The sequence below is a fragment of the Cricetulus griseus genome (genome assembly GCF_003668045.3).
Source record: "Cricetulus griseus strain 17A/GY chromosome 1 unlocalized genomic scaffold, alternate assembly CriGri-PICRH-1.0 chr1_0, whole genome shotgun sequence".
Taxonomy (NCBI): domain Eukaryota; kingdom Metazoa; phylum Chordata; class Mammalia; order Rodentia; family Cricetidae; genus Cricetulus; species Cricetulus griseus.
Genome location: NW_023276806.1, coordinates 36,433,004 through 36,577,182, shown reverse-complemented (window position 1 = coordinate 36,577,182; position 144,179 = coordinate 36,433,004). Strand labels below are relative to the sequence as shown.

Sequence of the window (144,179 nt, the reverse complement as noted above, 5' to 3'; positions counted from 1 at the left end):
TGCTTCTACTTCTACCAGATGCTAGATGAAGGCTATACGATGTCATATGAATTAGTCATCAATCTCATTATCAGGAAAGGGCATTTAAGGTAGCCTCTCCTCTGTTGCTTAGATTGTTAGTTGGGGTCATCTTTGTAGCTCTCCAGACATTTCTCTTTAAACCTATAATGTATCCCTCTATTGTATTATCTCTTATCTTGCTCTCTTTTATTCTTCCCTCAACTCAACCTCCCTGCCCATGAGATATTCTTATCCACTGCCAATGGTCACCAGCATGACCAACCCATACACTGGTGCTTACTAAGTGTCAAATGTTATACCTAAATTATAAGTCATTGTGTCTAATTGGTGAGTCTTTTGATCTCATGTTTGACCAACAGTCACAATGCAATCCATTCTATATTAAATGATTAGCACTCCCCATTCTATATTCAAGCCCTACTCTTTTATTGAATGGCACCATTTTCCATTTCCTGGTCACTGAAGCCCAACTTTCCAAAATAGTCTTACTAATGTAGTAATGCCAATTTACTCATTTGTTTGTTTGCTTTTGTTCTGAGACAAGGTCTTGTTATGTGGACCAGGCTGCCATTAAATTCAGAGAGCGCTACCTGCCTCTGCCTCTCTAGTACTTCAAAGGCATGAGCCCTCATGCCTTGCATTACCTGTTCAGTTGATTAAGTCCTTGTTGAGTCTGAAATTTACTCCCTTTCTATTCCTCTAACTTCATATTCTCTCTCTCTCTCTCTCTCTCTCTCTCTCTCTCTCTCTCTCTCTCTCTCATTTTGGTCTTGATAGTTTGGTTTCACTTCATTTTTGCCAGACTTAAACTTCAAATCCTCCTGCCTCAGACTCCACAGTTCTGGGATTACAGGTACATCCCCATGCCTGGCTCTGACATCATCATTTCTTGCTTAAAAACACCACATGCTTATAATACTATAATGTTATAACAGTCTTCTAACCAGGCTGTTATTTCCCTAATCTATCCCTCTTCCTAACAGCAAAAAGATGACTGCAAAGCCAGAGTCTTACACTAGTCCTCTTTTCAGAAACCTCAGCAAGCCTACATTGCTTGGGAGGTGGAATCCATACTAATTAACATCCTTTGAAAATCACAGATAATTCCAGTCCCTTTGTTTACAAGGAATAATAAACATCTACCTGTGGTGAACTCTGATAAAAAAAAAAAGGCATTTTTTACTGGAAAGACACTGGAGAAGTTTATTGGATTGAAGGGAAAATTGAACAACCAATGCTGAGAACCCGAATCAGGAAAGAGACGAAGACACCAGCAGCAGAAAGTTCCCCCAGCTACACTGTGATGTTTGTGCCCTATCTGGGGTGGCTTTCTCTCTGCGGGGTACTTAGTAATATGACTCAACTAAAAAGACTCTCTGAGTCCCTCACTTCTATTTTCAAATTTCCAGAAACAATATATGTATTGGGGAAAATTGACAAATTGACCAAATGGTTAATCTCTAGATGCATAGTGGTGTCTATGTGTGTGTGCAGGGGCGTGGGGGGGGCACGGATGATGCCATAAAGAACTCTGCCTGCTGTGTGTAGGCCTTCTATAGCAACTGGGAATCACCCAGAGCAGGCTGCATGTCTTAGAAAGTCTTCTATACTCTGTCCTTTCTATTTTCCAATTTCCTTTCTCCATCAATCCTTGAATTGTGTTTTATTTTGTATGGAACGAATGTTTGGGTCTCCCCCAAACTCATATGATGAAGGCATAAACCTCAGTGTGATTGCATTTGGAGATCATTCAAGGTAATTATGGTGAAATGAGGTCATATGGGTGGAGGAATTTGATGTGATGAGTGGCCTTATAAGAAATGAATTCTCCCACATGCCAGGCACATCACGTAAGGATACAATAAGAAAACAGCTGTCTGGAATCCAGGGAAAGAGCCCTCACCCAAGCCCACCATATTGGTTTAATGCTAATATAGGACTCTGAGCCTACAAAACTGTAAAGATGTGCATTTCTGTAGTTTTATCAACTTCTGTGGTCTTTAGTTATGGCAGCCAGAGGTGACTAAGCCGATGTACTTCTCCACGCCAATATGTCCTTTCCCTTTTTTCATCTATGAACATGCTCTGCTGTTAAGAATAATCCGAGGGCTCGAGGGATAGCTCAGTGGCTAAAGGCTAGGCTCACAACCAAAAATATAAGAAAAATCCAAAAGATCGTTTGCTCAGGAAACCCTTTCCTGATGAAGTTAGGTTACTCTCACATTCTTTATCCACCTACCATAGCTTTCTAAGCTCAGCCTTGTCATAGTTCTTATTCTTTTTGGTAATACCCCATTAGCAATCTGTCTCTCCTCACTTGTAAGACTCTCTCTCTCTCTCTCTCTCTCTCTCTCTCTCTCTCTCTCTCTGTGTGTGTGTGTGTGTGTGTGTGTGTGTGTGTATTGTACATGTGAGTCTATGGAAGTGAATAAAGTCATCAACTCATTGTTGATTCTCAACATGTATTTCTGGAGTGTGGAGTGAGTGACTGGAACCTATAGTTCTTAGTTCCATACTCAATGCATTTACTGAAACATTCTTCCAGCCGGGCCTGGTGGCACAAGCCTTTAATCCCAGCAGTTGGGAAACAGAGGCAAGTCGATTTCTAAGTTTGAAGCAAGTCTGGCCTATAGAGCAAGTTCTAGGACAGTCAGGGCTACACAGAGAAGCCCTATCTCAAAACAAACAAACTAACAAACACGCCAACCACTCTTCAACCTGTGGTCATTGCATTGTGACACAGCTGACTGAATATTTGACCTTCCCTCATGAAATCATGAGCAGCTATAAAGCAATTATTTTCATCTTTTATTTTTGTATCAACCATGACATACTCCCCATGCTTTTGGACACATTAAGAAGAATATAATTCTGTTGCCATTGTTGTCAAAGAAATCAGTATGATTTCCAAAAAGCAATGCACTCTAAGCCTTCGTTAACAGATGTTCAGTGTAAAAGAGTATTTGTAGTCCTGGTGCCTCCTGTGTGTATCAAATCGCATCTGAAATATTATGTTCAATTCTGGGCAACAACCGTGCATTCCTCCCTTCAACAAATGTTTATGGAGTGCCTACACTGAGCCAAGCACCTTTATTCGATGCCAAAGGCTCAGAAATTTAGAAGGCAGGATTGAATCTTTTTCCCCTCTTACCATGTGCATCCAGCCAGGAAATGGTAGGCTTTGTTGCAGAAACAATCTAAAAATGTCAGTAGCTGACCATACCCCATCTTTGTTCCTCTTTTATGCCACACATTCCTCGTGGACTGCTAAGTGTCTCTACTCTGCATGGTCTATGTTCTAGGGCCCACTCTGATATCACAGCTTTTAAGGCAGGGAGAAAACACAGCCAGCATGGCTCATCAAGCTTCTGTTCAGAAACGACATGCATCGTTTCTGCTCACAGTTCAGATAACCACATCTGAACTCCCATGGAACAAATCATCTGCCATCCTACATGAGCCAACCTGCTAAGGTCTCCATTTTTATCATCTTTAATATGATAATAACCATGTGTGCATTGAAGATAGAGGTGAGGCTACAAAATAGTAAATTCTATTGGCAGGGATGGAGAGATGTCTCAGTGGGTTAAATGTTTGCTATACAAGCATGAGGACCTGAGCTTGGATCACCTGAATGATCTAACAGGCTGAGCATGGCAATATATGCCTGCAATCTCAGTTCTGAAGGTTGAAAGTTTATGGGTGCTGGGAGAGCTGGCCAATCTAGGCAAAATGGCAAGATCCAGGATCATTGAGAAACTCTCTCAAAAATAAGGTGGAGAGCCTCCACATAGTCATGCATGAGCAAGTGCACTCAAATATACATGTGCATACCCAAGCATATACCACACACTCATATATATGCAAGCATGCACCGCTTGCTAGCACTCACACACTGACAACACTCAGAAAAAAGTTTAAAATTCCTAAACCAGGAATGGTGGCACACACCTTTAGTCCCAACACTTGGGAGGCAGAGTCAGGCTGATCTCTGAGTTTGAGGCCAACCTGATTTACAGAGTGAGTTGCAGGACAGCCAGAGATGCACAGAGAAAATATGTCTCAAACAAAGCAAAAAAGTGTTTAAAAATCCTGATAGTCATTACAAGAAATTGCTCTGAAAAAATAAACCTCTCTAATCATTTAAGAATAAATTAGTTCTCTATCTGAAGTTTTCTTTGAAGATCCATTAGCTGGCTGAATTATGCTTCCAGCATTAGCTTGTAAGCTTTCCATTTCTGCTTTTCAACACTAGGCCAGAATCAGAGAAATAGATGAACAAATAAGTTGGAAACAATGTTAATGGTTTATGATCTGATTTTTTTCATATGCTGTCTGTTTTCCAAATAGGACCATAAGTGGCTGGGTCTGGGACCATGTTTCATAGTTTTTGCATCATTAGAATCTAGGACCCGGGCTGGAGATGTCATGGTGGTGGAGTGCTGGCCCAGCTGGTGCAAAACCCTGTGTTTCATCTCCAGCCGGCAGGAAAACGCAATCACAGTTTCCTACCACTAGAATTTCCTAGTATTGATAAGGATGTTTAGGAGTAGTTGAGATTTGCTCATCATTTCCTAATACCCATTGATTTTCTAAGTTTGTAACTTTATTTTTAGTATGCATCTCATATATTAATTAAAAGTACATACTAATTTTTAATCAAATAATGTCAGAGCAAAAAAAAGCACCTTTATTTGAATTTGCATGTAAAAAGGTCAGATTTATATAGATACTAGTAATATGACTTCTGGATTGATCCACCAAAAAACAAAATGGAATGCTATTTTGTTTGTTTGTTTATTGTTACTTGTCTTAGAATGATTAAAGGAAATTTATGTGTATTTGTAAATCTACATGTAAAGAGTTGAAACATCTTTTCATGATATAATTTATTCTAGTTCCTTTAAATATTTGGTAACCATGTAAGTTATCAGATAACCTAGACATAATTGTGCAATTGGGGAAATTCCAAAGTAAGACTTTGAAATCTAGTCTGTATCTTCTAATTTAATCTCTGAAGTATCTTCCTCTAAAGTGAGACACTAAAGAGATGTCTGAGAGTCACATGAGTGGCACCTATCCAGGCGTCTACAAGCCACACAGTCCTGTGCACCATGTGTGCATGACAACCAGGTCATCTTTCCAGTGTTATCTGGTGTGGAAGGTGTTGGTGGTTACGTCAGGCTTTGAAGACAGGAACAATAGTACCCAGGGAGCCTTGCACCTAATAGCCTGCTCTTGGTTACAAAAGCAGAGTGCTCTCTGTGTTTACTATTTCATTAAAATAGACTCAATAACAGTAACAATTATGCAGAGTTGACACTGAGATTTAGTATAGTGATTTTTTTGCTTTTTACATCAGCTTCAGAAAAGGTGGCTGGCTGCTGGTCTGTGTCTCTGCTAAATGTTATAATTGGGTATTTATTTATGAAGCTCTAAATACAAGGGCCTAGACTGCTAAGGGAGGGGGAAGTTGCCTAAGGGCAAGCGTACATATATCCTTCTCGCTCCAGAAGGAAAAATATTGGTTTGGACTAGATGAGTGATTTACATCCACCCAGATCTAGTTTAATGCATTAGAACTCATTTTATGTAGATTGACTCGGATCTTAATTTCTGCCAGAAATAAGCCATATGAAGAAATCGTATCAATCAGGCTATACATTTTTTCTTGTTTGTGTGTATGCATACACATGTGATGTTCATGTGTATGTGTGGGCACATGTGCAAGTGCCTGTGTGTGGCTCTGGAAGCCAGAGGACAAGCCCAGTTGCCATTCTGAAGGCATGGACCCTTACTTCTGAGACATGGATTATCATCGTTGTTGATCTTGCTAAGTAGGCTTGGATGGTGCTGGCCAGTGAATCTCAGAGCTCCATCTGCTTCTGTCTCCCCAGCAGTGGAATTATAAGAGAATATCTTCTTGTTACCTGGGTTCTGGGGATGAAATTCAGATTCTAAGCTTATGCAACACACACTTTACTGACTAAGCTATACCCAGCTCACTGCTTTTTTTCTTTTTTTTTTTTTTAAGTTGAAGTGCTGGGCTCCACTCCAGACATATGAATGAAATCTTTTGGATGGTGGGCCTAGAAATCTGTGAAGACTTTTTATTTTGGAGGGGAGATGGGTTCTGCAGCCCTGGATAGGCTAGTGGTTACTATGTAGCATAAGCTTTCCTCAAATCCACAGCAAGTCTCCTTTCTCCTGTCTCCTGTTGGGATTACAGGCATGTACCACCATGGTTGTCTGGAAACTGTTTATAAAGTCCCTTTGTGCTTCTGTTTATCTGTCATCTTCTGGAAATTTTGGTAACATTGCAGAGCTATGGTCTCTACCCCTGAAAAAAGGGCTACAACTGGGGGCATTGACCATTACCACAGTTGGAAACTGGGTCAGAAGTATAGCTCTCCCTACCACTGAGATGTACCCCATGCTCTCATAGACAAGGGAGGGTTGCAAATCTGTGGTTTGAGAATACTCATGCAATTGCATTGTCCCTTGTAATAGTGATACACTCTATTAGGGTGGGGATTCTTTAGAGCAATGCTGCCCAAACTGTCCTTCTTGCTCGGGATTGACTTTCACCCTCTCTAGCTGTAGTCTGTTCTATGCTGACACTGTATAGCATTTGTCCAACCCTACGGATCTGGTCCCTGGCTGATTCTATCCAGAACCCCTTCTCCCTGAGTGCTTGTGAGCACTGTTGATCCTATCCAGAACTCCTTTCACTTGAGAGCTCATAAGCAGTACCTACCAGAGGACCTCATTTAATAAGAGAAGCCTATGTGTACATAACTCAAATTCTGAAATCCCCTATGATAACACTATTATGTGTGATTGCAATTCTCTGAATTCTTTTAGCTTATTTCCTGCCACCAGAGTGACGGATGCTTTGATATGCTCTTGAATTTCTGTGATGTTCTGCCATGAAGTCCTGTAACTCATCTCACTGACGGTGTTGATCTCAGGGTTAGTTGTAAGTGCTGGGCTGTTCCCAGAAAGAGCAGCCTCCAGCGTACTCCTGCCTTGTGCTTGCCCAGAGAGATATGATAGCATAAGGGCCCCAATTCCTTCCCTATCATGCTGTCATGTTGGGCAAGCACAAAGATTTATGTAATTCTAGAAAATTACAAGTCCTTGTTTTATAGAGTTTATAGAGTATATGCACATAAATCTGTGTATTTTATAACTGTCTGGATGTGGATACATGCGTGTATTTGTGTGACTTTAAGACATGAATACTCCACTGCCTTCATGTCTCAAAGAGCAATGTTGTGACCATTTCTTTAGTAACAGTCACAACAACATGCTGATCACCTACAGAGATCCACTTAGCCCTTGGAAAAAATTGAATGATTTTACACAACAGGAAGTTATTACTCATCCAGGGAAGGAAGCTCCTACAAGTTCAAGACTGAGGAACAGGATGGCGCAGAAGGCTGGGCAGGAGAATAGCAGTGCACTCCACTTAGTGAAGTTCTGACCCATCCTCTCAGGTGCAGAAGAGGGCTGGGCTGGGCAATAGCTTGAAGCTGTCATAGAAAAGTTGGGGTAAGCTCTAGGCATCCTGTATCTCCCAGAAATGACCTCCCTTCCTGCTGGTACCCCCTCCCCTCTCTTCTCCTCCTCTATTCTTTATTTCCTTAACTTCAGGACAAAATTTTTCTTTATTTTTTTGTGCGTGGTGAATAAGTATAATATTTATAATTTCAGCTATGTGTAAAGGTGCAATTAAAGCATTAAATCTCTTACTTCTTTTCCTTTAGACGATGTCTCATGTATCACAGGCTACCCTCAAACTTGCTACATAGCTGAGCATGACCTTGAACTTCCAGTTCTTACTACCTTTACCTCCCAGGTAATGGAATCACTTGTGTGGACCATGACACCTTGTTTACAAGGCACTAAGGTCAAACACAGAGCGTTGTGCATGCTAACCAAGCATTTAACCTATTGAACTACACCCCCAGCATGAAATTTTTCAGTGTCAAATTCCATGAATGTACCATGCCCATGGTGGCTAGATAGTATGCCTATGAGAAAGATTAATAAGGGACTATGATCAAGAATTCCAGCAGTCCCTCCCTTCACACACACAACCATTCTCTTCTTCTACGTGTTCCTTGAGTTCCTTTTCAACTGGAAAGGTTATTTTTTAAAGATTTGCTTATTTATGAATATGAGTGCTCTATTTGCATATATGCCTGCACAACAAAAGAGAGCATTCAATCCCATTATAGATGGTTATGAGGCACCATGTGGTTGCTGGGAATTGAACTCAGGACCTCTGGAAGGGCAGCCAGTGCTCTTAACTTCTGAGCCATCTCTCCAGCCCTTAGCTGAAGAGATTTTTTTTTTTAACTGTGAAAAGTTTATTTGGCAAGGGGTGTGCTAGGCTGAGAGGGAAATACAGCACTTCTGATGGCTTCTGGCTTCTAGGTTGCTGTTTATTTGCTGGAGAAGCAAGCCAGACCACTACCCCTGCCACCCCCAAAAAGAAATAAAGAAAAATGAACAAAACAAAAAACACCACGGAACAAACGTCAAGTGAAACTGAAACATGAAAACCTACAAGTGTAACTAATGCCAAGAGGTGGAAAGAGAAGCAAGAATTAAGTTTAATCAGGCATTACCAGGTGAAAAGAGTTTCTACAGGGTAAGAGGTAACCTCTATAGGGCAGAGTAAAAGCAGTAACAGACACATAAGAAGTCATGGGATTTACTGAATAAACAAGTGAGGGCCAAACTCAAAGGCCAACGACTGCAAAAGTGTGGGGGCAATCTAACAATGATATGTCATAGCTGGCAGTGGCCAGGATGGATGGCGGAGGTGGTACTAAGATGCCGGAACAAAGCTGGAGCCGCGGCTGCAACCCCAAAGAGCAATGCTTGGCAAATTCCCTACGGGACGAAGACAGCGATCCTGAAGGCAAGCCTCCTTCGGGTTAAGAGGCCCTTCAGGGCTCCAGAGTAGGAATGAGAGTAGAGGTGAGATCCAGGAATTAAGACAGCAATGTCGACCAGACGAGAGAAACTATGAACAGAGTCATTCAAGGAGACCAAGAAGCAATAGTGGATGCTTACCCAATATGGGTGAAATGCCACCTGTAACCAGTCTCTTTGGCTTCGAGGTGAAATATGTACAGACCCTGTCTCTGTGGGACTCTGTTCTGCTTTGAAAGTAAATTAGCAGGGATAGATGCTGAAATGGAGGTTGTGTGTTAAAGGCAATGCAACATGTGCAAAGGAAGACCAGTGAACTTCTTGTGGGTCAGGAAAAAAAAAAACAAAATAAAACCCCCAGCAAACCTCATCGAGGAGACGACATGGAAATGGAGGCGTTGAAGCAGAAGCCAGGCAGAGAAGGTGGGAGAGAGGAGCATGCCATTCTAGGCTAAGGGTACAACCCAGACAAAGCGGCATGAGATTGCCGGGCCAGTAAAGCATTGCTTCATACCGCTAGCAGCTGCCTGCTCATCTGCAGAAATAGCAACGCTGCTGGAGATTAGCCATCTGGAGCACGCTCACAGCTGCTCTTTGAGAAGTGCTGTGGTAAAAGAGCAAAAGAAACCATGAGAAACACAGAGTTGAACAAAAAAGACCAGAGGAGCCAGGAAGTGGGACCCTGTTTGTCATCATCCACAGGAGCGTTAGCAGGATAAACAAGAATCACTATGTTATTCTTCTTAGGATGAAACTAATCGATGCTATCATCATCAGCTTACTCTCCTATGTATCAGAAGTTGGTGTGTTTCCCTAATGGTTCCTCAGATCTCATTTGTGCACTTATCCAGTAGACTTGAGGGCAATCCTCATCACTTTCACTAAGGGCCCTGATATGCCAGGTACTGATACCAGAAGAGCAGACCCTATGCTTGGAGCTGTTATGTATTTGCTCGTATTTATTGACAGCCAAGTTGGTTGGAAACCCATCTTTCCAGATTGGCACACACACTTAGTAATTAAAGTTGGGGCTTTTATATAGCTGTAAAATATTTTAATATGAGCATGCCCTTAGGGTCTTCAAGAGAGTTAGGTTTAATAAACTTAATAACCAATTAAGACACCTTTAACTTCTACCTCCATTAGGTTAATTTCTTTAATGAGTTTCAGGACATCTCTCGGTATATTCCTTCCAGAGATGTAGTGAGAACCATGTAGTGAATATTTTTGTCTGCCCCACTGGTCCCCCTGGACTGGTTTCCCTCTTGCTCTTGGGTCCCCACAGCTGCTTATGAAATAACACTCTGAGACTTAATATTAAATATAATTATTTGTCCAATGGCTTAGACATATTATTGTCTAGCTCTCTCTTATTAATTAACCCATTTCTATTAATCTGTGTATTGCCACGGGGCTGTGGCTTACTGGTAATGTTACCGGCATGTTACTCCTTCGGAGGCTACATGGTATCTCCTTGACTCCACCTTCTTTTTCTCTTTAATTGTTTGGATTGCCCACCTAGCTATATTCTGCCTGGCCATTGGCCAAAACAACTTTATTCATCAACCAATAAAAGCAACACACGTTAGCAGCATACAGGAGGACATCCCATATCACTAGTACTAACCGTGTGATTGTGGGAGAATCTGCAAACTGCTGGGTTTTCCCACTTTAGAAGACATTCAAACAAACTTCTCAAAGATCCTTCCAATTCCTGCCTCTTATTGATGAAAGTAGAGTGGATGTTTGTGGTTTCTCTTACCTCTGAGACTGCAGCATTCCACATCCCAGCCTTCAAGGAAACTCCTTCAGATGGTGAACAACTCAAAATAGGTCAGGAAGTCCCTGAAGGTGAGCAGGCCCAAACTGCTGAGACTCATACTCAGACAAGACAAGCTGCAAAGAGGACTCAGACCAGGCAAACTGCCTGGAAGAAGCGGAAGCGAGCCGAGCTGCCTGGGAGAGGTTTAAAACAACCGAGTCCCTTGCAAGAGACATTCTCCAACATGCTGAGCTGCTTTCAGGCTGCTCAGTGTGCTCAGTGTTCCCAGATTTTGTGACCTGTCACCCATTCTGGATGGGCTTTATTGAGGCAAGTATCTTCTAGTTATTTCTGCTCCTGTAAGTACCCCTCATCCATACTCCTGTTATGTAGCCCCAGTAAAGCTCATTGGATCACCAAGTCTGACTTTTGGAATATCTGTACTTTGGTCTGTCATGGGCTCCCTATCTAGGGTGAATACATGTGTGTGTTGTGTCTCCCCAGGGAAAGTCTTGTCATACATTAGTGCTATTAGTACTTTGCTTTAGGGAGGCAGAGTTCCCTAGTCTATTCAGAATATATGGTGTTTGGCTGTGTCTGTCTGGTCTTTCTCTGTGTGTATGCTTAAATAAATCCCAAATGACCTTACAACTTTGCCCAAATTGTAGACTTACATTAGTGATTCATGCCATCAATGATCAGGAAGATTCCTTGAAATGCTGTTTATTCACCATAGGTAGAGATAAAATTTGTAGATCATTCAGAGTGACCAAGATTCTCTCAAAACTGCCTAGCCCCTTTACTTCAAAGAATTTGAATTGTTTTGCTATCAGGAGCTACACCTTAAAGGCCTATCAACAACTGATAGCTCTTACAGTACGGCTCGCTGAGCTAGTGATCTTGGGGCACAACAATTCACCAGGCTGTACCTTCCTTCCTTTCTCCCACCACCTATGCTAGGGCAATCCCACTGTGGGAAAATATCCTGGAAAGGAAGAAGGAGAGAATTACAGAGAAAACAGAATAGGAAATTTAAAATATTACCTATTTTATTTGCTGTAACTGAATAGGCCTTGTTCCCAGGAAGACTTGTGGAATGTAACCCCCTACTTTTTCTTCTTTTATATTAAGATAAAAACAAGCATGGAAGATAGCAAAAAAGACTGTCTGACCTACCTATTGCCTACAAAAATACTTACTATTTAAATGTATCTAACATATTTGAAACACTGGTTAAATGGACATTTGTCTTCATGTTTTATGGGAGCATGATCTGAGGAAAAGCAATGTTTGAACTTTCTCATTCAGAATGGCCAAGTGTTGATTATCCAAATCCATGACAAATCTGCCTTTCAGTTTCTTTGTAGCATCGTTCCCTCCCTCTGCATATTCAACTCATCTTTAAGAAGTTGGCCTGCTTTCCAATTTCCTCCAAGCTAGATCTTCCCAGAAGGGCAACATTTTTGTTTTGTTTTGTTTAAACTCAGTTTAAGTTCCCAGAAATTTAGAAGCATCCATATCCAAATGTTAAAATACAAACACATTCCAAAGTAAGATGAAACAGTGCACTCTGCACCAAAGTGGATGTACTGATTGGGAGAGATCCCGGTGTAGCCTGTTTTCAGTTCATTGTTCATGAAGACCTCAGCAACAACCTGAGGGTTAAAGCTATGGTAGTGAGATGGACTAGGAAGGCATCACTAAGACATGGTGCTGGTTAGGTAAAGTTAATGTTTTACAATGCTCAGGAATAGAGTGAAAAATATATAGAAAAGAGATTGAGCAAAATACAATCTGAGAACCCTGTATTTCCCCCACTCTCCTCTTTATATTCATCTGTTTTGGGGGGAAGCTCCTAAGGAGATAACCCCCTACCCTATAGTTTGAAGCACCACCAGCAATAACTTCATATCTTGAGATGGCTTCCTTCCAAACTTATTTTGTAAATTTGCATTTGTGTACATGTATGTGTGTCTGTCTGTCTTTCTGTGTGTGAGGGCATCAGATCTCTTAGACTTGGAGTTATGAGCCACTTAACCATTTGAGTGCTGGGAACTAAACTTGGGACCTCTAGAAGAGCAGTAAGTACTCTTAACTGCCAAGCCATCTCTCTAGCACCCCTGTTTTTAGGTTGAAGACTTCCCTGCCGATCTTGTAGTTTTGCATCTATCCAGATTTTTGCCCCAACTGAGACAGAAACCAGGAATCTCAGATCTTTGGAGTGCCAAAGAACCTGGATCCAGGGCAATCAAGATGCTTAGTAAAGATGACTCAGGTTTGATGTCTGGAAGCCAAATGGTAGAAGAATACTGACTCCCATAAGTTGTCCTCTGACCTACACACACACACACACACACACACACACACACACACACACACACACCAAATAAATAAATAGTAATTTTAAAAGTTTAATAAAAGAAGCCTAGATCCAATCATTGACCTAACTTTTCAAGTACACTCAGGCAATAAACCTTTCTGTCTGTGGTATACTTCTCTCTTGTTGCTCTCTAGCCCTGTCTGTCACTATCTTTCTTCTCCTCTTTTTCTATCTTCTGATTATGACCTTTGCTAACTGGCACTCTGTGACCTTTTGGACATTTAAGGCGAGAGCTCAAAAGATTGCCCAAACTGCTTGTCGTGTAGCTGGAGGCAGGGAGGATCTTGTTTGTGTTTCCGTTTATCTACAGGTGCTGGCCCTTTACTATGTAAAGCATGCCTCCAGTATGCATGCAGGCCTGACCTAGCCAAGACTCACATTGTTCTTCTGTTACCTAGAGAGGAGCTCCAGACCAGGCTGCTCTTCAGCATATTAGGGCAGCAAAGTTGCCTCCCACACAACAACCTATGAGACAAACTAATGGCCTTATATGGTAGTGACAGGAAGGTAGGGACTCTGGTAAGACATCCTTAAAGCCATTTCAATGTTGCCTTGCTCCTTACTGAGATGTTTGTAAATGTAGCCATGGCAATAAACACTGAATAGCTGGCTGGGAAGGTCAAAAGCAACTTCAGAAATCCTCCTGCTGAACAGTTTCCAAACATGGCTCACGTACATCAGAAACACTTGTGGAACTTGTTAAAAAGTTGCATTCTCTGGCACTTAGTATTTTCAACATTACTGTAACTCAGAGCAGGATCCCAGAATTCTATCTCAAATAAATAGGGAATATCCCTGTTGCAGAACCCCTGGGAAACCAGCCCACATGTGTCTGTCACTTGCGCTTCAGGTTGTTCTTTGGGAGAGAGAGAGCCAATGAGAATGAGAACATGGATGTCAGAATTCAGTGATGACATCCTATCTTACAGGGTTCTTGTGTGGAATAAGTGAGATCAATCCCCATGAGCCTGCACAAAGTCATTAGCATACATTAGCTGTTATTTTCATCATCTTTTGTTTTGAGATGGGAGGGTATCCCTGTGAAAGCTCTGACTAGTTCCAAATTCATGATCCTCCCACACCAGCCTCCTGAATGCTGAGATTTCAGGCATGTATTGCCACACTTGGCCCACTTTTATTTGTAACTTATAACAACCTTATCTGCATTCCTTGCTATGCTTCTCTTGTTATTTCTCACCTGCTTTAAAAAAATTAATCGAAATAAAGCTAGACCATTCTCTAATCTTCATGAAAGACCTTTGGGCCCACTCACATTTTGATGATTAAACTACTCCAGCTCTTATGAATAAAAGTCTAAAAGATTAACTATATTTGGAAAAAGCAAAAACAAAACCAAGGATAGATCTTTTGAATGCCTAGTAAACATACTTTGATATCAGGTGTTTGTTTTGTACATGTTTCAGTCATGATAGGAGGGGGCTCAACTATACATATGTTCATCCATAATTTGATATTTCTTGTGCATGTTATTCCATCGCCTCTCACAGCAATCACAGAACTTCTATCACATTCTTTTTTTTTAACATGAAGGTTGGAGGGAAAGGAACACAAAAAAAATCAACTTTTTTGCAACAAGAAAAATCTAAATGATAACTAAGAGACCAAGCCAAAATTTTGCATGAATATATTTTCTTCTTAACTTTCAAGTCCTGCTGCTGGAAAATCTACTGGCCAATCCAGAATAAAATGTTTAAGCCCTATAATCAGAAAACCACGCAGTAGGGTAGATTGCAGCCCATGCAAAGAAGGCCTGTGTTCTGACTCATCTAACATTTCATTTAATAATTTCTGTTTCTGACCACAGAACTGCAGTTTTAGTTTTCCTATCGTATTCCAGCCTTGGCATGGACCAAGAGTCTTCCTTACAGGGATGTTTAGCAGTAGATAAGTTCCACTCCAACTTTGTTAGGTATTCTCCATCTAAGAAGTTACCTCCTGGGACACTGTTCCTAACAGCCCCATAAGCATATATTGTGTTTTGTTAATATCTAAGTTTACCCTGTCAAGTCTGGGTTTGTGTATCTGGCGATAATTGGAGTGATAATACTTACACATGGGATTAGAATCTATCTAGATTTAAGCTAATGCTTCTGGAATTTTCAATTCCAAGAAATAAACTCACTCTGCTCTGTGTCCTTTATAGTCCCCCAAGAAGCATTCATCAAGAAAAGACAAAATATGCAAGTGATTTGGGGAGGGCGGGGGCCCATGAAGAATGAAGCAAAGAAGCAGAAATCGGCAAGAAGAGCTGTCAGACTGTGGTGCAGATCTGCCACATCTAAAAGGAAAGAGAAAGGAGAACTGGATGGATGGGATCTTAGACCACAGTGAACATCTGTAGTCCTCTTGGTCAGGCTAGTGGAGAGATCCAGAGCTAAGGTTGCTCATCAAAGGAGTTTCACACTTGGGCGTAAATTAGAACCCACCACCATCTTAATCACTGCCTGGGACCAGCCTGAGTGTACTGTGACTTTGGAGTGAACACTTGGACATCCAAAGCTGGAGTCTGTTGACCAACTTCCTCCTTGCATCCAATTCTCTTGAAGAAAGATGGGAGCAATACATGTCACCACGGTCCATCCATCCTTCACCCTATAGATCTGACATAGGCTCAAAAGCAGGTCTTTTTTGTTCTATAGTCCTCCTTCAAAGTTGAAACTCAGGAAGAGAAGGTTGGTGAGATGACTCACCTCTGTATTTGGTAGGCGATTACCAAGAGGTGTGCAGGTAAGTAGATACACGGGATCTCCACACATGCATCCTTGCCCCCATTGGATAAAAGCAGACCTCTCAGCCTTCCTGCTCAAGATCAATTACTCATGCCTGGATGGCAATTCTACTTCCTGCCTACTGGTCTCTGGACATAGGAGTTGCAAAGGGTCTAAGTTGAAGCTGTGTCTGGTAATTCAACAGGGCTTCTTGGTCTGTTCCTTCAGGAGACCAGGATTTCTAACCCTGCAGAATCACTAAACGCAGTCCCTGGGATTTGTAACCATTAATCTCCTCCACTTGATGGGCTTTAGAGTCACTGTGGGAACCAACCACTGAGCATGTATTGGAGGAGTTTCTAGATATAGGTTAGTTGAGGTGGGAAGACTTATCCCGAATGTGGACAGCACTATTCTACAGGCTGGGTGTCAGGACTGAATGAAAAAGAGAAGGTGACCTAACCAGCAGCATCCGTTGTTCTCTGCTTCCTGACTACAGATGCAGTATGACTAGCTGCCTCCTGCTCTGGCTGGTTCTCTACCACAATGAACAGTACCATCTCAAACTACCAATAAATCATTTCCCCCTTAAGTTGCTTCTTGAAGAGTATTTTGTCACATCAACAAGAAAAGTAACTATTAATTATACAGGAGTGATGGAAAGATGATTCTTTTTCTTCCTCTTGTAAAAGGATATAAGCTCATAAAAATATCTGTAAAGTATTGTGTCCTGAATGCTGACACTCCATCCTAGAAGTTATTGCCAACAAGCTTGTACCCCAGCTGCATCTTCAGTAGGCCAGTTATATGGGAGGGGGGCTCTATATGCCATAGATGCCTAGCTAAAGAATCGATGATGGTGTAACTATGGTGGTGATCTAACGGTCTGTGCTATATGCTCATGAAATAGATTTGCTTTCCAGTGCTCCATCATATATATATATATATATATATATATATATATATATAAAGTCCATCATGTAATGGGTTACTTCTCTATTTGCTTGATTTACGACTTGGAATGTTTAAAATAAAGCCAACTCATAAGGGAGAGTTCCGTGTAGTTGGTGTGTCATTATCATGCATTCCAAGTCTATAAGGGCTCAATTACACATCAAGAGCTATTTCTAAAAAGGTGCATGTTTTCTTCCCTCTGTACAGTGTGGCTATCCTCCAGGACTGCATAGGTCCATAGGTCTTCCTCTGGGTTGTGCTATTAACTCTACTTTCCTGCTACTGACATCTCTACCAACTTATGTCTGACAAGACATATGGCTAAGCAGTCAAGTGGCTGGTAGTAGACCTTCTGCAGAGCCTTATTCTGCTCTAGGTTCAACTCAAAGATATACACATACCATGATGCTGGTATATTCATAGGCATGGAATGTGTTGCTTCTAGAAACCAAAGGGCTTCTTAGACTTGGGTTTCCTAACAAGGAATGTGAGATAAAGTAAGGCATCTCTTGCTTTGAAGGCAAATCCCTGGCCACTAGACCCCCCTCACATGCCAAACTTCATTGAAATAACAGATTCCTGAATCTTTGGAGATTTCCCTCACATTCCAGAGTGCTTGCATCTATCCAGTGTTTCCAGAATTGTAACTGTAAGGATTCAGGCATTATGCTAGCCTGCCCCTGTCACCTGGCAGAATGCACTCAGGCAGTACTCTGGTCAGCCCAGGGTTCCATGAGTACTAGTCTGCACACAGGTGCGAAGGACCCCTTTAAAGAAAGACCTCTGCCCACTTACACGCCTTTTGCTCTCTTTCTGCTCTCTCTTTGCTCTCTTCCCGACTCTTCTCTCTCTCCTCTCCGCTGTCTTCTCTTTCTGCTCTTTTCCAGCTCTCTTCCCGCTCCCGTTCCCACTGTTCCCCTGGGGCAGGCAGGACTTTCCCTGTCTCCCTCTTCTCTTCTGTCCTCTGTCTCTGTGTCTCTTTACTCTTTCTCTTTCCTTCCCCTTCCCTCCCCATTCTAATAAAACTTCTCACTTACTCTGTCTGCCTGGCGTGTTTGTTCCCTGCCTTGGTCACCCTCGCCTGCCATGAAATCGCCATGGTCACCTATCCAAGGACCCCCTAAGCTTTATCTTAACAGGAACTACATCTTTTAACTATTCTTTTGCCTGCTCAGCAAAAAATGCTAGCAATGTTCTGAGGGCAGTCAGATAGTCCAGACTTCTTTTTCAACGAGTGTTATGACAAACAATAGAATAATGAGCATGGTTCTAGAGTAAGACTGTAGTGGACCAATTGCAGAGCCATTTTCTGTCCTGGGTGGCACCTCAAAGATGGCAGCCTTCTTGTGACTCTGGTGGTAGCACAGTGTTATTGAATATAGAATGTGTTGTTCCCAGAAATCCACAGAGCTAAAGAACTAACAATGTAGAGAGTGTACCTTTTTTGTCCCCTTGTCCACCTTGGTCATTTCCAACTTTCATTTTTGTTGATCTTAATTATGCAGTCGGGGCCTAGAAAAATGACTTCCATTTGCATCAACACACCAGGTGAATCCTGTAAATTGGGACCCAATCAGGATTTCCGTTAAAAACTCATGTACTACCCATTACTTAGTTATTTGTTTATGCCTAAACAATTGGTCTATTAGCTATTTGAGAACTATGATTTTGTTAGATTTCATCCCTCTACCTCAGCACCTTTAACAGTGTGTGGCACCCAGTAGGTACTCAATGACTGAATAAATCTTTATACGTTATTTTAACTTGCATTACATTTTGAGTAAGATTGTTCTCTAGGCTGCTCTTTCCTCTTCTATATCACCATAAAAATATAGCAATTATCAAGGTATAGTGACTCAAGCTTGTAATCCCAGCACTCAAGAGGCTGAGACAGGAGGATTGCATCAGGTTCAAGGCTACACCAGGCTATATGCAGAGGTCTAGACCAGTTCTAGGGGCTAGAGAGTGAGACTCTGTCTCAAAATGATACTAACAGGGTTTGTTGAAAGTTCAGTGGGTAAGAATCCTTGCTGTGCAAGCATGAAAAGATCTGTTCTGATCCCAGTAGTCATGTAAAAACCCAAAGGTGGCCATGTGCACCTACAACTCCAGTGCTGTGGGGCCTAAAACACGGAGATCACTGGGCCTTGTTGGCCTTCAGCCTAGATCCATTTCAGTGACAGACTCAAAAGAATAAGGCTGAGAATGCTAGAGCAAATCACTCATGTCCTTCTCTGGCATCTGTGTGAACACACACGCACCCACACACCTGTGCATAAACCACACATTTGTATGCCACATACACACACATGCCAATAATAATAATAGTGATAATAACAACAAAAATAATAATAATATCAACACTACATTTTGTTTCTTCTGTTCAGGTAATAGACAATCACCATCTCAGAGCAGACCTAAAATCCTAATTGTTCATAGGTGAACTTGGTGGCTGTGGTGGTTTGAATGAAAATGACCCCCATAGGCCCATAGGGAGTGTCACTATTTGAAAGTGTAGCCTTGTTGGAGTAGGTGTGGCCTTGTTGAAAGAAGTGTATTACTAGGGGATGGGCTTTGAGGTTTCAGAAGCTCAAGCCAGGCCCAATGGCTCACTGTCTCTTCCTGCTGATCCAGAGGTAGAACTCTCAGCTACTTCTCCAGCACCATGTCTGCCTGTATGCCACCATGCTTCTCATGATGATAATGGCCTAAACCTCTGAACTATAAGCCAGCCCCAATTAAATGTTTTCCTTTATAAGAGTTGCTGTGGTCATGGTGTCTCTTCACAGCAATAGAGACCCCACCTAAGACAATGGCAGTCAGGATTACTTAGACTAAAATGTGCTAACCTATTGTGTTCCTTCTGTAGCCTGTGATCGGCTTTGGAGAGACACATGTATTGCATTGTAATGTCCCCTTTCCGTGTCTATCATTGTCTGGAGTTTACATTCCTTAAAGGAAGGAACTTTGTCCTTTAATCATACAAAACTGGGACATAGCTCAATGCCTGTCAAAGAGTAGGAAGTAAGTTAATTGAGTGGCTATGAATAAGTGAATCAAGTCACCTTCCCAGGGTAAGCAGCAGTTCACAGGTTTAATTTAGATAAAAACTGCTTCCTTCTGGGTGCAGCGCAGAAGTGCCGGTTTTGAGAACTGTGGCAAGTCGTTCAGCTGTGGGACTGGTTTAGAGCCAAAGCCCAAACTGACTCTGGGAGTTTTGAAAAAGAGCTTTTTCTGGACTTTCACCCCAGGGCATTCTTGCTCTGTGGAATATGTGATGAAACTTCTATTTCTTTAGAAATAAACATTGCCTCAAAATAGAGAAAGGAAAAAAAAAGATTATATTCTGTTGAGAGAATTAAGTTACTGTACCAGGAAAAATACAATCTTTCTACATAGCTTATGTATAAGCTTTTATATATGTAATATGTACATATGGTTATGTATGTGCACATATAAACTTGCACAACACTAAAATCTAGCTTGGCTTAGCAGGAAAATATGAAAAGATAGATGGAGGTATGTCCCAGTGATTTGTCTATATTTTCGTATCATATAAAACGATTATCTGATAGTTTTAGAACTATTTTAATTAAATATGCCAATTAATTCTTTCAGCCAATAGTAAATGAACTTACTGAACTTCTAAAGCCTAGGCACTCACGTAGACTTTTAGAGAGACAGAAAGAGAAGCTTGCCTATGTGAAACAGGCAATAGACATAATACAATTACATAGTTTGTCAGCTGGTTAGAATAAGCCCGATGCAGAGGTGATATCTGAGTAAGATCCAGAAGCGGAGGAAATTAGTTAAGCTAATATCTTTGAAATCAATATATCAAGTATTATCAATTAGCCCATTTTATATTGCTGTAGAAAAATAGCTGAGAGTGGATCATATGCGTGTGTGTGTGTGTGTGTGTGTGTGTGTGTGTGTGTGTGTGTTTGTGTGTGTGTGTGTGTGTGTGAGTGTATGTATTGCATAGATTACTTCATACCACAATTTTAAGTAACATTCCTTTGTGAATAGGAAAAGGTTATATAATTTACCCAAGCTCACATGGTTAACAGGTGGCCAGCTCAGAATATGGACCTAGATTATTTGGCATTGGATTCACTTTTTAATTTATTACATTGCATACTTCTTTTACTAATCTACTCATGTGTAGAATGGGAGGTAAACTATATATGAAATGAATCTTCATAAGAGTAGAAGAGAGAAATCAATAGGATTTGACAATGACACTGTATATTTACCTGTTCCCAGAACTTAACATGGGTCACACCAGTATATTCATTACCATAACCTGTATTCTAGACTTGTCCAGGGTGGCCTTTGAGCCAGAGCTGTGGATGCATGTTTTAAAAATTTTAAATAAACTTTATTATAAAATCAAATGTCTTAGTCAATGTTTTATTATGATGAAGAGACACCATGACCATGGCAACTCTTATAAAAGAAAACATTTAATTAGGGCTGTCTTAGAGTTTCAGATGTTTAATCCATCATTGTTGTGGCAGGATGCATGGAGGCATGCAGGCATGCAGACAGGCACTGGAGCAGTAGCTGAGAGTTCTACATCTGGATCCACAGGCAACAGGAAGACAGAATCAACCGGGCCTGACTTTGGCTTTTGAAAACCAAAGCCCATCTCCAGTGACACACACACTTCCTCCAACAAGGCCACACCCATTCCAACAAAGCCACACCTCCCAGTCCCTCTCAAGTAGCACCACTCCCTAACGACTGAGCATTCAAATATATGAACCTATGGGGCCCATTCTTATTTAAACTACCACACCAAACCAAATAAAAACACACTGAAATGAACCAGACTCAAAATCTATACATCTCAATGAACTATACAGTTAGAATTGCCATTCTGAAGCTGTGGAGCTTCACACTGGATTTTATACTTGCACTACCAGATTGTAAATGCATCTCAATTGAGGATATCTTAACAGGACCTTCCTGGGGTACTGGTTTACTACTACAATTCTTGAGGGCATACGATGGCTGCATGGTGGCCCAGCTCTTTAATATGCTACATTATTTTTTAGGCCCTTTGGTATAAAGCCACAAAGGAAAATGCTAATGAAATAGTTTGTCTACTTATAAGCTATGGTAATAATTTTGACTCAAGAAATAGTGTTGCATAAGTCAAAGATGAGCAAAATCTGAAGAAGGCATGACAGCATAGTGGAAAAATCCTTGGACTGAGAGAAGAATGTATGAGCTCCGGCCTTAGCCCTTCCATTAGCTCGTGTGACTTAGGCAAGTCTCTCTACCTCTATGGGTCCAGAGTTTCTTCATCAGTATGATGCTCAAAGTTGTAAAGCTTAAAGGCTTCAAGTGAGTGTGCTTCCTCCAGGAGATAATGATGGGTTGTCATAAATAGTTGACTTGCCTGAGTCTGTGGAAGCTGAAGACAACCAGAGAGTTTGATTTGGGAAGAGGTAAGTTACTGTGACTGTACTGAGATGGGCTAACAAGTACTCTACCTGCAGGGTCTTCTTTTGAATCGCAGTTATGGAAAGGAGTTTGTTCTCTCTACCTCTATCTGTGCTCCACACTCTGTTGTCCTTCAGGTTGCAAAAGCCATAGCACTAAACAACTCCCATTTTGGAATAGACTAAGAAGAATGGAGTTGAAAAGAAAAAGAGAGGCAAGGAGGTAATGTTAGGTCTCAAGTGAGAACAAAGAGCTCAGCATTCAAAGTGAGATCATCTATCAAGAGAGACTTAAAATCCCATTCAAAGTTCTGATAACTTTCAGCATTTCCCATTCAGTGTAGTCGTGGTTATATATTTGTTATAGGTAACCACTAATTTGCTGAGATATGCCCCCAAAACTACTTCCTTTAGGGCTTTTACCATGAAGAGATGTTGAGCTTTGTTAAAGGTCTTTCCGAATCTGTTGAGATTATCATGTGATTTCTGTCCTTAAGTCTATGTGCTGTATTACACTCCTGGTTTGTAGATGTTGAAACAGCCCTAGATCCCTAGAATGAAATGAACATGGTGTCTGATCTTCATGTGTCCTTGAATTTGGTTTGTAAGAAATTTATTGAGAAATTTTGCATCTATGTTCAACAGGAAAACTGATTTATAGTTTTTTAAGTCTTGTGTCCTTATCTGTTTTGGTATTATGTTAATGATGGCTTCATGGGATGAGTTTGGCAGTGTTGACTTCCCTTCCAATATATTTATTTAAAAAATGTATGTATTCAGGGCCAGGCAATGGTGGCACATGCCTTTAATCCCAGCACTCTGGAGGCAGAGGCAGGTGGATCTCTGAGTTCGAGACCAGCCTGATCTACAAGAGCTAGTTCCAGGACAGCCTCCAAAGCCACAGAGAAACCCTGTCTCAAAAACCACCCCCCAAAAAAATTTTATGTATTCATTTTATGTGTATGAGTGTTTTGTCTGAATGTGTATCTATGCCCACAGAGGCCAGAAAGAGATGTCAGATCCCTTGGGACTGGAGTTACAAACACTTGTCAGTTGTCATGTGAACACTAGAAATTGAACCCTGGTCCACTGGAAGAACAGCTGGTACTGTTAACTGCTAAGTTATCTCTCTAGCACTTATTTCTACTTACTTTATTTTATCTTTGTAAAAATGGTCACACATGTATGGAATGAAATATGATCATATCCACACTTCATTTCTTCCTGAGTCCTATTCTATGCTAGCTAGTTTTATGTCTACTTGACACAAATTATAGACATTAGAGGGGAGGGAACCTCAACTGGGGAATTGCCTCCATAAGACCAGACTGTAGGCAGGCTTGTATGCCATTTTCTTAACTAGTGATGTATGGGGGAGGGCCCAGCCTATTATGGGTGGGGTTACCTCTGGGCTGGTGGTTCTGGGTTTTATAAGAAAGCAGGATGAGAAAGTCATGAGGAACAAGCCAGTAAGCAGCCTTCCTCCATGGCTTTTGCATGAGCTTCTGCCTCTAGGCTCCTGCATTGCATGATCTCCTGTTCTGAGGGACTGTTACCTGGAAGTGTAATTGAAACAAACCTGTTACTCCCAAGATGCTTTTGGGCATGGTGTTTCATCCCAGCAATAGTAACCCTAACTAAGACACCCTCAACATGTCCTCCTCCCAACCTCATGTCCTCTTATTCTTTTAAAAAAATAACTAAGGCCCAAACAGTGCCTCCCATATGTGCATGGCTATGTGGCCAACCACTGAAGCGTGGACAACCAACCAGTAGCCATACATCCAAATAACAATGATTTTTTTTCCCTTCTCTAACAGCTGTCAGTTGTCCATAACTTCACAGTTAGGAGTAGGGATACATGATTTTAGCTGGCTTGATCTTGAGTAGGTTTTTTGCAGATAATCACACCTGCTGTGTTCATGCATGCAATAGCTACGTCGTGCCCAGAAAACAGCATTCTTCCAGCTCTTCATTCTTTCTCCCTCCTCTTTCCCAGTGTCCCCTGAGCCTTGGCAAGGATGGAGAGTGAAGAGGTTGAAAGGTGGCCTCCCAGTCATATTTATTCTGAGCACTTTGACCAGTTGTGAGTCTCTACATTAACTACTGCCCATTACAAAAGGAAGTTAATCCCACCAAGCTTGAGAGTAGCACAGGTCTGTGGTTATAAATATAAGTATTTAGAAGGCAGTTTGACAACATTCTGCTCCCCTTTGCCATTTCTCTTTTGAATTACCATTCCTACCCAAGCTTTGACCCTGACTCAAGTGACTCCTCACTTTATCTTCAATGAGATGAGATTTTTAGACTTTGATTTCCATTAACCAAGAGACATCTCCTCACCTGCTACCATCACTCTTGAAGAAAGTCAGGAGTGGGGATTAAACAGTTAACTGAAGGTCTAAGAAAAGGTCATTGGGGTTTGAAGAGTGTTTAAGGCAACCACTGAAGGCTTGTTTCTTCAGATCTAAGAATTTCCCATTTTTCACATTCTTTTGCAAGTCATGTCCTACCTTTGAAGGAGAAAATGAAACTTTCTGGAGTTAAAATAGCCTATCCATACATCTTCTAGAGGAGAGCCAGATCCTAGGAGGAGGCAGCGCCTTCAGGAATGTCAGGTCATGCCTGCCAGCAGATTATGGTTACAGCTCATAGGGAAGCCATGCCAAGCAGCAATGCCAAGGCAGCAAGAAAGCCAAGTGGGGAACAGGGATTTTGGGGCGGACCAGGCCAGAGGGCAGGTCTCTCATGATGCCAGAAATGGATCTTAAACAAATGGAAAGCAGGAAGGACAGAATGGAAGTAGGACATAGAAAGTGTGTCTGGGGGAGTGAAATGGAGTTTATTAAGATGAAACTGGCAAACTGCCACAGTTCTTCTGTGCACATCTAGCACACTCCTTTAATATCCTGAAGCAAGGCCTTGAAGTGTCAGTTTCTCACCAGACTTGTTGTGCATGGTCCATGGGAAGAGACTCTGTGCTAAAATGGGAAGCATTTACTCAAATCAGGAGCAAAGCTCGGGCAGAAGACATGAAGGCATGAGACACCAAGACCAAGCAAAGGCATAGTCAGTGTAGTCACATCTCATAGGTATCAAAGTCACAGCTAACTCAGAAGAGAAGCATAAAGGGATCATGTCAGTGGCTTCTTCCAAAGACCAGGGGTAGGTCAGACTGGAGCTTTATAAGATTAAAAACTCGCTGTCTAGGAAATGTAATAGGAAGTAGAAATGAGCAATAGTTGCATAGGCCTTGGAAGTGGGGCATGCATGGGTGTAGCAAGGATAGCAGATATCATCTTGATGGCAAAATATAATGTACAACTACCTAGAGTAACCTCAGGAGCCCAACAGAGCCATAGAGGAATATCTGGGGGCATTTAGGAAAAACACCGAGATCTCTGAAGCACTTGTATATTAAGTTTGAGCCAGTGAGCAGAAATACATCTCCAAACCCCACTTGCCATCCAGTCAAGAGCTACTGAGATTCAACCCAATGGAGTCTTCTCCATCTAGCAATGGAGAGTGAAGACTTTGGACAGCTGGGCACCAATGATGTCCTGAGAATCAACATATAGCCCAACACAGAAGGGCTGAGAGAGGAGCCAGAAAACAAACTCTGGAGAGCCATTAAGACTTCCTCTAAATGACAGGAAAAGAAATTAAAGGCTGCTGTAGTGAGGTGGCCACCCAAATAAGAGTTGCCAAAGCTCTGAGTAGATATATTATTTCTGGAACTCAATTTGGCTTTACACAGGAAGAGTGATAAAAATATATAGCTAGCTCTTAACCAAATACTTCCACATCTAGGAATCTAAACCAAGGAAATAAGAATTGCGATATTCAGTTTTACATGCAAAGAAGCCCAATCTTATATTATTTGTACCCAAAGAAAATTGGGAACAATAAAAACATTCAGTGGAAGAGAACTGAACCATCAGAAGAAACTTCTAGGAAAAACAAATTTTTAATGGTTACGGAGGGTTTGTTGTAGATATGAGGGAGAGTACAGTCAGAGGCGTCCGGAAGAGTTCAAAGGAGGGAGAGAAAGTAGTAAACTAAACATGGTCAATACACAGAACCAGGCCATGAGAAAGGGTGGGGATTGGGTAGAATAGTGAAAGCAAGTGAGAGTTGAAGAGAAGAGAGAGGGGCAAGACAGAGGAGGCCAAGAAAACCAAACAAGCTGAAAAAATAAAACATTATATGGCCACATCAAATCATACTTTTGAAGAATGCTAAATAGCACTGGAGAATGTCCATATTGGAAATACATGGGAAACGTGTGTGTGTGTGTGTGCTTGTGTATAGTGTTAAGTGTATAATGATTCCAATTTTGTAGGGAACTTGAAAAATATCCACAAAGGAAATAATATTATCCTAAAGTATGTATAGTAGTGCATTAATAATCATTATCTTAAGTATTTTAGAATGCTCACCAATTTTCTAAGACAAGTCTATATAATTATAAACAAAATATATAAATATATCACACAAAAACTTAAGGGGAAATAGGGAAGAGGTGATACTCATCACATGAAGGACTCTGCCTCCTTTGAGGATATTTCATAATCATGTATGGCAGGGTATACAGTCTGCATGACTTTTAATGCCTTTGAGTGCTGTTGTTCTTCATTTCAGGAAATAGTCAGGCACACAGAACACAGATTTATATTTCTAAGTTACTGAATTCTTCTTTAATTCTGTTTGCCTTGATTATATTGGTGCAGCAGTGTGTGTATATTGTACACATAACACAGTAAATCCATATATACATGAATAAGCATATATTCCTTTGTCATGTTCAGGTATGGAAATGAAATTACATCAAATGTAATTGGTGCTGTTGTAACCTATGTGCCTTAACTTAAAAGCATTGGTAGAGCAGACAGCAAAGCTTCCAGGGTGGGGTGAGGCAAGTGAAAAGGAGTGACCCAGTATCACTGTCTAGGAGATAAATGGATATTTGGGATGGTAGCAAAAGTGTACATTTGGTAGTGACACAAGGTGGTTTCATGATCTGGTGTTTCAAGAGAACAGAGACAGGCTTGCTTGGACCATGGGCATACATGGGTGGGAATGGAGAACTCATGAGTCTTTTCATATGGGGACACATGGCGGTCAAGTTCTCTAAGTAGGGAAGTCAGAGAACATTCTAGAATCAAACATCTCTGCTCTATAACTTTCCCCACTTAGCTCTATGAAGAAAAAGGTGCAGAATAAGTTCTGGGGTTCATTCAGCTGTCATAGGGGTCATAATTTACATCAGTACAGTGTGACTTATGCAATGTCATCAGTAATCACTCAGTGTTTTATTTATTAGTCCTATTTAGGCATGTGTCACAGGACCATATCATATATGTCATAATTACAGTTAGAGTCATTGTTAGATTCCTTAAGTGTCTTCTGAATCATGAAAGGGTGGGTTTGAGAGAAATGCAATCAAGTCTTTGAAAATCTTTCCTTTTCAGGAGTCCCCTCCCCTCAGTGAGCTTGTTTGGAAATATCCCACGAACCCAAAAACTTGTATTGCACAACTACACATTTAAGGTAAAATACATTAGTAGCTACATAAAGATTAGTACTGATAAATATATTCTCAGGTATTGGTTAAACTGAAACTGCTTTTATGAAAGAGAAAGTCAGTTCTAACCACTCACCCTCAAGGAATTCTGAATCCAGAGCAGCCATGAGGATGTGGTGTGATAAGAATGTAACCTATGAAGAAATTCTGGAATGATCTCCTCTGCCCATTTATATGTGCAAAATATCTATTCAGGTATTTTTTCCTAGGGTGGATACATTAAGGCTTGTTAGTACGTAGAATATTTTATGAATACCAAAAATGTCATTGCTTGGTTGAAGTGGGTCATTTCAAATTTATAGAGTAAAACAGAGCTAACAATTGAGGGTGTATTACTTTAGACAGGTAACCTTGTCTAGCATTTAATCTATTAACTCATACAACATTGAGAAAGTAGTTCATTGTCTTTGAGATACGTTTCTCTTAAACTGAATAAGGATGTTAACAATAATCAACATTTCATAGACTTTCTTTGAAGACTAATTGAGATAATGTATGTGGTAGGACTTTGCACCCTAGAATCAAAAAATATTACAAAATTTAACACTTGTTGAGCTTATATTAGAACCCAAATACTATGATAGAACTTCTATTATGGCTATTATACTTCTGTGAAATAATCACAAATACCCATTTCAGTGTTGGTGATTCTACCCTCCAAGTTGGCAGTTGAATTTTGGAGGGGTACAGCTCAGCTCATAATACTTTTTTGGTAAATAAGTGGTTACTTTGTCCCCAAGAAAATTTCTCAAAGCCTCTGTGTCCCTCTGCCTCTCTCTGTCTCTCTTTGTCTTTGTCTCTCAGTTGCATAGAAATAGTCTAGGATTAATATATATATGAAATAGTCTAGAACACCCCTTCAGATTTGAGCAGGCACTCATCACCTCCCTCCAGAAATATCACGCTTGTAAACTTCCTGCCTTCTGACTTGAATGACAATATTACAATGAACGAGATGCTGCATCCTGGCCCACACCCCAGAGTAGGAGGGGTAGTGACTCACTGTGACTAGTATTAGAAAGAAGACATGTCCCACTTCCAGGGTTAGATCATGGCAACTTCAAGTACAACTGAACTTAAAACCTCTATGAGGTAGGTGTAGCTGGTATTGCTGAAGTCCTAGAAATGCCCTTGTGTTGCCAGGGTTGACGTGATGACGTACCCCAGGCTGAGTTGTCTAAGCAACAGAAATGTGTTTTCTCATGATGCTGGAAGCTGGAAGTCCATATCCAGATGCTGGCATGGGTGCTTTCTTCTGAGGGTCCTAGATGGCTGCCTTCTCCCTGTGTTTCCCTAGGTCTGCTCCCAGTGCGTCTGTGTCCTAATCTCTTATTCTTATACCAGCTGCTGAATTAGGGTCACACAAAGACCCCATTTTTACCTAAGTACTCTTTTAAAGGCCCTATCTCCAGATAATACCATCAGAATTCTGTGCTATCTGATAGCACTCCGGGTGGGAAGCTGTGGGGGGTAGGACTCCAGCGTATGAATTTTGGAGGGGTACAGCTCAGCTCATAATACTTTTTTGGTAAATAAGTGGTTACTTTGTCCCCAAGAAAATTTCTCAAAGCCTCTGTGTCCCTCTGCCTCTCTCTGTCTCTCTTTGTCTTTGTCTCTCCATATATGTGTATACACACACACACACACACACACACACACACACACACACACACACACACCTCCCTTGTTTTCTCTCTCTTTTTCCTCCAGTTCTTCCTTGCCCGCAATTTCCCAAACCGCTTGGCACCTCAGACTCTGATTCATAAGTAAAACACTATTGTTGGCATCACCAGCTTCATTACACTGTGGTATTGGTGTTCAAGATAAGTCTGGGACGTGGAAATACCAGTTCTCTGTGAAACACCTTCAAAGGCTCCTTTTAGAATCCTCTGTCCTTTGACCTACATCTATGCTTTTTCTTCCTTTTATTTTTTCTTTAGCACCCACCAGTCCCCTCATTTTCTTAGAGTCTGGCTTCTGGGTAGATTTATCTTTTAGTTACTTTTCCTAAATGGAGCCCTTTCCCTACTGTTCTTGATTTTTAATCACTACTCAGAAAGAACCTACTAGAAGTCAGTGTGACCTTTCTGTTCCAACCCAGATAAACTTACAGGAGAGATCTATAGATTCTACAGCACATGTTGCCTTGTTGTCTGTTTGGGTCAGTTCCTGAGTGAGACAGCCCAGCTACTCCTTGTGCTCCCCACCCTGCATATACTAAGCAGATAGTTTCAGTGAGGTTACCCAACAGTTGTTTCATCAGGCTTTTGGCTGGTAAGATGTGTAGTTATGTCTCTGACCTCAGATACTCATGTACTATGCAGCTTCCAGGCAAAATCCAGCATGGTGTTGAACATCCCACACTACCAATTGCATCAAGCACAATGAATGAGGTGAAGAGGTTGATCTGCCAGGGAATAACAAACAGTTTTGTTTGCTAGGTTTTGTTGTTTCCTTTTTAAAACAGCAACCTTTAAAGTAAACTTCAATTTTTTAATGTCTTTGAAGCAGAATTTTGTCAAATATTAACTCATAATGCTGTCTTCCCCACACCCCAGCCCCTGAAGTAGAATCTTACTGTATCAAAGAATGGACTAGAACTTTTTCCCCTGTGGCCTTGGCTGCCCTTGACCTCTAGATTCTCTTGCCTCAGACTCTGAGGTTCTGGAATTACAGGCCTGTGGCACCATGTTCAACTCTTTACTTTTTCTTCTAATTTAAGTTCCACATTGCCAGCTATTGAGATAAAAAAATAATATAAACCCAAGCACTTAGATGGTATAGTAATAATTGTTCAGTAATAATTCTTCTATGCTACCAAATGTAATGTTCTCTTGAATTAACTTAAAAAGCAGATTTGTAAATCAAATATTTTTCAACATTTACAAGCAGTTACTTCCCAATCTTCTGGCAATCACACTACAGGCAGTCACCCCTATATAAATATGAAGTTAGGAAGATAAACACTCATTAAATCCACTAGTGGTAGCATTGTTTCTCAGCAATATTTGTTCAGTGAGTAGATAAAGAAAGAGATTGGCAATGTTTCCATTGGGCTTTACTCTTTCCTGTAGCTAGCCAGCCTGCCCTTAGGTGGTGGTGGTGGTGGTGGTGGTGGTGTATGTGGGGGGGAGGGGGTGCCAAAATGCTGTAGGAGAACTTTCTGATTCAACAGCAAACAAAGCTTCTCATTGGTGCTATGTTATGCACCCATTTTAAAGAACATTTTTTCATACTTCTTTATTTTTTATTTTATTTATTTATTGGTTTTTCAAGACAGGGTTTCTCTGTGTAGCTTTGGAGCCTATCCTGGCACTCGCTCTGGAGACAAGGCTGGCCTTGAACTCACAGAGATATGCCTGCTTCTGCCTCCCGAGTGCTGGGATTAAAGGCGTGCACCACAAATGCCCAGCCATACTTCTTTATTTTTTTTAAAAAAAATGCTTTATTACAAAAGATACCCAGTTTACAATCCACAACCACAGAGAAGCTAGATCCGTCTTCCAGAAACAGATGGAAGCAGATGCAGAAATCCTCAACTAACCATTGGGCCAAGCTCCTGGAGTACACTCGAATTGAGGGAGGAGTGATAATATAAACAACAGAGTCAAGACCATGATGGGGAAACCCACAGAATCAGCTGACACCAGCAAGTGAGAGATCTCTGACTCTGGTCTGACAAATGGGAACCTGCATAAGACCGAAATAGACTCCCTTATTATAGGTGACAGTGGTGCGGCTGGGACAATATATGAGGCCACTGGCAGTGGGTCCAAGATCTAACTCTAATGCACAAACTGACTTAGTGGAGCCCATTCTATATGGAAAGACACCTTGCCCAGCCTAAACACAGGGGTGCAGGGATGGAGAAGTGCTTTGGCCCTGCCTCAACCAGATGATGGGACAGACTACTAAGTTCCTAGGAGATCCTAGGAGATGTCTTACCCTCTCCAAGGAGCAGATGGGAGGTGGGGTGGGAGGGAATTGGGGGTGCAGGAGGGAGGAGGGAGGGGGAGCGGGGATTGGAATATAAAAAATAAATGAATTAAAATGCTTTATTATTAGTTTCTCCAAGGGATTTTACTGGAGGGAACAAAGTACTCTTAAGGGTAGTTTTGGCAGTAGATGATCAACAGAAAATGAACTCAACAGCGTCTTTGGAGGTTCCTTGTCTCTTAATGTTGTTCCCCTCCTCCTTCTCTCTTTGTACCCTACAGGTCCTTTGTGTACATATTATGACTTTCAGTTTGTTTTGTCCAATTCTGATGTATTAGTTTTTGTTTTGTCTTTTTATTTTATTATTATTCCACAGAAGTCTGTTTGTTTGCTAATGAAAGGCAGAAAATGGGTGGATCCGGATGGGAGAGGAGGTGGGGAGGAGCTGGTAAATAGAGGGAAGGGAAACTGTAATCAGGATAAACTATGTGAGAAAAAGAATCTACCTTTAATAAAAGGGGGAAATAAGACATATAGATATAGATATAGATATAAACTTCTCACATCAAGAAAAATGTTATACACCAAAATTAACCAGACCCCAAATCTATACAACATAATGAATTTATATACATTTAGAGTTAAGTACTATTACTAAGTCAGACCTCCAAATTAATTGGAATCAATTTACAGACCTAATTTTATATTTCAACATATTAGTATAGCTTACACATATTCACATATTAAGCAAAGAATGATTCAGGGGGTGCTCTGGTATAATTTCATAGCCTTACAGAGATTTTTAAATTGTAGCCAATCAGCATAGAAAGAGACCTGGTCTTGGTTGCAGTCTGCTTAGGCCAGTTACTAGCCAGTGACCTCTGAAGAACTCCCTATAAATAATGGGAGATGAAATACATACTCTCTCACAAACCTTCAAGTCAGAAAACTGACATTTGGTCAGTTTTGGTCGTTTGGTCATTTTCCAGGGAGGCCGAGAATAAGATAAGGTTAGGGGTAGTTCTGCTTGCTTTCTGCGCTAGCAAACATTTAGTTCAATGGGTTAAAGAGAAATGATAGCAGAGCAGTCTCACCTTTCTGCTTTAAAGGAAGAAGGAAATCATTTCAGACTCTGAAGTTGTTTATGGCTTTCAGACAGACTTGGCATGTGTTATTACCTTGGTGATTACAGCTAGCATAAAAGTATTGCCTAACCCAGCCATATGATTCTCTTATCTGATTGAAATTGATCCTTTCCACAGGGAAGCACTATTTTCTACAAAACATTTCACGAATGGGTTAATTCTAAGTCTCATTCCAGGATACAGGGACCCAGTCATGAGTAATACAGGCATGAATAATACAGAGATGCTTCTACTGTGGAGCATAGAAGTTTCCAAACACTACTCACATACAGTATGGATGTGATGTGTATATTTATAACTTGGTATCGAGTCACTGAAGGAGTAAGGACACCCCAAGTGTGACATGTCACAGACATGAGGGCATTCTAAGAAGGACAGGGAGCAATTCACATAGCTACAAGAGAGGAGCCTATTTCAGGCAGAGGGAGAAGCAAAGGTAAGAAAGAACCTTGTGTGTCTGGGAAAGGGCAGGAAGGTCAAACTACCAAAGGTAGAATAGGAGTGGTTTCCCTCTAGAAGTCTGGTCAAGTTTATCTTTATGTCAATATCAATTTTCCTGAAGTCAGGTAGAAATTCTTTCCTTTTTAGTTTTATAAAAAAAATTATTTCATGTGCATTGGTATTTTGCCTGCATTATAGAGGGTGTTGGATCCCCTGGAACTGGAATTACAAACCATTGTGAATTGCCATGCAGGTGCTGAGAATTGAACCCATGTCCTCTGGATCTTAACTGCTGAGCCATCATTTCTTCAGCCCCAGAAATCCTTTCTTTAAGGAGGGATTAGGATGCATACTCAGTTGTGCAAGTGCGAGGCCCTGAGTTTGAGTCCCATTGCCACAAAAGAAATAGGGGTGTTTTTTTTTTTTTTGTAAGTTTTTGTTTTTTGCCTCAGTCTTTCATTTTTAAAATTTGACTAATAATTATGTAAGATTGTGACGACAGTAATTCACTAAACAGGAAACAAACAATGCAGTGTCTAGCACAGAGCAAGACATGGATGTCTGGTTAAAGTGGTGACTTTCTTTGCAAACATTGCAATAACTGTATTTTTTTCTTTTTGTTTTTCGAGACTGGGTTTCTCTGTGTAGCCTTGGCTGTCTCAGTGCTCAATCTGTAGACCAGACTGGCCTCAAACTCACAGAGATCCACTTGCTTCTGCCTCCCAAGTGCTGGAATTAAAGGTGTATGCCACCAACTCCCAGACAATAACTGCATTTTTAAGGCCACTGAATATATATATTCACACAACACACATATATGTGTGTATATATATATAATATATATATACATATATATTCACTATATATATTCACCAACTGATGATATATGTACATACATACATACATACATACATACATACATACATACACACATACACACATACATACATAGAGATAGGCTCACTAACTAGTTTTAGGGGAGTTTTCTTTCACACTTAGGAAATTTTGTAGGATTATAGAATGGAGTAACTCAAGCACAGATTCATTTTTGGTTTTGTTTTGAGACAGGGTCTCATGTAGCCCAAGATAGCCAGTGTAAAGACTGGTCTTAAACTCCTGATCCCCCTGCCTCCCAAGTACTGGGGTTATAGTAGTATACCACTATACCTGGAAATAGGCAGAGGTTTAAACAAGAGCAAAGAGGGTTTTGCCCCTGAAAATTCTATAAGAGGGGCTAGAGAAACAGCTCAGGGGTTAAAAGCACTTCCTAATCTTCCAAAGGCCTCTTAGGTTCCCAGCACCTGTCAAGCAGCTCATAAGTGCCCATCACTCCAGCTGTAGGGGGAATCTGATGTCCCGTTTTGGAATCTATGAGCATCACACACACACCACACGCACCCATACACTTTAAAATTTTAAACATCTAAGTTGTACAAGAATGTGTGTAATAACACAAAATAATGTTGTAATCTAGTCATAATGCTAACACCCTAATCTAACTTGAAATGAGTATATCTGAATATTGATTTAAATTTTTATTTCATTTTATCATTCTTAGTCCATTTACTGTTTCCATGGCAGTGCAGAATTTGTGAATGTTTGCAGTGTCTTTCACATTCATTTCCAGCACGTGAACTGACTGATTCCTTGTTTCTCAATTACAACCATCTTGGAATCAAGATTAATAACTTGCTTGGTGAGTTTTGTCCACTTTGGAATGTGAAGTCTTTGTGCTCCTTGTGGTTTTCATCGTTCTTTCTAAACGCTCAAGTAGCGAGGTCAAGGGCAGCCGAAGTCTAGGGTACCTGCCTGTTATGTCACCCCGCCTTTTCAGTAGCTCTTCCTCTCTTCCAAGCATTTCATTGGTTTTATTGGGTTTAAATAAAACTGGGAGTGGATTTAAAGTTCCCTAATATACCTGCTGTGCTTACAACAGCACCTGACATGAAGTATTCAATAAATGTTTGTGAAAGGAATATAAATTAGACAGTCCTGGTGGACAATGTTGCAATCTCCCAAACAGATAGCCGGTGGAGCATGAAGAAAAGGATGAGCACCTGTGCCCTGAGGGGCTGGGCTCCTGGCTCTGTCATCCAGGTAGAACATGCACCTTTATAATTAGCCTTTCACCTCAGAGCACGTGATCTCAGGGACAGATTTTACCCTAGGGATGAAGTTTTTGTGGCCATGGGATTGGTTCTGCTACTTATGACTAAGTTGAACACAGATGTGTATGTATGTGGGGGGAGGGGGGGGAAGCAGAGAGAGGGAGGGAGAGGAGGAGGGAAGGAGAGAGGAAAGGAGGAAGGAAGAATCCTAGAAGAATTTTTATACCCGGATCCTCAGTTCATTCCTTTAGTATTTCTCCAGGAAATACTTAGTGGAGACCCAAACTGCATCTACTTCGTATAAGCACTACTAAATAAATGTGGCCTCAAATTTAAATGAATAGTCCATGTTCTTTATCTCTCTTCTTTATCTCCTGCTGCCTCTACCTCTCACCTCCCTACTGCCGGGACTATAGGAAAACAACATCATAGCAATCAGAGGCTTGATTTTAAGGAGGAGGAAAGAAAGATTTCAGAGTGGAGCTGCTATCCTTTATCACGTAAGAAATGAGCACATCGGTGATCAGGAAATTACCAGTGTATGCTGAAATGATAAATAGTAATATGGCATCAAATGTCTTTTAAAAAAAAAAAAATCCAGCAATTCCTCTGATTTCTTGTTTCTCTTGTTTGTCCAGAGCCATGATCATGAGCCTTTAGCCAGCAAACATGTGTTAGTTTATTTTTACATCATGATGCAGGGCATAATCTGGACTACTTCAGAGAAACTAACTGAAATATTGACCTTTATTGTTTAAGATGTTTTTGCAAACACAGTCATCACTGCCAGACATCAGTTTTTTTCCATTTTTTTTATTTAAATTAGAAATAAGATTGTTTTACATGTCAATCCCAGTTCCCCAGTCATCAGATTTCTTATGTTCATTTTTTGGTCAGTTAGTAATTGTACTTTTTTTTTTTTAAGATTTGTTGTTTTCATTTTATGTGTATGAATACTTTCCCTGCATGTGTGTCTGGGGCCTGCTAAGGCCAGAAGAGGATGCTGGATCCCAGAATCTAGAGATAAGGACATCTGAAAGCCACCAGGTGGATGCTGGGAACTGAACACCAGGTCGTCTGCAAGAACAGCAAGTTCTCTTAACCACTGGGCCATCTCTCCAGGTTTTGCACTTTATTTTAGAGTAAACTACGTTTTGTTTCTAGAAATGTTGTCATATATCATCTATGATTAATAAGGACAACATGGGAAATGTATCTATCATGCATTTAGAAGAAAAGATTTAAGAGAAACATGAAGTTGAGGGTTTTTTCTAAATACCCTGTTGTGCTAGTTAGGGTTAATTGTCAACATGACAGTGTCACCATTCTAGGTTCTAGAGGCGTGGGACCTGGGAAAATGGAGCCGATAAATGAGGCCGACTAAAGTCTCATGCAATAGCCAACTTCATTCAAACATCAGAGAATTTACACTTTGAGGGTTAAGAGGGGTCACACGACTAAAATATACAATCTCAAAGGCAAACCACACGAGGCAAAACACGTTTTTCCAGAAAGGCATATAAACAAATAACAATAGCCAGTTGTAATGAATAATCTGAAGTGAAATCACTCCTATCTGCTACACCTGGGAGAGACTCAAAAGCCAAAAACAATTCTGTGCCTTTGAAGAAACTGAGGTACAAGATTCCTGTCCCTATTTTTTTTTTTTTTTTGGACTTTTCTCACAAGCACTCAGAAATTCTTCTCACAGGGCTCCATTCTTGGACCATGTTCTGACAGACAGGAATTAGAATCACCGGAAAGATGAGCCTCTGGGTATACCTGTGGGATATTATCTTCATTATACTGACCAGGGTGGGGCAGCCTGCCCACTGTAGGTGCTACTATTCCCTAAGCAGGGGATTATGGACTGTATAAGACTGGAGAAAGTGAGTTGAGGACTAGCATGCAGTCTTCGCTCTCTTCTCCTGACTGTGAATGTAAGTGACCAACTGTTTCAAGCCCCTGTTGCCTTGATTTCCCCGGCTTGAATATTGTGAGCTAAAGCAAACCTTTCCTTAAATTGTTTTGCTCGGGGTATTTTCTCACTGCAACAGGAAAAGAACACAAGACATCTTTGTATAAATTTACCGATTTGTCAGCTAGTACTCAGGGAGTGTTGTATCTTAGCACCAACAACAGGAAAGATATTCTTGGTGTAGATTAGTGTCAGTTAGATGTGCAACATTCTATACATTTTCCTCCCCATACATAACCCAACGTCTATGCTTCTCTGTTCTTATCCTCACTGACCACATGAGGCCCTATGCCTGGACCATTCGATAAGTATATTGTATGATTAGAGGGATGTGTAGTTAATTAACACACATCTAATACATCTATGTAGCCAGATACTGTGCATAACTGCAGATGTAACTGAGTAATTTAGTTTTCGGAAAACGACAACTGAAGAAGGAAAAGAGTGGGAAAGTTTCAAAGTGAGTCATAAATTTGGTTTTGAAAGGTAAAAGGATGGAGGAGGAAGAAAACCAACCAAACAAGTTCAAGGATAAAGTCCTGACTGGAAAGCATTCATAGGGCCCTCCTGAAAACGGCCAGTTAAATCAGGACGGAGGAGTGATTCCCATATGGAGCTAAGAAAGGATGACTTTTTCCTTTCTTAGCTCAGAGACTGCCGAGTTGAGGCCAGCCAGAAACACTGGGGTCTGGGAACCTTGATCGCCTCAAGACGACCCCTCGCTGAGCAAGGGAACAAACCTTACCCAACCCATACCTGTTTTGGCCCCGCCCCCGAAGCAGTGGCCCCGCCTCCCTAGGGCGCGGGCCAATGGGCTGGGCTCCAGGAGGCGGGCCCCCGAGGGCGTGAGGCGTGAGGCGTGAGGCGTGAGGCGTGGGGCGCGAGGCAGGGGCGGGGCGGGGCGTCGTGTCCGCGGCTGGCGCGGTCGTGGCGGTAGCTCCTGGGGCGGCGGCCGGCGGCGGCGGCGGCGGCTTCGACCGGCGTCCGCGGGCCGGCCGTGGGGATGGGGGCGGCGAGCTCCAGCCGGCAGAGGGGGCGGCGGCCGTGAGTGCTGGTCTGGAGTCAGAGACGCGGGATGGAGCCCCACGGTGAGTGAGGGGAGGTGGCGCGGGCTCCCGCCGTGCTCCGGGGCTGGCCGGCCGGCCGGCGCGGACGCCTTGGGGTCTGGGGTCCCGGAGGCGCGGGGCGGAGGCGGCTGCGGGCCGGGCTGGTGCTCCCGGCTCGAAGTCCCATCTGCCTCCGAGAGTCGGACGGGGACGAAGGGCTGGCTCTGAGGAGCGGAGGGCCGGGGTGGGCGCTTGCGGGACGTTGCGGACCCTGGTGCCCGCGCGGGGGATAGGCGTCGGCGGTCGGGCAGCGGCTCCCGGGGGTGATCGTCCTCGTCCCAGGTCTCGTCTGCGAGCGTCCGGCAGCCCCGGGCCCTTTCCCAGCCACCGCACGCGTCTGCCCGAGACACGCGGGCTCCGGGAGCTTCCCCCCCGTTGCTTTTCCCCCTCGGGTCTCCACGTCCGTGTTCTCTGGGACTGTGTTAGGAAGTTTGGTGGCACTTACTTAACTCCCTGTGACAGATGCAGAGTCTGAGGGACAGGAGCAAACACCTCCTGCTCCGTCTTCACTTTCCCTCTGGCACTTCATGTCCTGGAGCCGGCTGTTTGTCAGACACCCCCACCCCCCAGCCCCCCCAGCCCCCCACCCCCGCTTCCCTCTGGTGCCCTGCCCCCCTCCCAGGCGTTTCTGTCACTTTCCTCCTTGCATTCCTTGGGTTCTGGTCACCCTTTTCCCAGCTGTGGCCCTGGGGTAGTAAACCGTGAGTTTAGCAGACTAGGAATTGATAAACTGAGATTACAGTTACCACCAGGGGAGACTGCCCCTGAAAAGTTTTATTGCTGAGAATGTCCCAGGGCTTTGTCTTTGATGGAAACCTGGAGTTTGCTTCCACAAAACAAAGTTGCCAAAGGCTTCTGGTCTTGGAGCCCTTTCGACAACCGCCCCCCCCCAGCTCACTTTTTTTTTTTTTTTTTACTACTAACCATCTGTGGGGATCAAGGATTGAGTTTCACACCTTGTTCTTTGGGGTCTTGAATATGTTCTGACCATGTGTCTTATTTTGTTTGTTTGTTTGTTTTGTTTTTTTGTTTTTCTGAGACAGGGTTTCTCTGTAGCTTTGAAGCTTGTCATGGAACTTGCTTGCTCTGTAGACCAGACTGGCCTCTAACTCATGGAAATCCACCTGTCTTCTGCCTCTGAGTGCTGGGATTAAAGGTTTTTCACTAGGTTGCAGGTCTTTTAAGGGGAAGGGAAATGTTATCATTTCTTTAAAGTTTGAAGCCTGTAGTAGAGCCCAGCAGGTTTTGTTTTAGTTACCTTTTTCTTCTCTCATTTGGGAGTTTGCATTACCTTCTCACTGAATTTGGGGGAAAGGGGTTACCTCTTTATGAAAAAGAATTCAAAACTAGATAGATATGAAGGAATAGTTAAAATGAATAAGTAAACCCCAACGTGAGATTTGGGTCATTTTCTTCTGTGATTTCTTTAGGCAGTTTGCCAGAAATGCCTACTTAGAAATGCTTCAAGCAGTGTGCAAGTAAGAAGCCCTGACACTTAAGCCTCATTACTTGTAGCTCTGGTCTCATGATTTTTGAGAAGCTTGAGAGCGAACTTGAGTAAGGTAGGCCCAGATAGAAATGGTTCAAACCCCCAAATTCCCAAAATGGAACTTTGTCTGGGAAGAAGAAACACTGATTGGCAAATATATGTTGACTGTTCTGCTTCTCTTAAGAGACTACACCGGAATGTCTAGTACCCTCACATCTCTCTAAAAGCTGTTTTTGCAGTAACTGCTGTCAGTCCCAAGGCTTTAGTACAATGCTGAATAAAGATCATGCCCAGAAAGCATCGTGGAAGGATTTTTATTTCATTTTATTTAATTGATAAACTATTCACCACTCACCACCGAGAAGCCTGGACAGGATCCCACTATTCTAGAGAGAGCCCTGTACCACCTTTCCATTTATTGAGTAACAGTAGACCATATGGAATGTAGCCCAAGGCATAATATTATAGGTGTCTTAAAGAAGTATGTTGAATGTCTTATGGGAAAGTAGGGGATGGTTATTTTCTGTGGAGAGAATGAAAATATTTCTTGGAAGAAGTGTTTTGTATGAATTTGAAGGCCCAGAAAATGAGTTTTCAGTAAACACAGAGGAAAAGGGCCCTCCTGGCCAGAACTGCAGGTTATCACCACTATACACCAGGATGTCAGGATCCAGTTCTGCTTAAGATCGAGCATTCAAGGCTGTCTCCTTGTTTGAGGTTTTTGTTGTTGCTGTTGTTTGTTCTTTAAGATTTCCCACTCACCTCTAGTGTGGTCATGAGCCACATACATTTATGGGTAAAGAAACAAGGTGGGTTTGCAGATCATTGTTATAATAAAGATTTTTGTGGAAGGTTACATTTTACTGTTTCTCTTTATTACTACTGTGATAAGGAAATGAGCCACCCTGTTCAGAAAGGTAGACATTGGGTAAGACTACTTCCTTTGGTAAATTTCTTAAGATATGTGTCAGTGTGTGTTCTTGAGAAAGTTTTCAAATACCAGTCTCCCTTTTTAAAGAAAGGGGTAATGGATACTTTATATGCCTTTGAAACATTTATTTTATGTATATGTGTGTGCCTGAGTGTATGTAGGTTAGACAGATATTGTATCCCCTGGAACTGGAGTGACAGATGGTTGTGAGCTGCTTATCTGGGTGCTGGGAACCAAACCCAGGTTCTCTTCAAGAGCAATAAGTGCTCCTAACTGGTGAGCCATCTCTTCAACCCACATAAAACTATCGGGGAAGGAGACAACAAAGTTTCAGGGACTCTCAGACACAACATTATATAGTTTTTTTTATTATTATTATTTAGCTGTCAGATTTTTGCTTAATGTATTTGATTTTGGGTGTACCTGGCTGGCTTCCAAAGAAAAAATGGGAAGAAGAGAATACAAGAGTGTGTTGGCATCTTGAGAGATCACAAAGTAGATCTGATGGATAGACTCTTTGAAAAAAAATGAAAACAAAATATTTCTAATATGGATAACTTCAAGCATATATGAAAGTATGTAAACAATGTAAATAATAAATTATAAGTATAAGTAAATAAAAATAATATAAAGAGTTTCTCTATATCCAACCTCAGCACCACAGTATATCAGTTTATGACCAGCCTTTTCTCCCAGTACCAGGAATCAAACCCAGGACCTCAAACATCCTAGGCAAGTGCTTTACTACTGAACAGTTACCCCAGATCTTTTTAAGATACGTCTTTCATTTTGAGAGAGTATCTTAAATTGTTGAACTTACTATCCTGCAACTGTAATATCTGGGACAGTAGGCATGTATCACAAAGCCTGGTTATTCTATTTATATTCCCCCTTCATTCAGTCCTCCAAATTATTTTGACATAAATCTTAGGCATCATTTTATACATAAAATTTCAACATGTATTTCCCCAAAGAAAGATTATTTATTAAATATAACACCAATATTCTCTATAATTCAGTCCAATGTTTAGTCAAATTATGGCTCATTTTTTAATAGCTTGAGTCAAGATACAGATAAGGTTCATATACTGAATTGATATATACACACTGACATACACATATAACTAATTGGTGCATAATTTATGTGTAATAGAACTTATGGTTCATAAATATACACTTTGGATTTTGACAAATGATTTGTGCCTGTGTAGTCACTATAATAATAAAAGTGTTTTTTTGAATGATGTTTGCATCATTCTAAAATTTATTCATACTAATCTGTAATTTTTCCCACATCTGCATACTACCCTGTCCATAGACAACCAAATAGTGCTTTTTGCTAAGTACTAGCTTTCATATTTCTAAAGTTCCATGTAAATATAATTAAGCTAACATGCATAAATTGTTTTTCTACATTTTTGACTTAGCATAATACTTTAACTTTTTTAGATGTATTTATTTTTTATGTGTATGAGTGCTTTGCTTGAATATGCATGTGTAACATATGCACGCCTGATGCTGTGAAGGCCAGAAGAGGGTGCCAAATTCCCTGGAACTGAATTTATGGTCAACTGGAAAGCCACCATGTGAGTGCCATGAACCCAACCCAGTCCCTTACAAGAGCAACAGGTGCTTTTAACCATGATGCTGTCTCTCTGGCTTATAGCAGATGCTTTTAAGATTTATAGATAAGTTCTTGCTTTGTCATGGGCATTTTTGTTAGGGGTGGTATTACATTTTAAGACTGTACCCCACTTATCTGTTGAGGGATATTGGCTATTTGCAGTTTCTGAATACCTTGAAAGTTTTTGAACAAGATTTGGAGTGAATGTGGGTATATAAATGAGGAGCTTTAACTATGTGAGGAGCTGCCAGATTGTTTTCCTCCCACTGTGTGCCTCGTATGGCAGTGCTGTACGCAGTTACTGTTGCTCTGCATCCTCAACAACATGGCATTTTCTGGTTCAGCTGAAATTAAAATTTCTTGTGATTATTAGTGTCTCGGTGTAGTTGAAATTTGCGTCTTCCTGATACTGAACACTATTCCAAGTTCTTATTTCCCAGCTGTGTATTATCTACTTCTGTAAAGTATTCCGTCATTACTTATTGAGTTTATAAATTTGTAAGTTCTTGACATAATCTAGATGTCAACTCTTTGTCAAATATTTTTTTTTCAATTTTAGCTTGCATTTCATATTTTAACAGGATAGTTTAAAGAGTAAAAGTTCATTTTCATCCAGTTTAAAATGTTTTCTTTTAGAGTCTGTCAGAGAAATCATTTCCTGTGTTTTTTTGTCTATAGTTTCAAAAATATCCTGGAATTTTGGGGCACAGTTGGTAAATATTTTTGGCCATACTGACTCAACTGCTGAATGCTGCTCCTATGGCTGGAAAGAAATTATATGCAATATATAAATATGGTTGTAATCCTAAAAATAACTTTATTTTTAAAAATAGGCACCTGCTTTCTAGTCCCCTAAATTTGAAGGATTGGTGTTTAGATTTTATGTTCAGGTTTATGGGACCTGTCAAGTAAATTGGTATTGTGAATTAAGGGTTGATACTTGTTATCAATTATTTTTGAAAGATTACTTTGTCTTCTGTGAAAAAGTCAGTTGACCTATATATTTGGTTTTACTTTTGGACTCTATTCTATTGCTGTATATTGTCAATATATCAGAAATCATACTATCTTGATTCCTGTAGCTGAACAGTAAATCTTGAAGCAGTGTTAAGTTCTTCAATTAAAAAAATACTTTGGTTGTTTCATATATGTAACATTTTAATATAAAATTTAAACTCAGACTGGGTGTAGTGCCACATGCCTTTAATCCCAGCACTTGGGAAGCAGAGGCAGGCAGAGCTCTGTGAGTTTGAGACCAGCCTGGCCTAAAGAGTGAGTTCTAGGACACTAAGAACTACATAGTGAGACCCTGTCTGGGGGGTGGGGAGAGGAGGACACATTATTCCTTGAAATTATAATTTGAGGTAGGAGGATGGCCATGAGTTCAAGACCAGCCTGGGTGAATGCTAGATTTTCTAGCTTTATTTCTGTTGCTTTAATAAAACACCCTGATTAAAAGCAACTTAGAGGAAAGGGTTTATCTCACTTACAATTCCAAGTTACAGTCCCTCATTGAGGGGAAATCAAGGCAGTTACTACTCACATCACATCCACAGTCAAGAGCAGAGATATGGATGGATCACTTGCTTGCCTATGCTTGCCACTTTACTCCAGCTTCCCTCTGTCCTGTGTAGTTCAGGATCCCCTGCCCACAAAATGGTGCTGCCTGCAGTAAACTGGGTCTTCCCAGAACAATTAACTATCAAGACCAGTCCTCCTACAGAGATGTCCATAGACCAAACCGGTAGAGATTTATTACTTTAGACTCTTCCCAGATGATTCTGAGCTATAGCAAGTTGGTGGGGGTTAGTTTTTGTTTGGTTGGTTTTGGTTTTTCAAGATAGGGTTTCTCTGTGTAGCCCCTTGCTGTCCTGGAGCTCTCTTTGTTAACCAGGCTGTTCTCGAACTCACAGAGATCTGCCTGCTTCTGCCTCCCAAGTGCTGGAACTAAAGGTGTTTGCCACCACTGCCTAGTTCATTGTTTGGTTTTAATATCAGGAGAATCCTGCCTCAAAAAGGTTTGGGAAGATCCTTACTTCCTCTGTTTTGCAAGTGGTTTGCATATACTATTTTTTTCTGGTTCAAGGGATTTTTACCAGCAAAACCCACAGGAAGTTTTAAAGTATAAATTCAATTTTTTAAACATGTATAAGACTACTTAGATTTTCTGTTTCTTTTTGGGTTTCTTTGAAGTTGTTCAACTTAAAGTTGCTATAAAATTCCTTTGCAGTCCTTTAATAACTGTTGAGTCTGTGATAATGTTCCTTCTGCCATTTTGGGGTGGAATTTTCTGTAAAAGTCTGTCTTGTCAAATTTGTTAATATTGTTTTTCAGATCTTCTATTTCGCTAATAATTTTATGGTTTTATGGTATTGATAACTGAGAGAAGAGTGCTAGAATTTTAACTGACATCGCCATTAAAGTTTGTCTCATGTGTCCTAGAGTTTGTTGTAGGTATATATCCTTTTAGCATAATAGCTTTAGGGTGAAATGGCTTTTTATCATTATTATTTAATTACCATTAAATAGTACATTTTATGTTTGGTAGAATTCCTTGTCTGGTGTCATAAGAATCACTTCTGGGGCTGGAGAGATGGCACAGGGGTTAAGAGCACTGACTGTTCTTCCAGAGGTCCTGAGTTCAATTCCCAGCAACCACATGATGGCTCACAACCATCTGTAATGGGATCTGGTACCCTCTTCTGGCATGCACCGTATACATGATAAATAAATAAATCTTTAAAAAAAAAAAAAGAATCACTTCTGCTTTGTTGTAATTAGTATTTTGATGTCATGTCTTTCCCTGTTGTTTTTCTTTCAATATATATGTCTTTATATTTCAGATCTATTGTTGGCAGTATATAGTTAGATCTTGTTAATTTGCTTAATTTGAGAATCTGGCTCACCTCACCCCAGCTATTTTCCTTTAGTTGACTCTCCCATGGCCTCATCCATGTTAGGCAAGTACTTTGCCTGTAAGCTATGCTTCTAGCCCATATTTTGCTTTTTCTGAGTTAATATTTAATGTTGTTATTAATTGATGCTTTTTATTTGTCCCATCTGTTATGGTTTCTTTTCTTCTCTTTCTTTTGGATTAAGTTTTTAAAATTCTGCTTCTAAGAGCTATTAGCGCTGGGCGTTGGTGGCACACGCCTTTAATCCCAGCACTTGGGAGGCAGAGGCAGGCGGATCTCTGTGAGTTGGAGACCAGCCTGCTCTACAAGAGCTAGTTCCAGGACAGCCTCCAAAGCCACAGAAAAGCCCTGTCTCAAAAAACAAAAAAACAACAACAACAAAAGAGATGTTAATACACACTTTAAATTTGCAACTTCAGATAATACTGTTATTTTACATATAAGACTTATTGTCAACTTTTATTTCCCTTCTTTACATCATTTTACTTCTTCATTTCATTGTAAATGCTACAACATATTAAGTTTTAAAAAATGTGCCTTTTGCTGGGCAGTGGCACACCTTTAATTCCAGCACTCATGAAGTAGAGGCTGGAGGATCTCTGTGAGTTCCAGGCCAGCCTGGTCTACAGAGTTAATTCAGGACAGTCAGGGCTACACAGAGAAACCCTGTCTTGAAAAACAAACAAACAAACAAAATTGACCTTGTTTTGAAGTTTTGTTAGGGCAGAGTTAGATGAACTAAAAGGCATACGTGGCCTTCTAGAGTTCCCTTTGAGTGTTCAGTAGGTCTTTCTCTTCTCTAGACAATGAAAAAAAAAAAAAAAAAAAAAAAACCAAGTTGCCAGTTCCCCTGAAGTTCTTTGTACCTTTGTGGAATTTTGTCCTGAGAGGTCAGCTTGGTATTCAGAGAGAACTAAGGAATTCCCTGTGCAGGCCAGAGAGTCCTCCTTCCTGTTTCTTTACCCAGGAACTAGGATGGTGCTCCCCTTAATTTAGCAAGAGTGCCATATATTCTGCTGGGCTTCTCCCTTCATTTGCTATGGACTAGAATGTGCCATGAGGCACAAGTTAGGAGATTGGTCAGTTTATTCCATTATAAATTAGCAGATGGTAGAGTTTACTTCATTGGAAGTTGAGAGATTATAGAATTTATTTTATTGGTTTGTGATTCCATCTCTCAAAGACTACTTATTGACCCTTGCTCTGTGTAGCCCAACAGTATCTACCAACCCCACCACACACACTTTTTTAGTTGTTTACTACAGTGAATGGGCAAATCTGTTGATCTTTATTCTTGTACTTTATCTTTTGAGGATTTCTTTTCCTCTGATTAGTGTCTCACTGTGCAGACCAAGCTGGCCTTGAGCTCACATCTACCTTCATGCACTACTACCTATGGCCCTCTTTTAAGGCTTTTTAATCTAGACATTTTTCTTCATATCTGTTTTCTTGTAACTTTTGTTGAAGAAATTGAATTGACTAGTCCGGGTTTTTCTGAGGACATACTGTGATATAATTTGGTGTTGTTTTCTGTTTTACATCTTATAAAGTATAAGTATAAAGCAGTTGGATCTAGAGTAAGGAATCTTGACCTTTGGAGGCTGGCTAACTCTGTTCAAAGCGGCTGCCCTATGCTTGAAGGTATTCAGCATGTTCATGGCCTTTACCCACTAGATGTCAGTAGAACCCCTTCCTCAGTTGTGATGACTAAAACTGACTCCAGATGTCAAGTGCTTTTAGGGCCATACTCTGCTATGAAAAATAGAGGCTGCCTAAAGTACATGACCTACTTCAGCAATGTGAAAACATCTGCTTAACAAAACTAGCAATCAGGTGATATCACCATTTTAGATAGAAATATAATTATTCAGCATGGTACCATAGACATTCTGAAGAGAATATCTAAAAGAAAATTAGAAATTGTAAGTTGATGCTTCACAGGATGGGTGATTCACAGAAGCTAAAGAGAGTGAATTACCATTTTAGAATAGAAAAATGCTAGAAACAATCATAACAGAGAATGGTAGAAACACAAGTAATTTCTTTTCCAATTATAGGTTCGTTATAGACTGTTTTTCTGCAGCTTGTTGAACAATTTGAGATGTTGCATTTCTTTGTTAGATCCAAAGATGGATTTTACTTATGAGAGGTGGGTTTTATAATTTTATTATAAACCAATAATTTTTTGTAGAAAATATTATTTCGGTATTGTGCTTTTTATACTTAAACTTATTTGTGTCACATAAATTTACATTAAAATGTAAACCAGGATCCTGGGAAGTGGTGGTGCACGCCTTTAAACCCAGCACTCAGGAGGCAGAGGCAAGTGCATCTCTGAGTTTAAGGCCAGCCTGGTCTACAGAGCAAGTTCCAGGACAAGCTCCAAAGCAACACAGAGAAACCCTGTCTCAAAAACAAAAAACTGTAAACCAGGAGAGATTTATAAGATAATCCTTTCAGCTTAAAAATGAACTTTTTTTAGACGATTGAAGGATTAAGAGAGTAAGGTATCAGAATTTTCCATGAACCCTATATATGATGTAACCATCTCATATTCATTGATCTATTCTGTCTCAGGTTCTGTGACACCAAGGAGTCCCTCTGTTCTCAACTGTCTTTGCTAGGTAACAACTCAAAGTCTTCATTGGCTTCACCCCCCCCCCAGGTGTCTCTTGTTTCTCTAGCTGCTAATAGTCAAGCAGTAAGTTGTTTTTTCTGTTCTAGCTTCCTTATCTCTAATCATCTTACTTTTTCATTCCCTGTCTCTTTGTCTTTTCCTCACCTTCTCTCCACGTTTGTTTTCTTTCTCACTCCTTACACTTCTCCTGTCTCTCTCCTGACTCCTCATGCCCCTTTCTCTCTACCAGATACTTGCTCATCTTATTGTTCAATGACAAGATCGGGTGCATTTTAATCAGAACACAGTCTTCTTTTATGTTGGTTGTGGCGGGGGTGATCAATGTTGTGTGGGAAGTCAGTGAGATATGCTCATATATAGCCTCAACTGGCCTAGAACTCAGATAGCCAAGACTGGTTTATTTTTCATTGACAAAATCGGCTGTATTTTGGAATAATTGGCTGTCTTTCTTGTAATAATTGGAAGACAGTAAGTGTCTCTTTTCCAGAATTTTCTATTGCCTCAGTGCCTCACTTGTTTGCCCTATGGCATTCACCTCTTATTTTCTGGTCTCCTTGGGTCCCTCTCTGTTTTTCCTTCTGTCTTTGCTTGTTTCTCCTCTGTTTTGTTGTTGTTGTTGTTGCCTAAGTCTCCACCAATGGTTTCTTTCTACCTCTCCTCACCCTGCCCTCCATCCTTTTTCTCCCACATATGGTCATTTTTCTATGTCCCCACTTTTCCCACAGGTACCCTCTCCATGTTTTCCTTTCTGTGTGCTGAATTCAAGAGCCCTTATATTTTGGGGACCCTGCTGAATTTTTTGTTTGCTTGGTTGTTTTGTTTTGTTTTGTTTTGTTTTGAGACAGGTTTCTTTGTATAGCACACAGAGTTTCTCTCTGAATCAGTTCTGGCTGTCCTGGAACTCATCTGTGTACCAGGCTGGCCTCAAACTCTGCCTCCCAAGTGCTGGGACTAAAGGCTTTAGCCATCAGCCACCACTGCTGGCCAGTTGTAGCTCATTCCTTTGGAAAAGCTAGGCTGATTACACGTTACCTGTGAGCCTTCGTCTCCGGCTTTTATCACTTGGGGTTTGCCCATGGAGGATGAAAGTGGTCCAGGAAATACAGATTCATTTTCCAAGAATCTTCATCGGCCAAATCCAGTTCTCAGGTGACTTTTCCTAAGCACTGGCTCCTGTGAGGAGACCCTGTCAGGTCAAAAACTTGTTGACAGACTATCACACCCTGGGCTCCTCTACCTGTTGTGCGCGCTGTCCCCGCCCCCGTGCGTGTGAGCCAATGGGCTGGGCTCCAGGGGGTTGGGCTGAGGCGGGATGAGGGTGGAGCCAGGGCGGAGCACCACTGCTGTAGCTGCTTGGCCGCAGTGCTGCTTTAGCCAGGCATGGGGGATGGAGGCAGCAAGTTTCAGCTCTAGGCGGCCGCTGCCGCAAGGCCGTGAAAGTTCATCTAGAGTCGGCGCCGGGGATACAGGATGGAACCCCCGGGTGAGTGAGGGTCGGTGGTGCTCGTTCCCACTGAGGCTGCTGGGTTGGGGTTCCTGTGAGTTGCTGTCTAATCTGGGTTCGAATATGAGCTTCGGACCTGGACTGTGAGCGCCGACTGCGGGGGGGGGGGGGGTGAAGGTTCCAAGTAAAGACTCATTTTTCCCGACCCGAGTACTGAAACTTCACACCTTGTAACTCCTTTGATTCTCGGGACAGGTCCATGACCCTTTAACTCATTTCTCACACAAGGAAGGTGAGGTTAAAAGCTGTCCAAACAGTGTAGTGGTTGACAGTATCAAGGCTTAAACCTAGGCGCCCTTGCCCCAGAATCCCTGCTCTTGAGCGCAGTCTGCTCCCGCCGACCTCCCTTCGATTCTCACACCAGTTGGGTGCTCAGTTCCAAGGTATTTTAGGCGTTCCATCGTGCGTATTGTTCTCATCTGTTTTGTGTTTAGAGGGGTTTTTCTATTTGAGTGCTCCCCAATGTCGTGGTGTGTTCTAATTCTGCTATGGCCATGTTTGGAGTTTTGAGAGTTTTAATTTTAAAACATGTTAGTGGGTACGTGCTCAGGATGGAGGATTTTGAAGGCAGAATTCTAGTGGCTGATGACAGTATATGCTTATCAGTTTTTCACCCTTGAGAAAATTCACCAAACACCTTTTTGGAAAACAGGACGTCATCTGCTAAGACTTTCGACTCTGTGCCTGTATCTCTTGTCAGTTGTGTCCTTTTGTCTGTTGCTATCAGTGTTTACTGTCCCTTTTCGTTTCTCTATTCTTTCCTCTGTATTTAAGTCAGGGATGGGGAACGTGCGCTTTGGTGTTGAGTAGTTTTGGCTGGTCAGAAGTGAGTCTTTCCTGCCAGGAATGCTAAACATTCTGGAGGCGTGGGAGGCAGGGCAGCTTTTTTTTTTTTTTTTTTTTTTCCATTTTCTCCCACCCCCCACCTTTTAAAATTTTTTATTTTTTTTAAATTATCATCCAGTGTTCAAACTGCACAATAATGAAATGTATATGTGTTGTATGTCTTCAGAAATTGTCAAGGGTAAAAGCTGTTTCTGACATGTTCCCATTCCGTTTTTTGTAGCATACTTTTAAAAAGTATAATTAAAGAACGTTAAGCTTGACTCCTGTTTTTTTTTTCAGTGCCTTTGAATAGATTCTTACAAACTCAGAAGTTATACTGAAATAGCAGATTTCTGAAATTATACAACTTTTAAAGTTTAAGTAGTAAGAACTAAAGTACAGATATTTGGGGCGGATTTACATTCCAGTTAGGTCTCTATTCTATCATATACATTATGGAGTGTGTGAGGGCATTTTGATTGACACAGACTGCTGAAGTGGTGTAAGAGTCACCGTTTGGGAGTTTAGGAAATTTGCGTGCACATTTTTTCCCTGGTGGTTGTTTGGACCCAGGTCTGCTTGCCAGGCAGAGCTTTCCTGCTGAGTCTGAATCCCTATTTGTCATGCACATAGGATGTGGAGCTTAGAGTGTACAAAGTAGGTTTTGTACATTCATTTTCTACTTGCTATAAAATTCTTTCAGACATAGATAATGCAGTTTCTAATGTTTATGGCTTGGAGTTGGAAGAGATGGGAATTCATTTCACAAGTATTTCGTTCAACAGTCTGTTTGCACAGTTCAAACTTCACTTGGAAGCATTTACTAGGTTTCCATGAAATCAGTTAAGCTTTTGGAATTGTTTCCAGTCCTATATTTCTTGTTTACAGTCTATAGACTTACGAAGCCACAGCTTGTTTATTACTTAAATATGCTTAAGAACAATTTCCCACAATAAAGTACTCTAGTAATAATAGTTCACAATTACTGAGTCTTCATGCCAGGCACTGTGTTAAGTACTTTCCATGCATTACTATCTAATTTAATTAAATTACCAGTTGCAGTCTGTTATTAACTATACCTTATATTACCACTAACCAGAGAATATTCATTTGGCACATGGGAAAGTAGTATATAGGATCTTACAAAGTGTATATTGTCCAGACTTTCTCATTGTCATAGTTCAATTATGAAAGTGTGATTTTAATTTTAGATGTCTTTTCAATCGTAATGTTGCCCCTTTTAAAGTTTTAAATGTAAGAAAAATTAAAAAGAACTTTCTAAAAATTAGTACATTTGGTGTAATGCATATTTCAGGCTTTTCCCCCCTATGTGTGTTAGATTGTGTGTTAACAGATTTTCTAAGTCTGGTCTAAAAGTTAGAAGCCTTTTTGAAAGAGGGTTTACAACTTTGAGTTGCTAATTTGACACAAATTGTTCTGTCCTTTTTACTTATGAATTGTTTTGTTTTTAAACTTCTTACAACTTTTAATTCTTTAAGTCTTTATCAGTGACTGTGCTAATTTTCTAGTTTACTAAATTTAAAGGCTCCATAAATGAACAGAAAGACTTTTTTGTGTAAACTGCAAAGATGATAAAAGTTTGGTAGGCAGTAGCCTTCTCAGTGATGCATAAAAGATCTGCCCAATGAGGTACTTGAGTATTATTTTACTTTTGTTAGTTGAAAGGAATACTTTCTTATTAGTGACCAAAAACTTGTCCTGGGTTCATTTTAGACATTACACACTTAAGGAATAATTTGAGATTTAAAGCTAGTTTAAGTACAAAAAGTATGTGCTTAAGTAATATGAAATTGACAAAAGACATTGAGTAAAGAAATTTTTAAAACTATTAAAAGGTAATGAGGCATCCTATTTACATAACCAGAAGAAGTAATAATAGAAATAGAACTTTTACACTTACAGTGGTGGCGCATGCCTTTAATCCCAGCACTTGGGAGGCAGAGGCAGGTGGATCTCTGTGAGTTTAAGGCCAGGTTGGTCTGCAGCTCAAGCTCCAGGACAGCCAGGGCTACACAGAGAAACCCTGTCTTGAAAAAACAAAACTAAATAAAAGAAATACAACTTTGATTTTTGTTTTATTTAATCTTGTGCCTTAATATAATTTCATATGCTTCTATTTGAGAATATTTTAGGGATAGAATTTTAAGTGATTTTCCCTTAAATATTACAACCTAGTTAATTTCCTGTTTTCTATAAAGTTGTCACAGTAAGCTTATAAGCCTATTCATTACTATTCTTGCTAATTCTTTCATTTTGCAGATAGTTCAAAATAGGCCGTCCCTAATATACTTACTGTGGTATAAACAAAGAATATGCAGTTAGCAAACAGTTACGGTCTCAAGTATAGCTTAGACAAGGAATCATGGGATAAGGCATCTGTTTGAACTATAGCAAATATAAGGTAAGAATTTCAGATACTGCAGGAGGACTACTAGAGATTCTGCTCTGGTGTGGTGGTAGTGGTGATAAAGGGGTGCCAGTGCTACAAGAAAATTTCTTTTGACGGTGATGTTTGAGCTGATAGAGAAAGTAAACCAAGGAAGAAGGTGTGTCCAGGCAAATGAAACCTCAGGACCCTCAGCTAAAAAGATGAACTAGAGATAGCTCAGGGCCTAAGAGAACACACTTCTCTTGTAGAAGTACTAAGTTTGGTTTCCAGTAGCCATGTCAGGCAGCATTGCCTTTAACTCCTGTTCCATGGGGATCTAGGCCAGTTTCTCTGACCTACTTGGGTATCTGTACTCATTCATATATATATATATATATATATATATATATATATATATATATATATATATATATGAAATAAATAATAATAAAAGTAAATAAAACATGAAATAGAATAAGAATATATAAATATCACATGGGCGTTAAATATGTGTTTTGTGAAACAAATGCTTTTTATATACACTATATACAAAATGACATACTCAATATATATACTAGTTGTACTTCATGCTGTGGGTTATAGTAATCAAACTGATAATATAAAGGGTGTGTGTGGTGAGATGTGAGTCCAGATACTTTACAGAGGCAGGTCGGAGCCAGCTATCATTTTGAACCTCCTAGACCATAGCATTTACCTCTGTCCTTTTGAAAAGTATTGAGCAAAGAAGGAATACTAAGAGACATACGTTTTAGAGGTTCATGTCACAGAAAGGGAAGTAGACAAATCCTTAGGAAATTAGTATAGCTTAGTAAGAAATAATGGTAGTTCACTAGTATAGTAGCGGTAAAGGTAAGAGTGGGTAGATAGGGAATTGTAATTGGGAATTACAAAAATCTGTTATGCTGATGGGGTGTGAAAAACAATGTATCTTACATATAACAACGATTACTACATGAAACTTTCTTCTGTTTATTACATGGGGGTCCTCAGTTGTTCTGTCATTCCAGAAGTATCCAAATACTCATAGCATATTTGGAAAACTTTTTAATGGTGTTTGAGCTAATAATTCCTTTTTAATTTTTATTTATTCAGTTTTTAAATGAGACAGGGCCTCTCTACATAGTCCTGGCTGTCCTAAAACTCACTATGTTGTCCAGGCTGGCCTCGAACTCAGAGATCTTCCTGCCTCTGCCTCAGAAGTACTGGGATTAAAGGTGCCACCACTGCCCAGCCTCCTCTCACCTCTGTTGTTTCCTTTATGATTTCAAGAGCTATAACTAAAATTAGGACTTTCAATTCTGGAACAATTATATCAAAACACAAAAAATTTTGAGTTCCAATAGATTGGGACTAGATGTCTTAACAGAAAACCCTTTTTGTTTTGTGAGTTAATTGTATAGATTACACATCTGGAATTACATATTTGGTATGTTTTTTTTTCTTATACCAAATATTGCACCTTTACTATATCATCCTGAAATTACAAACAAATTGATCTCATAATCACAAATTTATTTGCTGTGTCATAGTATGTACTCTTACTGGACATTCTTTGAGCTTCTTTCAACAAAAAAATATTCTTGACAAGTTTTGATAAGCTAGCTAGATACATGTGTATGTAAATGCATTCTCAGAAAATTACTCTAATTGAGCAAGTGTGCTGACTGGACACTTGTGTATCATTCTCTCATCTGACTCTGACAGTAATCTCTGGCACAGGTGTGGTCAGTATGTTCTCCATAAATAAGCATAGCACAGTGAAAAAATGATTTAACAGCTTGTGAGGTCATACAGTAAGTGGGAGATGAAGATTTGAGAAGCATTTCTCTTAAAATATATTTCATCTTTAGTTTTGAAGACAAGTCTGCAAAGGGAAAATATGACCTTCTCCTAAGTAATGCTTCAGAAGTATCTTTACAATTAAAATAGAAAAACACTGTGTCTTAAAAATTAAAGCCAGGGGCTGGAAAGATGGCTCAGCAGTTAAGAGCACTGGCTACTTTTCCAGAGGACGTGGGTTCAATTCCCAGCACCCACATGACAGCTCACAACTGTCTGTAACTCCAGCTACAGGGGATCTGGTACCCTCACACAGACATACATACAGACAAAACACCAATGCACATAAAATAAAAATAAGTAAATTATTTTTCCTACATTTACCAATGGAAGTCCTCAATTGGACTCCCTAAAGTAAATTATTTTTAAAAAGAATTAAAGCTAACTAATTATGAGCACAAATTTTGGTATTGAGGCCTGTCTAGGTCTTAACTTCAGTTATCAGTTGAGAATATACATGCATTTTAGCCTCTAAACCTCAAGTTCCTTGCAGTGTGAAATGAAAGGAAAGGTAGATTACACATCCTAGGGTTTGCTTATCATATAGAGTTGTCAGAATTGTAGATGCTTAATGGAAGCTGCTGTCGTTAGTACGGTGTTTATCTAAAGCTAGAATGCTGGGGTGGGGGTGTGGGCTATTTGTGAAACCTAGTATGATGTTTTTGGCTGATATAGTATTTTTCTCCTCTCTTTTGTTTTTTTGTCCCCTTAAGGATTTCAGTTTTTCTGACTGGTAAATGAGAGGATGATTGCTCACAAACAGAAAAAGGCAAAGAAAAAACGTGTTTGGGCATCAGGCCAACTCTCTGCTGCTATTACAACTTCTGAAATGGGGCTCAAGTCCGTAAGTTCCAACTCCATTTTTGATCCGGAATACATCAAGGAGCTGGTGAATGATATCAGGAAGTTCTCCCATATGTTACTATATTTGAAAGAAGCTATTCTTTCAGGTTTGTCAACTGTTTTCTCAGTATTCTTACGGGCTAGTTTGTAAAAAAAAACAAAAAAAAAAAAAACAAAAAAAAAAAACAAAAAGTGCCAGTCTAGTCATGTAGTCATGGATAAATATGTATATAATGGCAAGAACAGGGCATTCTTCGTTATTAATCTTATGACTTTCCCCCCATGTTAAATGCTTACAATGTAAATGTTTTTGTAATCAGATACAGGACAATACATAATAAAAGCCCTGTTAAGTGTGAGGAAACAAGAGTGTGCATACACACATTTGTTTTGGGTTTCGAGCACTTGAGTATGTTTTAAGTTGGCTGGCTTGAGAACACTGGAGTTTAAATACTCCTGGTGACAGTAATGCACTTACTGATCTGTGATAAGCAGACTAACATTTGTAATTTACATTGCTTCCTCTTTTACCTAAAATTGACTTTTCATATTTTTGTCAAAATTTAATCCAAACTGACATTCAGTGAATTTTTTCTTAATAAACTTATGTTTTCATGATCTATAATCTTCTTGAAATAAGAAATAAGTACAGAATTTATTTTCATTAGAATGGGTAATGAAATATGAGGCTTGATTTTATATATCACTGACTTGACTAGAGAATCTACGTCTTCCAACTATTAGTGTCACTTTAATTTCCACATTTGGTTTCAGTGACAATTAGTAGTCCAGAGACCACCCTCTTCTTTAGTGATAAATAGCAGTTCACAGTGGCATCTCCAGACACAGGGTGGAAATCCCTGGTGTTTATATGACCCTCTTGGGTTTTCATAGGAACTTACCAGATTTCAATAAATATGTTTGGGCATATAACTGAAACACTTATTTTCTAAAAACACATCTTGTATTTGTACAGAATTTGTTTTCTTTCTAACTTAATTATAATTTTCAACTTGAAATTTCCAGAGTAATGTACTGAAATGAAAGACTCAGAATTTTAGTACTTATATTTGCCATCATATATTATATGAGATCGTGTATATATTATTAAAGAAATTGCTCACAGTCCTGTGTATTTTAATAGCTTGATCCATGGATGATTGGATTGCAGTAAAGCTAGAAAGATACCCTAAACACATTATTATATTCACATCTCAACAAAATGACACACCTTCCATTTACTCAAAGAAGTATAACGTCATAATAAACCCATGTTTTTAACTAGGTTACTTTTTAAGTTGTTGTTTTTATTCTTTTTGGTGTATAGTCTATTACTGGTTGATTTTAAAGTTATCTAAAATGATAGGTAATATGTTATATTTAGCTCAGCTTATGGTAGGGTATGATTTAATGTTTCCAATTAAGTACGTTTTAGTCAATATGAATGAGTTGTATTAGAATTTCTATTGGAATCCACATCTTATATAGTTTTCCTTTGTTTCACAGATTTAAAATGGTATTTTAAATCAACTTGTATCACCTTTTATCTAAAATTTTGAGTTTCAATATGTGAGTAGATAGTGCAGAAACTAAGGAGATCCTCACCGGTCCCCAGTATGAAGAGAAAGGTGCATATAAGTGTAAGATACAGAAGGGGACCACTCTGAGATAAAAGGGTTCCTGTAGGCCGGGTGGTGGTGGTTTACACCTTTAATGCCACCATTCAGGAGGCAGAGGTTGGCAGATCTCTGAGTTCAAGGCCAGACTGCTCTACAAAGTGAGTTCCAGGATAGTCAGGGCTACACAGAGAAACCCTATCTTGAAAACAAAACCCACAAAAAAGGTGTATGTGGAAGTAGATTTATTCAGTGAACTTTAATTTAAAGATTGGTATGCACATTATTCTTTTAGTAAGAAATTTAGCACTTACGACAAAAGATTATCACTACCACCTCAAAAGCTTTTAAATTAGGTTTTTTTTTTTTTAATGAATAAACAGTATCTAGTACTGTGGTTCAGTGGATAAAGTACTTGTCTCACAAGTATGAGAATAAGAGTTGAATGCTCAGAACCCATGTGGAAGCCAGGCAGACACAATGGCCTCCAGTACTTCTAGCACAAAGACAGGGCACTATGGACAAGCTGACTGGCTGGATGAGTGGTGACTGGTAAGCTGTGCTCAGTAAGAGGCCCTCAGAGTGGAGAGCGAGCTTACAGAAGATACCTGGGATCAACTTGAGGCCTCCATACACAGCATACGTGTGCATGTGTATCCCCCCATAGGAACATGTGTGTGAATGCCTGTAGAGCAAGAAGAGGCGATGGAGAAAGACTGAAGCTGAATATGGTTCAATGTGTTTATTTATTTTCAAGTTTTGTGATGCATTTAACAGCATATCCCCTTTCCCCAAGACTCAGATTTTTTGTGAGTTCTATAACAAATTTTCATTGGTTTCCTAAGTAGAACTACAATGCTCATTTTAGTTGTTGAGGAACTAATTGGAAGAAATAAGTAATTCCCTCTCCCTCCCCTGCCCCCACCTCTCATCTGCATGTGCTCTAGCTGACTCTAAACTTACAATTAAACAACTCCATAAAGTGAAAGATCTGAGGACTGAACCTGTACATACTCTTCCTAAGATAAGTGCTAGAGTTTGATTTTTCCTTCCACTGCTTATCTCCAAGGTGAGGTTCCCCTGTAGTCTTACACAAGTGGCAGGTGTGGAATTTTAAGTTTGAGATTTCTATCTAGTATCATTAAGGTACATTATGAATAATTATAAGAATAAATTGTGCATCTCATATTAAAAGGCTGAAGGTACTCACTTATGCACATGTACTTAGTTATGTAAATTGATATGTTTTGTTGATTTATTTGTTTTGGTTTTTTGAAACAGTGTTTCTCTGTGTAGCCTTGGCTTTCCTGGATCACTCTATTGACCAGGCTGGCCTTGGATTCAGAGATGCACCTGCCTCTGCTGGGACTAAAGGTGTGCGCCACCACCCCGCTGATTTATATGTTTAATTGTATATTAACATATATGTAATACAAGTCCCAAAATTTGTTTTGTCTATGTGTATGCCACATGTTGTAAGAGCTCACATAAGCCAGAAAGGGTGTAATATGCTCCTGGAGCTGGGGTAGTAGAAGTTACGAGCTACCTGCTATGGGTGCAGAGAACCAAGCCCAAATCCTCTGCAAAGAGCAGCAAACACTCTTAACTACTAAGTCACCTTGCAAACTTTTTATTAAGTAATTTTAAAGTAATTACATAGAAGGAATACTGCAAAATGACTAGTTTTTCTGCTACTTCATGTTTGGAAGTGTAGAATGACATAAAATGTAGGAAAAACAAGTTGTGATTGTTCTTGTAACTTTGCTTTTGCTCAAATAACACAATTTTAAATGGATTTTAATCAGAGTTTACCACTGTAATTTGGTACTTTGTTCTTCTCGTTTTTTATTGTGTTGTGCTGTTTTGTTTGAGACAGGGCTTTGCTTTGAAGCTCAGGTTAAACTCGAACTAGTGACTCTTCTGAGCCTTTTAGTACTGGAGATTACAAGTATACACACACACCCCCTTTCACCTTCTCACCCCTCCCCTTCCTTCTTTTGTTTTTTAAATAGACAGGGATGGAAAATACAAGTTTATTATGAAGCCAGACATGGTGGTGTACACGTAGCACTAGGGATGCAGACGCAGGCAGAGAGAGTTCCAAGACAGCCAGGTGCTACACAGAGAACCCTGTCTCAGGGCAAAACAAACAAACAAACAAACAAATAAATAAATAAATAAATAAACCAATAACAACATTCATTATGAGAGTCAGATAAACTAGTTAAATTGTCAAATTAAAACAAACAAAAAACAACCCTTGGAGGCTGAAGAGATGGCTTAGTGGTTAAGAACACTTGCTCTTTGAGAAGAACCAGGTTCAATTCCCAGCACCCATACAGTGGCTCTCAACCATCTCTTAACTCCAATTCCAGAGGGTCCAATGCTGACTTTTAAAAGCATCAGGCACAGGTGTACAGACGTACATACAGGCAAAACACTAACATAAATGAATTATAAAATTAATTTTTAGAAAATCTTAAAACTTAGCCAGATGGTGGTGGCTCACACCTTTAATCCCAGCACTTGGGAGGCAGAGGCAGGTGGATCTCTGTGAGTTTGAGGCCAGCCTGGTCTACAAGAGCTAGTTCCAAAGCCTCCAAAGCCACAGAGAAACCCTGTCTCGAGGGAAAAAAAAAACAAAAACAAACTTAAAACCAAAATTTTATTTTGTAAGAAACACAACTTTTAAAATGTGACTTATAACAATCCTAGATTCTAGATTTGACAGAGTTAGTCAAAATAGGTAACACAGTTTCTAAAGAAAATTTTATTGAATAGCAGGTGTTAAGTAAAATGTTAGTATGTTAAATAGCATGGTGTGTTGTGATACATTCTACATGAATTTGCAGTTTCGCTTGATATCCTGACTTGTAGGTTAACTCACGTTTTTTCCCCATGTGATACGTAGGAGGATGTTTAAGATCTTTCTCAGACTCTTCATTTTTACCATCAGTAGCCAACTACAACCTCATAGTCTGTCAAATTTGTAAGATACTAAAAACATTAAGCTGCTGCCCTTACATGTGTTCTGCTCTATGTCTGTCTCCTAGGAGTAAATATCTTTCGACATAGTTTCAAATCTGGATCACTAAGAGAAGTTAGTGTGAATGTAAATTGGGTGTGACTTAGTGACTAAAACATGTAAAATAAATCTCTAATAAGAGTGGAATACAAGTGGCTCATTTATTATATTTGTACCAGTTCTTACAGTAATTTGGTTTTCTATACTTGCCTAGATTGAATTAATAGAATTTAACAGCATTTATAGTAATAGCTTATATATTTGATGGAAGTTAAAGCCTACTAAATCATGTATTGCAGGGTATCTGTCATTAATCTATTACTTCTTTAACGGCATGGCAGTGTGTCATAAAGATTCAGAGCTTGGATGTGTGGTACATGCCTGTAATCCCAGGAGTTGGGAGGCTGAGGCAGGAGGATGGCAAATTCAAGGTTAGGTCATAGCAAGACCCTATCCCTGTAAAACAGCTGCAGACTGTAGATAGGATCCCTGCCTCAGAGCCCTCATTATGCTTCCTGCTGGTTATCTATAACCAAGGTATTTCTGTTAAGAAAGGAGTCATTTCTTTATGACTCTGTTACTACTTGCTAAAAGGTGGTAATAGCACTTCCATCACTGGACCTTTGTTTATTGAGCTCTTACATGCAAAACTCTCCTGAAAGTGCATTAGAATGTCAACTGTTACTATTGTTAGTTTTCAGGTAGTAGTTGAAAAAAGCCCCTGCTCCTCAGGGTTCACAGTTATCCTGTATCAGAAGTCATTACAGCAAAAAAATAGAAGTTTGCTTCTGATAAGTTGACGCTTTTGTCCTTTGTTGTTTTCACTTTGTTCCCTAGAGAGGTCAAGCTGAATTAACAAAACCTTTTATTATTTTTTTTTTTTTAAGAATTGGTTAGTCTTCTTTTTTTTAATCAAGGAAAACACCATGATTTTTTTTATGTATTTACTCAAGCATTTCCATGAAGTGCTTGCAGTATAAACACTGTGTTATTGTGTTAGTGCCTGAGAACCAAAAAGTCAAGCTGGCTAATCTGTTTTCACTTTATTAGTTGAATGTAGCAAAAAAGTAATGGCACAGATGAGTGAAACAATAACTGAAAATTCATTTTGTCACATTAAAGGGGTAAACATGAAAACATTGCTGCTCCAGGAAACAATTATTAAGATCTGTTAAATAAACCTCCTTATGTTTGCATCTGTAATTCCTTCCTATTACATTTATATGTGGCTACATTCAAAGTTGCCTTGTATTTAGTTGCAGGACTATATGATAGTAAATATAAATTGACAGGTTCAAAAATATCTTAATGCAATATATTCTGATTATTTGATTTCCAAGTTATTTACTAATATTGGTTTTTACAACAGAATGAAATTCAGACTTTACTGTTTCTTTTTTATTAGCCAAAATATTGTGAAACCAGGCTATATGTATATTTGTTTCTCAATAATTCCCTGTGAAGCATATCTGTTTTCAAAGGCATTTGTTTGGATGGTTTTTGGATTTACTTGTAAGGATCTTACTTGTATGTATAAGGACAAAAGGCAGTTTCGCATTTATCAGTTGATATTCACAGCAGCCTTATGAGGTAGGTAAAGGAGATACTGTTATCAGTTCTCTTTCACTGATGATGGATCCAAGTTCAAGAAGCCCAGCATTTCATTTCAAGGTGGGACCTGAGCTTGGATTTTTTAGTCTAAGTCTGTAGGTTTCTACCACGTACAGCAGCCCTCTCAGCCTTTGGCTTCAAGTGATCTTGCCACTGTTCTTGTGTGTGTTTGCCAGTACTTTTTTGTTTGGAGGGGAGTAATTGGTGTTGCTTAAAGGAACTATTTAAGCTCCTTGGACGTTTTGAAAAGTTGCCAGTTGCATAGTAGAGTAGGAGACCTTTACTTCATAAAAAGAATTTGAGGTAGCTTTATTATTAATGGGAAGAATGTTTGGTGTAAGGGACTTTTTTCTTTATTTTTTGTGACGTTTCTGGTGAAGTATTACAGGGAAGTGCTAATGTCCTAGTATGAATCTTCATGATTTGCCTTTCCTTAATATTCATTTCTGTTGATGTATAAACACTTTCAGAAGCCCATATTAAATCAGAGGGAACTGGAAGTATTTGGAGTACAATTTGAGGTTTTATGAAATGTACTTTAAGTAACTCATTTACTACCTTTCAGAATGTTGATTCGGAACAACTTCAGTATTTGTAAGGGCTTCCTGTGTAGGAATAAAGGAATTTCAAGTTGGTAAACCATTTGTGCTGATAGTTACTGGGATGTGCTACAGAATTAAAACAAAACAAAGAGCCCTCTAGTAGGGAATGTATTGCTGTTAACTCTTAAAGAGGATCCTGGGTTTGGAGTTACGGTGGATAATCATTTACCGCCACGGCTTTGGCATGTGACACAGCACATGATGGTGGGAGTGTGTGGTAAAGGAAAACTGCTCATGTCATCATGTCACATGCTCTGGAGCAGAAAGAAAGGTCTGGGGTCGCACAGTTGTCTTCCTGGCACTTCCTCCTAAAGGCTGTATTCTTTTCCAAAGGCGCCACCCTGGGACTACCCCTTTAACAGATAGGCCTCTCATGCTCTCATTTCTTTCTTGATAGTGCTGTCAGTAAGGGAATAGTTGCTGGAGATGGGAGAATGTTTTTTTTTTTTTTTATCCTGATGACAGATTTTCTTTATGGTTATCAATATTTACATAATTATGAAATAACTGACTTTCCAATTTTTGTTATTTTTAAAGCTATTTCAATTGAGGTGGTATAACAGTAAGAGCATGAATTCTGGAATTACGTATTCTGGGTTCAAAGTTTGGCTCTACAGTGTAATAATTGATAAATTTGGTGTGTTTTAATCCTCTCATTTGTCTACCTGATAGGATTGTAGAACATTAAATGAGACAATAATAAGTATTTTTGAAACAGTATTTCCTTTAAATAGTTTTTTGGAGCTGGGGTCATTTTAAGACAGGGTTTCTCTGTGTATTCCTTCATACTCTAGAACTCACTATGTAGACCAGCCTGGCCTTAAACTCAGAGATCCACCTGCCATGTGCTTCCCGAGTATGCACCACCACCACCCAGCATCTCTTAAATATTTTTAAGCATGCCTAATCTATACTATTTAGCATTTCTTAATGCTAAAAATTACTGAGCATTAGTGCTATGCAAGGTTATAGAAGGAAAAATCTATCAGAATATAATATTTAAGGTGCTTGGTTTTTCAAACTTGAGCATTATTTCACAGTTTTAAAGGTAGTATGTGTAGGCATTCAGGTTGGCTTAGGATGGTGATCCAAAAGTAAGTCACTTTATCATGATCATGCAGCACCCTCCCTTTTTACTAGAAACGGTTTTGGTCTGGATGAGAAGTTACATGGTCACAACCTCACAGAGGCTGTGACACTCCTATCTCCATATTCTGACCAGAAGTGGACTGGTGTTAGGTTTGTCTCAGAAAGTACTACTGTGCCTGCTGGAACTGTTGCAAGAGTAGGTAGAAGTTTAGATTTCTTTAAATGTTCACCCAAGTTTTCATCATTAACAACTAATTTAGCTTTTGTAAAAAGCAAAACTCTCACTAAAGACCTGTGTATCTTATAATAAGTAAATTATATCTCAATTTTTAAATGTACAGATCAAATGATGCTCCTTAAACATATACCTGTGGGTTATTGGTTTCTAATAACTAATAATTAATGCAGAGAGCCATTTCTAATGTGGAAGCTTAACTTTTTAAAAAATTGGTTAATATATCAGACCTTTTAGGGATTTTGAGTTTGTTATGTATATTAAAGACTAAGGTAGGAATGGCCCTATTTAGTTGCCTTGGGATGTCCAAAGAGCTCTTTTAGAGTGGGAAAAATGAAAAAAAAAAAAAGTGTTAAATTGGTCATACTGTGATAGCCTTTGAAATCCTTTTTTATTGTTTCTTCCTTCTCCTCCTCCTTCTCATATTATTATTATTATTATTGTGTGTTCATGCTTGTACTTGTGTGTGCAACTATGCTACGAAACACATTTAGAGGTCTGAAGACAACTTTGGGAAGTCGATTCTCTTTTTTTCTACCTTTGTATAGGTACCAGAGATTGAGTTCAGGTTGCCAGGCTCTGAGAGTATGCACCTTTACTGATCCATCCCACTAGTCCTATTTTTGTTTGCTTGTTTAGGTTTTGGTTTTTTGTTTGTCTTTTGTGACAGGGCTTCTCTGGGTAGCCCTGGCTGTCACAGAACTCACTCTGTAGACCAGGTTGGTTTTGAACTCAGATCTGCCTGCCTCTGCCTCGGGAGTGCTGAGATTAAAGGTTTGCACCAGCACACGATTTGCTTTTAAAACAGAGTTTCATGTAACTCCAGCAAGCCTCAGACTCACTATGAAGCTGGGGATAACCATGAACTCCCTTGTCTTCTGCCTCCACTTTCCAAGTGCTTGGAGTGAGGCTTGTACCACCATATCTGGCCCTGAAACCCTTACTGAATTAAGTGGCAAAGAACTTTCTGAAAGTGCTAAAAACGGTCTGTAATTACAACAGTTAAAAATAGAAATGAGCCTGGCGTTTGGTGGCGCATGCCTTTAATCCCAGCACTCGGGAGACTGAGGCAGGTGGATCTCTGTGAGCTGAGGCCAGCCTGGTCTCCAGAGCAAGTGCCAGGATAGGCTCCAAAGCTAAACAGAGAAACCCTGTCTTGAAAAAACAAACAAACAAAAAAAAAAATAGAAATGAATGTGTAGTAGGACAAAATCATGGAACCAGTGCTTTTCCGTGAAGTATCATCATGTCCTTTGTAGCTCAGACTTACAGAACTTTGCATTGTAAATTAATTTTTTAATATTTTTGTTTTCCTTTTAAAGACTGTTTTAAAGAAGCCATTCATATACGTCTGGATGAACTTCTCCGTGTTTTAAAATCTATAATGAATAAGCATCAGAACCTCAATTCTGTAGATCTTCACAATGCTGCAGAAGCGCTTACTGCAAAAGTTAAAGGTAAGGAAGGTTTACTGAGGGCAGAGAGGATCCAGGGACACATTTCTGTCTCAGTCCATACTGACTGTAGAGTCACCCTCACGGCATTGCAGAACTTGTCTGAATAAAGAGTTTTGTACATTTCGATATATAAATATTTCCGCCAATTCACACCTAAAGATTTCTTTCTTTTAAAAATAAAAAACTGTTAGAAATGGAAAAATTCTTGCTTCAACCAAGCAGCCAATGTTTAAAACTTAAGTTTTTGTCAATGAGTTCACCCCTTTTAAAGTTGTTTATGACTGTGGATCCTTTGCTGTGTGAAAACAGTAGTGTTAGAAAAAGGTCATTTGTAGTGACTCCAGATGGAGAAAAACAAGGCTTAGTTTAGTACGTGGAAAGTAAATTACAATTTTATGTGGAGATATGTGTGTGTGCGTGTGCGTGTGCGTGTGCGTGTGTGTGTAACACTAAAACAGAATTGAGAATTAGGACATTGGCCTCTAATGACAGCCACTTGAAATTGTTAGAATCATTCTGGGCCACAATACAGAAGACAGGCTGAGTGAAGGGAGTATTAGATAGATAGGAAATTGTGAGAAGTAATGGACTAGATAGAAATTGAAGATGTGACCTTGAGGTAGAAGATGGATGTGGTAGCTGCTGGGGCGTCAGGCATTTGTCAGGAGGTGTTTGAAGATGCAGACTTGTAAGGGAAGATGGAGGGTTGACAGGAAGGGAGGATCAGAGAAGATGTACAGATTGGAGGAGCATCTGCCAGCAGGAAGAGAACTTTCATGGAGCTTCAGAGGTGGGTTTTAAGAAGTGCTCAGCAGAGTAAAATGACTTCCAGTAATGGAATGGCAGTATAAGAAGGGGTAGCAGTGATGTGTGGAAAGTCAGAGGCAGATGGGTGACAGAGGTGTCACAGGCACCTGTGTGGCACAGTAAGCTGCCCATCAGAGGTGAAGGAAGACTCACCAGAAGAAGAGGCTGCCAGTTCAAAAGTTTGACAGCGAGGTGTGGCCATTAACTGCGCTGCTGTGCTGGCAAGGGTGATGTTGTAGAGTAGTGGCCTGGATGAGAGCTCTGGGTGTGAAGAACCTGGGGAGGGTTCTGAATATGCACATATTCAGAAAAGGCAAGAAGCAGTGCTAGGGAGAAGGCAGAAAGGAAATAAAAGCCTTTTAATAAAAATGTAGCCTGCATCTCCTCCCTACACCCCCCCCAGTCAGTCACACACACTTCTTTTCTGACTTAAGACTTTTCCTGTTTGTGTGGTTTCCTTTTTCTATTTGAAGCACTAGGATGGAAAAAGTGCAGTAGACAATTTTAAGTAGAAAACAGGGGTAGTTTGTTTTGTGCCTTTTAAAAATGTGCTTAGTAACCAAATTTGTTTTCAAGTAGATTGTTTACAAGTGCCATTTAACTTTACTTAGATATGGAAATTTGTGTCTATAGATAGTAAAATTTCCATGCTTGGAAATAGCACTTAGTTCAATTGTTGTCAGTGGCTATTGTGCGTAGTCAGGATGTCCTGGGGAAGGGGTGCACCAGCGTGTGGCTGGTGTCCACATTCCAGAACAGACCTGAAGAGAGTACTCTTAGCATAGAGCAGTCATTTGAATATTATTTCCCAAGATGGTTGTTTTATACTCAGAATTATTGCCACTAGTTTACTGTGGTGTTGGATGAGATTGGAAAGAGAAAGATAAAAGTGATTGTTGGTAGAAAATTGTTTCTGTAGGATTCTAGTGAAACCAGAAAATGTTTAAATAAAAGGCTGTTAGGATTCCAGTGAAATTAAGAAATGTTAAAAACAAAAAAAAATGGGGGGGGTTGTTTTTGTTTTTAAGGATCTCCAAAAATATTGAGTGACCTGCAAAGTCGAAGTTAAGTTAGAATGTATTTAATAGAAATTTAGTTTTCAAAGCCCCAGAAGGCAAGGAATGGGTAGAAACCATTTCTCTGACTGTAGGTGCCAAAAAGTAATTGTGTTGCTGCTGCATCTTTGGTGCAGGGGAGCCCTATAAATGGGCATTCCTATTTCCTTTGCTTAGGGAGAAACTTTAAGAGAAACTATTGGATCAGAAAGGTGTAGGAATGTAAGGAGTCATCTAGATCACCTACGGTCTTAGCTCACTAGTTACATCTTTAAAGACCCAGTGACCTGAGTGGAAGCATTAACTGTCAAATGGCAGTTTTCAGAATTGTCAGACTATTCAAAACAAATTTTTTAAAAACCCCAAAAACATAATACAGAATAACTTCAGGGGCTGTGTAGCCCTGCTTGTGTTGCCACAGGTTGAAGTCACACAATGTATCTAATTCTAAAACAGAGTCTTTCCATTGCTTTTTGTTTTTTTAAACTGTAAACATGGAATTTACCTTGTAATAACTTTAAAAGAAAAATTCTTAGCTTAGCTTTCTCCCATTCATTCTGGCAGTGATTTGTAGTTCCTGTGTCTTTTTCTGTTTCCAAGCAGGAAGTCCAGTTGACAAAATATTTGCAATATGGCAAGAGAGATATAGCCTATTTTTAAAGCAGATAAAGATGTCTTCAGGCGTCAGTAATTTATGATCTACTTAGTATTTTCAACTGTTTAGATCAGTTTTATTGGTAATATAAATAAAAAGAAATTTTTGTGTTTTTCATCGATATATTGCCCTGTGTTCATAAATTGTTAAAGAGAAAAAGAACAAACCTTAATTATACACACATTTTTGAAGCCTCCTCTTTCTGTTCTGCAAACCTAATTTTTCAACATGTAGTTCATTCTTACAGTTTGAAGTGCAGATGGCTCCAGAGGGTATTCAGTAGTGAAGCTTGCTTTTTCAGACCTCAGCCATTCATTGTAGTCCAGAGACAGACCATGACTGTCAGTGATTTCTTTTGAATCTTTCCAGAGATACATTATACTCATAAACAAGCAAGCACGTGTACAGTGCTCCTTTTTAACCCTTTGCTATACAAATGATAGTATCCTACCACTTGCTCATTTGTCTACACATAAAATGCTTCTCAGCTCTTTGGTTTTTTGATTTTTTTTCAAAACCGCATGGTTATACATAATGCTGACAGGCTGTAGTTTAAGTAGCTCATCCTAGTAGATGTTAACATTGTTTCCTGCTGAGGCTTCTTTGTGAAGCCCTGTGAATTCCTACTACATGGCATTGAGATAACTTGTGTGCTTGTAGTTTTGGGTACTGCCAGATGTCCTCCCAGGCCCTGCCTGTGACAGGGTCTGATTCCCCTGCCTCTGCCAGCAGTGCTAGTAACCAATACTTGTTACCCAGGCTGGTATGAAAACCCATGCCTTAGTATAGGTTTGGTCTGCAATTTCTCCATTTTGAGTACAATTAAGTATGTTTCAAGAATCATTTTTGTACATCCTTTTTTTTTAAATTAATCTATTTCCTGATTTTCTCTTGGTACTTGATATTTTTAAAATATGAATAATTTTTAGAAACTCTTTGTATTTCTAACATTAACTATTCACTGTAGATTATAACTTTACTCATTCTGTGCTTTATCTTTTGGATTCTTTTTGCATTTTAAAGTGTCAAGTCTTTTTTGTAATAGTTTGTGAGTTTTAGTTATTAGAATGGCCTTCCTTACTCTGATGTTCCACTAGTCTCTCAATCTTTTTTCCTAAAGTTTTTATGGTATCATTTGTTAAATTTAAATCTAAAGCTTAGAGAGACAAAGTGTGTGCTTTTAAATGAAGCCAGTAGTAGTAGGAATGAAAGGAAAGGAAACATTTTAGAAACAAAACTCTGAGCTAAGTGAGCAATGTATAGGAAGAATCGAGAGGAAAGTAGAAGAAACATGTTAAAGAAGCTATTGCTAATGTTGGTCTGTAGCATACGGCACCTAGACAAGTGATTCCTCCTCAGTGGTGAAGTGATGTAGGTCACTGGGGCTAGTAAGGTATACAGGGAGCAGTCTAAGATGAGATCTATCTGCATGAGGTAAAGTTGTCTACATATGGGTACAGAACAGAGGTAGGGTGCATATTTCTACTGAATTCCAGACTTAATGTTTGTTTCTCATTCATTCCTTAATATGCTGCTTGGCATGTAAAGAAAGTAAATTTGGATAATCTTTCAACACCGGAAGTGGTCAGGGTCAGATCAGATTCGAACCCTTGTATGAAACTCCAAAGCTTTACTCTTCCATGAATTATAATAAATAACTGTTAAGAGGGTTGAATATTTCATGAGGGAAGGAAGTGGTTAATTTTGCGAAAATTAGTAAGTGTAGCTAATATTATTTAGGTTGTTAAACTCTTTACATGGATGACCTCACCTAATGGTTACAATCCTGAGATTAATAACCCTGTCAGATCAGCTCTCCCTCAGCAGATAAGGAAGTTGAAGGTGTCCTGAGAGGTTTGAAGACTAAGGTAAAGAAAACTTTCACTTTTCACTGATGGAAAGTTGATGCTGATAGTGCTATTTGATCATAGTTTTCCAAGGTCATTTAGTTCCCACCGCACCTTCTGAAGTTATAGTTAATCCCATTTTATAAATGAGAAAACTGGGACTAGAGATGAATGAGAGCTAAGACTTAGCCTAGGTGGGCTGTTTGTAGAACCTGTCTTCTTTCTTAGGTAGGAGTCTTCAGTGAGAGCTTGAGGGCCAAGTGGAGTTTTATGGGGACACAGGCATTTTTATTCCTTTCTCTATAGTGGCTTCCTTCAGCAGACTATAAACCCGAACATTTACTGAAGAATATTGTTGGTACAAGATTCTGAAGAAACAGAATGAGAAGACAAATTATAGTCCAAGGGGCAACAAGGATGAAGCTTATTAGAATCTTGTAGAGAGCGCATTTGAAAGGGAGGGAAAAGCATCCACTGGAATTCTCATTGGGTGACTGAAACCTTGTTCAAGTAGGAAGGAAAACAAGAGAGATGGTTCAAAATAATTACCTTATCATTACTTTTTTTGCTTTTTTGTTTTTTTTTTTTTTTTTTTCGAGACAGGGTTTATGTAGCTTTGGAGCCTATCCTGGCACTTGCTCTGGAGACCAGGCTGGCCTCAAACTCACAGAGATCCACCTGCCTCTACCTCCCGAGTGCTGGGATTAAAGGCGTGCACCACCAACGCCCGGCCCTTATCATTACTTTTACAGTCATTATAATTATTTGTGCCTCCCAGTTGTACTTAATGTCATGAAAAGATAGACCTTTAGGAAAGAGGGAATAATTATAAAAATTGAGGTAATGCTATAAAGTACTCTGCAATGAAAAAATTAAAAATGGTTTTATTGAGGTCTAGTTGATAGACAGTAAGCTGCTCCTGTTTACTAAGTGCTGCTGCATGGACAGTGTTGTAAAGCCATTGCCACAGTCAGGATAGTGCTTGTCCTGTTGGGTTCTTCTCTCTGTGTCACTTCTCCATTATAGACGTTCTGTGTATTCTGACTTCTCACTTTGTATTTGACCCATGGGTTATGTAGACATATGCTATTTAATTTCTAAGTATTCAAGAATTTTTTAGAACATTTTTCAGTTACTTTTTGTTTTGTTTTGTTTTGTTTTGTTTTTCAAGACAGGGTTTCTCTGTGGCTTTGGAGACTGTCTTGGAACTAGCTCTTGTAGACCAGGCTGGTCTCGAACTCACAGAGGTCCACCTGCCTCTGCCTCCCGAGTGCTGGGATTAAAGGCGTGCGCCACCACCACCGCCCAGCTTTTCAGTTACTTCTAATCTGATTCTGTGTAGTCAAGGAGTATATTTTGAATAATTTGAATAGTTATGTTTATTGAGAGGCCCATAATATGGCTGTCACTAAATATCCACTTGATAAGAACTTTGTTGTGTATAATTTTGCTCCTGGATAGAGTTGTACAAAATGTCTGTCTTGTCAATTTGGTTGATTAGTATCATTCAGTATTCTGTTATCCTTATTTTATGTTTTCTGTCACTGGAAATGTATCCACTTTTCATTGTGGTTATGTCAGTTTTTGCTTTGTGAATTTTGCAGCTTCTATGCATTTTTAAATATTATAAAATTGCTATGTCCTTCTGCTTAACTGATTCTTCAGATTGTAACATTCTAAAAAATACCTCTGGACATGTCCTTTGGAAATCTACTTTGTGCAGTATACTGAGGCAGTTGTAAACTTTTCATGGTTAGTTTCTTGTCTTTCAAAAATCACTGCTTTTTAGCTGGGCATAGTGGCACATGCCTTTAATCTTAGTGCTTAAAAGGCAGAAGCAGGCAGATCTCCAAACTCAAGGCCAGCCTGCTCTGTGAGTCCCAGGACAGCCAGAGCTACACAGAGAAACCCAAACCCCGTTTTTGGAAAAACAGCAGCAAAAAGATTGCTGCCTTTTGTTGCCTAATAATCTGTCTTAAGAATGGTTTATCTTCACTTTTGTACAGGATTTTGTTTTGTTTTGTTTGTTTTTAGTTATTTTAGGCAGAAGTAGAATCGGTTTCTCCACCTTGACCAGGGTAAAGGTCTAGAAACCTTATTATATTCACTGGCTGATTCTTAAGTTTTTCTCTTTTATAAGGGATATTTAGAAAAAAATTGAAAGGTGGGATTTGAAAGTGTCCCTACCTCATCTTCTACAAAGGTGTCCAACAATTCTGGTTGTAATCTCAGCAGTTCTTGCTTTCTAATGTGTTTGCATATTTGAATCAACTTGTGAAAAAAATAAAGACCTATGAAATCTGAATCTTTGGTGATAGAACTATTTCCAAACTCCAGCCAAGACTTAAAACGGCTTGTAAAGGAGAGGGTGGCTTTCTGGTCTCCTCAACTGTCTTTTTGTAAGCAGAGCAGTGCAGGACTGGCAATGACCAGCTTCCTACAGAGTCACATAGTTTACTTAAAGAAAAAAGCCTAATTCCACCTTCAGGTTTACCTTGGTAAATTGTGTCTTGGTTTTTAACAACAGTACGCAGAAAGAAACTAAAATAAGAACAATTTTCAGATTGTATTTCCTAATATTCATGAACAAAATGCAAAATCAGGATATCCCTACTGTAAACAAAAAAACAGCTATGTTAGTTAACATGCACCTCAGAACCCAGGAGCCTGTTGACAGGAAATACAGTATGTATAAATAGGAGTGTAACTTTTCTAAAGTACTGCTTTTTAAATGTGATGTTATGTCGTACATTCTATGGTATGCGAAATGTACATGACTCCAGTTGTTGGTAGTTGACACTAAGTTTACACTTCATAGTGACTCCAGTGGGAGTTGTTTTTAAAAGTGCCAGAGAGTAGCAAGTAAAAAATAATACAGAACACTCCACAAAGAGGTCAGGTACAGCATGGACTCTGTGACTCCCAAGACTGATTAATTTCACAGAGTCACTTTTTAGATGTGTTGGATTATGTAATGTACACAGTAATCAGCTTGAAATTTTAACTGCTTCTGTGCAAGCTGATGCTTTTGCTTGATTTCCTTAATAAGGAACTTAAATGTTTTGTCCATTTTGTATATTAGATTGTAAGTGTCTGAACATTTTAATGCTTTTTGAAGTGATAGTGATTAAAAGAGTAAATGGTTTTGTATAAATCTAATGTAAAACATATTTTCTTCCACTTACTGCAACTGATCTTTGCTTATAGCTGTGAACTTTACAGAAGTTAATGAAGAAAACAAAAACTATCTATTTCAAGAAGTGTTTTCCTCCATTGAAACTTTGGCATTTACCTTTGGAAATATGTAAGTAAAGACTGTCATTTAAGTTAGTGCACCTGAATGTCTTAGTAAGAATATATACCTGATACATTTGTAGGGTATGTGGGAAGTAAAATATTGAGTACTATCACATAGCATCACAGTGTGGCAAGAGCTGCCTTCTGTGTCACTTCACTGACTATTTGCAAGTATCTGTAGCGCTCTCAGCAGAGTGCTGTGTCTTCTTTGTATGATGAGAGTCCTAGGTGTTTCTTAAAACTATTTATTCTAGATAGAGATTGAAGGTAAGAGACAGAGACGTGTAATAACTTGTCTTTTTATTTCTGTGCTTTTCTTAATCTCTCTGGATAGCCTCACAAACTTCCTTATGGGAGATGTGGGCAATGATTCAGTACTGCGACTGCCTGTTTCTCGAGGAAGTAAGGTAGGCCCAGTCTTATGAAAACAAAGTCTCTTTTTTAACTTACTATCACAGCTGCTTCCTAATATGGATCTTAGTATTAATTAATATGATGGTAAACTTTATAGATTACCTTACCATTTTGAGGCTAAACAAAGCAGATTCGTTCATTTTATATAATAAAATGGTCAGCTTCTGGAGCAGTAATAATTTGGTTATACATGTCTAAGTGATGCTATATTAAGAAAAGCAGCCTCATGAACCAATGTGACATGGTCCAGAACTTTAGTGAGGAATGTTTTTGGAGAGGGTGAGGGAGGTGGGAGTGGATATATGCATGAGCACGTGGAGACCAGAGATGGACATAGACAGTAGCTTTCTACCCTCTAAGAATTTATTTAGCCACACCCCTTTAGTCTCAGCACTCAAGAGGCAGAGGCAGGCAGGTCTCTGTGCATTTGTATAATATGCATGGCGTTTTTATCACAGAAATGGAAAAAGGTGGCTGGGTGTTCTCTTAAGTTTGAAGTCTATTGTAACTGCTTCTTTAATTTCTAAACCTTTTTAGATCTGTAGAATTTGAGACTTTATATGGATTTGTTGATTTTTAACTAATCAGATTAAATGAATTTGTTCATTGTTGAATCTTGGGAACTATAATTCTTGCAGTGTTGTGATATTTAAGCAGATACTTAGGCCCTTTGAGTTTTAAATACTTGAAATTCTTGAGCAGGAATTATGTCAGAGTAATAAAATTGAGAACAGAATTTTGGAAGCAGCAATTTGTTGTTTTCTGCTCTAATAATAAATTTGTTTTCTTCCATGTGTTAAGTCTTTTGAAAACATTTCTGTGGACTCAGTGGACTTACCCAATGAAAAAGGTAGTATTCTGGATTTTAGTGTATATTTTTCATTTTCTTTCAATAAGTATTTTGTATTGCTTAATCTTTTTGTACTTGTAAAATGAATCATTTGTAAAATGAATCTAGTATATTCATTTTAATATAAAATGATACCAAAGTTATACATATAAAACATAAAGAAAGCCGGGTGGTGGTGGCACACGCCTTTAATCCCAGCACTCAGGAGGCAGAGTCAGGCAGATTTCTGAGTTGGAGGCCAGCCTGGTCTATAGAGTGAGTTCCAGAACAGCTAGGGCTATACAGAGAAACATTGTGTGTGTGTGTGTGTGTGTGTGTGTGTGTGTGTGTGTGTGTGTGTTTATAAAGAGAAATCTTGCTTGATGGTATGATGATGTAAACATCATAATTACATACAGATTGTAACTCAACAAACAATAGAAATATATATTAATATAAAAATGCTGGAGATACAGTGACTCAGTGGTTAAGAGCATTCACTATGGCAGAGGACCTGGGGTGGTTTCCAGCACCCACATGGCAGTTCACAACTAATCTGTACCTCTAGTTTCAGGGATTTAACTCAAGCTTCTGGCTCTGTGGGCACCAGGCATGTATATGGTACCCACCAGAGATACATTCAGGCAAACCATACATGCACATATAGTAAAAATAAATAAATTTTTAAAGATTAAAAGTACAGTATAATTTTAAGTATAAACAATGATCTTTTATAAACTTAACCTTTCATTTTTTTAAAGATTTTATGTATTATGTATACAATGTTCTGCCTGCATGTATGCCTGCAGGCCAGAAAAGGGCACCAGATCTCATTATAGATGGTTGTGAGCCACCATGTGGTTGCTGGGAATTGAACTCAGGACCTCTGGAAAAGCAGTCAGTGCTCTTAACCTCTGAGCCATCTCTCCAGCCCATCCTTTGAATTTTTAACTAGTTTTTGTTGATGAATTCCTAAGGATCCAAGTACTTCTTTTTTAGAATTATTATGTGCTCATATGTAACATGTACTTATTTTGATGTTTGTGTTTTCAGGAAATTTCTCCCCTATAGAACTAGACAACTTGCTGTTAAAGAACACTGACTCTATAGAATTGGCTTTGTCATATGCTAAAACATGGTCAAAATATACCAAGAACATAGTGTCGTGGGTTGAAAAAAAGCTCAACTTGGGTGAGTTCTCTGTTAGAGCATCTGATTAACTTGGAAACGTTAGAGCTAACTTGTTTGTGATTCCTTTTCTGCAGACTATAAGAATTATGATTGCTAATTAATGGTTATTTCATTTTAATAAATAGAATTTTTCTTGCATAGGCTTTCTTACACTAAATACACATACTATTTTGTATAGGCTACTAGACATAGGCACACAAAGACAACCCTGACTCTTAAGAGGTCTCACTATAGTGGGTGGGAAAGTATAGTCTATAATAAGGTAAAAGGAGAGGAGAGTATCAGTGCATGTGCAAGCAGAAAGAAAGGAAGTGTGGCAGAAACAGCTCAGTAGTTTTACAGCTGAGAAGATGTTTTGGTATCTATTATCTTAGCTAACCCCCTAATACTTGGAACATAGGCAAGACAAGATCGTTATGCCTGTTTTCTGGCAATGTTCCTAAGGGGCACAGCAAATTTGCTTGTGAACATGTGGCGTATTTGGAGAGACATAGGATAAGTTCCTTGCCAGGCAGTGGTGGCACACGCCTTTAATTCCAGCACCCAGGAGGCAGAGAGGCAGGCGGATCTCTGTGAGTCCAAGGCCAGCCTGGTCTACAAGAGCTAGTTCCAGGACAGCTTCCAAAACTACACAGAGAAAGCCTGTCTCGAAAACCCAACAAAATAAAGCCAGGTTCCCCAGTTGATTCTGATGAACAGTTAGATTAAGAATTGCTTCCTTATATCATGATGCATACAAATATGTGTGATTACCTTTTAATTGAAGAAGCACAAATAATTTTAGAGTATATCTATAGGTTAAAATTTTAATTTTTGTCTTTTTAACCTTTCAGAATTGGAGTCCACTAGGAATATTGTAAAATTGGCAGAGGCAACTAGATCTAGCATTGGAATACAAGTAAGTATTCTATGAACTCCTCAGGTTTTATAATAAGAGACTATTCGGTTAACCTCCCAGTCAGTTCACAGAAAAAAAACTTATTGGAGAAAAAAAAAAGCTAAATTTAAATGGCTATTCCTTATGAATGAAACTAGAGTATTTACAGTTTTATACAAACACATATTTTGAAACTAAGTTTGCTAACTGTAGTTCATAAATCCATGTTTTTCTCACGTAGACACTTTACATAGTCATTTTACTAGAGAAAAAAATCTAAAGTTGTCGTTTTGAAGAACAGGAATATATCTAGAACTCCAAGAGCATTTTTTCCCTAACATGTCAAATTTACAGATTGAGTTACAGCATATTAGGCAAGTGCCTCTAATACTGTACTATTACAAAACTACCTTTCAACTTTAAATTCCAGGAGTTTATGCCACTGCAGTCCCTATTTACCAACGCTCTTCTCAATGACATACACAGCAGCAATCTTTTACAACAGACAATTGCAGCTCTCCAAGCCAACAAATTTGTGCAGGTAAAAATTAATATGCACAGTATTTTTTATAGTATACCTTTATAAAACTACTTACATCTTTTTAATATCTGTAATAGCCTCTACTTGGGAGAAAGAATGAAATGGAAAAGCAAAGGAAAGAAATAAAAGAACTTTGGAAGCAGCAACAGAATAAACTGGTTAGTGTTATCCTGGAGTTTCAGGTGCCTGTTTGTGGACATCTAAAATCATCTGCAGTAAATAAACCACCTGTCTTACTCTGGGTTCCCTAAAGTGCTGCCTTATAATCTGTTTAATGCTCTTTTCTGTGTAGCTCGAGACAGAGACAGCTCTCAAAAAGGCAAAATTGCTATGTATGCAGCGTCAAGATGAATACGAAAAGGCAAAGTCTTCCATGTTTCGTGCCGAAGAGGAGCAGCTAAGTTCAAGTGCTGGATTAGCAAAAAATCTCAACAAGCAACTAGAAAAAAAGCGGAGGCTGGAAGAAGAGGCTCTTCAAAAGGTATGTTGTTGTTATGTGAAACTTGAGCCATTATATTCTGCTTAAAGACTTGACTTCAAACCTTCCCAGGAGGCGGGCCAGCAGGAAAGCATGCTCAGGCTCACTCAGTGTCTCACACAGCTGGTCAAGAGAGGGACCCCGGTAAGTGTCACTTCTAACAGGTTCTCAGGTAACAGTGATGCTGCTGGTAGGGATCCACACTTTGGGAACCACTGTGCTGGGATACGTGCACGTTTGTGAAAAAAGTATCTTGGAGAGGATAGTAGTTTCTTATTTTTATAGACATAATTATTTATAAAATCTACTTTTTAGGCAAATCTGTGTTACATACCTGCTGACAAGAATAAGCCAAGGCTTTGTATCATTTATGTACATATAAAATATAATTTGACAAATTCTGTAAACTAAATGGTAAATATAAGTAGGAAGTGCTTTTTAAAATAGAAATGGAGATGTCTGTATACAAACAATATAGTAATTGCAAATTACCCCCCCCCCGCAATTAAAATCAAATGTTCTTAAATTGCCAACCAAAATGCTATTTATCTTTAAATTATCTTATTTAAAATACATTTCATAATACTATATTTAAAATGAAAATAAAATATTTCAGAATTTTTATAGACTTCCCAGTTTTTTTAAATATAGCTTTAACCACACTGTTTTTTTAATATAAATTCTAGTGATTGTGTTGTTTCTGTGATGCTCTTGAAGGTAGAAGAAGCAAACGAGCACTACAAAGTCTGTGTAACAAATGTTGAAGAACGACGGAATGATCTAGAAAATACCAAGAGAGAAATATTAACACAACTTCGGACACTTGTTTTCCAGTGTGACCTTACGCTTAAAGCTGTGAGTTGTTTCTTCATTATTTGAAGGCAACAGGGAAAAAGCCTTGGGATCTGATGAGTTTTGGTTGCTGAGAAATTTAAATTCTGAGACTCATAGAACTTACAGACTTTAAGTTTCTAGTTGTGATCTATAATTTGAGTTACCTTTTTTCTTTCTTTTTATTGAGACAGGGTGTGGTAAAACTGAACCAAAAATGATTCATGTAAATACAAAACATCCTACATCACATTTTAATTTTATGTCTTTAAAGTATTTTATAAAGAGTTTATATTCAACAGACCCTTTTGGCATATAGCTGACAGTTATTTACACACACACACACACACACACACACACACACACACACACACACACACACACACACACACATTTTCTGTTAACTGCCATCACAGTCAGGAACCAGAAATTTTTATCACTCAGTGTTGCCCATCTTTTGTCAGTCAGTACACACACACACCTAATCCCTACCAATACTGATGTGTTCTCCATCCTGTTAATTATCTGTAAAAATGTTAGAATAAGCTTTTTTGTATCTAAATGTTTTCCAACTTTTCCAGTGTATCTCATAAATAGACTTATAGTATTTAACCTTTTGAAACAGCCTACTGTATCACAGTGTTTATCCATTCACCAGGTGGACATTAGTGTTGTTTATAGTTTGGGGTCATTATGAATAAGCTGCAAAAAATATTTGTGACAGGCTTTTGTTGAACACAGTTTAACATATTTTAACAATCTTATATTTTGGAGACTATATAGAAGTGGGACAACTGTCAAGTGCATGATTAACTCAATAAGAAACTGTCTTACAGTTTTCTAGAGTGGCTGTAATCAGTATGAGAATTCTTGCTCTGTGCCCTTGATATTGTGTCTTGCTTAGCTGCTCCAGTTGGTGTGTAGTAGAGATCTAATTTTGGTTTTCATTTGTGTTTCCGAATAAGGGATAGGGCAAGTGATGGATTTATACTTTAATTAGAATTTTATACTAACGTTAAAAATAGATTCAAGGGCTTATTTACAATTTGGCTATTTTAAATTTTTCATTGTATTTCTTTTTTTGTATGTGTTTTTTGTTTTATATTTTCTCTCATTTCAAAGCTTTATTATATTTTTAGCAATGTCTTGTAGGAGAAGGTTCTTGATTTTACTAGGTCTGTCTTGTTTGGGTCATACTTTTGATGTTATGTCTAAGAGTATATCACTTACCCCAAGGTCATAGAGTTTCCCCCTTTGTTTTGTACTAATAATTGTAGAGTTTGACACTTAATAGTCCATATTGAGTTCATTTTGGGGCAAGGTGTGGGTTGAAGTTGCTTTTTAGCATAAAGATGCAATATTAAAATCATACCTAAAGGATTTTTAATAAATGCCAGCATAAAGAGGGTAGTGCCAGAGAAAGAATTTATTACTTAGGTTTCCAATAGAACAGGAAACAACACACAAGACTACAAAGGGAATGGCAACTTTGGCAGGCAAATTAACTAAGTTTAAGTTTTTTTTTGTTTTTTGGTTTTTTTGTTGTTGTTGTTTTTGAGACAGGATTTCTCTGTATAGCCCTGACTGTCCTGGAACTTGCTCTGTAGACCAGGCTAGCCTCAAACTCAGAGATCAGCCTGCCTCTGTATTGGAAATTAGATGTAGTGGGTCAAACTTTTAGTCCTAGCATTTGGGAGATAGTGAGCAAGAGGATCAAAATTCAGTGCCATCCTTGGCAATATGGCAAGTTTGAGGCCCGAGCTACTTGAGATTCTGTCTCAAACAAATGTAATAACAAAAAATTTTGGTCGGGGCTCTCTCAAGAAAGGCAAAGTGAACAGAGACTACACAGTGTTTGGACTGGTTGTTTACAGAGTTCAGTAATCTTTTTCAGAGATCCGAGGCTTTCAACCTTACTTTTGATTCATCTTGGGTAGAGGAAATTGACTTGGTATAGTAGATACATTGGATGGGGCTATGAACTTGGAACTTACTAGTTTTCTATATGAAGATATGATATTCTCTAAGCTCTTGTCTTTTCAAGTGCAATTTCTCCCTGGCCAGCATTTAAAACTGTTTAAAAAAATAATACCATTTTAAAAGGTGTGTGTGGGAGGGAATATAATTAATACAGAGGTCTACCTCTCCCAACACAGTAGGTGAAAATACTATGCTATTTACATTAAATTTCCTTTGCATCTTTTTCAGAATCCATTGGCTATATTTGTACATGCCTTCCAAATTCTCTCTTGATTTTGTTGCTTTATATTGAAAATCAGATGTGAGCACTCTTTTTAAGAATTATATTTGAAGTCCTTTAATGTTACATAAAATTGTTAGAATCAGTTTGTCTGTATTAAGAAAGATCTTATAAACATTTTCAGTGGGATGTATTAAGCTTTAGATCAGATTGTGAAGAATTAACTACATGTTTGTACATCTCTCTACTTAGGTCTTTTGATTTTTTTTTAAATCAGAACTGTGTTTTCAACATAAAAATCTTTGACAGGTTTTATTTATATCTGTGTATTTATTTTGGGGGCTGTTGTGAGTAATCTATATACACACACAACTTATATATCCACTCCACTTAATTTCAAATTCCAGTTGTTTCATAATATTTAGAATCATAGATAATTATTACATGATCTTTTTATCGTGGAGCCTTGGTAAATGCCTTTATTTTAGGGTCTTTTGAAGATTCCTTAGAGGTTCCTACATAGAAAAGCAAGCTGCTTGCCTTAAGGGCAGTTTTATGTCTTTCTCTTTTATAGTCCTTTTACTTGTTTTTTACTGCATCTCTTAATTTCTTATAAGGCTGTCAGTTATATGGGAGTGATGAGAAGAGGTTTCTTTGTCTTGGTCTTAGAAGAAAAGCATTTAGTCTTTTACTATTTAAATAGAATGGCAGCTATAGATTCTTTGAAGATGCTCCAAAAATAGTTAAGAATTTTTTTCCTGTGTTTTTGCTGAGTTTCTCCTGTCTATATTATTCTATGTGATAATCTAGTTTATCTTTTTTCTCCCTTTCCTCCCTCATTATCCTCATTTTCCCTCTCTTCCCCTTTAATTGTCTTTTGTTTTGGTTAAGGTAATCTGCTTTCATAAAATGAGGTGAGATGATATTCTTAACTTTTGTTGGGGGAAAGGGCTAATAAAATTTGTGTTGTTTCTTCCTTATCTAGCAGCATGTGTGGTATCTAGGATTGAAATTTTAGAAGAATTTTTTCTACATAGTCATTTCTTTTGATATATTCAAGTTAATTATTTCATAGGTGAAGTTTGGTAGCTTTTGGCTTGCATAGAATTGCATATATATATATATATATATATATATATATATATATATATATATATCCTTTTTCTTTTTTGGGAGGGCGGGGGTTCCAGAGAAGGTTTCCCTGTGGCCTTTGGAGGCTGTCCTGGAACTAGCTCTTGTAGACCAGGCTGGTCTCCAACTCACAGAGATCTGCCTGCCTCTGCCTCCTGAGTGCTGGGATTAAAGGCGAGAGCCACCAAGCCCGGCCATATTTCCTCTTTTATTCTTAATAATTTATGCACATACTCTCCCAATCTTGCACCATTTATACATGTCATTCATTTTCTGAAAAAGTTTTTTAAGTTGATTTTTTCCAGTTGTATTGGCTTTTACTTGATGTTTGTCTTTTTCTTTTAACTTTCATGACAGTTCTTCATTGAGTCCTCCCTGAATCTCTAGAATGAAGTCTCAAATGGTTCAGATGCCTGCTGAAGGTGACTTCCCTACAGCTAGCACATTCTGAAGTGTGTTTTTCTAAGTTCCCTAGAGATTTGCCTTTTGAACAGTGGATAATGTAAAAGCTTCTTATTTGATTTTCTAAGTATTTGAGTATTTTCAAGCTATTCTTTCTGATAATGACTTCTAGTTTAATTCTGTTGTGGAAAGAGAAATTAACTGTATGATTTCAGGCTTCTTAAATTTGTTACATTTTTTTTTTAAATTGACCCAGTATCAAGTTTTTTCTTTGCTCTAAAAACAAAAAAAAAAAAGAAGAGCAGACGTTGATAAAATTGAAAAATAAAGAAGAAAAAATGAAATTAAAAGGTGCTTTGAAAAAATGAATTACGAATGTTCCATGAATGTACTTTGAAAAGAATGTGTATACCTTTGTGCATACATATCAGTTCTTTAGTCTGTGTTGTAATTTATTTCTTCTGTATTCTTGATTAGTTGTATTTAACTGTCTATCTACTGAGAGAGGTTTAGAGGTCCTCAACATACTGTGTGTCTAGTTCCGTCAACTTTTGCTTTGTGTATTTTGAAATCTGCTGCTAGTTGCTTCTACATTAACAAATGTTATACCATCGTAGGAGATTGATCGTTCCCTTTTTGAGATGTCTCTTTCCTACTTTGATTTTCTGTTGCTCAGATAAAACATTGCCTGCAATAAGCTTGGGGAGGAAAGGGTTATTTGGCTTAGAGGTTGTAGGCCAGTATCAAGGAAACCAAGGCAGGAAACTGCATTCTGACTTGCTTTCTGAGGCTTGCTCCACTTAATTTCTTATATGCCCTGCCACTGCTTCCCAAGTGCAGGGGTTAAAAGTGTGTGCTACCATGCCTGGCCTCCAACACAATCTCTTTATCCTGGGAAATTTCCTTGCTTTTTACTCTGCTTTTTAGTGTTGATATGATACAACTGTTTCAGTTTACTTTTAATTACTTTGAACGTGGTATATTTTTCTCTTTTATTTTTGAGTGATTTTTTTATGTGTATGTATTTTACTTGTATGTATGTATGTGTGGCACATGTGTGTCTTGTGTCCACAGAAGTAAAAAAAAAAAAAGAGAGGGCATTGAATCCCCTGAAACAGGCATTACAGATGATTGCAAGCCACCATTTTGGTGCTGAGCACTGAACCCAGGTCCTCTGCAAGAACAGCAAATGCTCTTATGCTGGCTATGCCATCTCTCCAGCCCCTTTCTCTTCTATTTTTAAACATATTTAAAATGAGTTTCTTATGTAGCCTACAAATAGCATTGACTTTAGTGTTGATTGTTAAACATCTCTTGACAGTTGAGTGTTTAGATCATTCAAGTTCAATGTAAACACGTGGTAAGATGTAGACCTCCATATTATTTCCTACCTATTTATAACTCATTTCATCTATTTTTGTCTGTTGGGATTGTTTTAATTTATCTAAACTGTTTATCAACGTTCCAACCTGCTTGACTTAATTCATATATGGGGGTCAATTCTCTCTAAATTTTGTAGTTATTGAACTAGGAGTTGAAATGCAGATAGCATGCTGTGTATCTGTGGTTATCAGTTGCCTCCATAGATGTGAATTCCAAGACTTTGGCTTCAACAATAGAAACAAAAAATTGTTCTTTTTTGAATATATACAGATCTTTCCACATTGCCATTCCTTAAGTAATGTATTATAATTGTTCACAAAGCATCTGTGTACCATTAGTAATTATTGTATGTAATCTAGAGATAAATCTTATGGGAAGATAAGCATAAGCTAACTACAAATATACTATTTTCTATAAGAGACTTAACCGTCCATGGTTTGGGTAGGAGGGTCTCCTGGATAAACACCCAATCCTCATGGATACTGAGGAACATGTGTATCCTTAAACTTTTAATTTGAAGACAAGGTCTCACTGTCTCAAACTTGCAGCCCTTCTTACCTTTACTGCCCAAGTACTAGGATTACAGAAGCATGCCAGTGTGCATAGCTTTGTATTATTTTTATCCAGTCCTCTAAGAATCAGCACTTTAGTACTTCATGCGGAATGCAGGAAACATAGCACCATGTAAGCCCCTATACTCAATGTGAATTGTAATAGGTGTATGTTTACTAAAATACATATACATTAAAAACTTTACCACACTGTCTTTATTCTTGTGGGGGGAGGGTATTTGTTTGCTTTTCTATTATTTTAATTGAGATAATATATTATTTCCTCCTTCCCTTTCCTCCCTCCAAACTGTCCCATATACCCTCCTTGCCTCTTTCTTGTTACATACATATATGTGTATGTATATATGTATTAATTAAAATGCAGTCCCCAACTTAACTAAGATTTTTCAGCTTTACCATATTTTATCAGAATAGTAAATGAGTTTGTTGACATATAATCCCATTGTAAGCTGAGGAGTATTATATTGTCCATTTGATTTGCCTTCAAGTTCATTACCTCTCCTTTGTTATTTTCCTTTTCCAATATAGTCCTTCAGTAACTTTGTTTTAGAAATTTTATTTTTCAATACTGAAACTTCCTTTGTTGTCTGTCCTCAGTTTCTCTGCAGGAGATTTGTCTTTCCATGTTTCAAACTAATTGGTCCCTTTTATGTATATGAGTGTGTGTCTGTGTATGTGATGGTACACATGGATAGGGGACCAGAGAGGTATCGGCTATCATTCCTCGGGAACCATTCACTTTTTTTTTTTTTTTTTTTTTTTTTTGAGACAGGGTCTCACTGAGTAGGCTGGGGTGGTTAGCCATCAAACCACAGAGATCTATCTGTTCCATCTTCCTTTTCAGTGCTGGGGTATAAGAATAGGCCACCATACCCGTGTTTTTTAAGGAGAATTCTGGGGCTTAAGCAAGTAAGACAAGCACTTCCCCATCTCTCCAGCCCTTCCCTTACTTCTACAGCCCATTATAACAACTGCTATAGAGGCTCCATCCTAGTATCTGGGTTACCTCAGGTTGATATCTCTCTTTTTAAGTGGTGTGAGATTATCCAGATATTTCACATGACAAGTAATTTTGTACATTAACTTTTTCTGGGAAGACAGCAGCAGCAGCAGCAAATGTTTGCCCATCCCTGCCAAAGTAACTGCCGAAGGAACACTGGAGTCTCATTTAGTGAACCAGTCTGTTTAAGTGGGGTTACTCATAGGTGGATGGGCACCCATAGAAGCTAAACTACAGAGGAATAAGTAGTTTTCCCCAGCAGCTGTTAACTGCTTATATGTCCTCTAGGGGAAGGGCCTGGTGAGTGCCCCACCCCCACCCACCCCAGCAACTGTTAACTGCCTCTTGTATCCTTGGAGAGGGGGAGGAAGGGGAATCACAGCTGCTGAGAGTTCAGGTCATGCCCTGAGGACAGCATTCCACAACCCGTTTTGAATGTTATCCTAGGTATTTTCAGTGTTGTTTTGTGTGACTCTGGGTCCTAATACTGTTTAAAAGTGTACCTGGCCATTTGAACTAGGTAGGTTCACCCTCCTAGCTTTTTGCCTGTCACCTTGGTCTGACTGGGAAGCTGAAGTGTCTGTCTACTCTTCTGCTCTCCAGAAAGTTGGAGCCAGTAATTCTTAATCATTAAGTGGAGGAGGTGGGTGAGGGATACAGGGATAAAGAGAAAAATGAAAGCCAAAGAAGGATTCATTTCAGGCGTTTAGATCTGTTCAGCTCCTGTAACTGCCATCACTGCTACAAGTTTGTGCCCCCAAAGATTTGGGCTTATATGAGGAATGGCTCAGGAGAAGATGGAGCAGAGAAACCAAGGCTTTCTTCCTGCTTTTGAGTCACATTTCCTACCCTTGGCTGTTTCTGATTCACAGAGGCCCTCTGTTGAAGTTCTCTGCATCCATACCTGATGCTACACTTGTGGGAATCAGCCTAGGCTGGAAAGCATGATAGGAGTGGGAAAAGCAAGGCATGTACCTAAAATTGTCTTGTATTTCCATATCTTTAGATAGGTGATACTAATATATAGATTCTGAACAGGACTTTCCAGTGGATTCAGTTGAGGAAAGGTTCCATTTCAGTGAGGAACTTTTAAAATGTTTGGCACTCGGGCTGGAGAGATGCCTCAGCCATTAAAGGCTAGGCTCACAACCAAAATATAAAATGTTTGGTGCTCTTAAAGTTGTAAATCATTTGTTTATCAAATTTTGATTATTAGCTTACAGGTTTATAAAATAACTTAAACTATAATACCTCCTTTATCTCAATTTATAGCTGATAATAGCTAAGATTGAGTACTAACTGTCTGTATTAAGGCATCTGTCTACATGAACTTACCAAGTTCTCAGAAGGTCCTGTTAGCTAAACATATTTTTAGCTCATTTTACTGATGCAGAAACAGAAGCTTAGAAAGTCTATTCTTTCCAGTACATGCTCTTCGGACAAATCACCATGCCACTGTTCTGGTAGCCTATAAGTAATGTAGACTTTTAAATCAGAATCTGCATTTGAACAAGACCTCTCAGATATTTTTGTTGAATTTGACTTTTTCAAATTTCTATAAGTATCTTGATCAGTGTCTCTCACCCATATAAGTTACCCTTTGGATCAAACAAGTTCACCTTACCATTAGCTGCCCTAATACAGCCCAGCCAGTCATTGGATTTAAACTGTACCAAATAAAGTCTGAATTTCCTTTGTTAATTGAAGGGTTAAGACATGAACAGTCCTTTTGGGTACACATTTCAAATACTGCTTATGCGCACTGAGGTATCCTTGGAGAAATGCGATACCCACCTTGGATTGGAAAGGACTGTGGTAATGAGTTCCTCCTTTCATCTGATAAACCCCGAGTGCTGAATTGGATTTTTTTTTTTTCTGTAAGGTTTTCCTTAAGTATATTCACCACACAGAATCCAGGGTGGTGTTTTAAGGAATAAATGAGATCATGCTTTGCTTAGTCTTTAGCTGACTTCCTGTTACACTTTACCTCCGGTCTTTCAGACTCCATGGTTGAGCTGACTGCTACCTCTCTTGCCCTTTCATCTGCTTCTGGAGCTGTGTCCTGTCTCTTTCTCATACAGTCGTATTTCAAATGTCAGCCCTTCGGCCTTCCCTAACCTACCATGCTGAAAATACCCTTCCACAAACACATACATGGTGATACTCTGTGGGTTAATATTAATTGATTTTTAATTTGTTATTGGTATATATGGGGATTGTTGTATATGTTTGTATGTGTGATGAGAGACACACATGCCACAGCATGTGATTGGAGGACAGAGAACAACTTTCTGGAGTCCGGGTTCTCTCCTCCGCTTTTACATGGGTTCCAGGACTTGAACTCAGGTTACCAGGCTTATGTGGGCAAGTGTTTTTACCAGCTGAGCCATTTTACTGGCACAAGTTGACATTCTTAAGTAGTGTTTACAGCATTTTTCAGTACCATGAAATATTTTAAGAACCACCTTTAGGATCATATATAGGTGGATGAGGATGAGTAGCCCATCTATTTGCCATAATATACTGAAGTACAGTGTGTGTTTGAAATTAGTTAATATAAAACTCAGGTGCTTTATGAACTCAGGCATATTATGTGAGTTTTATAACCACTATTGTAGTCATTACTGTAAGTAGTAGGAATGACAGTTGCCAAAACTTCGTAGGCTAATGTATCCCACCCAGCTAATCAGGAGACTGAAACAGAAATATATCACATTACAGGCCAAAGACTTCATCTCAAAGAAAAAGGACTTTAAAAAAAAAGGAAAAAGTGAAAATCGTCGAAATAATGCTGCTTATGATTGGAAGATCCCCCCATCCATTTTCATTTTGGAGTTTAGACAGTTGTGGTTCAACCATCAAAGTATAGAGCTAAGGACCCTCAGACACATCATGTCCTAAAGCCATTAACCAGCAAGGATATGGATTGTAATTTAAAACCTATTTTGCTGAAACTGATCACTCGTAGCTGTTAGATTAAAGCTGCTCTTTGGTTTCTATTCTAAGTGGTGCATGCCATCAGTCAATATAGCATACTGATAGCGATACTCAGTGTTGTGTGTGTCAAATGTATGACCTTTTTATTGCTGTGCTGGTTTACATAGCATTTTGTTTCTCATGAGTTTTGTCTATCTTGTCTTTGTCTTTGACTGTAGGTAACAGTTAACCTCTTCCATATGCAGCAGCTACAGGCTGCATCCCTTGCCAATAGCTTACAGTCTCTCTGTGACAGTGCCAAACTCTATGATCCAGGTCAAGAATACAGTGAGTTTGTGAAGGCTACAAGTTCGAGTGAATTAGAAGAAAAGGTTGATGGGTAAGAATTTATGTATAGGTGAAATGATTTCAAGAGAGAAAACGTTTGCTAAGCTCCTAGCAAAATTTATAAGGAAGTGTCTTTTCTTACACTGAAATATTAATGTTAATTTTTTCAATATTTTCATATTTTGTGGCTTCTTTTTGTTGTGGTTGTTGTTTTGTTTTGTTTTTTCGAGACAGGGTTTCTCTGTGTAGCTTTGGAGCCTATCCTGGCACTCGCTCTGGAGACCAGGCTGGCCTCGAACTCACAGAGATCCGCCTGCCTCTGCCTCCCAAGTGCTGGGATTAAAAGCGTGTGCCACCAACGCCCGGCTTATTTTGTGGTTTAAGTACATTTAAGGAATAGATGCGATATACTTGAGTGAAGCTTTCCATTTTCATACAGACAGACTTTACTTTGGGTCTTAAAAATTCTTTGGGAATAGCAAACAATGGCCTACATATTTTGAATATACCAAAAACTAAACCTACATTTCCCACTAATGTTAGATTAGAAAAGTTTAATATGAAGATTGACTAATCTGTTGTTGAATATTGACTATTCTCTTTCGTATTTCATCTGTTATAATACATTATTTAAAAGCTTTATTCACATCTGTAAAGGAAGCTGAACTAAACTGGGGTGATGGTAGCTCACACCTTTAATTCCAGCACTTAGGAGGCAGAGACAGGTGGATCTATCTCTCTAAGTTCAAGGCCAGCCTGGAGTGAGTTCCAGGACAGCCAGAGCTACACAGAGAAACCCTTTTGGGGGGTGGAGGAGGTGTTGAACTGTAAATAGTTATTAATATTTAGTAAGCTTACTTACTCTACATTTATTAAATTAACAAATTTTTAATAGACTATTAGTGCTAAGCTTTATCTATTTTTACCCCACAGGAATGTAAATAAAAAAATAACCAGTAGTCCCCAGACACCTGTATATGGACCTGCTGACTCCCTAGAGGATGTTGCCCGCCTTCCTGACAGTTGCAGTAAACTTGAAGAGGACAGGTGCTCCAACAGTGCAGACATGACAGGTGTGCAATGCATACTGAAGCAAGCATTTCTTATGAACAGCAGGGCACTCAGTTGCAGTTACTAAGAGAAGTTGAGCTCTTCTGTTAGATCATTTACAGTTCTAACCACTGTGCTATCTCAAAAGTCCATACTCAGCCATTGTTAAAGAATTTGAATCCTGTCCTTTTACATGATACCGGTATTTCACCCTATGAAATCTGCCTGTAGGCAAGTTTTTAACTATTCTTTTTTTAAAGGTCCTTCTTTCGTAAGATCATGGAAATTCGGGATGTTGAGTGACTCTGAGAGTACTGGAGGGAGCAGTGAATCGAGATCTCTGGATTCAGAATCTATAAGTCCAGGTACATAAATAAGTGTTTTAAGTCTAACTGAAAATTCAATGAAAGATTGAAATAGTCCATTCGGGATATTTTTGATGAGCATAATCTATCTCTGACATAAGAGAATTAGACATTATACATATGTCTAATTTAAAGAAAAATGATTAAACCTTTATTTATATATATAAATAAGTAGTGTGTGTGTGGGTGTGGGTGTCTGCACGCGCGCCTCACCTCCTGTTCCACCAGGATAAACTATTCTATAGCTATTTTAAATATTTATGGTAACATATTTCATGGACTTTACCATCTTCTGGATGCTATAAAAATAAAATCATTTCCTTATTCTTGGTTTGGTATTGGGGTTGAACTTAAGGCCTCTTACATGAGCTGTACACTAGGCCACTTTTTTTTTTGAGGCTCACTAAGTTGCCCAGATGGGCCTTGAACTTACGCTATAGCCCAGGAAATCTTTGAGTCCTGTGCTCTTTCTTCTTCAGTGTCCCCAGTAGTTTGGGTTACAGCCTTTACCACCACTAAGCCTGACTGACTTCCTTCATCCATGTTGATGTGAATAGCTATCTCCATGTTCACACTTGACAATAGCTTAGTAGCAAAAGTACCATTGAATATGAGTGGAAGATGCTGCCTGTCCCGAAAGCCTGCAACCACAAGTGCTTACTGTCAGAACTTTTGGTTTTTCGAGACAGGGTTTTCATTGGCTGTCCTGGAACTCACTTTGTAGACCATGCTGGCCTCAAACTCAGAGATCCTTCTGCCTCTGCCTCCCGAGTGCTGGGAGTAAAGGTGTATGCCACCACTGACTGGCCTTTTTTAAAGTCAGATTTAGTTACATTCTTTTTGTTCTCAGGAATGAGTATCTGAATCCCCTGTTACCCAGATTTTTGAGAGTAGAAAGAAAAATTTCAATCAAAAAAAAAATAATAATAATACAAATTATGTAATTCTAAGAATATTACCACTACTTATTTCTGCTGTTCTCCAGCAAATAGTCAGGCAATGGTACCCACAATTTTCTTTTAGGAGACTTTCATCGGAAACTTCCACGAACTCCATCCAGTGGAACCATGTCTTCTGCTGATGATCTAGATGAACGCGAGCCACCATCCCCTTCAGAAGCTGGTAGGTATAACATTCATATCTATTAAGGACCCACTAAACCAGTTGAAATGGTGGCAATGCATAGTATTCCATCATTACTTTGTTACACATATCTTAAATATGTCCACATGTGTATATTTAAGTATGAATTGATTATATGATTGAAATAATGTCTGCAAGAATAAGGAGTAAATCTACTAGATCTAAAACCTACTGGCAATGTGTGATAGAAGGTTGTGTATGGTGTTCTTTCATAAGTTCAGTACCTCATAAATTCAGTACCTCGACTTTCTGGTAAAAGGGTAGCAAATGCATGAAAAATTCTGGAAAAGCTCATTCTTAATAGTGCAGAGGCTCTGGGCAAAAATTCAGTGGTAAAACTCTTCCTTACTGTGCATGAAGCCCTGGCTTCTAGCCGGAGTACTGCAAAACAATTCCAATAATGATAAAATGGCAGGAAGCCAAGTTGGAAAAGCAGATAAATATACTTCTCAAGGACAAGGAAAGTTGTGGATGCCAATGATACAAAAATCAGTTATTTAATGATTTGAATTAAACTCATATAAATTAGTTTTTATATCTTTGGTACATTCTTATGTTTGTCTCTTGTAGTAGAATTTCCCAAATAAGATATCTGACTTCCACTATGATTTAAAAATATAACTAGCTAGTATTAATCTGTAATTTTATAAGACTATTTCTATCTTTAATGCACATGTTGCTGGCATGCTAGCTTCATGTAACTAGCTCTTTTGAAGTAGTAATTGAGTTTTCTTAGGAATATAATGCCATACACTTCCCTGTTCTGTACAGGACACCTTAATAAAAGGTGTGTGCTCAGCCTGAGAATGTTGTGGTGTCTTAGATTAGCTCACTGGTTTGTTGATGACTGTACAGCTAAACTATGGGATAGAAGTGTGTGGTTTTAGCTATAAGTTGTATGTTTTTGATAGAGACCACAGACAGTTTTTTGTAACATGTATATGACTGAAAAGTCTAAGGATTACTCAGAACAAATAAAATTGTCCTCTTTCTATTCTCATCTACTATTTCTATTCCAAGGACCCAATTCCCTTGGAGCATTTAAGAAGACGTTGATGTCAAAGGCAGCTCTCACTCACAAGTTTCGAAAGTTAAGATCCCCCACAAAATGTAGGGATTGTGAAGGCATCGTAATGTTCCCAGGTGTTGAATGTGAAGAGGTGAGATCTGTTTGGAATTGCATTGGCCTCTCACGTGTTTACTTCATACAAATGTGTCATTAAGTAGTGTTGGTTTTTTTTTTCTTCACTGTATACATTTTATTTTTGTTAGGATTATATTTATTAGGGTCTTTTACAAATACATATTTTTACTTTTTTTTAATTTTATGTGTATTGATGGTTTTCCTACATGTATGTCTGTGCACTAAATGTGTGCAGTGCTTTTGGAGGCCAGAGAAGAGCATCGGATGGTTGTGAGCCATCTGTGGGTACTGTGAGTTGAAAGTCAGCTCTCTGGAAGAGCAAGCGGCCAGTGCTTTTAACTACTAAGCCATCTCTTCCACCCCTACAAATAAGTTTTTAGTAAGTGTGCTGTAGTGTATCTTTTATTGCTTTGTATTTTATTCTGTTGTTAGGTCTATTTCAGAGATTACAAATAATGCATTTTAAACTTGTTTCTATTATGTTACTAATATATCTATAGTTTGCTCAATGTGAAAAGTTTTAAGAGGAACTTAGGAGTTTTAAACTGTCATTTTCGGCTGGAGAGATGGCTCAGAGGTTAAGAGCACCGGCTGCTCTTCCAGAGGTCCTGAGTTCAATTCCCAGCAACCACATGGTGGCTCACAACCATCCATTATGAGATCTAGTGCCCTCTTCTGGTGTGCAGATATACATGAAAGCAGAATGTTGTATACGTAATAAATAAATAAAATCTCTAAAATAAATAAATAAATAAATAAATAAACTGTCATTTTCTTGCAGTGTCTTCTTGTTTGTCATCGAAAGTGTTTGGAGAATTTAGTCATTATTTGTGGTCATCAAAAACTTCAGGGGAAAATGCACATATTTGGAGCAGAATTTATACAAGTTGCAAAAAAAGAACCAGATGGCATCCCTTTTGTGCTAAAAATATGTGCCTCGGAGATTGAAAATAGAGCCTTGAGTCTTCAGGTACCCATTAAATTTTTTTTAAGTGTATGTCATTTGTTCTTATGAAAAGAAAACTATACTATCAGTTTGTAATAGCTGATTTTATTCCACCTTATTTGGAAAACTTTATTTGGCCCCAGCTAGGTTTTTTTTCTGCAATACCAAAAAGAAATAAAAAAGTGAAGTAGATGTATCAAGTAAGTTTAGATGTCTGCAGTGGCCATTTGAACTAAAGAAGAATTTGTTTCTCTATTCAAGGGAATTTACCGTGTTTGTGGAAACAAAATAAAAACTGAAAAACTGTGCCAAGCTTTGGAAAATGGAATGCACTTAGTAGATATTTCAGAATTCAGTTCACATGACATCTGTGATGTCTTGAAATTATACCTACGACAGGTAAAGTTATTATAGCCTATTATCATATTGAAACAGTAAAAATGTGATTTGTGTTTTGTTATTCAATTCATAACCTTTGTACACATGTATTTTCTTTTTTTAATTTTTATTTTATGAGCATTAGTGTTTTGCCTACATGTACACCTTTGTGAGGGTGTTGTGTCCCCTGGAACTGGAGTCACAGACAGTTGTGAGTTACTATATGAGTGCTGGGAGTTGAACCCAGGTCCTCTGGAAGAGCAGTCAGTACCCTTAACCACTGAGCCATCTCTCCAGCCCCTGAACACATGCATTTTAATTGACATAGACCATACTGAGGTCTCCTAAATATTAATTTATAGGTCATAGCACAAATAAGTTAGACATACAGCTAATAATAATAATCATGATGATGAAATCAGAAACACTGATTTCTCATCTCAGTTTAAGACCATAGAATATTATTACCCCACCTTACAAAAGACCTCTGTGTGTCTTTTCCAGTTATAGCCTCCTGACTCCATGTAAGCTCTTGCCTAACCATTTAAGGAATAAATATTTTCTGGACATAAAGAAGTAAATAACATGAAGTGTTTGTATTAAGTTTTAGAAACTTGACTTTTAAAGTATAGTTTACCTTTGTTAGGAAAGGCCAGTGTTGAACTGTTCCATGAATATTCAGTGAACAGAGAAGTGTCTGGATCATGGTCTAGTTTTCTCTTCCCTGATGCTTCAAAATATCTATTTTAGATGGTCAGTGGTAAAAACATTAAAGGACATATTTGAGGCAAGAAGCAGAGCTATCCTGTAAGCTGGGTACTAGAAAACTAACAGGAATATGGTCAGGAAACAGGCCATCCTATATTGTCTTTTTCTGTGCTCAGTATTGGATCTGTGATTTGTGGGAGCCAGCTACAAAGAAAACATATCTATGGGGTAAAGTAAGTGGTCTCAGGCAGGAGCTTATGGAGAGGTTATAGGAATTTGGCATCGTGTTGTGAACCAGGTACAAAAACTACTTGGGCCAAGCCCATCTAGAATTCTGTTCTTGGGTGAAACTGAAGAGACCAGAGAACAGTGCTGGTGGCCCTCAACATGTCACTCTCTAGAGCTCTATTGTTCCATTCTGGGTCCTTTTGTCCATTTATACAGCTGCTATCTTGGGATTTCTTTTGTGAAAAAAATACCCCATATCCTTGTTAATGTCTCCCCCCACCGCACCTATTTTGCTCATGTCTGTCCTTGAACAAGATGGACCTTATTCTCTGTAAATGTTTTTATTCTGTTCTCTTGATGAGAATGGGACAGCATAGATAGTAACTGTCTGCACTTTTGCTTTGGGTGATTGGCAACCTGTGCTGGCTCTGGGGTCTCCTCCCCTGTATCTGCTCAGTCTCCTGCTTTTGCTGTCCTGCAGTACCTTCTAGAAGATTCCCTCAGCCTTGTCTCTTCCCACTGCTGTAAACTTCCCTAACTCTTTAGTCTCTACAAACTCTGGTGGGATGTTCCTTCTGATTCATATGTCTGTGTATTATAGTTGATTTGTTTTAATAAATCAGTGCTAACACTAGAATAGTAATGACTATAAATATAGACATAGATCAGCATTTTAAAATCCCTTGTGGAACTTTTAGGCTTAATGTTTTATTGTTTGTCAGTTAATGTCTTAACTATTTAATTTATGACAGTGGTTTCAGATTAACTTAACGGGTCATATCTGTAGTACACATATACATTTAAACTTTTTAATGTGTATAGATGGTTTGCCTTCATGGATGTCTGTACCACAAGCATGCCTGGTGCCCGAGGAAGCCAGAAGCTCATCAGATCCTCTGGAACTGGAGTTACAGATAGTTGTGAACAGCTGTGTGGAAGCTGGGAATGAAACCTAGGTCCTCTAGAAAAGCAGCCAGTTCTCTAACCACTGAGCCGATCTCTCTAGCCCCAGACATACATGGTTAAAGGCCTACTTTAAATGTTCTTGACCTAAAGAACATGGTGAATCATTGATTAGCTGTGAATAATAGTTAATACTGATTGTAGCAAGAAAAAGAAGACAACAGTATTCATAATGTAATTTTATTTCTTCAGCTTCCAGAACCATTTATCTTATTCAGATTATACAAGGAATTTATAGACCTTGCAAAAGAGATACAACATGTAAATGAAGAGCAAGAAGCAAAAAAGGATAGCTCTGAAGACAGAAAACACCCACATGTGTGCATAGAAATCAATCGAATCCTTCTGAGGAGCAAAGACCTGCTGAGACAGTTGCCAGCATCAAATTTTAACAGTCTTCATTACCTCATAGTACATCTGAAGCGGTAAGAGTTTTATATGAGTAGAGCTCCTTTAGTGGGTAGCTTTTTGTTGAATTAAATGTAGCAACTTCTACCATTTTAATGCTTTAGTAGTGTTAAATATATTCATGTATTTTTTAAATGAATTTCATTTTTCTAACATGTTAGAGGAAAGGGAGTGAGTATGTGCTCAGGCAGCCAACATCATCCTCAGGTATCTGCTGTGTGCCTGGCTCTAGGTGGAGAAACAGGAGGGAAACAGGGTTTCTGTCATCTGGGCTCACAGGCCTGCATACACACATACAGTACAGCATCATTTGTTCACTAGGTATGTATAGCATGCAAAGGAAGATGGGGTAAGTCAGAGGAAGCAGCTACCAAGTAAGGCTTAAAGAACTCAGTAGTGACTTAGTCATCCAAGAATGCTCAGAAGAGCATTCCAGGCAGAGGATAACAGACACAGATAGGTGGGAACGGTTTACATTTAGGAAGTAAAGTAATGTGGTTAGGCTACACTACAGAATGAATGCACAGTGGGAACTGATAAGATCTTGCATACCTAACAGTTGAGTTTGCCATCTTGCTTCTGTACCCTCTAAAGATTTTTGAACTGGGAATTTTACTTGCTCAGATTTGCCTGTTAGATCTTTCTTGCAAAAATAAGGAGAATGGGCTGGAGGTCTTTACTCAAGTTCTAGTCTCCGTAATAGTCATAGAAACAAAGGTGATAAGAGCCAGAAGTAAACTGGGAATGTGAATGACCATATAGTACAGAGGCCTCTCGGAGGGAGTCATCAATGCTTGAGAAATAGCCTTGGTTACACGGAATTGACAGTATTATTCTGTTTCCATTATAAAGACCTGGAAGCATATACAGAAATAATCTTTAAGGATGCCTTTTTGTGTATGCTGGAAAAAAACATCTGTAATCCCATCTACTTGGTTTTTATCCTAATACAAAAACACTATTAAACCAAATTTGGCATGTGCAGAATATTTTAATCAAGTAAATATGTATTTTTCTTAGACCTCTCTCACAACTTGACCCTTGACCCTTTTTTTTTAGGCTTTTGTAGCCTGTCTGTGTTCAAGCAATCAACATGGTCCCTCAGGTGGCTCCCGTGTGCTAGGCTCTGGCTAGAGAAACAGGATGGAAACAGGGTTTCCATCTACTCATGCTAGCCTGTAGTAAACTACATGGAAGAACTTGAGCAGGCAAGTCTCATAAAGATGTATGTATTCTGCTTTGCAGGGTGGTAGATCATGCAGAAGAAAACAAGATGAACTCTAAGAACTTGGGGGTGATATTTGGACCGAGTCTCATTAGGCCAAGGCCCACAACTGCTCCTGTCACCATCTCTTCTCTTGCTGAATATTCTAACCAGGCACGACTAGTAGAGTTCCTCATTACTTACTCACAGAAGATCTTTGATGGGTCCCTCCAGCCTCAAGATGTTGTTCTAGCCAGTACAGCTGCTGTTGCCCCTCAGCTTGATCAAGGGGATCTTCCAAGACCTCTGTTGTCACCAGATGAAAGAGACTCCGATCGTTCTATGAAACCATTGTTTTTTTCTTCAAAGGAAGTAAGTTGTTTCTTTTTAGTTGTATATGTGTGTATGTACAAGCATGCACACAAATGAGACAGGCCTGTACATGCCATGGCACTGGGCTAAAGTCAGAGGGCCACTTTAGGGAGTTGATTTTCACTGTCCACCAGTGTTGAGGCAGGATCTGCCTGCTTTCCCCCTGTGCTCTATGATGTAAGTTACCTGAATTGCAAGCTTTGAGCAGTTCCTGGGTCTCTGCCTCTGGCCTCGTAGACACACTAGGATCACAGACAGGTGCTGCCACATCCAGTCTCTCACATGGGCTCTGGGGATCACACTCGGGTTGTCAGGCTGAGTGAGCAGCACCTTTTCCTGTTAAGCCAAAGTTTTGACTGTTAGAGAGTTGCATTAGAACTGTATGGTGTTTTATGTCAGTAAATTAATGGTCTTTGAACTGTTTCTTTTGAAATGTGCTTTGCTTCTACAAGTGTGAACATTCTCTTCCATTAGCAGGATTCTCATACTGCAGATTGTGAGAACAAAACTTTTGAATCAGCTACATCACTTGAAGAATCAGAACGCAAACAAAATGCACTGGGGAAATGCGAGGCTTCTCTCGTTGGTGAGTAGCCATATGAAAAAATCTGGGTATGAAATTAAAACTTTACAAATAAAGCATTATTAAAAGTCAAGGTGAGTGTACCAGGTTCAATCCCCAGTACTGTAGAAACCAACACAAGCCAAGGAAAGTGAAGTTGAGGGAAATCCAAACCTCCATGTTTTATTACTTAACAAATCTATGCCAGCCACTGAGAAAGTTGCCTTTTAGTATACCTTGCATCTGTCTATTTTTTCCATTTGTGTGCGTGATGTGCCTGTGTGTGCATCATATTTTTCATGTATGTGGGCACATGTTTAGGGTTGGTGTCAGGAATCTTCTTTGATCACTCTTCTACCTTCCTTATTAAGGCAGTGTCTCAAACCAGTGCTTTCTGTAGGGCTAGTCCTGGTGGCCAGCTTGCTCTGCTGAGCACCTGTCTCTCCCCTCTGAGGCTGGAATCATAGGCAAGCTGCCAGCAACCCAACATTAACATGGGTTCTAGGAAAGTGTGCACTGGGCCTTGCTGTGGGACTAGTGCTTTAACAACTGAACACCAGCCCTCTACCTTACATTTATAAAAGATGCCTAACTGGGTTCTGTGCTCCTGCAAGTTTTGTTTTGATTTCTGCTTCTTGTTCAATTAAAGTCAATACAGTGTGCTAATGGATAACATGTTTTGTAATGTGAGTCACAAAGTATTGCTAAAAGTAACTGCTAATAGGCACCAAACTGAGTCCTCTTTCAGAGGACCCAGGTTTGATTCCCAGCATCTATCATAGTGGCTTAAAACCATCTGTAACTCCAGTTTCAGAGGATCTGATGCCCTCTTTCCTCTGATTTGATCGAGTGGAAGCTGTCATGCATGCTGATGAAAATGCTTATATTTTTACTGTAACTCTGTAATCCATTTTGGCAGAAATGTCAGATTTGATGTGTGATCAACATGAGGGAGCACAGCCTGAGAAAGGAAAGGACCCTACTTGACTTTTCTCTTGATGCCATACATGAGCTGTGCCTGTGATACCTGAGAGAACAACTTAAGGGAGGAAAGGAATACAGGAAGGGTGAGGGTAATATATAGTCCCCAAGGACACGTCACTGATGACCTACATCCTCCAATGGGACCTCACCTGCTGTATCAGCTTCCCAGCAATGCCATTATAATATGAATCTATCAAAAAATTAACACAAGACCAGCAAGTAGGTCCATCAGGTAAAGGCACTTGCCACACAAGCCAGGTGGCCTGGGTTCAAGAGAACCAACTCCACAGAGTTGTCCTCCAATCGCCTTAGGCATGCCATGCATATTCAATAATTTTTTTAAGAAATTAATCCTTTTATTGGCTTAAAGCTATCATGATCCTAATAACCTCTAGAAACACTGCTGTCGTCACCCCTAGGGGTCTGCTGTTCAACCAAGTAAGCAGACAGTTAAGATTACCATCGCATCCCATTACTCAGATTTGATCTTCATAGCAATTCTGTACTGGAAAATGGATAACATTGGTCTTGCTCATAGCTGACAGTCTGAGAGAGAAAAGTCATATGTTGAAATGAATTGTTCAGATAGGATTTTAGTCTAGCTCTGATTTATAAATCTAGCCAATTTTTTGTTTTTCACTATCCTGTGAAATTAGGTTCCCAATTAGGAATAGTAATAAACATAAATAATTTGAAGATTTTTTTTTTAGTGTTTATTATATACAAGATAGTTGTAGGTACTTTTCTTGTTGGGCCATTTAGACCACATGACAACTTAGATACATGTCACAGTGACCTTTCCAGTGAAGATCAGGATCAAGAACTGACCAGGCAGCTGACTTAGAGCCTACACTATTTTCTACTATACTAGTAACTCTTTTCTTGCAGAACTGAAGGAATGCACGCGCTTTGGTTCTTGCAGGCCAACTGCAGTGAATCAGGTCCCTTAGAATATTCAATATAACCCAGGGAAGTAGACTTCCAGAACATTGTTTTGGAGCCCAGGGTAGAAAGGTTATCTGGGGGCTGGAGAGATGGCTCATGGGGGAAGAGTGCTTGTTGAGTTTACCTGCTTTCAGTTCCCAGTACCCACATCGGGCTGCTCACAGCCACCTGGAGCTTCAGCTCAAGATCCAGAGGGATCTAACACATAGCCTCTAAGAGTACACATGTGCTCACAGACACACACAATTCATCTTTAATAAATAAAAAGGTTACCAGTCCAAGGTGGATAGAGGTCAGATGAGAAGATGACTGACAAGTGATGCTGTTGGTCACTTGTATACCTTGTCCAGGAATGTGGAACAGTGTCAGGTCACAGAGCTACACACAGGGCCATAGACAGCTGCTATTCAGAGTCAAGAACAGTGTCAGGGTAGCAAATCATTCCCTCTGGTCTTAGCATCAAGAACAGCCAGTCCAGGACCCTTGCAGGAATTGGAAAAGACAGAATTTGGGAGGTGAGGACTCAAGAAAGTGTGGTCTTGAGACCACCTGGGAATGACTGTTGTACTTAAAGCACAGTTTTTCATCTTAGTTTGACCTAGCCGGTGTTAGGGTTTATTAGCTCTGAGAGCTATGGCGAGCACCCCTCTCATTGTGGAATGAATGTAGCTAAAAACAGACCAAGTGAGGTGTCTGAGATCTTGGGATTCAGGGCACACCTGTATTTGGTTGGCCTAAGGTAGTGTAGTTTTTCTGAGTTAACTCACCAATGTCTGCCTGTTGAATCTTTTGACCTAGAAAATATTTGTTCATGGGGAGCACATTAAAACAAATTATTACACAAGTAGTTTTTGTATTTTGTTCTGTTGTTGACTAATTTATAAATGCTTTGTGGTTGTTTTTTATATGAAGTTTTAAATGAACTTTTAAATTCAAACAGACAACTGAGAATACCATGCTGGGAACAATTGTAAAATTACTTTTGTTATCCATTGTCTGTCTTATACTCAGATTCTGGTGTTAATCAATCATGTGCCACCTTCTTTTTCAGACAAAGTGCATTTGCTTTTTGACCAAGAGCTTGAGTCAGCATCCCCAAAAATGGAAGATGTTTGTAAAAGCCCCAAGCTGCTACTTCTGAAATCTGATAGGGCAGCAAACAGTGTACAGAGACATACTCCACGGACCAAGATGAGGCCTGTAAGTTTGCCTGTAGACCGGCTGCTGCTTCTTGCAAGTTCTCCTACTGAGAGGAACAGCAGGAATATAGGAAATGGAGAGTCAGACAAGTTTGGTAAGAATCCTGCCTTTGAAGGACTTCATAGAAAAGACAACTCAAATACTACTTGTTCCAAAGTTAATGGCTTTGACCCACAAAATCTACAGAAATCCTGGGATAAACAATATGAACGGAACAGTTTTATTGCCAAGACTACAATGGTTGTGCCCAGTGCACACCCTGAGAAGGGACTGACAGCAAACATTGGCAATAGTGAAGACCATTCCAGTCGTGCTGCCCAGTTAAGTAACCCTTGCACAGAGCCGGCCAGGTCAGCAAGAGACACGTCAGAGCGGAGGTCCTCTGATTGCTGTCCTGTGGCTACTGTCAGAGCACCCAGAACACTGCAGCCCCAGCACTGGACAACATTTTACAAACCACCCAATCCCACCTTCAGTGTCAGGGGGACTGAGGAGAAAACAGCAGTATCCTTGGCAGCTGTGCCCTCAGCAGCTGTGTCTCCTGTCCTGGTGCGTGTTCCCCAGGTTCCTGTGGCAAAACCAGACCCAGACTCAAGGGTCACGTCGGCTTGTTCTGTGCAGCCAAGTGGTCAACCTAAAGAGAACTCTGAGGAGCCTGGCTTGCCTGAGGGGACTCCGGCCTGCCAGAGACCACGACTAAAACGAATGCAGCAGTTTGAAGACCTTGAAGATGAAATCCCACAATTTGTGTAGGGTTGTCAAAATGCAGATTTTCTGTTTGTTTTGTTTTGTTTTGTTTTGTGAGAGGAATGTTTGGACAGGGCCCTTTTGTATAGGATTGCCAAAGCTATTTGTCATTATGTCGTCTGTTGATCATGTAAGATGGCAGAGTGTTCTGACAAGGCTGCATTCATGCCTCACTGGAATGATCTTTGAAGTTGTAAAGAAAATGTGTGTATTCCTGTTTTTTAGAATGATTTTCCCCACAAAATGATACATTATAATTATCCCAGCACTCGGGAGGCAGAGGCAGGCGGATCTGTGAGTTCAAGGCCAGCCTGGTCTCCAGAGTGAGTACCAGGACAGGCTCCAAAGCTACACAGAGAAACTCTGTCTCGAAAAACCAAAAAAATAAATAAATAAATTCATCCTTAATATGTAATAGTTTTTAGCAGGAGGTGCAGTAGGGGAAAATCAGCATGGAGTGAGATCAAGTGCATATTTATAAAGTATTTCTGAACACTAGTTGCTGGAAGATGTCATGTGCTGTGATTTCCCCACAGTTTCACAGGGCATCTTTAACCATTGTGCTTCTGTGGTTGTATGTAAGCTTTTATTTTCAATTGGAAATTCACCTTTTAATATTTACATAACGGCCAAGGGGTTTGCCAATCTGTATTTAATTATTACATGTGGTTTAATTGTACCCCAAAAATGCACTTAAACCTGAACTATTTAGTTCCGTTACCTTTTATTTGGCTTTAGATGTTTTTAATACATTTGGTAGGGATTTGAGGGTTTTGTTTTATCTCCTAGTTTTGTCTCTGTAAACTTTTGTTTTTCAACAGTTCTGAACTTTTAAATATTTTATACAGTGGTCCAGAAAAGATGCTATTTTCAGAAGTTTTTAAATTCAGCACATTTCCTCATTTTATTGCCCAGCTCTTGTTTAAACTGTTCCTTTTATAAGAAATGTTTTAACTTACAAATTATTTTGTATTCTTTTTCTACCTGACTTTCAACCATTGGAAATGTATAGTTCATTCAAATGAGTGAATTTAGAAATTTCAGAGAAGGTGTAGGTGATCGGCTCTATTTCTTTGAAAGAAACAAAACCAAAAAACCTAGTTTCAGAATTTGTGCATTCCTGTTACTTTCTGTGCCATTGTTTTGTCTAAAATAGGATGTAAAAGGGACAAGTACAGTAGCCTTTTGTATGTGTGAATTATATTATGCTTTTGTATGACCTTGTTATATTTGATAAATATATGTACATATTCACTTGTTAAATTATTCCAGGTTCTCATGTCTTGCCTGACACTACTGTGCTTAAGTTGTGGTCTTTGATGTCATTAACCATTGACTTATGGGTCATCTCTTGGGTTCATGAATCCCTTAACTACAACATGGAGTGTTTTGTGACAAGTTGTGGTGGCATCTGTGCCATTCAGAACTAGGGAAAGATGAGTAATGAGCTTTTCAACGATGAAACTTTGTTTTTATCCCTTATTGCACACCCTATTGCTGTGAAAACCTAAAATGAACCAACATTTACTGAGCCCCTTTTGTATGCTACAAACTTTACAAAGTTTCTATATAAATTTTCATAGCAACCTGTAATGGGCAGGCGAGCATGTTATTCCCATGCCACTGATGGCAATAGAGACTGTCGTGACATACTTCAAGTTCCACAGGTGTCACAGCAGAACTAAACCTAAAACAAAAGGGCTATCTGATTTTGATGGTTGGTGCTCTTAGCAACTGTGATAGTACTAAATATTACCAGAGTATTTAACAATAACAAATACTCCTCTAACAATTCCCATTGTGAAATACACCTAATGAATCATGTATTTTTACATGTATTTCAGGAACAGTAAACGTGTTCACATTGTTATGCAGGTGTGGGTGTGCATAGCTAGCTGTCTCCACGACTTCACCATCCCATACTAGACCTTGTAAAATGTGCTTTTAATTCCAGTTTGAGTTAAAACTGTGTGGAGACAACCCAGTCAATGAATATATGATGGCAAAAAGCTGCCTCTGTTCCCCGCTTGCCAACTGACAGTTCCACTTTCAGAACTTTCTTCCTTTAAGGCTTCCTGACTCTCATCCAGCCTATTCTGTTTTCCTGAGAGCGGTAAGCAGGCTTCTCAGAAAGAATGCCCACAGTTTTATGATGACTGAAAATCAGTGTGAGCAAGGGATGAGGGCAAAAGGTAAGAGTCCTTCTGGAAAAGAGCTTTCAGACCACCAAAAAACGTTATGGAAATTCCTGGCAAGCACCTATGAACAATTGATCATACTTCCCTAAACAGGCATAGCAGAACTTGTGATTATTTTACATGACTTTGATATAGCATAGCCAACCTAATTCTTTTGCTGTGGAGATACTATGGTCCCTGTGAGGATTTGCATAGTGATCTCATAAGCAGATTGACTTCACTTCACTTCACTTTTGGCTTTAGAATGGACTGTGGCAACACTATTAACAGCCATTATTGTGCTGTAGCATTTTTATAACTATGCATCTCTTCATATTTTAACTGCCATGTATTCTTAAGTAAGTTATGTTTTGTGTAATTCTGTTTTCCCTTTCCTAAAGATAGGAAATAATTTTTGTGCATGATGTTATTGGATATGTAGATGAGTCAGTTAAGATCCACAGTCTAGCAGAGTTCTTACATTCACAATCAGTATAGAAAGGTGCTTTGGGGCTGGTTCAGTAAGTAAAGGCTCTTGCAGTGCACATCTGATGATCTGAGTACAATCCTGGGACTAAGTGAAAGTGGAAGGAGAGAAGCCACTCCACACAGTTGTCTTCTGACCCCCACCATACGCCATGACATTCCAGTGCCTGCATGCACTCAGGCACACGTCACACATAATAAAAGATGGAAACTTTAAAGCCTTAAGCACTTCCGGAAGAGGTTCCTAGAAACTATAAATGCTTCACTGGTTTGCCAACAGCTAGTTTTGAATCCAATAGCAATTCTTGCCTGAGTCAGTCACAGCTATTTTGATTGTCCGATGATGAATTCATGGCTTTGGGATTTTACTGTATGGAAGATTTGCCCCTTCTTTTGTTCATTCTTGTCAGTAGAGACACATAGATTCCTTCTTCACAGAGTAGTTTGTGGTATGTTGTCCTTTATTCTAGTGCTGAAATTCCCCAGAATTGATTTGTGGGAGTCTTTTCAAGGTGACTTGTGTGCCTTTGAAATGGCCTCCTCACTTGTGGGTTTATTTAGGGGGCATGTTAATTGTTAGACAGTCACCTGGCCTTTTCCATATCTCAGATCAAGAATTGGGTATTTTCCAAAAGCTCATGCTCCTTTAGATGAAATTTAAGTTCTTTTAGGGCTCACCTTTGGCGTTTTACTAAATAGCTTATGAGCGGTAGCAGTACCTCACACAAAAACCTGCCTCAGCCTTCTGGCTATGTTCCTGTGCACTTGCTACAGGGTATTTTAAGTCTTCCTTGGTGAAAAAAAAGAATGGGGGGCTGGAGAGATAGCTCAGTGGTTACTGACTGTTCTTCTAGAGGAAATTGGATTCAAATCTCAGCACCCACACGGCAGCTCACAAGTGTAACTCCAATATCTGACACCGTCACACAGACATGCATGCAGGCAAAACACCAATGTACATAAAAAAAGAATGGTAGATGGTACCTTTTTTGTATGTGTGACAAAATGCCTGAGACAGACAACTTAAAGGTGGCAAAGTTGATTTGGGCTCATGGTTTCAGTTCATGGTTGGCCGGCTCCATTGTGTTGTGTCTGAGCTGAGACAGATTAGCGCAGCAGGGGAGTATGTAGCTGCTGTCCTCATGGCCGTCAAGAAGGAGAGCAATGAACCAGTCTTCAATGGTACACCTCATGTGACCCACTCCTCCAACCAGGCCCCTCTTTCTGTTTTTCACCACTTCACAATAGTCCATTTAGCTATGATGTGGATAGAAGCTACCATGATCGGGCACCTGGGAAGCAAGCCTTCAACACTCAGCTGTTAGGAGACATGGTAGGTCCAAACTGTAACAGCACCACTAGGTGAGAAGCCTTTTGCTGTCTGGGCAGTGCAGGCGGCTCAGTGAATGTGGCTGTGAGCAGTAGCGATCAGCTAGACTGGACCTTTCTGTATAGTAAGGGCTCATTAATAGTTGTAGGCACACAGTGGTTCTCAACCTTCCTAACATTGCAACCCTTTAATACAGTTAGTTCCTCGTGCTGTGGTGACCCCCAACCATAAATTTATTTTCATGGTTTGTTTGTTTGCTTGTTTTTAGTTTTTTGAGACAGAGTTTCTCTGTATTGTTTTGGAAGCTGTCCTGGAACTCACTCTGTAGACTAGGCTAGCCTCGAACTCACAGAGATCCGCCTGCCTCTGCATCTGCCTCCTAAGTGCTGGGATTAAAGGCGAGCACCACCACCACACAGCTCTCATCGATACTTCCTAACTGTAATTTTGCTGCTGTTATGAATCTTAAATATTTTGGAGAGAAGAGTCTGGTGAAGGGGTTGCAACCCATGGCTTGAGAGCCTCTGGCATAGAGCCTGTTACGGTTGCTCTTAGCTAAGTTCACTTATTTCTATTGCACTCTTTTAAAAAGTTCACTTTGTAGTTATTTAATAGTTTTAAAACCAGCTTAACTGCCGGTTTAACTATTTTCACACAAGCATATAGACAACACAGAGGCTAAACAGTTCCCTAAAGTTTCTATAACTAGCAAAAAGGTGAACTCAGATGTCTTTGTTATAAATTACCTCATTTCTAAAACTTGATCTTCTTAAAGGCAGCTACCAATCATACTTAGAGATTTTTCTTTCTGGTTGCAGAATACTGAAGTTAAGGCATATCCCAACTCCAAGATCACTTTTAGTGTGTGCATATAAAAATTTATTGCAAGTTTTCATCTAAAATATCTCAGTTTTCTTGGGTTAAGGTGAGTTGTGCAAGTTATACTTGATCAGGGAACCCAGCAGATGACAAGCCTAACAAGCCATTCTCTCCCCCAAAGAACAGCTTGGGAAGCAAGGCTGTAACAGCTTTATAGATTTACGTATAGAGGGAACAAGATGTAAAGGGGATATTTAGTTTTTGCTCACAATGGGGGAAAGGGTCTGCAATTGAAGGGACAAAAAAAAAAGGCGCTAAGCCACTACCTTTAGGATTAATGATGTAAATCCTAGTTTATTATTAGGAACACAATTAACATGGATTAGTAACCCATTGTGAATGTAAAATTGGGCAGATTAGAGAAAAGGGGACCTGACCTGGAAGCCTGGAATGTAGGAGCTTTCTTCAAGTTCATAATGAAGTCAGATGGGTGGCACTTGCCAATAATCCCTGCTAGTCAGGAGCCAAATTCAGGAGGATCTCATGAGCAGAAGAGTTCAAGACCAGTGCCACACAATGTGGCAAGAACTCCATTTGGAAAACAAGAAGTGAAAGCAAAAGATTAAAATAAATGGCTTAAGGAAAATAATCCTAGGCAGAAATACAGCAAAACAGGAAAGAGGAAGACTTCTGTGGAAAACAAAAATACAGTGAACCTTGGAATCTGATGTTGAATCTGAACACATGACAACCATGATGGAAAAGGCGAACGGATGGAGTTAAAAATTAAAATGTTCTGTCAACATCAAGGAAGTACTGAAAGGAATGGTTTGTATTCAATTTAATCAAAGTTTGTAATATTTTAAAGGTTGAATAAGAGAAAAATAAGTACTTGTGGACTTTAATTTAGGTGGGGTTACTTGGGTAATCCAAAAGAAGACAAGATCAAAGAGAAAAGAAAAGAACAGAAATAGTCAAATGGCAGCGAAAACCCCACCTAAATGAGTAATTGACTCTAAGTTATGGAAATACTCCAATAAACTAAGATTGTTGGACTAGAGAGGGATAAAAACCTTACACTCTGTTTTCAAGAGGCTCTAAATAAAGGTGCCCAGGAAATGGAAGGACAGAAAGATGTAGGTTACAACTACTCCTAAAAACTGATGTGAGTGTATCAATGTCATGAAATCCAAACTTTAAATAAAACCGACTGAAGGGAAGATTTTACAACTAAAAAGTCACTTGATCAAGGCTCCAGAAATCTAAATAACACTGTTTCTAAATGTCCATGGCAAAGAAGACTCTAGAGAGGAAAGCCAGGTGAGCCATAGTCACAGGGTCACCACAGCGTGGCTTGCAAGATGAGAAGTAAAAGCACTTGTTTCCCTGACAAACAGATGACGATGGACAAATGACAGATATCAAAAAGTTACCAAAACTGACAACAGAGGCCAGAAAGTAAGCCTCTGAACATTTCAGAGGATCTACATAATTCCCTCAGGGGAAAAGTGCTGGGAACTAGTAACAAAAGACACTGGAATCCTCAGGTGTGCCTGAACTGCTTAGAAATTAAACAGAACACACCTCTAAGTCATGCCTCAAAGAAGAAATAACAGTATTTTAAATCAAATACTAACATGAGCCATGCTGTGGGGACTGCAGCTAAGTGAGAATGACTAGAGAGAAATTGTTCTACATTCATTACACCAACTACATTCATTCCGAATTTTGAAAGGCTGCATCAATGAAACTATCCCTAGAAACAGAAAGACTAGAAAGGGTCTGGGGATGGAGACAGCTCAACAATGGAGTACTTGCCCTGCATATATGAATCCCAAGGCCCAACACAGCAGAAGAAAACAAGAGGAAGTAACAGAGTAGAAATTGGCCCGGTGGTGGTGGTGGTGGTGGTGGTGGTGGTGGCCCACGCCTTTAGTCCCAGCACTCGGGAGGCAGAGGCAGGCAGAGCTCTGTGAGTTCGAGACCAGCCTGGTCTACAAGAGCTAGTTCCAGGACAAAAGTGGAAATTGGTGTAATAGAACACAAACTTTAAAATGGCAACGCTGTTTTGAAAAGCCTAAAAAAAATTGATGAATTAGTAAAATTAATTTTTTGAAAGGAAAAACAGTATCTGGGATTCAAAAACAAACTCTTCCTAGAGAATTAAACATTTGAAATGATACAATGAGCAACCACAATTTGGGTATTTGAACAAGAACACAATTAAGGACCAAAGAAATCTGGACAAAATTAGTGAAAATGAGCTAGGGAAATGACTTAGTGGATAAGAGTTCTTGCTCTGCAAGCCTCTAATGGAAAAGAAACTGTTGAAGTAGAAAAGGGTCAGTATAGTTTGTGACTATCCAGTGACATCAGATCTTATTTGAACTCTTACCAGCTTAGTTCAATTTACTATAGTTTGAATTCATATAGTTTGAAAAATTGTTCCATGTAACTGACCACATTATCTAAAAGGGAGAAAAATACAGTCACTTTAATACACGTAAAAAGAGTTCGAGGCCTGGGAAAATAACCCATTTTAATACAATGCCTGCCACATACACATGAGGACCCGAGTTTGGTGCCTACCATCGAATAGAAAGTCAGGTGAAGCTTTGCACCTGGAATCCTAGTGCCAGGGAGGCCGAGACAGGTCAATTCCTGGAGCTCACTGACCAGCCGGCTCAACCTGAGCAGGAACTCCAGGCTTTGTGAGAAATCATGCCTTCAAAAGCGTGAGGGACTGGAGAGACAGTGCCCTCAATGAGAGCTTCTTACCATGGCAGTGCCTTCGATCAGGCACAGACTCAATCTGTGATCTTCCAGCGTGCCTTGGATCAGGCACGGATTCGATCTGTGATCTACAAGCACACCAGTGAGGGGAGGCTGTGAAACACATAAGGCACAAGTAGGAGGACAACGAGTAATTCTTTGTCCCCGAGGAACCAGAAGGGACAGTTGTTGGCTTGAAGTTGGGGACTCAGCCTAAAGATGAGTGTCAAGTTACTTGTCATGGACCACCTACATATTGGCAAGCAATGGCCACACTCACAGTTTCTAACTGCTGTGTTTGAAGTGTGTTTGACTAAAATTACCAACAAATAAATGTAAATTGCTCATGGAAAAAAGAAAAAAGAGCTCTTATTGTTCATGCAGAAGCCCTGAGTCATTCCAAGCACCCACCTGTCAGTTCACAAATTACAGCATCAGGAGATCCATGCCCTCTTCTGGCCTCTGCAGACGCCAGGCATGCACACGGTTCATATACACACACAGGCAAAACATTCATACACACTGAAAAAACACTGTATAACTGCAGAGAGATGGAATAAGACACAAGCATTGATTTTAATCCCAGCATTCAGGAGGGAGAGGCAGATGCAGGCCAACCTGGTCTACAGAGTGAATTCTAGGACAGTCAGTGCTATACAGGGAAACCCTGTTTCAAATAAATAAATAAATACATACATACATACATACATACATACATACATACATACATAAAAATAAAATAGCAAACTCTTGAATAGAACTACCCTAAATTGATAGGGACAGTTTGGGGTGGAATCCTTAGTAGTAAATGTCGCACATTTCAATCCTATTTTAACAGGAATTACACATGGGTTCCTGTGGTCAATACTTCTACTCAGCAAACTGCAGCCAAACAAGAAGGTAAGGGAAATAAACAAGAGGAACAAAGATTAAAAAAAAAGAGAGGGGCTAAGAGGGAACAGTCAGTAAAGTGCTTGCCTGAAATGAACAAAGTCTCCCCACACTCACCCATTTTCATGCTACATATTACAGAGATTTCATTCATTTAAATAAATCTCTTGAGTTTAAAGTTAGAAAAACTTTTCCACACAACTCTAGGGTTAATAGACTGATCATCAACAGGAGGAATACAGGATGTGAATCTGATTGTTTTTTCAAAAGAGATCTTTTGCCAGGCAGCTTTGGTCTTCCAGACGCCAGGATTTCAGGTGTGCACCTGGCTGAAGCATAAATACTTAGCAGCTCATTCTAATTCGCTCCCCGAAGTAAAGCTCACTCAGGAGAAAGTCATGAACTGTTTGGGACCTTGTAAGTCTTCATGTGGCAAACACACTTTGTGCCAGAAAGTGATTGTGTGGGTTGTAGTAGCTATAAATTTTGGTTACCTAATGAATATGTCTTTTCTTTCCTCCATGATTCCATAATTTTATTTGTTTGTTTTCTACACAGGATTTCTCTGTGTAGCCCTGGCTGTCCTGGAACTAACTCTGAGAGATCTGTGTAGTTGTTTTGTTTTTGTTTTTGTTTTTGTTTTTTGTTTTGTTTTTGTTTTTACTCTTCAGGGGCCTGCCACCCAGCCCCCAAATAAATACATGGAGACTTATTCCTACTTTTGAATGCCAAGCCTTGGCTTGGCTTGTTTCTAGCCAGTTTTTCTAACTTAAATTAACCCGTTTCTCTACTTCTTTGTTTTGCTTCTGGGCTTTTTACCTTTCTTTATTCTAAATGTCTTTCTTACCTTCTTAATCCATGACTGGCTGGGTGGCTGGGTGGCTGGATGGCTGGGTGGCTGGGTGGCTGGATGGCTAGATGGCATCCTCCTGTCCTCCTTTTCTTGTTCTTCCTCTTCTTGTTCTTCTTCTATTTCTTCTGTCGGCCTGGCAGCCCCACATGCTTCTGTCTCCTTTCTAGCTATTGGCCATTCAGTTCTTTACTAGACCAATCAAGTGTTTAGACAGGCAAAGTAACACAGCTTCACAGAGTTAAACAAATGCAACATAAAAGAATGCAATACACCTTTGCATCATTAAGCAAATATTCCACAGTATAAATGAATGTAGCACATCTTAAACTAATTTTTCCACAATAGATCTGTCTGCCATCGCCTTCAACTACAGAAATTAAAGGTGTGTACCACCAAGCCCTGCACATCTCCAGTGCACTGTTTAAAACTACATGGTTTGTTAAAGGGAGATTGTTTTATCTTTTATTTATTTATGATTTGCAATTTATTCTTATTAATATGTAATAGAATTTATTATTTCCTGGGTATTGAATCTGGGGCCTCATGTATTTCAAACTAGTGTTCTACCACTGAACTCAACCTTATCTTATTTGCGCTAAAATATCATCTGATAAAACTCCATATTAAATAATGCATTTAATCCTATTCAAGTTTTCTCCAATGTTTAGCAGACTCCATTGGAATGATGTTGAAGTTGTTACCCTAGGTCAAAATTACATTGGGAGTATAATTATAGCATTTGAACGTGTAATTTCAGGAGAATATGGACACACCTGTAGACAGTGTTGACAGATTTATTTAGGATTTGATTTATTTAGTAAATGACGAGGAACTGTAATAGAAAATATTTTAGTGACCTATTGTGAGTGTGAGAGCACAGATCTTGGGACCAGGCTGGTGGAAAAAGAAGAAAGTAAATCCCAGGGCACTAGCCCATGGGGAAATGGCAGGATTTAACTTAAAGCACAGTTCTTCGACCTTAGTCTGACCTAGTGGGTGTTGCAGCTTCTTAGGAGCTGTGTTGAGCACCCAAGTCATATTACACACTGTTCCCTCACTGAGGACTTAGTGTAGCTAAAAAACAGACCTAGTAAGGTGTCTGAGTTCTTGGGATTCAGGGCATGTCTGCTTTGGGTTGGGTTTTTTTGGTAGTGTAATTTTTCTGAGTTAACTCACCAATGTCTGCCTGTTGAGACTACGACAGTCTTTCACCCAGCAATTCCACCAGCGGTAAATTTATCCGCTGGAAACACTTGTACAAGTTTTCTTCAAAGAATTTCAGTGGTGAGCTGCCTGACTTGGGTGCTGGGAACTGAACTCTAGTCAACTGCTTAGCGTAACTGCTGAGTCATTTCTCCAGCCCATCTTGGGTTTTTTTGTTTGTTTTTTTTTCAGTAAATATTTTATTTATTTGTTTGTTTTATTACATACCTATCCCATTTGCCCCTTCCTCCCCTCCCAATCTCCTCCACCTTCTCCCGACCCCACACCACCCTCCCTTGGGGAGTATCTTTCCCTCCCTCCTCCCTCCTGTGTCTAGGCTGAGCAAGGTGTCTCTTCATAGGAAATGGGCTCCAAAAAGACAGTTCATGTACTAAGATAGATCCTGGACCCACTGCCAGTGGCCCCTAAAGCTGCTCAAGCCATCTACTGTCTCCTGCATTGGGGGCACCCCCCCTCCACTGTTTGGACCTATGCAGGTTCCCCAGCTGTCAGTTGGGAGTCAGTGAGCCCTCACTAGGAGTCAGCTGTTTCTGTGGGTTTCCCCATCATGGCCTTTGACCCCTTTGCTTATGATATCGCTCCTCCCTCTCTTCAGCTGGACTCCAGGAGCTTGTTTGGCCCAGTGCTTAGTTTTGGATCTCTGCATCTGCTTCCATCAGTTACTGGATGAAGGTCTATGATGACTATTAGGGTAGTCCTCAATCTGATTATAGGAGAGGCCAGTTCAGGCACCCTCTCCACTGTTGCTACGAGTCTTAGCTGGGAATTTCCCTAGTGCCAGGTTTCTAGCTAATGCCATAATGGCTCACTCTATCAAGATTTTTTTTTTTTCCTTTTCAGCCCATCTTCTATATGCTTTAAAATGTATTCATCCTTTCAACTCTGAAAAGTCTCAAGACCTCAAATTACCCATCAGAAACTTCCTGAACTGATACAAAGACTATAGCAAGCTAATTAAGCGTTTCTCCTAAGCCGCCTATTAGGAAAACAAAATCCTCAATGGAATTTTTGGCGGGTTTGCCATCTTGGACCCCCAGCTACACTGTTTATCCCTTTCCCTAAAACAAAAAAAGTGTTTGTGACTTCTCAAAAACATGTAAGTTGGGTTCTGTGAGCATTAACAATAAAAAAGTAACTTCCAAATAAAGGTGGTTATGACTATTTCAATAACCATTGAGCATGTGTTTCCTGAATAATGCCTGAAATTGGTCGGCTCTGACCCAGTTACAGGCAAGGATTAAAGAAATCTGCTTAAAAGTGAATTGTGTCCACTAGAACAACTGCCAAGAGCCCTGCATTCCACAGCGTGCCCTTCGGAGAACCTCTGGCTAGCCACGCTGCAAACTGTTGATTTCTTCTCTAGGTTTAAACGTGGATGTAATATATATTCACACACATCCACAGCCTATTCATTTAGATTTTCATTTTTGCCGGACACCATGTGAAGTCATGCAGGACTTTGTTACTTTTATCTATATTCTAAAATACAAGTTAGATGTTGTGAAGCTTATTGTACATTGTATGTACTATAATTTCCACTTATTCATTCATCCGTTTGTATGTGTGCTGTGTATGTTTGTGTGTGTTTGAGGGGGGAGGGCTCGAGAGGGCAGGGCAGTTTGGTGGGGATTCCGGGGGGTTGGTACATGCCACAGTATGTCATAGTAGAAATCAGAGGACAAGTTTGGGAGTCACTCCTCTTCTTTTTCCTTTATGTGGGTTCCCGGGATTGAACTCGGGTCCAGACAGGTTTGCACAAGTGCTTTTACCCATGGAGCTGTTTCCCTGGCCCCACTCTATTTCTTCATATTATTTTACACGGTTTCAAATACATGAGAATTACAAAAAGTTAAAGCAATACTTGTTCAGCTAAAATCAGCTTTCCTGAGAATAAGCCTTTATTTTGATTGGAAAAAAAAAAAAAAAGAAAACTGAGCAGTAGAGCCTGTTTTTTATCCCACTTAGTCAGAAATGTTAGAATATGTGTCCATGCTTTCCCTAACCACTGCATAGCTTAGATTTATTCTCCACCTATGTATTCTCTCTTACATAATATTTTATGTTATCTATCACTGTTGGGCCATTGCCTAAGATGAGTGAGTGAGTCCTTATTACATGTTTTTATTGCAGATACATTTATGATCACGTTACTTTTCCGAGAGTAACATTCTTGGAAGGGGAAGGCTCTTCCAAGGACTGGACAGTGGGTTTATTTGTTTTTATCTTGGCTTTCATTAAGATTAACAGGAGAAGTTTTATAATTTTGCCTAGGCACTTCCCCCAAGGCTTCAGTTCAGTGTGTGAAGAAAGCTACACACCTTAAACACCTAGCTGTTCTAAAAGACAAAGCAGTTGAGACATTCTGTTCACAGTATCCTTGGTTCCTTTGGGAGAACCCACTGTAATTGTGTGGCACACAGACATCCCTCAAACTGTTTCTGTAACTGGTATACACATTAGATCCTGCCCTATGAGATGTGGTCCTTCCCTGGCCTGGCCACTCTGACAGCTCATCAAGTCAGCCCAGTAGTTCTGAGTCAATAACACACTGGCAGCATCACACTGTCCCTTCTGGAGTTCTGTCATTTGAACCCAACAAATTGTTGACTTAACCCCGGGCAGGCCTAACCTCTTTTGTAATTAGATTTTTTTTTTTTTTTTTTTTTGGTAAGGAGATTCTTGTCATTAAGATCATAGAGAAAATAAATACTTTGTTCTCATAGAACATTCTTCATATTTTTATGGCCCTTCCTTGATTAAAAACAGATAACTAAGGAGTAGAGAGATGGCTTGGCCACTAAGATCACTTGTTGATCTTGCTGAGGACCCAGGTTTGGTTCCCAGCACCCACATGGGAACTCATACCATTCATAACTTGAGTTCCAGGGCATCTGGTGCCTTCTTCTGACCTCCATGGACACCAGGCACACACATGGTGTGCAAACATACATGCAGGCAAAGCACTCATTCAAGTAAATCTAATTTTTTTCTTTTAAAAGTGGATAACTAGGTATTCAAATAAAAGTTTCGCATGAAAGATTTCAGAGCTGAGTCATGTGACTCATCACAAATTCCCCCAAGAGCAACATGCTTTGTTTTGGTGTTTCAGTTGATGAGGGAATAGATATCAGTAGTATATTTCTTACATAAGCCAAGTGATGAGCTTGCAGTATTTCTGAAGCCCCGTGAGTTACCTGAACAGAGGCAAATGCTAGCACCCCAGTGAAAAACTGCCCTGTCTTTCCAATTTCTTCTGGGCTCTTTCTCAATGTGGGGGTGCATCTGGGTGGCCTGGAAAGCTTGTTAAACATAGACAGACAAGGCCTCTTGGCCATCTTGCCCAGGAATCTGAGTGCTTCACGGCTGGTTGATTCTGATCTGAGTACTATGAAACTTACAGAAAGTGTGCTCTGGCTTCTAAGTTCTGACAAATGAAGGATCCTACCTGCCTCAAAGCCTTGACAGCCAAGGCCATCATGGGAGTGGTCCCAAACAGGCTAGTCCCAAATCAGATCGGAAGTGGCCATCAGCCTCAAAGCTGGTCTTGGAGAATTCAGGCACATGAAGGACTTCTGTATGAAGGAAAGGGGGATGCCAAAAGTCCATCCACAACAAGGTGCCATGCTGAGAGGTCTTCGGTGTTCAGCATCTGTGTCTCCATGTTTCCCTCACTATGGCCTCAGCCTCCTGTATTTGATCTATCTATCTATCTATCTATCTATCTATCTATCTATCTATCTATCTATTGCTTTTTCTAGACAGTTTCTCTATGTGGCCCTGATCGTCCTGAACTCGTTTAGTAGACCAGGCTGGCCAGGAATTCAAAGATCCTCCTGCCTCTGCCTCCTAAATGCTGGGATTAAAGGCCTGCCCCACCACACCCTGCTTGTCCTCCTCCATTTAAGAAAAATAGACATGCTACTTTCTTGTAAGTTGAACCTCACACTAATTTACATGCTTGTTTGTTTGTTCTAGTTGACTTGGAGTGTGACAAACTAGGGAAGAGCATTACACCAGTCACCAGATGGGCAGAAAGATTAGGAGTTGAAGGCTAGCCCCAGATATATAGTGAATTTGAGGCCAGCCTGTGCTATTTGACAATGTCTTTTAAAAATGACTAAGCAAAAATTAAATAAGTAAAGATAGCAGGGGTATATTTGCATTTAGGCCCCAGTTCAGAACTCCCACCTTCAGGACTGAAAGTCCATGGACAACAGTTTGTAAATCTTTCCCCCTGTTTGAATGCTCTGTGTGGTAACCAAAGTCCATTGTGACAGCTTCTGAACTGGAAGGATGTAGGAAATTGGGTCTGCTAGAACTGAATTAAAACCACAGACAAGCTGCCAACGTGAGTCACCCAAAGTCTGAAGCATTGGCCATCCATCGACATAGAGGGGGTTAGAATGGAAAGCCACGAAAAACAAATGACTCAGTTTTCCCTCTTGGAGAATGACCCAGTCCAGCTGACTGCTTTTCCTATTTGAATAGAAAGGTCTAAACCCGGCTCGTGCTGGTCCCAGATGGGGAGCTCACACTGTGCTCTGTGCTGGTGGCGGTGGAAAACGGGACATGGGACATGTTCTTACTCACTGAGGCACAGGGGACTGTCCCCAGAAGCTTGTGACATGTTGGGCCAGAAAGAGGAGACCTAAGTCAGATAAAAGTTCAACCGGTATTTTCTTCCTGCTTTGGTCAGGTTCATGTGGTGGGAAAGAATAAGGAAGCCCATGTTTCCCTATCAGCCGTTCTACTTACAGTCTATGTGGCCTCAGTGGGTCACCCAACCTTTGTGGAATGTGTTTCCTCATCTGCGAAATGAAAATAATTTCCTCACTGAAAGGGCACTTGTGAAGGACAGCTGAGTTAGAGTACCTGAGTTAATGCACATTTTAAACTTCTAGAATGTGGGAGAGGGGGCCAGAGAGGTGGTTCAGCAGATGAGGGGTGCTGTCATCCATCATGAGGACCAGGTATATGGATCCCCAGAACCATGGAAAGCCAGTCACGGCAGCAGGTGGCTGTTATACCAGGATGGTCATGAGCCAGCTAGCAGTGACCTACCTATCTGTACAGACGAGGAAGAAGGCAAGGACCAACACCCAAGGCTGTCCTACTTCTGTACTCACACATGAAAATGCATACCACACACACACACACACACACACACACACACACACACACAACACACACCACACCACACATATACCCATACACACACACACACACACACACACACACACACACCACACACACCATACACACACACACACACACACACACACACACACACACACACACACACCATCAACACACCATATATTAAGTATTTTTGCTGCTGTGAAGTAGCTGGAGGAAGGGCAGTGGCTACTGAAACACAGAAATAGGCAAGATTTAAGTGTATGCTCTTGCAGTTTGAAAGGAAGTAGTAACAGTCTGAATGGACTTTTCTGGTCTCAAGGTGTGACAGTTTGAAAGAAAATGACTCCCAAGGAGAGTGGTACTGTTAGGTGTGGCTTTGTTGGAGTGGATGTGGCCTTGTTGAAGGAAGTGTGTCACTGTGGAGGCCAGCTTTGAGGTCTCCATATATGTCCAAGCCATACTCAGTGTCTCAGACCACTTCCTGTTGCCTGTGAGTCAAGAAGTAGAACTCTCAGTTACCTCTCAAGTATCATGTCCGCCTGCATGTTGCTATGCTTCCCACCGTGATGCTAATGGACTGACCCTCTGAACTGTAAGCCAGCCCCAATTAAATGTTTGCCTTTGTAAGAGTTGCCAGCAATAGAAACCCAAACTCAGACACATGGATATATCTTCATACATGTAAATATGGACCTGCAATTTAAAAGCCTGATCATATCTCATTGATTATAAGGCATTAAGTAGTAAAGGCATTGATAGTACAGGAAAAGAAAAATAGTCCTTAGTGCCCCACTTTATAGTCACTCCTGTGTCACCTAAAGAAGAAATGTCTTGCCGGGCATTGGTGGCACACGCCTTTAATCCCAGCACTCGGAAGGCAGAGGCAGGCAGATATCTGTGAGTTCCAGCCTGGTCTCCAAAGCGAGTTCTAAGACAGGTTCCAAAGCTACACAGAGAAACCCTGTCTTGAAAAACCAAAAAAAAAAAAAAAAAACAAAAAGAAAGAAAGAAAGAAAGAAAAAGAAAGAAAGAAAGTAAGAAGAAAGAAATGTCTTCCAAAGTACGGTGTGCCTCCTGTTAGAACATGAGGTTAGAGTACATGAAAAAAATATATTTCACAATCTGGGCATGGTAACCCATGCCTTTAATCCCAGCACTTGGAAGGCAGAGGAAAGTGGACATCTGAGTTCAAGGCCAGCCTGGTCTACAGAGCTCCAGGACAGCAGGGCTATACAAAGAAGCCCTGTCTTGGAGTGGGGGTGGGGACTGCATTCAATAGTTCAAGGCTCTAATGAATTCTAGGGGGCAGACCCACAAACCCATTATTTCCCAGATTATTGCTTCAGTCAGACATGATGGCACACACCTGTAACCCTAGAATTTGAGAGGATGCTGCATGTTCAAGACCAGTTTAAACCAGTGGGGGCTACATAGAAAGACCTTTATAAAAACAAATGAATCAACTTCAAATCAAATACAGTAAAGTTAGATATGGTAGAATATTATTTAAGGTGTGTGACTTTTGTTTATGCTGCATTTGTTTAACCCAGTGAAGCTGTGATCCTTTGCTTATCTAAAACACCTGGTGGTCTAATAAAGAGTTGAATGGCTAATAGCAAGTCAGGAGCAAGGATAGGCGGGGCAGAGAGGCAGAGAGAATAAACAGGAGAAACCAGGAAAAAGAAGAGCAACAGGAGAACAAGGAGAGGAGAGGATGTCCTTGGGGGCCAGTCACCTAGCCACCTAGCCACCTAGCCACCCATTCATCCACGGAGTAAGAGTAAGATTTATAGAAGTAAGAACAGGAAAAGCCCAGAGGAAAAAGGTAGATAGTTGGGTTAATTTAAGATAAGAAAGCTGGCTATAAACAAGCCAAGCAAAGGGTCAGACATTCGTAAATAAGAATAAGCCTCCACATGTGATTCATTTGGGAGCTGGGTAGTGGGCCCCTCAAAACAGAAAAAAAAAAACAACTTCTTAGTACATGTAAGGAGCCTTGTAACCAGGCAGGCAAAGCTGGAGGGAGATTAAGACAAAGGTTACAACCGGGCAGGCAAAGGCCTGGCTGAAGAAAGATTAAAAGAAAGGGAGTATAGGCCCACTACTCAGCCATCGTAGATAAGAGTAAGAATGTGTGGAGTGGGGCAAAGTGTGATTAGCATGATTTAGCAAACTATTTAAGGACCAGCTCAGAACTGGGAACTTTAGAGTGTACCACGACTCTCTGTCCTGGAGCTCTCCTCCACTAACCTGAAACAACCTGAGTGCTGCCCATTCTGAACCCGATTCCATGACACCGGGCCCTCAGGAGACTCGACAGCCTGAATCCAGAGGAACAGAAGGAGATGTACCGTTGTGAGCCTATTGTCTGTGTTTCTTAGGATTGTTTGCTTATGCTTGTGTGTTACTTTGACATAAGTGTGAAGTAAAACTTATATACTCAAAACCAGCTTGCTGAGTTTGTCATTCCTCCCAGGTCAAAACCTGGTAAGGACTCGAGACAGTACAGTTAGATCCTCCACATGTATAGAAAAAGCCACAGTGGAGGAATGACACTAGGAAGCATAGAGGGCTGACTGGAGCTCAAAGTTCCTTCTGGCTGCCCTCTGTTGATCCCTTTGCTCTTCTATAACAGCAGGAGTGGCCTGAGGCCCGGTGATAACTCCCCCAGGCTCACCCTGCCCTCTCACCCCTTACTTTAGCTGAGTGAACCAAGCAACAGGGAAAGCAGTTTGAAGCAAAGCATTCTTTGGTTTTGTGCTTAAGAAATGTGCATTTTGACCTGCATTGCTGTGAGGAGCCCTGCACTATACTGTTCACACAGGGCCAGGCTCGGTTTCACTTTAAGAAGTCAAAATTTGCCTTTAAAATCACTGGCCGTGTGTCCTTCAGAGGAAGTACCCAAGGGTTCTGAGGACTGTCTGTAATAGCCCTGCTGTTGTAATCCTCGGTTCAGGTCCCCTTTGCCCTCACTGGTGGCTCCTTGGCTGCTGAGTGGAAGTCTGCTGCTGCTGTTGTAACTGTTGGCGTTACAGCTCCGGTTCTTGGTCTTGCATGGCAGAACTTTCACTTCAGGCCTTGAAGAATATCTTTGGGAAGCTGCAACAAAGAGCCAAGTAGCCTTTCACTCCGAGGGACTGTCCGGTCTTTCTCCAAATATATTTTAGCAGCTCCAACAGAACTTCCGAGAAAAATAAGCATCTTCAGTTAGAAAAAGACCCTTCATGAACTTTCTCAAAGAGCTTCTGTCTTATTGGAGATCTTCTCCTTCCTCATTTTAATAGACACAACATAGAGTATCAAGAATAACATTTTTCAGCTGGGTGGTGGTGGCTCATGCTTTTAATCCTAGCACTCGGAAGGCAGAGGCAGAAGGATCGCTGAGTTCAATGTCAGCAAGGTCTACAGAGTGAGTTCCAGGACAGCCAGAGACCCTGTCTTGAAAAACCTTTAAAAAGCAAACAGTTTTTTGTTCTCTTGGTTTTGATATCTATATGTGTATCTATATATGCTCTTTCTGGATGTGTGTATATGTACTACATATATGTAGGGGCCCAAAGAAGTCAGCAGCATATGTCATATCCCATGGAACTTGAATTATAGGCATTTTGCGAGGATGCTGGGAATGGAACTTAGGTCCTCGGTAAAAAACAGTAAGTTCTTTCAATCTCTAAGCCATCTCTCCAGTCCCCAAGAATAGCACTTTTAATATAAGTTAATTTAACAAAGGAATAGAGACTAGAATTTTCTCCATCCATAGGCATGAAGCTTCTTACACACTATCCATGGGGGCTCCCGGGATAACGGCTAGGATGGGGGTCTGTCTACCTGAGTCTCATATTAGTGCTTCCATGATTGTTTTTGCATTTGCTAAAATGACCATGTGACATTCCCACTGGGGCAGAGCTGGAAATGAGTCCATGGTGGGGACTAAGGTCGACACACAGCTTATAGCTCAGCTTTCTCTCTTCTGCTTCCTAGCGAGGAATATTAGAGAAAGAATCAGATTCTTCAGGCTAGTGTGAGTCATTAGGGTGGGAGGGAGAGAAGGCTGCACTGAAGTCAAGTTCTCTCTAGGGACAGGGTTTCTCCCTCTGACACATTTAATGGAAGGAACCCGACAACAAATCACACGTTTTCTTTGTCAGGCAGGAACCACAGACATAGTTCCCCACACAGCTTACAGCACCTCACAAAATGCTGCCTGGGTACTTTCCGTTTTCCTTCTGCTGTGCCAAGTTCAAGGTCAAATGGTTTATGCAAAAACAGACAGCACTTCGTAGTCGCTGTTTGTCATTATCTGGGATGCTGGAACTAGTGGTTCTTCTGGCCCCTTGTTTGTTGTGAGGCTGTGCAAGAGTCCTGTTTGGTATCTGATATTGAAAGTCATCCAGGCACCTGCAAGTCCCCTGTCTTTGGAGATGTCCCTTTCTGACCTACTGAACATAAATTCCCCAGAGTAGAGGCTGCCTTTGCCTGTGAGGAATCACACTCCTGAGATTAGCTTATTTATCTCATTCATATTAAATGGATCATTAAAAAAGAAATTGTTCTGAATTAGTCTGGGCTCTGGTTCTCAGAAAGTATTTCCTGGCACTGGAATGGCTTTTAGTGTCCATTGGTGGTGTTGCTAGCTTTAGAATCTATGACCCTTGGTGCACAATGACAGTTGAGTTTAGCACACCTTCCCCACGCCCCACCCTCCACCCCCACATACTGGGTTCGGAGCATCGGGTCTGACCCTGGCAGTGTGATTACTCTGGGTTTCCAGGCGATGCTCAGTTAGCTGCTCAGGCCCCCATGGTGAGTGATAACAACCCAGACTGATGCTCCATGTGAACTGCTCCCCCACATGCCCTAGCTTATCTGGCAAGTTCTACGTTGTGTGTAATACCCAGAAAATCTAAGACCTCCAGGCTCTGGGTCTTTTCTGAATGTCAAACCTGCAAAACTCTAAATGCTTTTGAAATGAACAAATAAAAAGCACTGGGGCTATCAAGCTGCCTCCCACTTTGTGATAACACCTTGGTTTAGTTTCACTCTGCCAAAGCAGAGTTCTTCAGACTGGGAAATACATACAAGTGGTCTACCTTTCCATCTTCTGAAATCCAGGAAGACTTTTCCAAGGTTCAAGGTGTGTCACATTTCCTTGGGTTAGTCTGATCTGCTAGAGCTGGGGTGACAGGAGAGGCCCCCACACAACCTGTTTTGAGTGACACAAAAGCTGGACCAATTCCAGAGAAATAACTGGGTCTGGAGGAAAATGACCAAAGCTCACAGACAGCCTCTCTGGGGCCAGCAACAGGCAGCAGAAGTCATAGCCTGACTTATGGATAGGACTCACTTACACAAGGGTCAACAGGTCTTTAAAAGGATCCAGCAATCCTAGACCAGAAAGAATGGTGAATGGGAAAAGACTACAGTTGGTTTCTGATTATTGGGTTAAATGACCAAGATGAACCAAATAGCTACAAGCTTTCTCTGTAATTTGCCAACAGTTGACATAAATGTAGTGGTGGAGAAGGAGACCAATAGACTGAAGAATTTGCACCTTTGATTTTTCACTTTGTGGATAAATGGCTCTTCATCAGAGATGTCCGAACAAACATTGTGGCTGAGAAGAAAACCAAAGAAGTCAAGAGAATGCTGAGCTAATTTCTCACATTTGTGGCCAATTATAATTCACACAGGATTTCCACGGGTCTCACGTCCTGCCCCTAATTTACCTCACACTGAAGATAAGGGCTGCAGAGAGAGCTTAGTGGGATCCTGCCCTGCTTCCTTCCTGAAGCTGCACCTGTGCACAGATGGCCTCCGTTCCCACAGTGTCATGGAATGTAAGATACCCATCCTCTGCCCAAGGCTAATTCCTCCCTGCTGCCCTTCTTGGGATTCCATCAATCACCGGCAGTGACATTCAGCATCTCTTTCAGCTGGCTTTCCCATATATTAGAAAGGCCAATGTCCCCTGTCTTAAGGGAAATGAAGACCTCTCTGACCTGACATGCCCCCTAACTACTGTGTCCCCCACTCTCCCCCTTCTCAATTGGGCCACTGTGTCAGGTCACCTGCCCCATTCTCTGACCCTCTGCTGTCTGCTTTCTGCCTCCTCTTAAAACTCTTCCAGGACTGGAGAGATGGCTCAATGGTTAAGATCACTGGCTGCTCTTCCAGAGGACCTGGGTTCAATCCTCCAGTTCCAGTAGGTCCGGCACCCCCACACAGACATACATGCTGGCAAAACACCAATGAACATAAAAATAAATTATTAAAAAACTATTCTTTTCATGGTCAATTGTCACACCTGATGGGCAGTTTTCAGCCTTTACCCTACTAAAACTTTTTTTGAGTCACTTGGTATCATGGGCTACTTCTTCCTCTTGGACCCGTTTCTCTTTCCCTGGTGTCCAAAGAATTCCTCTTTCCAGACTTCTCACTGCCTGGTGCTGCCCCTCCCTGCTCAGATTTCCTTTATTGGATTTCTTTCCATCACCTGTAGTTTAAACAGATTGATGAAACATCACATACATGCGCACGAGCGCTCCATTAAATTCACTAGCGGAGCATAGCCATGTGACAGGGACTCAGGGCAGATGGCAGACTGTGTCTAGCACTCCTGGAAACATACCAGGTACCCTTTTCAGTCAGCACCCTCTCTAAGAGTCACCAACATGTGTCCTTTGAGCGCCACACGTGACCTCTGCCTGTGTGTAGACTTTATGTGAACCTAGGCTGGGAAGGCTTTGTTTCAAGCTTCGCTGGCTTAGCATTGTGTGGGGGCCAAGTGCCCACATTTTTAGAGTTACAGCTTGTTCTCATTGCTGTGAGAGAGCTGATGGGAAGAAGAGGATGCAGTTAAGGCAGGCAAGTTGGTTTGGTAGTGAAAGGTGCCTGCTGCCCAGACTGATGACCTGAGCTTGATCTCTGGGACCCACATGGTAGAAGGAGAGAACTGACTCTTGGGAATTGCTGTCTCACCTTCACACTCATGCTGTGGCATGTGAAGCACACATACACACACAGACACACAAACATATGCACACACATATATACACACACATACATACATACACAGACACACACACACACACACAGGCACGCACGCATGTACGCATGAGCGCTATACAACAACAAAAATAGAATGGGTGTTAGTTCACGTATCCAATCTTCTGTGATAGACGTTGGTAAAAATCTGGATTTTGCCTTTTAAAAGGACCTTGTGAAGAAGTATATGCCTGATTTTTGAAAGGCTGCTCCTTTTGTCAACCTGTGGAGTTGCCCAGAGTAGTCTGGGAATTTGGAGGATGAGCTGGTCAAATACTGTTTACATGTAAAAACAGTAAATGTTTCTTCTCTTCTGATAAGAAAGAAACTTGTGGAATGTTCAGGTACATATTTTTGTTTATAAGTTAATTTTCTCTTTTTTCCTTTCCTTTTTTTTTTTTTTTTTTTGGTTTTTCGAGACAGGGTTTCTCTGTGTAGCCCTGGCTGTACTGGAACTCACTCTGTGGACCAGGCTGACCTCAAACTCACAGAGGCCTGCCTGCCTCTACCTCCTAAATGCTGGGATGAAAGGCATGTGCCACCACCACATTGGGTTTATAAGCTAAATTTTTTGTTTTTTATTTTATTTTAGTTTTGTTTTTTGAGCAGGGTTTCTCTGTGGCTTTAGAGGCTGTCCTGGAACTAACTCTTGTAGACCAGGCTGGTCTCAAACTCACAAAGATCCGCCTGCCTCTGCCTCCCAAGTGCTGAGACTAAAGGTGTGTGCCACCACCGCCTGGCAAGCTAAATTTTTATATCTTCATTTTAACCCAACAATAACAAAAATCTGATAGTCCAAAATCTTTTCAGGCAAGATTAAATTATTGCCAGCTGATATACAAATTCTTATGAGAGTGATTTAGTTAGTAAAATATCTTTTATGCTGATAGGACCAATGATTTTGTACAATAGCTAGAAGCCTTAAATTATGTGTTTGATCACTAATTTCATGTGTGTGTGTGTGTGTGTGTGTGTGTCTGTGTGTGAGTGTGTGTCTGTGTGTCTGTGTGTCTGTGTGTGTGTGAGTAGGTTCACATGTGTGTGCATGGGAGGTCAAAGAAAAGTTCAGGTCATTTCTCAGCACTGTCCACTTTGGTTTTTGAGACATTGTTTCTATGGGCCTGAAACTCACCAAGTAGGATCTGTTGGTCTGCCTCTCTTCTCTTCCCAGTGCTGGAATAACTACCTCATTTGGTGTTTGGTGTTTTTAAAGAGGATTCTGGGGATTGAACAGATTCTCGTGCTTGCATGACAAACCCTGATCATTCCTTTTTGTTTCATAACAATTAATAATAGTTCCTGGACCTTTTCAGTGACACTGTAAATGTTCTTAGTGAGACAAAGTAGAAAATGGACCTGCTATTCTTGTTCTAATGATGGACAAAAGAATCAAAGCAGTCTGCAATGGCTCCAAACTGCAAGGCTCATTATAACCATGTCATAGCCAAATCAGTGAGAGACCCTGTCTCAAAAGAGTAAGATGGAGAGCAATTGGGGAACACACTTGATGGCCTCTGTGTATATGAACACAGATGTGTCTGTTCTCACATCCCCGAACTTGCACTTGCTCGCACGCGCGCGCGCGCGCGCGCACACACACACACACACACCCCTACATGGACACATGCATACACTACACATAACAAAACACACAAAAAGACCATGTTGGGTAAGAGGACAGGCAAGATTGGTTAAACAATGAAACTGAGCAATACAGATGGAGTTAGTGTTGAGTTCTGGGATTGCATTTTCATGACATCCTTACAGAATTGTTTAGGTGCCCTGCCCTTCCTGCATTTGAATACAGCAATTACTTTAACTTAGTATAACTGTTCTAAGGAAAATTAACTGTTTAAATGTAATGATATAGTTAGAAAACCATAGTGAAGCATGTTATGTTATCCCTAGGAAATGGAGACAATCCCCCCCTTTTCATGATGTTTGTTTTTTTCTTCTCCAAAGACACTCTTTCTTATGGGACTTTAGAGATTATGTTTTAAAGAAAAATTCTCTATGCCAAATAGTTCTGAAGCATTCATCACTTCTCTCTGGTGATAAACTATGTGGTATTGCTTCCACTTCTAAACACAAAGGGAAAGTGTGTTGATATTATCACTCTGAAGCTTTTGTAAGGAATTCTGGGAGCACTCAGGAACTGATAAGTGTTTCTTAAACAAAATTCAAAGTTGGAAACAAATATTGCATTTTCTTATTCATCAGCCACCAAAGTATTGAAAGAGTCACTTGGTAAATTTAAAAGACTTTTAAGATTTCTTATTAATGGCATGTATGTGTAGTGGGTGTATCTGTGAAGGTCAGGGAACAATGTTGGAATCCGTCTCTTCCCCTCTAGGATACCGGAATCAAACTCGGGTCAGCAGATGTGGATGACAAGGGCTCTCTCCCACTTAGTAGTCTCACCAGACCTCAATCAATATGCTTTTTATGTTTTGATGGTCTATGAAACTGTTTCAGTCCTGGATCATAATCTTCGATGACTGATGAGGGTTGTAAGCCTGCCACACACTTATCCATTTTACTGTCAATGGCTTGACTAGTTTTGTCAGCCTTTTTGTGTTATGTGCAGGCATTGAAAGTATTGGCTATTTGGGAGTTATATTTCCTTTTTTAAAATTTAGAATTAATTTATCTTTTCATTTTTCCAAATGTAATATAAGAACTTAATCCCAGCACTCCGGAGGCAGAGGCAAGTGGATCTCTGTGAGTTTGAGGCCATCCTGGGAGACAGAGCGAGTGCCAGGACAGGCTCCAAAGCAATACAGAGAAACCCTGTCTCGAAAAACAAAAGGAAAAAAAAGAACATAAACATTGGATGTATATATGAAGAATCATGCTACCTTTCTAAACATGTATTTACCATGTGATATTTAAATCATATTAAACATCCACATATCTGTCTCCTCAAACATTTATCATTTCTTACACCACTCTTTCTCCTCCTCCCATCCTCCTCTTCTTCTCTTCCTTTGAGACAGCATCTTATGTGACCTAGACTGGCTTAGAACTCACTAGGTAACCATAGATAACCTGACCTTCTGATCTTCCTACCTCCAGCTCTCTATTGCTGGGGTTACAGTGATGCTCCAACACGTTGGCTCTATGCTGTGCTGAGGGTCAACCCCAGGGCTTTGTAAACGCCACAAAATAAACAACACTCCAGTCCACCTTTAGCATTTCTTGATGGAGAAAATATTCGAAATCTTTTCTGGCTTTTTGAAATATACAGTTGATCTTTGCTATTTGAGGTCACTGAACTGTATAATAAATAGCACCCAGAACTTGTTCCTAACTGGAACTTCATACCTGTGGATTTCCTCATGTTCTTAAAAGATATACAGGTCAGACAGCAAGGCTCTTCTCCTTGGCACTTTATACAACTCAATAGAATTTCTCCCTTACATGATCATGGATCTACCCAGGAATATAGACCAACAGTGTGTGTGTGTGTGTGTGTGTGTGTGTGTGTGTGTGTGTGTGTGTGTGTGTGTGATATCTGTGTGGAAGATATACATATTCTCCATGATAAAGACATTAGTCAAAACTCTTTATTCCTCCCCTGTCTCAGTCCTCTTGTTCTCCTCCCTCCTCCCCTTCTTCCCTTCCCACCTCCTTCCTCTCCACCCCCACCCCGACCTCCCACTTTGCCTCCCCTTCTTCGAGGGACTATGCAATCTTCTCTTGGGGTCCTCCTTGTTGGGAGATGTCTTGACAGAGGGAGACAGTACAGGTATGGAGAGAGGTCTGGCACAGGGGAAGTGTTAGGGGATCCACAGGGATGACCCCAACTAAGAATCCAGGCAGTGGTGGAAAAGATGCCATTGATGCCCTTCCCCTAAAATGAGACTGATGTCTAACTTGCTTACCACTCCTAGAGCCTTCATCCAGTAGCTGTTCGAAGCAGAAACAGGCACCCACAGCTAAGCACTGAACCATACTCCTGGAATCCAGTTGTGGAGAGGGAGGAGGGATGTACAAAGAAGCCAAGACGGTGCTGCAGAAACCCGAAGAAACAGTTGACCTAACCTAGTGAGAGATTGGAAACCCTAGTCATAGAGCTGGGGAAACAGCATTGGACTGAACCAAGCCCTCTGAAAGTGGGTGCCAGCAAGGAGGCCAAGACAGTCTATCGGACCTCTAACAGGGGAGCCAGTCTTCAACCCTAGCACACAAATGGACTTTGGGAGCCCACTCCTTACGGAGGGATACTATTACAGCCCAGATACTGCAAGGAGAATCTAGGCCCTCCCCCAAATGATATGACAGATTTGAAGGTCCCTGGTAGAGGGCCTCACTATCCCTGGGGAGGAGTTTGGGGGATGTGTTGGGGGGTTGGGGGGAACATGAGGGTGAGGGAATTGGAGGGGATGGATATGTAAATATGAGTAGTAATTAAATAATTAAAATAAAAAAGAAAAGACTAGAAAAAGAAAGAATCTTTAAATTAGGTGGGCAGTGGTGAAGTATGCCTTTCATCCCAGCACTGGCAAGGCAGAGGCAGGTGGATCTCTGTGAGTTCCAGGCCAGCCTGATCTACAGAGCAAGTTCCAGGACAACATGGCTACACAGAGAAACCTTGTAGGGGGAAATGCAGACCAGGCCCACTTGGTGGGGGCTGGCACAGGTGACACTGACCATGAATACTTGGGTGTGGTCAGAGTGATGTAGCAAGGCTTTAAATATCAGGTTTGCACGCATGCCGCTCTCTTTTCCCTCTCCTGCCTGGCTACACAGAACTGGCTACATCTCGTGAGTACTTCCTAATAAACCATGTGTCTTCAAACTAGTTCTGACTCCTTGGATTCCACTTTAAAACCTGTCTCAAAAACAAACAAAACTCTTTACGTTACAAGGGAAAGGAACCAAACTTGAACTCATTTAGGCAAAGGGAAGTGACACTAGCATTGAGATGTCTTACAGCTAAACTGCCTGAGATGCAGAAGCATGGTACTCTCCAAGCATCTGCCATTGGCAACCTGATTAATCATGCCTAGGACTTAGTCATCCATCTGTGTACTGATGAGTCTCAACTCTCTATCTCCCTCCTAGAAGCTGGTCCATGACTCCAGACTCAGGTATTCATTGCCTGCTGAACAGCTCAGTGCAGCACACATCATAGAGACTTCGGCTTCAGGCCTGAGATCCCAACCCTTGGGAGGCAGAGGCCAGAGGATCAGGAGTTCAAGGTCATCCTCAGTTATATATCCAGTTCCAGGCTCACCTAAAACTGTCTCATACCCACCAACTTAAAAACAAAACAAAAAAAAACATCAGAATTAAATGCAAATCTCCTCCTACCCCCCAGTTGGCTCCTCACTGCCATTCCTCTCCCTGGGTGCTACCCTGTCATTATCCAGCCAGTCAGGCTCTAAGCCCCAGTCATTCTAATTGACCTCTCTCTCTTCTTCACCACTCATTTCCAATCAGCCACCCATCTGCTGTGTCTCTTTGCTTCCTTCCAGTCCCCACCCCCCTTACGTGACTGTTGTCACTCTCTGCTTTCTCTCAGTCAGCCTGCCCCACAGAGCTGTCTTTGGTAGGCACTGGATTGGAGCATTTTTATCTCTTCTGGAATGATAAAAACCACACACATTCACATGTAAGAAGTGCTTAATGAGTCTGTCCAGAGCTTGTTTCTGTTTAGGGGTGCCCTGCACTTGTGAGCTACTCAGAGATCACTTCATATTTGCTCATTTAATCTCAATGGAATCAATCATCATCACGAGTTTGAGTCTGGTCTCTGTCTCCCTTTTTATGGCCTCTTCTTCCAGTATCTCCCACCGGTATCCCACTGGAGCCATCCTTATTCCTTGTGGTGTCCTGAACAGGATAAGCTATTCCCACCTCCCAATCTTTTCCATGGAATTTTACTGAGCTACTTAGTTCAATAATCCAGTATTATGTATAACAACTAGCAAAGTACCTCATTTCATGAGGCTTCAGATTGCTTCTCTATAAAACAAAGCAGACAGCTACAAGACTGTAAGGAAGATAAAACAAGATATGCAAAGGCAGTTTACAGTTATGCCACATCCTAAACATACTATGCGTAAAATGCTATATTGCATTGACCAGAGCCATTACCTCCAAGGAAACTTTAAACACTCCAAATAGAAACTTTCTGTTATTGGAAGCTTCCCAAGCACAGCCCTCATGGCTGCCCTCCCGTACATTCTTAGATGATCCAAGCTCATGCCCTGTGTTTACAAACAGACTGAATTCCACCAAATCAGTACCCATCCTACTCCATGGTTCTCCTTCCTAGACTTTAAGACCTATATCTAGGGCTTTTTAAAGAGAACATATTCCTGAGATTTGCAGAATCAGAGGCAAAACTTCCATGGGGAATTACTAAAGAGACATGTCTGGGGTATCCTTGGAATCACAGCCCCATCACCCAGTGGTCAATCTACCTAGCAACACCCCCTGCTGAACTGGAATGGCGGTAAGTACCCGTCCAAGCCCATGGTGTGGCAGACATTGTTCCTGTCATGCTGAGTTTGGATTATTCCAGGCAGCCAGGACTGGGTGATCAGACTTGAAGTTATTATAGTGCAAAAGCAAGGGGCTGAAAAAGCAGGGGTCACTTTAGCTCCAACTCATTAAGGGGAAGCAGTCAAATCCAGGATGCTGGCCCATGTTAGATCACCGGGAGGCAAATGCCTCTGGGTGTGCAAAGGGAATTGTCCCAAACTTAACGTTCAGAGAGAGCCGAGGTATCTTCCTCAGAAATCCTGGAGCCCCTCTGATGTTGATGACACCTGAGGCTCTTGGTTTCCCATTGAATGTCCCATCTCTGTGTCCTCAGTCTCCACACTTGCGTATTTAGGGCTTTTCTTCCTCTAAAAAGGAGCCGTAGCCTGCTTCCTTTCCCTGACAAAGGGCTTACAGGTAATTAGAAGGGATTATGCTTGAAGGAGAAAAGCAGCCTTTAATCACCCGAAGGACACTGCAGCCTGAGCTGCAGGCAGCCTTTGTGTCCTTGCTTGCCCGAGCCCAGCGCAGGGTGATCCCTGGTCCTGGGGTGGCCACCAGCATGGGCTTTCCCAGGCAGATACAGCTTTTGCTTTGGAAGAACTGGACTCTGAGGAAAAGACAAAAGGTAAGATGGAGTTGGGTGGAGGGGGTAGGGTTCGAGGAGAAAGAAGGGAGGAGGGGCCGAGAGCTAGTTGCCCTTTAGCTCTGAGGCCACCTTAAGCTGCTCAATGAGCCTCTCTGACCAAGTGCCCTCCCACGGGATGACATATTTCTCTTGCTCTTGACTACATGAAAAATATTCTGTTCCCTGCCTGACACCCTCCACTTGACATCTGCTGGTCTAGCTCTCACCGCACAGTGGAAGCATCCTAAGCCCTGAAAATAAACCCAGAGGAAGGCAAGAAAACTTTGACTAGCCTTGTATCGCAGTAAGAGCAATTTCCTAAACGCTAGACAGTGGTATGTTTTCACACATTAGCATTCCTGGAATCGGATGCAATTCCCAGAGTAGTCACGATTTCGTTGAACAGTGCTACTGTCTTTGTGGTGCAGAAAATAACCTTGCATCTTCCAGCTGCTGTTAGAGGTTCATCAGTGCAACTGTGTTACTAACCACCAATTTTCCCAACCCTTTGAGTGGGCCAGACTAAGGATTTAAAGGCATAAAGTGCATATTCCCTCTGAACTGGTTTCTATGATGACTGGGAAAACCTGAAATATATTTTTTGAGAGCCCAGAGTAATATAAAGTAATGTAAGCTGAATATCCCAGGAGAAATGCAGGTGAAAGCCAAAGGTCAGAGCCCCTCCGGAGTTGGTACAAGGCTTCTGTGTAGTCTTTCTGTGAAGGCATAAGAAACAAATACATATCCGTAAAGAAATGGTGCTGAGGACGTACCTCAGTTGGCTCAGTTGGCAGAGAGTTTGCCCAGCACACCAAACCCTGTATTTGCTGCCCAGTATCACATAAACTGGGCAGGTGGTACATACCTGGCAAAGGAACAGAAATTCAAGGTCATCCTTGGTTGTATGGTGAGTGAGTTCAAAGCTAATCTAGAATGCATGAGATCCTGTTGAGAGAGAGAGACGTAGGAAGGGGAAAGGAAGATAGGAAGGAATGGCTGTCCCAGTGCCCTGCAGAGTCCTGGAATGACTTATGGAGCCCGGGGGGGGGGGGCTGAGATTCAATGATGGGGCCAAGAATTGAGGACGATGCTCCTGTTGTACCCTGGCCTTCACATAGTCATGCACCCTTACACACATACAAACATGCATTTAGCATACATTAAAAGGAAAGAAAACTGGACCTCATCAAGGTCCCTGGGGGTCCCAAATAACCTCAAGGCTAATTTGAAATGACACCAGCCTCGACAAAGCAGCCGGAGGACAACGGTGTCCCCACGGGTGAGCTTGACTCTCCTCCTGGCCTCCCTGTGTAGTGTCCAGAGGACAGGGAAGGAGACAGGCTATGGGAAGAAGAGGATGGTTTGGGGTGGGTTTCTGTGGGTGGAGCAGGGCTTTCCTGGGTATCAGAAAGAACGCCTTTAGGGAAGAAACAGGAGCAGGTGTGGGGCGAGCAGGTGGTGGGGCATGTGAAGACCTGTGTGCGTGCCTCAGGCAGAGTTGGTCAGAGAGGGATGAGCAAGGGCATGTGTCAGCTAAGCACAAAGCAAGCAGCTGAGAGGGGAGAGGAAAACTCTAAGGTTTGTAGAGGGAGAAGGTGCCACACTCTGGTGAGAAAGCCTAGGGAAGGAAGAGGAATTGCTAAGATGGTAATAGACCAGAGATCTGTGGACTTGAAATCAGGGTCTCTGAGGCCCCTCAGGCCCAGACCGGTGAGGAAGGAACCTGGGCTGGTGAGGGACACCACATAGATAGGTGATTCAAAGGCCTAGGTGCGGCTTGGACACTACACAGGGAGGCCAGGAGGAGAGTCAAGCTCACCCGTGGGGACACCGTTGTCCTCCGGCTGTTTTGTCAAGGCTGGTGTCATTTCAAATTAGCCTTGAGGTTATTTGGGACCCCCAGGGACCAAGTGCTAACAGTGTTAGACCCCCGAAAACTCAAGTATCCGGGGTCTCAGGCCAGGTTCGCGGTCACCCCAATCACCAGGCGGATTCGAGAGCTTGCTGCAAACTGCACGAGGCTTTATTGTAATTTAACGAACTAACCCCATGTTAGCTCGGGTCTTTCACCCACCCGCCATGGCGGACAGCTAGAAAAGACGGCTCCTAAGGTCTCCCCAAAGATCTTATAGGGCAGCGTAAGGGGAGTGTCTAGGGGTACGCACAGGCTTACGCACAGGCTCATGATTGGTGTGCCTCCAGGCTTGGAGGGCTTGCCCTGTGTTGATTGGTCAACTGGTTGTTATGGCTCATAGGCCCTCCCAGGGTGGTTGCTATGCTCTCTACGTCATTGCTGTGCGCTTGTCCGTAAAGCACACCCAGGGTCGTAAAGCATAGCGCCACCAGCTAACTTCTGATTGGTTCCTTGTCACAAGACAGGCATCTGACTTTCTGGTTTCTAGGACAAGGTCATAAAGGCACATGTTTAACCATTATGGCTGCCAAAAGGGAAGCCGGTTCCTTCATTCCCCCATTTTCTTTTTTGTAAATTCCAATCATGGAATTGCTGTCTCTCTAGCATCCCCATCAGGGAGTGATAGATATTGGCATCCCCATGTAAGGGAGTTCCTTTTGACTTAGCATTTTAACCAGGGAAAATGGACGCCGAAATTCTTTTCTAAACTGCTTCCTGCTGACTTTGGGACGAAGTTAGGGACCCCAGAAGGTTGAAATGCTAGTCAAAAGCAAAAAGGGATTTAGGCAATGGGGAATTCATCAGGGGCTTCTGGGTAGCAGACACTGTTGCAGAGACAGGGGGTGTCCACATCAGCTGACTGGTTCACATCCATAGCAAGTCCAGGGCTCGCAGTCTACTTAGAACAGCCTGTAGTGAGTACTGATACTCAGATGTCTGTCAGAAACAGAAACCTGTTTAAGACATGTTTAAACTAGGAACAGAGGTTAAAACTTATTTACTGAAGCCCGCAGTGCAGAAAAAGCAGATATCTGTTTAAACAGCAAGAACATATTTATAACTTTGAGTCCTAGCAAAAACTGCAGATTTGGGCTATAAGCATGTACATTTTTCTTCTGTCCAGAGAGCCAGGTATGGATTGGACAGAGGTGCCTTTGGCCTGATGAAAAGCCCTTTAAGTTTGTACTTAGATGACAACCAAAATAAACTTAAAAACTTTGAACTTGTGCCTGAACAGTAGATAGTCATTATTTTATTAGCTAACATACTGACTAGTCTATAGTGGATCTGACTGCCTGATGCTGTCAAGCTGACAACCAGTAATATTTCAGAGATCTGAGAAGGGTATATTTTATCCGAATCTACTGAAAAGTGACAGAAGCCAGTCTATATACAGTTAGCCAAACCCAAGTTTCTCCATTACCGCTGGAGGCAGGTGTCTCAAAGACCAGCAATCCTTGCCAGGCCTATACTGTGAGAGTTTTTTTCCTCTCTGTGGAAGAGGGACATGGAAAAGACTGACCTTGTTTTGTCTAGGCAAAGGGGTACAATCAATTTTCCAGTGTCCAGCAGCTTTGTCCACAGTCTCGGCTAGGTTCTGGCAGGCGGCAGGTTTCACATCTGAGCATCTCGCTCACTGGTCCAGGTGCAGGAACTGAGGTGCCTCGTAATCTTCTTTGGAGACTTTGGGTCACTGTCCGGATCTGGCAGTCTGTCTGACATTATAAACTTTAAAGATAACAATTTAAATGCCATATTCTGAAGATCTCTGAAGCATTAGAGGTCTGTTTGTCTGTTTTAGTTGCTTTCCTTAAGCACATAAGAAGCACATAGGTGGCTAGGTAAGGTCTTATTTCTGTAAATGATTTTTAGTCTGACTGTAACTGGTTTTAACTTAGTAAAATGTTTGAAACAGCACAGCTGAACTTAAAACTGCATAGAGCTACCTTATATTCCTTAAACAGTAGCTTAACTTCTTTCTGAGGCAGGGTTTTTCTGTGACTTTGGAGCCTGTCCTGGAATTCGATCTGCCGGACCAGGCAGGCCTTGAACTCATAAAGATCCATTTGCCTCTTACTCCCGAGTGGTGGGATTAAAGGCGTGTGCCACCTACACCCTGAGCTTAAAGGTGTGTGCTACCAACACCCTAAACTTAACTTCTGAAAACACAAACTGTAACAGATTAGCGTCTTTTATAAAACAAGAACTTTACATTGTCAGGCTTTGCTTAAGAATAATTCTAAATTGAAGCTCTTTAAGTACAAACATTAATAAAAATAAACATTTGAAAACTGGTTTTAAAAAGAAATTTAAATTCCCTTAAGGTCTTTCTGTAATATATAGAAGCATTAACATTTTAAATCTTAACTGAAAAACTTGTTTTTAAGATGGTACCTCTAATTTCCATGCGGTCACCTTTAGTCAAGATGGCGGTTTAAGTATTCTTTTTTAACTTTAGCAAAATGGCGACCAGTCAAGTCATGTGACCAGTTGGCCATGTGCTGGCTAAACCAGGAAACAGAACATTTTAAAACAAATATATATAAATTACTTGAGAAATAAACAGGACTTTTTAAAACAGAATTAGCTTAATATGGTTAAAATTTTAACTTATATTACCATTTTTAAAATTTACTGTTTGTAGACATGAGAAACCATAGCACAGTTTACATTTTTTTTTTTACTTGTAACAACCTTTTCTCTGACCTTTAATAACTTTCCTCTGACCTTTTACAACTTACTTTAACCCTTTATAACTTTCTGTAACAATCTTTTTCTCTGACCTCCAACAACTTGCTTTAACCCTCTATAACTTTTACCATTTGTTTTAACTCTCTATAATCTTTTATTTTATTTCTCTGACTTTCTTAGACATTCTTAGACAATTTTTTTTCTTTATTATTTAAGTCTTTTACATTTTTTTTTTATTTTTTAGTTAACATAAAAATTTTGTCAAAGTCCCTTTTATAGTTCTTAATAACTTTAAGGCCATTTAGATGTCCGGATCAGGCCAGATAAGTTTATATGCTCAAGCTCCATGTGCTCAAGGCAGAGAGACCTGGGGTAGGGGTGCTGCTGGTAACCCCAGACCCTAGGCCAATCCAGGTGTGGGAAAAAGACTCCTGCGGCCCCCCTGCATACCATGTGTGTAGAGCACAAAGAATGCCGGGCAGCTAGGCAAATGGCAGGGACCCACGGGACCGGCAAGTGGGGATAGGGAAAGACTCACCTACATGGGCCAGGCTCAGCTGTAAGGGCTGCAGCAGTGGTTCGAGTTCAGAAAAGCAGCATCGGGGGACTCCAACATAACACATTCTAACCCGTGACACATGGCAGAACTCCTTTCCCGTGCCATGTGCTTAGGGCAACAAGAAAAGACCCCTGACCCATGCATGCCACGTGCATGGGCAATGTGGGACAGAAAGAGATGCTTAAGAAACACATAACACAAATGACAGCACATTAGACAGCACAAACATTAGACAGGACAAACCGCGGCAAAGAAATGGTGCCCCAAACCAAAATTACAACCAAACCTTGGACTTTCATCCAGGGTGGAACCAAGGTTCTCGCAAGTCTGCTTACCCTATGGTTCAATTACAAATTCTGCGCAGATCAAATACAAATTACAAATTCTGCGCAGATCAAATCAAGCAACCCTCGGACTTTCATCCAGGGCAGGACTTCAGGGTCTTCCCCAGAAGTCCGAATTACAAATACAAATTCTGCGCAGATCAAATACAAATCATGGCACCAAACAAAACAGCAAGAGACAAAACAAGAAACATAGAACATTGAACATATATAAGTTTCGAGCTCCAATCATCTTACCTCCAAGATCGAATCCACTCAGGTGAAGGGTGGTCGCAAATCCCGGACGAGCCCCCAAAATGTTAGACCCCCGAAAACTCAAGTATCCGGGGTCTCAGGCCAGGTTCGCGGTCACCCCAATCACCAGGCGGATTCGAGAGCTTGCTGCAAACTGCACGAGGCTTTATTGTAATTTAACGAACTAACCCCATGTTAGCTCGGGTCTTTCACCCACCCGCCATGGCGGACAGCTAGAAAAGACGGCTCCTAAGGTCTCCCCAAAGATCTTATAGGGCAGCGTAAGGGGAGTGTCTAGGGGTACGCACAGGCTTACGCACAGGCTCATGATTGGTGTGCCTCCAGGCTTGGAGGGCTTGCCCTGTGTTGATTGGTCAACTGGTTGTTATGGCTCATAGGCCCTCCCAGGGTGGTTGCTATGCTCTCTACGTCATTGCTGTGCGCTTGTCCGTAAAGCACACCCAGGGTCGTAAAGCATAGCGCCACCAGCTAACTTCTGATTGGTTCCTTGTCACAAGACAGGCATCTGACTTTCTGGTTTCTAGGACAAGGTCATAAAGGCACATGTTTAACCATTATGGCTGCCAAAAGGGAAGCCGGTTCCTTCACAGTAACCAAAGGCTGAATCCCTTCCAGAAATGTCCCTTCCTGAATGAAAACGCTGTCAAAACCTGAGCAAGCCTCATTGTTAACTTTGTCGCATTCACTCATTCATTCAATCAAGAAATAATAGTCACCAGGCAGTGTGCCAGGCATGAAGTTCACTATGATAAATGAAACAATTCAGTCTCTGCTCTTAGGGTACAAATACTCTATAGATTGCCAAGGAAATCCAATATGCCACCACTGCCACTGCCCCTCCCGGCATCGCCTCTCCACCCCTTCCCTAGCACCGGTCCCCTAGCTGGCCAGCAATGCTCCCATTGCTCTGATAAGCTAACAAGGTTTTCTAGAGACAGGATTGGCTCAGGAAGCTTCACAGTCTCTAGCCCTTGCCCTGGCATTGGCAGATGTATTCCTGTTGCGGGGGTAGGGGGTTGGGGTGGGCTTTCTTCCTCACTGTGTGTTCCCCAGAGATGGAGCCATTCATGCTGTGAACCCTGTTTCACTTAGGCCTGGGCCCTGCCTGTATTTGATGTCACCTTCATGACCTGGACACTGAGCTCTCCCCTGTGCCTCTAGATAGCCAATGTATCCAGGATGTCTGGCTATGATGAGAGCATTTTTCTAAGCCCCCAGTAGCTCTATGAAAGGGTCTGTGGCTCCTTTGGAGCTTCTGGAAAGATCCACCTCTAGAAAATGGTGACTTTAGAAAGTGCAGCATGGTAGTCCATAATGCAGCCATTCCTCAGACTTTTATGTTTTAGTTGTCCACTATTGTGAGCAGATCACAAGTGAGAACAGATACAAACCCAGGTTTTCCATCCCTCCTCTTCCACCTCCTCAGGATGCAGGGTAGGGGTCGTCTGGTGCCTACTCCCCTCCCTTCCTTTCCTGTCCTCTGGTAGCAACTGTTTGATGATGCCTGGCGTAATACTTAATGCACAGCCCTTGCCCTGATGGAATTTGGAGTCCTCGGAAGGAGGCTGTCACATAGGATTCCTGAGCAGAATGGGGACTCAGAAGTGGAGTAGAGGAAAGCATGGGAAGGGAGAAAAGCCTCCAGGAGCTCAGAGGAGACTTCTCAGACTTAACCCTCACACCCCTGCCTCCCTAAGGCACTGCCCAAGATCGTATCTGCCCTTGTGGGTTCAGAGGGTTATAAAGCAGATTAGAACTGTTTTTTCTTGCCTCTGAGCTACATAGCCTAGAATCCCTTGGTGTCCCCGGGTCCCCACTTCCAGAGGACAGGATGTTTGGTGAGGGCCTGAGGACTCATAAAAATAGGGGTTCACTTCCTGAACTCTAGAGGTGTGTGTCTGCTATCACTGTGGCCTTTGGTGCTGCGCCCAGTGTTAGGGGAAGAGAACTTGGGTGCAGGGAGGCTAAGCACCAGCCCCACACATGCCAGCTCTGGGCAGCATTGGGCCAGGTTTGAGCCCTGTGTGGATTCCCGGCCCAGAAAGCAGGATCGGTGTTGTTCTCAAGCTCTGACTGCCTCCCTGTTAAATTGAAAACAGAGAGGGAAGGGAGAAAACCTAACTGGCTGTTTTCAAACAGCCAAGTACAACCCTACTCCGGCCAGGAACCCTTCCTTCCTCCACCACAGAGACTGAATGGTAAAGAGGGGGAAGGGGGGGGACAAGGAAATACCAGTATAGTTAACAAAAAAATTCCACGGGAGGGCGGGGGGACCTTCTGAGCTTAGACTGGGTTTAATTAAAGCTACAGACGCACTTAAAGGTGGGGGGGGGCAACTCTGGAGACATGTTTTTATTTTAATGTGGAATTTCTCCCTAGGGCATGCCTGTGTACACTTGAGCTAAAAGGGCCACAATGCCCTACTGGGCTGTCGATACTGATTCTGGGGGAGGGGAAGAAGCTGCTGGGAGGACCCATTGCCTCTGCTAGGCGGAGAAAGAACGACAGGTGGTCTTTGTGCATACAGTGGCCTGAGAGGGCAGCTGATCCAGATCTCATGCAGAGGACAAACATCAGCTTCCCCGATGTTTCTTAAAGATGGCAGGCTACGCGGAGGTGGGGCTTCTCAGCCTCGGCTGCGTATTGGAATTACGTTAAAAAGTTGGGGGAAGAGTCCGATGTCCGTCGGGACATCTCACATGCCTGGGATGCCCTTGTGAGTCCAGCTTGCAGCTATGGAAGGCTACTGATGGAGGCTGATCGTTGGAGGGGCCTGGGTTATGTGAAGAAAACAGCAGCCCAAATTCAGAGACGTGATGAAGAGCACAGGACAAGGAGGGAGGAGGGTTCCCCTCTGGCTTTCCCTGATAGAGCGCTTTAAATGATGGCGCCTTCACAGATCAGGCATGCCAAAACACAGAATTGGGGAAAGATCTCAAGGGAGAAGGGTAACAGCAAGCAAAGGGGATGCTGTTTGGAGAAAGGAAGGGAACCATCAGTGGCGGGGCAGGCCTTCCGGTAGTATGGAATGGGGACAAATTAGCAGGAAGGATAATGGCATACATGCAAATGACATCATAAAGCCTATTACTTTGTATGCTAACTTCAAAAAATTAATACAAATAAAATTGGGCTGGAGATGGCTCAGCAGGTGAAGTACTTGGCATGCAAGTGTAGTGACCAGAGTTCTGGGCACTGGAACACCCTAGTAGAGTGGTGATTTTTGCCTGTCATTTCAGCTTGAGGGAAGCAGAGACATGAGTTCTTTGGAGCAAGCTGCCCTAGCCAGACTCACTGAAACAAGGGACTCTGGGTTCAGAAGGTGAAAACCTTAAGTCTCAGTAAATTAAGTGGAGAACATTGGAAATGTTCTAATGTCAGCCTGGGACACACACACACACACACACACACACACACACACACACACACATACACACAGAAATATGCTAACACACATCTGCGCACACACACAGGAACATACAAACACACACACACTCATACACAGAAATATGCTAACACACCTGCACCCACACAGGAACATACAAACACACACACCATATTCACACAAATGCAAAAATAAAAATGAATGAATAAAAGATCCAAGTAATATAACACTGCAAAGCAGTTATGAACAAGAAAATATATTCATAATAAAAACAAAACAAAACCCTAAACTTGTAAGTAGCGTTTCCTAAACAGATGAGATATACTAGAGTTTAGAAACCTCTTCCCCGGGTACAGTGAGGCAAGATCTGCCCCTCCCCCATGACCATGAAAACTTGCATAGCCAAGCCTTTCTGTAAGTATGGAGAAGAGGACAGTGTGTGGTCAGCTTCCCAGGAGACCCCATGCTTCCAAATTGAACCTAAAAAGTGGTGTTCTCAACCTTCTTAATGCTTCAACTCTTTAATATAGTTCCTCTTGTGAGGATCCCAACCACAAAATTATTTTGTGACTACTTTATAACTGTAATTTTGCTACTGTTACGAATCATAATGTAAATATCTGATGTGCAGGAGAGCTGCTATTTGATCCACAAAAGGGTTACAACCCACAGATTGAGAACCACTGCAATGAAGGGGGGAATCGTGGTGTGTGGGAGGGGCAATCATCTATCCAGAGCCTGCTATTGCCCGCTGTGCCCTGTGCCTTTGTGATGACGCTATGACACGGTAATAAGTGGTCTGTGTGCCAGGCTCTGCTTTCTGTGTTGGGCTCGATAAATATATTTCATTATCACAGCGGCTCTGGGAAACAGGACTTGATATTATTCCTTTCCTACAGGTAAGCTCCTGTGGCTTCGAAAGGTTAAGAGGGTTTCCCAGTGTTATGAACCCCAGTACTTGGCCCCAGAGTAGTCTGTTCCTAATTTTCATTACACTATAGGACGGAACAGCATCCCCGTTTCATAGATGAGAAAGCTGAGACTCACAATTAAGCAAGCCTGAGAGTGGTTGAAACGCAAATTTTCACATTCCCAGATCAGCACGAGTGGCATTTAGCATCCCATATGACTCACGCCTGACACACTGCAAGAAGGCAGCAATCTCTTCGGCAGAGAGCCAACATTACAAGCAGTTGTCTCCGGAGTCAAGTGCAAAGACTCTGGCCTGGTTGTCTCATTTTCTTGGTGAAGACACCCAGAGCAGCTTCCAGCTTCATCACTTGCACCTGTCACACTGCTATCTTGTCAAACCCGTTCCCCCACCGTCAATCAGTACAGGACGATCCGGAATAGAGAGAGAAGCAGCTGGTATACATGCCTTTGTGGGGTGCAGTGTAGTATGTCTTCAGACTGGTGATGGCCTGAGCCCCTGTGTCAACTCCCTTCCCAGAGTAGCATCCAAGACCCTTGATTAAAATTTACTCATTCCACAAAACTCTGATGGGAACTTCTATGAATCCTGCCTTGTATGGGGTGCTGGAGTCACAGTGGAGGACAGATGTGCCCATGAGTGTCAGTCTAGGGACCAAGAGAGTTAGTAAGAGTGATGGGGGCTGGGAGGAAATTAGGCCAGGGAGGCTGTGGATGTGGATGCCCTGTGGGCAATTACCCATAATTCTAATTGCTAGCAAGTATTCCTGGGGGCAGTCTCCTTAAACCCCAGGTGGGAATTGCCCAATGTTGGTGTTTTTGTCTCCGTGTTGGAAAAGATGTAAATAGGAAAGCCCTGGAAACTGGACACCTTAAGGGAAACCTACTGTTCTGTCTTCTTGCTGTATTTGTCTGTGTGTTTCCTCTAACATTTCCTCCCTAGTTATGTGTTGAGTGAAGTCTTTTTAAAAAGTTACCATGTACCTGTAAACATTCTTGTTTTCTTTTAATGTGTGATCTATTTTCTACCCCCCAGTTTCAACTGTGTTAGAACTTGGTTGCCAGCAAACTTTTGGGGTTTTTATTTGTTTTGTTTTTGTTTTAAGCAGCACATGGCTTATCCTTACTAGCAGGTGAGGAACAAACATTTATTGAGCATCCACCTGCTAGGATGTCTCCTTCATTTCTATTTCCTGCCTTCACATTCCCCTCTCCCTCTTCTCCATAATTCCTCATCTCAGCCCTCCCCTGACTGTGTGCAGGGCTGGGATGTGATCACCACCACCAAGTGCCTCTTCCTATGGAGTCAGGAGAACTCTGACTCTAAAGCAAACCTCCATCTATATATACCAGCTCTCTGATAGGTTGACATCTGCTGCCTCTTCTGGTTGAGGGAGAGAGGAACCATGGTAGTCTGTCTGCTTCTCCTAAACAACAGATCTTGTTAAAGGAAAAAATGTTGACTAACTGGATTTCTGTTGACTTTGCTTTGGGGCACCATATTTCAGAGTCATTTGCTGCCTAGTTCATTCATTGATTCAATGACCACCTTAAGGCAAGATCTACCATGCTCCAGAAGGCAAAGCAATGGGAAGGTGTAGGAAGAGTGCCGGCCCTGGAGGAAGGATTTTTGCTTCCTGTTGTGACACTGTACAAGTCACCTGCCCTCTGGAGGTCTCTTTACGAATCTACAGAATGAGAGATTATGCGATCTTTACTGTCTGAGGCAGGAGCATTACACAGGAGTTTATTAGAATCTTCATCCATAGTCAGGTGGTGGTGGTGCACACCTTTAATCCCAGCCTTTGAGAGGCAGAAAAAGAATCTGCATCCATCCACAAAGTCACATCTGCTGAGCCCTGAGATCCTTCGTCTCAGTCTTGTGTCCATGCTATTTCAGGAATAGATGCAGACAGAATGGGGACATAGAATCTGGTTGATACAATGAATCAGACAGGAGGTGGTGTAGAAGAAGGAAGTTCTTCAAGTAAATAGTCAGGCTACATAACAAAGAGACTAATTCTGGGAAGTGCCTTATAGGTAATTTCATCACCTTTTGCACACTGTAAAGTGCACTGACAAAGACATACTCAGCACAGCCCACCACACACCCATGCAACATAGCTCTATGGTATATGTGTCTATTTAAGCATAGAGTAGTCTATTGCTCCTAGAGCCACAATAAACACAAGATTAAATCAAGAACAAGATACATGATACAACCAAGAAACAGTTAACACAAGATGCATGCGACTGCTGCTGATTTTACAATGGCAAACTTCTTACAATGAGTTGTTTCTGAGACAGGGTAGTCTCAAATTTGCTATGCCATTGGGACTGGTCTTGAACTCATACTTCAGCCTCCCAAGTACTGCCATTTTAGACATGTGCCATCATGCTTTGCTTCAAACTTGTGGTTTTTGTTAGTCTGGTTTTTAGGAATAGACATTTTCTCTCAATTAATAATTTAAACAGTGACATATACACCTATAAGCAGTCACATTGTCATTATTGAGTATCATCACTATATATAATTGTATGTGCTCTAATTTTAGGTGACATGGCATCAGCACAGATGCTACAATGTTAAGATGGTAACAGGATTTTTCGGCTTCATCATGACTTATGGGGCCGCTGTGGGATATGTGATCCACTGTTGCCCAAAGTGTTACATGGGGTACAATTGTACCACAACCCAGACCTGGTACTCTGACAGTCCATTCAGGAAGCCTCCTCTGGTTGTTTTGCCCCTGACTAGAGGAAGGCGTCTGTCCCCTGGTTGTATCTCCCCCAATATTTCATAGAAAAAGCCTCTCTCCTTTGGCTGTAGCTCCCCAATTCTCTTAGCACCCTTGATCTTTCTCTTTTTATTTTCTTTATTTTCCAGATTCGCTTTGTGGTAGAACTGGTGTGGCCTTTGTCTTTGTTTTT

The 144,179-nt window shown here is 40.6% G+C and overlaps 2 protein-coding genes across 7 annotated transcripts in view; both read left to right on the top strand.

Annotated features, from left to right (window-relative positions):
* The first annotated feature begins 38,388 nt into the window (after nucleotides 1-38,388).
* Nucleotides 38,389-102,593, top strand: Arhgap29 (Rho GTPase activating protein 29). Of its 6 annotated transcripts, none has more exons than XM_035450689.1 (23): nucleotides 38,389-38,522; nucleotides 55,429-55,665; nucleotides 65,059-65,193; nucleotides 72,765-72,861; nucleotides 73,189-73,261; nucleotides 74,070-74,118; nucleotides 75,151-75,288; nucleotides 76,122-76,186; nucleotides 76,596-76,706; nucleotides 76,784-76,864; nucleotides 76,999-77,187; nucleotides 77,902-78,039; nucleotides 87,859-88,019; nucleotides 88,901-89,040; nucleotides 89,278-89,382; nucleotides 90,406-90,504; nucleotides 91,546-91,685; nucleotides 92,451-92,639; nucleotides 92,877-93,014; nucleotides 95,085-95,317; nucleotides 96,546-96,876; nucleotides 97,354-97,462; nucleotides 100,419-102,593. In XM_035450689.1, the coding sequence occupies exons 2-23, from the start codon at nucleotides 55,461-55,463 to the stop codon at nucleotides 101,318-101,320; spliced, it is 3,828 nt and encodes a 1,275-aa protein (XP_035306580.1). In that variant the 5' UTR covers nucleotides 38,389-38,522; nucleotides 55,429-55,460; the 3' UTR covers nucleotides 101,321-102,593. The 6 variants fall into 6 exon arrangements, with proteins under 6 accessions (XP_035306580.1, XP_027251434.1, XP_027251436.1 ...); XM_027395633.2 differs by having other exon boundaries at nucleotides 97,351-97,462; XM_027395632.2 differs by lacking the exon at nucleotides 38,389-38,522 and adding an exon at nucleotides 49,485-49,620 and having other exon boundaries at nucleotides 97,351-97,462.
* Nucleotides 102,594-131,103: 28,510 nt separating this feature from the next.
* LOC100767638 (retinal-specific phospholipid-transporting ATPase ABCA4) overlaps nucleotides 131,104-144,179 on the top strand; it is a 137,359-nt gene continuing 124,283 nt past the window's right edge. The window contains exons 1-2 of the mRNA XM_027395638.2: nucleotides 131,104-131,169; nucleotides 144,136-144,179. The exon at nucleotides 144,136-144,179 is cut by the window's right edge and continues 50 nt beyond it. Of these exons, the coding sequence (XP_027251439.1) occupies nucleotides 131,104-131,169; nucleotides 144,136-144,179 (110 nt within the window). The remainder of the gene's footprint in view (nucleotides 131,170-144,135) is intronic.

What these genes read in the sequence shown, in the direction of transcription:
- Arhgap29 (XM_027395633.2), top strand. Translation starts at nt 55,461, where the DNA reads ATGATTGCTCACAAACAGAAAAAGGCAAAGAAAAAACGTGTTTGGGCA. An exon ending in GCATTTACCTTTGGAAATAT is followed by an intron (nt 72,862 to 73,188) that starts GTAAGTAAAGAC and finishes CTCTCTGGATAG; the next exon opens with CCTCACAAACTTCCTTATGG. An exon ending in AAGCCAACAAATTTGTGCAG is followed by an intron (nt 76,707 to 76,783) that starts GTAAAAATTAAT and finishes TATCTGTAATAG; the next exon opens with CCTCTACTTGGGAGAAAGAA.